The 101519-nt window shown below is 40.6% G+C and overlaps 10 protein-coding genes, 3 long non-coding RNA genes, 1 other non-coding gene and 2 pseudogenes across 21 annotated transcripts; 8 read left to right on the forward strand and 8 right to left on the reverse strand.

Annotated features, from left to right (window-relative positions):
• Nucleotides 1-18588: 18588 nt before the first annotated feature.
• On the forward strand, nt 18589-22575 carry LOC115752592 (homeobox protein knotted-1-like 3). 3 transcript variants are annotated; one of them, XM_030690842.2, is made up of 6 exons: nt 18589-19218; nt 20880-21000; nt 21446-21639; nt 21718-21849; nt 21952-22088; nt 22163-22575. In XM_030690842.2, exons 1-6 carry the CDS (start codon nt 18739-18741, stop codon nt 22200-22202), a joined length of 1104 nt encoding a protein of 367 aa, XP_030546702.1. In that variant the 5' UTR covers nt 18589-18738; the 3' UTR covers nt 22203-22575. The 3 variants fall into 3 exon arrangements, with proteins under 3 accessions (XP_030546702.1, XP_030546704.1, XP_030546703.1); XM_030690844.2 differs by having other exon boundaries at nt 18590-19218; nt 22174-22575; XM_030690843.2 differs by having other exon boundaries at nt 18591-19218; nt 22166-22575.
• LOC125314634 lies at nt 19225-20265 on the forward strand. The gene is made up of 2 exons (XR_007198111.1): nt 19225-19940; nt 20029-20265. It is a non-coding gene; the product is annotated as an uncharacterized LOC125314634 (long non-coding RNA).
• A 1794-nt stretch (nt 22576-24369) lies between the features above and the next one.
• On the reverse strand, nt 24370-24846 carry LOC115752579. Its single transcript, XM_030690826.1, has one exon. It carries the CDS (start codon nt 24844-24846, stop codon nt 24370-24372), a length of 477 nt encoding a protein of 158 aa, XP_030546686.1.
• Nucleotides 24847-25525: 679 nt separating this feature from the next.
• Nucleotides 25526-32755, reverse strand: LOC115752558. Of its 5 annotated transcripts, XM_048277424.1 has the most exons (11): nt 32537-32752; nt 30466-32400; nt 29040-30348; nt 28784-28956; nt 28605-28676; nt 28366-28518; nt 28113-28276; nt 27734-27881; nt 26304-26426; nt 26084-26171; nt 25526-26004 (listed from the first exon to the last, which is right to left on the reverse strand). In XM_048277424.1, exons 2-11 carry the CDS (start codon nt 32266-32268, stop codon nt 25823-25825), a joined length of 4215 nt encoding a protein of 1404 aa, XP_048133381.1. In that variant the 5' UTR covers nt 32269-32400; nt 32537-32752; the 3' UTR covers nt 25526-25822. The 5 variants fall into 5 exon arrangements, 4 of the variants coding, with proteins under 4 accessions (XP_048133381.1, XP_030546664.1, XP_030546662.1 ...); XM_030690804.2 differs by having other exon boundaries at nt 29040-32400; nt 32541-32752; XM_030690802.2 differs by having other exon boundaries at nt 29040-32436; nt 32541-32752.
• On the forward strand, nt 26861-27264 carry LOC115752560. The gene is made up of 2 exons (XR_004016762.2): nt 26861-26982; nt 27114-27264. It is a non-coding gene; the product is annotated as an uncharacterized LOC115752560 (long non-coding RNA).
• Nucleotides 32756-36305: 3550 nt separating the features above from the next.
• Nucleotides 36306-38104, reverse strand: LOC115752580. Its single transcript, XM_030690827.1, has 2 exons — nt 37733-38104; nt 36306-36410 (listed from the first exon to the last, which is right to left on the reverse strand). Exons 1-2 carry the CDS (start codon nt 38102-38104, stop codon nt 36306-36308), a joined length of 477 nt encoding a protein of 158 aa, XP_030546687.1.
• A 10885-nt stretch (nt 38105-48989) lies between these two features.
• LOC115752581 lies at nt 48990-69941 on the reverse strand (annotated as a pseudogene).
• LOC115752547 lies at nt 50212-53503 on the forward strand (annotated as a pseudogene).
• Nucleotides 53816-56171, reverse strand: LOC115731897 (S-adenosylmethionine synthase 1). Its single transcript, XM_030662575.2, has 2 exons — nt 56003-56171; nt 53816-55309 (listed from the first exon to the last, which is right to left on the reverse strand). The coding sequence occupies exon 2, from the start codon at nt 55303-55305 to the stop codon at nt 54130-54132; it is 1176 nt and encodes a 391-aa protein (XP_030518435.1). The 5' UTR covers nt 55306-55309; nt 56003-56171; the 3' UTR covers nt 53816-54129.
• LOC115752572 lies at nt 60697-61195 on the reverse strand. The gene is given in 3 exon segments (XM_030690821.1): nt 60697-60916; nt 60918-61012; nt 61184-61195. Coding segments are annotated over 3 exon segments (162 nt in total). The 3' UTR covers nt 60697-60861.
• Nucleotides 60809-60960, forward strand: LOC115752638. The gene has a single exon (XR_004016769.1). It is a non-coding gene; the product is annotated as a U4 spliceosomal RNA (small nuclear RNA).
• On the forward strand, nt 62783-63854 carry LOC115752616 (E3 ubiquitin-protein ligase znrf3). The gene is made up of 3 exons (XM_030690890.2): nt 62783-63120; nt 63207-63331; nt 63413-63854. Exons 1-3 carry the CDS (start codon nt 62959-62961, stop codon nt 63708-63710), a joined length of 585 nt encoding a protein of 194 aa, XP_030546750.1. The 5' UTR covers nt 62783-62958; the 3' UTR covers nt 63711-63854.
• A 2305-nt stretch (nt 69942-72246) lies between the features above and the next one.
• On the forward strand, nt 72247-75432 carry LOC115752636. 2 transcript variants are annotated; one of them, XM_030690917.2, is made up of 6 exons: nt 72247-72722; nt 73632-74429; nt 74534-74613; nt 74722-74793; nt 74932-75218; nt 75262-75274. In XM_030690917.2, exons 1-5 carry the CDS (start codon nt 72399-72401, stop codon nt 75209-75211), a joined length of 1554 nt encoding a protein of 517 aa, XP_030546777.1. In that variant the 5' UTR covers nt 72247-72398; the 3' UTR covers nt 75212-75218; nt 75262-75274. The 2 variants fall into 2 exon arrangements, with proteins under 2 accessions (XP_030546777.1, XP_030546776.1); XM_030690916.2 differs by having other exon boundaries at nt 74932-75432.
• On the reverse strand, nt 73236-76688 carry LOC125314633. The gene is made up of 3 exons (XR_007198110.1): nt 76281-76688; nt 75167-75171; nt 73236-73834 (listed from the first exon to the last, which is right to left on the reverse strand). It is a non-coding gene; the product is annotated as an uncharacterized LOC125314633 (long non-coding RNA).
• Nucleotides 76689-77813: 1125 nt separating this feature from the next.
• On the reverse strand, nt 77814-81486 carry LOC115752590 (probable protein phosphatase 2C 27). The gene is made up of 4 exons (XM_030690837.2): nt 81079-81486; nt 79636-79836; nt 78762-78973; nt 77814-78520 (listed from the first exon to the last, which is right to left on the reverse strand). The coding sequence occupies exons 1-4, from the start codon at nt 81241-81243 to the stop codon at nt 77956-77958; spliced, it is 1143 nt and encodes a 380-aa protein (XP_030546697.1). The 5' UTR covers nt 81244-81486; the 3' UTR covers nt 77814-77955.
• Nucleotides 81487-95460: 13974 nt separating this feature from the next.
• LOC115752612 (probable flavin-containing monooxygenase 1) lies at nt 95461-98071 on the forward strand. The gene is made up of 5 exons (XM_030690883.2): nt 95461-96041; nt 96177-96414; nt 96646-96821; nt 97000-97358; nt 97661-98071. Exons 1-5 carry the CDS (start codon nt 95604-95606, stop codon nt 98016-98018), a joined length of 1569 nt encoding a protein of 522 aa, XP_030546743.2. The 5' UTR covers nt 95461-95603; the 3' UTR covers nt 98019-98071.
• Nucleotides 98072-101519: the final 3448 nt, after the last annotated feature.

The raw sequence follows: 101519 nt of genomic DNA on the forward strand, positions 1-101519 counted from the left end.
GGAGGAGCTCCGACGAGGCTAGTCAAACTCTCGACCATGTGAAAGTCAACAGAATGTCAAATTAGAGCATTTTGTGTACATTTCAACTCGACGGAGTGTTTGACGGACTTGGACGGAATGCCGGACCGTCTCCTCGCCGTCGACATGCCAAAATGCACGTGAGGGCACACGAGGGAGAGTCGGTGGAGTTCGCCGAAGCACGCGTAAATTCAAATTTGGGCATATGGCCCTCACGGGTTTTCGAGCAAAATAAGAGGCTCATTTGTTCCCAAACCAACAGAATAGAGAGAGAGAGAGAGAGAGAGAGAGAGAGAGAGAATCCTCTCTGCGACACCATCGTCACAAGCTTGAGCTAGGACTGTAGATCTTCGATCCGAGCGATCCGCACAAAACCGAAGCTCTAATCCACCTCCAGAAGCCTCACATCAAGCTCGAGAAGCGATCGGACTAACTCACGTTGCCCGAAACCTCCAAAAAAGGTGAGTTGCAGCTTCAAGCTCTATACTATACATCAATGGTATCTCACCATTTGACTTCGATTATTGCAATTATAAGAGGTGTTTTACTCCTTGAATGATACTAACCACAATCGCACTCCATTTCTACTTCGATTTTGCATAAAAACCTCGAGTCGAACCTCCAACCGGTCGCGGTTTGATCGCGACTTAGCCAACCTAATCCGGCGAACGTGAGCTCAATCGGAGCTTGAGGTAAGTTTCCTAAACCTATTTTGAGTGTGATTTGTGCAAAAATTGCTTCGGTTTGCTCTCCGTTGCTTGATTTGAACTTCCATGGCAGGATGGGTTCTTGCTCGATTAGTGTTGATTGTGTGGATAATGTTGTTTGATTCTGTTATATGTGAAAGAGGAGAGTTAGACGAGTCGAACGGCACCAGTTTTAGACCAATTGTCCGAGGTTTTTTTGTCGATCGACGGCAAAGAAACCTCGGCTGTTCATTCTATAGGCACTCGCTCGAGGAAGAAGACGATGACGTGGCATGGTCAATGGGTCAGCAGCTAAGGTGTCATCGACGTGGCGCCACGTGGCATGACACATGGCACACATGTCAGCAAGTATGTTAGAATCAATTAGAACGATCGGACGGCCAGTAGTGTGACACGTGTAGGAATAATGATCGTCGGATCAATAATTAGAATTTTAGATTTCTGAAAATGTTTTAGAAAATTAGAAAAATTAGAAAATGGCAGATACTGCCTCGTTTTAGGCTTCGAGCGATCCGATGGTCAATAGCTTGCCACGTGGTTCAATAGGAACCGTAGGATTAGAAATTAGATTTTTAATATTCGAAAATAGGTTTAAAAAATCAGAAAATAATAAAAATAGTAAACGGCGTCGTTTAGCATAGGTTCGATCTGCGAGCGGCCTGGATGAAGAGGTTCGGTTCTTGAGGGACGGTTCAAACCGGTCCGGATAAATAAAATCACAGAAAAAATTAGAAAATCATTATAAAAAAAAAGGAAAAAATTGTAAAAAAAATCCAAAAAAATTGGAAAATTTTAAAAAAAAATTCCAAAAAATCCAAAAAAATGGGAAATGACCACTTTCAACTGGTTTGACCCTAAATTGTAATTTTGGGTATCATTTCTTTCGAAATTGACCATTTTACCCTTCTAGGCATTTGGCCATCCGATTTTTCGAACCAACCCTCAAATTTAGATAGGGCATTCTCTAAGCCTTAGGGCTTTATTAGGCTTGCCATGTTGACTTGATTGATTGATTTGATGCGATTTATCCTCATATGCTATTGATTCCTTGATTATGCATTTAAATTTCTAATTGTGAGTAATATGGTAGAAAATCCCAATTTGCATGACACCCATAAGTCATTAGACCCTACCTCACCTTTTAAAGCACTTGTGTAAATTATTAGTTTATAAAACATTTGACTTAGGTATTGAAAGGGCGTCGATGACATTCTCGACGTAACCAAATCTCCGAACCCACTTCTCTGGTTTCCGCAGAATCGATTGGTAACTCCAGACCTTTCGATAGGGTTCCCAATCATACCCTCTAAGAAATGGTTAGCGGCGACTCCAATGGCACGTACACTATACACATACCACAAGACCACACTAAAGTCGACCCGATTATCTTAATTTTCCGTCCCGCCGTTACGATTTGGGTAATGGGCCTTAGGAGGGGCCCGCGTTGGAAGTCCACAGCACCACAAGTTGGACCGAGGGTGACCTATTAACCCTTGAAACCGAGCGCCTCCAACCTAATAGAGCTTCGTGAGGGGAGGGTCACGACGGACTAGCGACTCCACTGGGGAAATAATTCCAAACCAGAATCTCTGGTCACGGCCCCTAGACCTGGATTAGGTCCCTAACTGGGAGAACCTATCGAAATGAGTCGTACGACAATTTGAAACCTAGTTGAAAGGTTATGTTAGCGGGACGGACTTACAAAACGTCAAGAAAGGTGAAGATGAGAGTTTCAAGCTTTTTACTCGAAGATGGAGGAAACAAGCTAGAAAGGTACAACCTCCATTATCGGAGAAAGAGATGATGGAGTATATGTTGAAATCGCTCTTGGCGAAATACTTTGATCGTATGTGCACTTATGGGTATAGTTCTTTTGAACACATGGTGGATATAGGTGTACGGGTGGAAGGAATCATTATAAGGGTCAAGATCAAGCGCTAGAAAAGATTTGACGAAAAGAAGCTAGAAAGCTCTACCCATATTGGGAAAAGTACACCGGAAGTGCCATAACTTTTGTACGGCGTTCACTTAAGTGCCATAACTTTCAAAACATTCACTTAAGTGCCATAACTTTTAAAAATCGTTCACTTGAGTACCATGTTGACGTGGCAGCCGGAAAAGTTGACGCGACAGCCAAAAAAATTACTGTAGATGCCGGAAAAGTTACCGTAGCACGCCGGAAAGATGACGTGGCACGCCGAAAAGATGACGTGGCATGCCGGAAAAGTTCTTGTAGCACTCAAGTAAACGATTTTGCACCGACGTAGCACTCAACTGAACGATTTTTGAAAATTATGGCACTTAAGTGAACGTTTTGAAAGTTATGGCACTCAAGTGAACGCCGTACACAAGTTATGGCACTTCTAGTGTACTTTTCCCACCCATATTCGACACTCCTATGGGTACAACTCTGAAGATATCCATGAGGACGAGTTAGTTGGAGTAATTGATGTACCAACTCCCTTTGTCATCAACTTAGACAAAATTGATGCCATAAGTATAGAAGAAGTGGAACTCTCCCGCAAATTGATGGTTATCAAGGCGACAGATGACGAATTAGGAGATCAAAATGAAGAGATCAAGCCAGTAAAGATTAAAATCCCGCCAATAGAAGAATATGAAGGTGGTAGCTTGAGACTATGGAACCGGCCGGATTGACGCCGTTATGAGATCCGGGAGATGTTACGCCGCTAGAAAATATTTTCTCGAAAGTCATTTTCTAAGAAAATAGCGATATTTTTCGATGTTTGGCTAAAACTTGAAAATGAATTGGAAAATACTTTCCGCCATTTGGTAAGAAAAATAAATTTCTGTCGCACATAATTTTCTTTATTTTTTAGATAATTTTTTTTAGTTATATTTTACTTTTTTCATTTTTTCGATTTTTTTGTTAATCTTCCTCCTTCCATCCTCTTTCTTCTTCCTCCTTCCTTCCTCCACTGCTCCTTCCTTCCTTCGCCGCTCTTTCCTCCTTCCTCGCCCCGCCATCGGCCATGACACAGGGGGGCGAGCTCGAGGCTCGGCCGGTCCCGGTGAGTCCCAAGCTCAAACGAGCGGCCATGGCTGGCGAGCGAGGAAGTTGAACACAATGGGAGCCTACGCGATGGACTCCACGACGTCGAGGAATGGCTCCACCGGCACCCGCTCGTGGCGGTGGGTGAGGCCGCGAGGGTCGACCGAGCTCGGGAACGGCGAGGGGCCAAATCCGGCAAGATCGTGGCTCGCCTCGCCCTTGAGGCAAAGATTCTAGGTTGGGAAAAAAAATCTGGACTGTGACATAATGTGATGTTTAGAAGTCAACTTTTGGGGACAACATGAGAGAATTCCCCAATGCTGGTTCAGCTCCATCGGGGATGGAGGAGAGAGAACGTGGATTGAGAGAGAGAAATTTTTTTCCAATTTTCTAAAACTTATGTGCCTAAAAGAAGCTTGAAATGGTGGGGGAAAATGATTTCTGCATCTCAAAAGGAGGAAATCATTTTCCTCAATTTTAGAAGGTTTTTTCTGTTGACTAGAAAATATTTTCCACGGACCATTCATTTTCCGCCCCCCAAACATCGCAAATTAGGAAAAACATTTTCCGTGAAACAAACAGAGCCTAAAAGAAATTCCATCATGCACACTAAAGATTTTGCGAGTTTTGCCAACATAAATTTGTAAAGTACATATTCCAAATCCATATCCTCATACGTCCCGCCAGCTTAGACTCTTTACCTTCTTTAAGAAGCTAAGGATTGACCAAGGAAATTCACTCTGCGGAGTTGATTCATACCCCGGACTCTTTACCTTATCATACATTGGGCATATAAAAGAAATCCAAAAGAACATGATTTGACTGCTATATGATTTGCACGCAACTCTCGCCTCCAAAGCCACAATGGACTACAGAACAAGTCTTATCCGAAAGTAGATCCAAAAGAAAATGACACTCCAAACCATGAAAACATCCAAGGAAATCCATTCTTTTTTCTTGCTATTTTTCATGGAAAAAAACCTACAAAAAGAACAAAACGACGCTACTTCTAGGATTCCATTCTAAACAAATTAGTCAAAGAGAGAATTTTCCTAGGAATGTATGCTGCCAAAGCCAACTCCCAAAGAACAATTTAAGTTTTCAGCAATCAGAGCCAAGCCTCTCTCGCTCTCTCTCTCTGAACATTCTGATTGAATCAAAACATCCCTAGGGAAGTCCGTTATAGTTAACTCCTTTGACAAGGCACCATGGGGAAAAAAAAAAGATTTAGAATTCTCCAACACAAAGCTTTCTCTCTAGAGAACACCTACACCTCCTAACATACACTGATTTCTAGCTCTATATAAGCAATCTTGAAAGCTGTGAAAAGTTCAACTACTAGAAGAGATCGAGAATTGCATCATCCAGTAAACACAAGCACATACCAAGCTCGCAAAGCTCATAACAAAGGGGAGATACAGAAGAGAATGGCCACCATAGCAGCCAAGATGATGCTTCGATATGTCCTTGATGGAGCTTTGTCATTGAACGACTTGGAGATACAACGGAGACCATACCATCGCAATTGTGGATGTGCACTGCATAAGACAAAGGGTACTCATCCATGTGCTTGTAATATGCATGGCAATGTTTCATTCCCTAGGAAAGAATCAAGGAGAGATCATCGTTTTTTGATGACAGCCTCCGGAGTTTCTTCTCAGTCTTCGCACTTACTTAGCAGCTTATCAATTAATGGTAGACAGCCCAATGAAGCAGCCATTTCTCAGCAATCAAATGTGAATTCTTGAGCAGAACATGTGGAGTACGAATCTGCAAAAGCATAGGCTAGGAACAAAGTAGAGATTTTTCTCATTTTTTTAATTCTTTATAACCACTAACAGCTCCTCATGAAGAATAAATACTATCGGATCAATAGCATCAGTGCAGCTATTGAAGAATACTAATACTGCCCATCGTTCAGTATTTATTTGGGAAATCTCCTCGTTCCATTTGAAAATCAAATGAACAAAAAGGTTAAGGTCGGTATTCTTCAATCTGGCGCTTTCTTATGCTTTGGAGCATGAAAACGTCTAAATTCAGAAGATCTGCAGTTGATAGTCTGAATGCTTTGATGACAGAGCACCAGAATGTCTCCACACATCACATATAAAACCTACGAGACACTTGACATTCATATATATTGTCGATTAGATCAAGAAAATGCACAAATTGCAATTCAGATTGTTAACCTTTGCCCATTGTGTGTCACTTCCGTTAAGTGAATTTATACTGTCAATTAGATCAAGAAAATGCACAAACTTGCAGGACTCTACCTCCACATTTTCCACATAATGTCGCTTCGTCACAAGTTCACCAAAACAAACTCTTGCTTCCCAGCATACTATAGAACACAAATCTCAACTCTCCAAAATTTTAATGAGCAAAAAAAACAATCGCAGCATGAAATAATAACTGTGGAAAGACTTTAACTTTCATAAGAAATCATCAGCCAAAGTTCGTGCTCCCACTTAAGTTCCACTTTTCATCAATTTATAGTCCACGAAAAGAATTGCACGACATCTAGTGACCAGCAGCAACAAAAAGCATGTTAATCTTTCTTCATTTGAGACTGCTAAAACATTTCCCCTCCCCCAATTTTGTTCCACCGCAACGATTCAGAATCACCTACAAAATGTCATTTTGACTATCCAGCATCAAGAAGCTCAAAAGAAGCAGCAAAATCGGAAATTTCGCTGCTGATTGACATAATTCTCCAGGCAAAAGCAGACATTAAGTGAAAGGAGAATCATTCTCATCCAACACGCAACTTCAGATCATGCGCGGCGTGCATGAAGTACCCTCCCATAGCTAGTAACAAAGAAAAAGTTCGCAACTTTTTTTTCTGAGATAAGAACGAGACACGAACCTGGCACAGCAACTACCTGGAAAAAGACGGACCCGTTGTTCTTTTCCCTGAGGAAAGGGAGGTGAGAAAAACTTTCGAGAAAGTTAAAAAGGAAAATCGTTCCCCATTTCATCATGCATTTTCCCACTTGAAAATTTGCAGCTGGCTGCGTGAGTCAAAAGCTTCGAAGCGACGCGACACAGACCAGACAGTCTTTTCTTGTGTCTTAAGCAATGAAGGAAGACCAAAGGCCTTCTTACACGCAGATTGGCTGGCCCATTTATCCAAAAGCGGAGACTTTCACAAAGCCAGGCTCTGCGTTGTGATTCCCACTTTCGTGTTCCAGTCGTTCTTGATCTCCTCGTCCGTCCATCATCTACGAGGAAGCCCAAGATCGAGTCGTCTGCGTTTGGGGGTTAGAAGCTCGAATGTGTATTTTGCATCTTATAATTTTACTAGTCCATAAATTTTCTTAGAGAAACCCGTCTGCTCATATTTATGCAAAAGAATTCATATTCTCAGGTTAATGTTGGAAAGAAAAGAACAGAAAGCTTTCATGTGTCTTAAATATAGATTTAAAAACACAGGGAAAAAGCCACCGAAAACCTCAAATTATATTCATTGTGACACATTTACCTTAAACTTTTCTTTGTGCCATAAAAAATCCCAAACTTTTATTCATGTAACGCATTTACCCCAAATTTATACTAGTATGACATATTTACCCCAAACTTTTTTTTGTGACATTAAAAGTCCTAATCTTGTATTTACGTGACATATTTAGCTCAAAATTTAGGATAAATATGTCACAAGCCTACAAATTTGAGATTTTTTAGGTCACAAAAAGACAATTTAGGTTAAATGTGTCATACTGATATAAGTTTGAAATTTTTTGTGTCATAAAAAAATGTTTGGGACAAATGTGTCACGCCGGTACAAGTTTGGGGTGTTTGGTGTTAAAAGAAAAATTTTACAGTAAATGTGTCACAGTAAGCATATTTTAGGATCTTTGGTGGTGTTTTCCCTTAAACATAAAACAATTCAATAAAAAATAAAGTATATAGTATATTTGCTGAAAATGACTAAGAAAGAGTTGATTTCGTGCCAGTGACAACTAAGCGTGTAACAATTGGTAACTTTTCTTTTTGGTGCTTGAGTCGGTTTTTTTTTTTTTTTTTTTACATCGGAAAGTTTTGATTCGATAAATTAGGTTGAAGCCTCCTTCTAATAAAAAAATTTTATGGTTGATGTGCCTTAAAAGTAAAGTAAGTATTTGTGAAGTTAGACAAATTTAAGTAGGACCATTTTGCTGGAACTTAAGTCATGAGCAAGCCAAAATTATACATGAAATATACTATTTTAATTGGACTCATCTCAAACCTAACTCTAGGAATAGTTTGGATTTGGCACATCAAGTACATGCCCTCCTTGAGTTCTCCATAGACTTATCTTTGGTACGCTTAGCCAAGCAAGGGCTGGGCTAACCTCAAGCGGTCCCCGGCAAGGGCTACATGACCTTTGCAAGTGGTCACGCAGCCCCAACGCCGAGGTCGCATGACTATTGGCGACCATCAGTGGCTGTCAGTTGGCCTCGCGCAACTCTGAATGAAACTTCATTAGCGATCTACGTGGAGCAGATGAACAATTCTAATAAGGGCAAAACCCAAAAAAGCAAAAATTTGGTAAGGCTAGTTTTGGAAGGAAAAGAATTAATTCTAAAGAAATGACTTTCAGCTTCGCCAATGCCAGCGTTTGGTCAAGGAGTGGAGGAAGGAGAAAAAGGGAACAAAAAGAAAAGAGCAAAAAGAAAAAAGGAAAAAAATAAAAAAATAAAATAAAATATAATTCAAAAATATCAAAATATTATTAAAAATTATCTACGTCAACGTCAGCATCCACATCAATATCGGACACAAATGCAAAATATTTAGAACCGAATTAGCACAACAAAAGATTTAAGACCGAATTGGCACAATTGAAATTGATTTAGGACTTTTTTGGTAATTTTATTGCTTTTGGTGCAAAGTTTTGATTTGCATATACATAAAGCTCAAGATAAGTCTCCCTTCTTTGGGCTTTTAGCATTTTGGAATGCAACTAAGGGACAGTGAATTTTTTTTTTCTTCCAACTTTGGCATCATCAAACTATTTAAATTTTAGTTTTACCCCATCTTCACAAGCAGAACAGACACGGGGGCATTCACGTATGGGCTCATGCGAGCTTAGATCTGCTCGGCATCATGCGACCTCGATTGCCCATCACCTTGGTCGCACGACATCATCTGGGGTCCCGCAATCTCAAGCTGCGTTTGGGAAAAGCCCTTTGAATCTCTGAAGTCCTTTGGAAAAAAAAAAAAGTTGAGGCGTGGGACAACTTTTTTTTGGCCACTCAGAAGAAATGCGAGCATTGGCAAAGCTGAAAGCCTTTCTTTGGACTTTTAGCATTTTCGGAATGCTATCTCTAGTGATTTAATAACTTTTATTTCTTCCTATCTTGCCCTCACTAGCTTTATCATATTCCCTTTTTACCCTCGCTAAGGTCAGATCGTGGCTTCACAGAGCCTCTCGAGGAATGCTGGTGTCCCTAAACCCAGATCTGATTTCCAAATGCAAATCTGGTAGTAACTTGGGTTGGCTTGTGTGGATCGACGAGTGGGGGGCTAGACCGCTTAACCTTGGCGTCGGGGATGGACGGGGTGGGTGAAGGCGAAGGGGTTACGAAGACTAGGCGATGAGGTCAACCTCCAGTTCGTAGAGGACGGAGAGCTAGCACTTAGGGGTGAGCGGTTCCCGGTCCGGTCTGGTCCGGTTCCCATAAAAAACCGGGAACCGGACCGCACCGTTGGTCCGGTCTGGTTTCCGGGTAGTTCTAAGGGTTTCCGGTCCGCGGTTACGAAAAGTAGATACACACTTTGATAAAAGACGTGATCGAGGTCGAGGTCGAGGTCGAGGTCGAGGAAACAAGGGTCAATGTACCACAAATTCGGCGGAGTCAAGGCCTCTCCAATTGGTAGCTCTAGATCGAATCCTAAATGACCTAAACCTAAACAAAAAGTAAACGTTAGGTTTATTTTTTATAAAAAAATTTAAAAAAAAAGAACCGGTCCAGTCCGGTCCTGTTTCGGGCCTTGGAACCGGGAACCGGACCGCCCGGTCACCGGTTCCAATTTTAGGAACCGGAAACCGGACCGGATCCCCCTAAAACCGGGAACCGGACCATCGATCCCGGTTCGGTCCGGACGGTCTTTTTTGCTCACCCCTGCTAGCACTCGATCCGCCGATGCTTTGTCCCTCTCTGCCTCCTCCATCATGGGTGATGGCGATGGGCACTCTCCAGTAGTCTTCTGCGTTTCTTTCTTTGGCAAGTGGCGAAGAACATATTGAATTTTCTTCTGGGTTTTTCTAACTTTTGAGTGAGAATATGGAGAGAGAGCGAAGTGAAGAATAAAAGAGGAGCTCCTGAACTTGCCGAGACCCTCTGTTTTCCCCCCTTTTTTTTCCTTTCTTTTCAAAGGTGCTTTGCAAAACATACACAAAAATGAGTTATCCAAACGCTGTTTACTTTCACCAAATACATCTTCACTTAAAGCTCATTGGGGAAATGGCTATGCATTCCCCTAAAATCGAACCAAACGCACCCTTAGTGGCCTTCACTTAGGGTCACGCGACACTGGTGGCTCGTCACCTAGGGTCACGTAAAGGCATCCTCTTTTACTAATATTTTTGTTTTAGTAATTTCGAGGCCTTAAGTATCAAATGCTATTTGTTTTTCATAAAAATCCCTTCAGTCAATATTATTTACATAATTATAAATTTTTAGGCAAAACTTATTCGAAACGCTTCCTATATCTTTAGGTTACGTTTGATAGTCCATATATGATAACAAATTATCTTATCTAGTGTTTGGTGACGTTCTCCAAACCGGATACATCCGGATAAAATACAGATTAAGAAATTCGATGTAGGTGTTAGGATAAACCTTGATTGGGGGGAAAAGTACATTAGAAGTGTCATAACTTTTGTACGACGTTCACTTGAGTGCCATAACTTTCAAAACGTTCACTTAAGTACCATAACTTTAAAAAATCGTTCACTTGAGTGTCATGTTGACGTGGATGTCGGAAAAACCGACGTGGCAGCCGGAAAGCTGACATGGCTCGCCGAAAAAATGACGTGGCACGCCGGAAAAGTTCTTGTAGCACTCAAGTGAACAATTTTGCTCTAACGTAGCACTCAAGTGAACGATTTTTTAAAGTTATGACACTTAAGTGAACGTTTTGAAAGTTATGGCACTCAAGCGAACGCGGTACACAAGTTATGACACTTCTAGTATACTTTTCCCCCTGATTGGGTATAAAATTTTGAAGATTAACTTAACAATTCCCACTTTCCAGGAAAACCCCACCGAAGAAACTTACCATTCTTGGCGTTTCTCACCAGCGACACACTACCACCGCTCCGGCGGCCGTCCACCATGACCGTCCCTCACTCCGGCGTCCTCGAGTATGCTCGTCAATGCCCTTGCTCACCGCTCGCTTGGAAGGTTGGGGCTCACACGTCATACGTGGCTCCCTCTCTTTCTCAGAAGTTTTCCAGTTTTTCCACCGTCACTGAATCATTTGTAGATTCCTATCTATTTCACCTCTGATTACTCATTCTTGGCCCCCATTTTTTCACGATCTCTCTTTGGTCGACTATGAACTAGGCGCTCACCAAATGTCTGATGAAACACCAAAGAGAGATCCTCCTCGCCTTTAGTTCAAAAGTTTGCTTAATGGGAGAGGTCGACCTCCTCCATTTCCTTCAAGTTCACACTCACCAAATGTCCGATAATTTTCCTGAGAGATAGAGAACTAAGCATTTGAAATGTGGGGGAAAGACTGCTAATAATAGAATCAAATCCACGAGTATGTTAGGTTTGAGAACGCTTGTTAAAGATGATGTGATATTTCTTATGTCGAAGATTTTCAAAGATTTCAAATCTTGTTTTAGGTTGCACCAAACAAATATTCCTACAATCTGGAGGATATTTGGAGGATTTCAAATCCCCATTTATCCTAATATATCTTAATTTGAATTCAGACGACCAAACGTAGTTAGAGTTTGTGAAAAACATGGGAAATCCCAAAAGGCTAAAAAAATATTACTAGTATTTGTCTGCGAAAGATCGTGTTGATTTTTCAAATTGAAATTGTGAAACGAAGAGTCTTTTGTGCAACAAAACCTTCATTAAATAACCTTCCTCAATAAAGTTAGGCATCATCTTGCTATTTGTTGGAGATTCGTTATAGCAACAAACATCAAAATGACGGAAACAACGTTGAAGAGTTTGGTAAGATTTTGGGCATCTTGACTATATATCGAGCAGCTATTGTCGAAATAAATTCTGAGATCTAACCATCAAAAGACAAATTAAGCCACACACGTCTCGAGCATGGAAGAAAATGGACATCTCTTCTGGTCGAGAGAGCTTGGCAAATCTGTGTAAGATCCACGTTCATGTCAGCTGATGGATCACCAACCCCCATGCCCAAAAGTCACATCACACGTTGAGGAAAAGGGAATTTTGTTAGGTCAACTACACCAAGCATCCTATGATTTTGTAGGGAAAATGGGGTGCCCAATTGATTGAATTTGAATTCCCCCTGATTTTTTTTTTATTTCTATAAAAAGAAATTGCCCTAATCTAATGCATTTTTCTGAATTCCGAACTAGTCCTTGACTAGACCAATAAAACAAAACTGTCCTTGATGAAGAAAAACAGCAGGAAGGAAAAAGCAACAAGGGACCACTATCTTCTTCAAGCACCAAATTACTGCAGCAAAAGGAGAAGCATTCCTCAAGATTTAAAAAAAAAAAAATTTGCTGCATTGCAGGGGTCAACATCAGTAGGAAAACAAAAGGGCAATTCTACTTTCACAAGGAAAAAAACTAAAAGGAAAGCCCAAAGATAAGAAGGTGCGTGGGTCTGTAAATGTTTGGCAGGAGACTCAATTGAAATCATCATCTGCCCTTCACAGGAAATTCAACCTCAGCAGCAACAAGCTACAATGATAAGAGGACTGAAGTTCCACTCTTCAGTCCCTTTCAAGATTGATAGATTTCGACGTTTCCCTTCATGTCATTCAATTGAAAGAAAATTTTCCGGGCCCTTCTTCTTCGCGATGCTTAAATATGATTCACTTATATTCCAATTTCTCGTGAAGCTGCATAAATCAATCTCTTGCATGTACGACATTACTCTCGTGCATGTACCGAATCAAGAACGGATATTTCGGGACCTTGCGTGAGTCATAAGAGATTTCCTTTTGCTTGAAAACCTACAAAGCTTTTTCTTCCCGCTGCAAAGATGGAAACCCTTGATCTCAATGTAGAATGTCAAAAGTTGGTTCACCAATTGAAGCAGATAGATCGAATTGAATTCCCACATCTGTCATGTCGTTTTCGAAGCTGCATGTGGCATGCACTATTCCGCTGGTATAATAGTGCCGGTGAAGCTTATTGACTCCACATCAACAAGACACAGCAAAAAGAAAACCCTACTATTTCTATATCGAGGAAGAATTGTTCGTCATTCCGTTGTGGTTAATACATTTTATAGGACGACATGCACTCTTTATTTTTATTTTTATTTTTTGTTCATTTCTTGACGTTAAGAAGTTGGATAATTCGCAGCCATCCAACTATAACAACGCCATAGATTCTATTTTCGAATTTCGTCCCATGTTGGATTGATACAATGAGAGAGTTCGTACTTTTGAATCAGATTTATTGAATGACAACGCAGAAAATGGATCAAGGTTTTGATTACCCTCCTAAAGTTTTGGCTTCCAGTTCCAACATAACATCAGCCTACGATCTGCCACATTTTCCAAGGAAAGAGAGACATTGACAATTGACTTGAGATTTCTAAATTAAAGGCGTTAATAAGAAAGACAAACAAAAGTTACAAAAGAAAGTGGATAATTTCTAAGCTGTCAAAAAAAATTTGTAATTTCATACGAATCTCAACAAATTACCAACACAACAGCAAAAAATCAGATTCTCGGTCAACTTACTTGCTTACTAACAGTTTTTCAACGGTAGCCAAAATCTTTCGGAAATCTAGCACCACTAAAAAGCAAAAAACCGGTCTTCCGGGAATGAAACAGTAGGATTGTCCAACTCAAGAAAATTTCAGTCATCGCTCATCCAATTTGTCGCAACTCTCCGGGTCGTTCTGAGCAGACGAAAACAGTAACTAGTGAGCAGTGATGAGAGAAAGGAGTCTCTGTCAACCAAAAGCCAACATAATACTTTGAGCAAGGTTCATTTTAGTCGCACACGTTCAGTAGGGTCAAAGACTAGTGGGTTCAGTACAACTTCATCTTCGTGTGGGGTTTGAACTTGGGAGTCTCAAGCTCAGAAGGGTCCCCTCTGGAGATGAACTCGAGGACAATCGGATTGGAATACTCGGAATGGAAAACAATCTTAAAGAGAAACCGGGACACCTGGTCCGTCGTCCGAAAGTCGATGCAACCATTCTTGTGGCCGTGTCCGTATTAGGGGGCGATGCATGAACCCCTCGGCGTCATTCTACAGAGAAATTTCGGAATCGAAGTTCCGTGGATGGTAGGCCTTTGACATGAAGAGAAGAAGCTAGATCATTAGCTTTCAGGGTTGATCGATTTTAGGGTTGGTAGGTTCCAGACTTGGAACACGGAACTTACCATGTTATAATAGGTTCATAGTTTTTGAAACCTAGAACCCACCATGTTTGCTTTGAACCTGTTTTAGGACATACCATGCTTTTTGTTAGGATTCGGTGCACAACTATAGCAAAGTAAAACGTAAAAGTCAAAAAGAAAATTCAAGACACGAGATTTTTAGTTCATCCTTAAGTTAGGATTACATTAAGTAGATGATTCGACTATAATTAGCACATCGCACTTCTCTATTATATTCCTCAATTACAAGAAAAAGAGATAATATATAGCAGTAGCTATTCTTGAACTCAAACCCAAACTACTAATGGGAAAATATGAGTTCAAACTATAAAAGTCATGTGGTAGCTACGGGACGCTGCCCCTGCGACTCTAGCTCGCTCACCGGGGAGCAAAACCCCCATACCTTTCTGCCGATAGAGAGTATAAACCACATCACAATACTTGTTCGGCCTAGTTTTCAATGTCTATCCGAGAACCTGTTTTACTTTTGTTCCTTTTTATGGTTTAATTTTTTCCAGCAAAATAATATAAATAGTAATGAAACGATTCAAAGTAAAAGATGAACAATAAAAATCACTATCTAACAAAAGCAACAATCCCTAAGAGAAAAGGACAAGGAGTGCTGCTATGTTGCTGAGTCGTGACTGCCTGGGTTAGATATTACGGAAAAAAAAAAAGCACATTACGGTTTGGCTTTTGAAGTCATGATATTGGTTCCATAACCTGTCCGGTCTGGTTTGGTTCTCAAGTGGGGTATTCACTGGGAATCTAGAACCGAACATGTTCCAACTAGTTTCGAAAATCTGGAACCGATTCCTGAATCAACTTTTCAGGTGGCCCGATCCGGTTCCTAGGTAGAACCGATCCAGTTGTACGTGCCTAGCTCACGTCCTAGACAGAGCCATACAAGTTGTGTGAAGAACACGAGAGAAGGAAGTAAGAGAAAAGAGGCCCATGGACGAGACCGTGGGCTCTAGGTAAAAACGAGCGATAGGCGAGGGAGGGTGGGGTTGGTGAAGGCGACTTGAGCACGAAAATGAGGAAAGGACTCGGGATTTGGAGAGGGGGACCATCAAAAAGCATCGCCTAAGTCTCAAGACGTGGGCAACAAGACCCCTCCCCCTCCACATGGTTTCGATTCTTGTTCATCGTGCAAGAAAAGTCAGATGAAAACCCAATGTGGAGGGACCACTGATCGATCCATTGCGATGGCATCCATAGCCCGCTCTCGCCAGAAGATGTTTGGTGATTGTCGTCCACAGTATCATCGGCCAGCATTATCCTGCGATCATAGCCGATGTTAACATCGTCAGCCCGCGATTCTAACCGATGCTAATACATGATAGGCTGGTAAGGAAAGTACAGTGAAACTCGGAATTCATGTTATTTCCTTGTAACTTAAGAGGGATCGGTGTTCAAGTTGAAAAGTTCAACACATAGTGTTAAGTTAACCAATTGCAAATCCCTATTAGTTATCGCAAATCAAAACTCACATGGATATTGACTATTCTTTTTCAAGATCAAGAGGAATGGATCCTACTGATAATCATGAGAGACAATTCAGTTCAATTGTGCTAAATGAAATCTTCTTCAAATATAAGGAATGAATTTATTGGAGAAAACAACACAAATAATTCTTAAATTTTAGTGCAACATGCAATGTCATATTTGACCCTTTAGTTCGTTCCTTGTAACCGTCGAACTATTCCTAAATGTTCAATCTAGTCTCTAACATATTTAATTTATTCCATGATTTTCATAAATACATCATTGTCCGGATTTTAGAATATCTTTTCATTTTAATTCATTTCCTTTACATGTTACCTTTTTCGAAGAGTCATATCAAATTCATATTCCTTTTCTTTTAAAAGTAATTGTTTCCATGAGAATACTTGATAAGGATATTGATTTGTCGATATATTTCTCGTACTTATATTAATCTAAATATTTTATTTAACTTTTTAGTTTTTCACGACTATATCCTCAACATCGTCACTATCCTTCTACATCACGGATGAGATCATGTAAGCTCCTCATTTTAAATTTTTTGTGTTTTCTCAATTATATGGAAACTAAGAACTCTTAATGAGGTTTTACATGTACTATTTTATAGATTATAAGCTAAAAAATATAACAAAGTAAAAAGAAGGCAGCCATATATATATATATATTTTTTGTTGATTTAGGAATAGAATTGCAACGAAAAAAATATTCTAAAATATGAATAGTGGTGTGACCATGAAAAATTGTGAATAGTGTCAAATGATGGATTTCACTTTATTACGAAAAAATCGGGGGACTTGATTGAACAAATTAAAAGTTTATGGCTAGATTGAGCATTTATGAATAATTCAAGGACGGCATTATCAAATTACAAAAATAACGTTGCATATTGAGCCAAATTTTTAGGCATTATTCACATTGTTTTCCTGATTTATTAGGTAAAATGACAAAAATGATCCTTGATTTTTGACCTAATATGCAACGTGGCTCTTGAACTTTATCCCAACGTGCAATATGATCCTTGAAATTTTAATTTATTTAATGTGGACAATTTCTTCATTGAACTATAACATCAAATATCTTCATATAATTTAAGGATTACATTGAATAGTTCAAGAACCACATTGAATAAATTAAAAACTTAGGGACCATACTGAATATTAGGCTAAAATTAAGGGACCATGAATTCGGTGATCACATTACCTATTTGATCAAAATTTAAATATCATTTGTGTCATTTTTCAAATTTATTACCTCATGCAACTTTTTGTCATGCCGCATAAATCGATGTTAGAGATGGAAACCCAATACATGCGTCCATGATGCATACATGCATGCAGGCGCACAGAGCGGGGACCAAGATCAGTGGGCAGGCGCGTGAACTGGGGCAGCGGTCAGCCGCCGAATGCCGCTGTCCCCGTGGGGCCCACCCCTCGGTGGTCCCATGAAACTGGGAAGAGCCACGCGTCATTCGTACAGGTCGGAGCAGAGCTGTCGTCTGGTGTTGTGGTCCAGAGAGAGAGAGCGAACCGGGGTCGGGGAGGCGCAGTGGCAGAGCAGGGCCGTCAGCGTCTGCTTCCTTGGATGCATGGCCACGTTACCGACGGTGGATGACATGATCGAGAAATAAAAGAAAAAGTCAAAAACAAAAAAAGAGCGAAACAAAATTATAAAAATAACTGGACTTTTTAATTCAGATCCCAAAAAAAAAAAATGAACTTTTGAATGTGACTTTTAATTTGTACACCTTATAGAAAGTACAAAAAATCTGCAACATATGGACAAGAGCTAAATGGTAATCATGTACTGAGGCCTCGGTGGCCTTTCCATTTGCAGAGACGACGGGTTCTACGAATGCGTTCTTTATTTTAACGTATCGATGTTCGTACGCCCTGCACCTCTTATCGCCATCATTTTTTTTTTCTGATGGCGAGAAATACCCTTTAGTTATTTTACGTCTGAGAGATCTTAGACGAAACGCTTTTAGGATTTACTTAGATTCAATATACATGGACAAAACGATGAAATATCCGTAACATGTGGACAAGGGCAAAACGGTAATTAAATTTCAAGGCACGCTTTCGCTTATCCATAACTTGAATAAAGAAAATTCTTTTTCCCGGGAAGAAAATAAAATAAAGAGAAGCCAGTGACCATTTGGCATTAGATTAAGAGGGGAAGCAAGCGTTCTGGTAGATGCCAAAAAGGAGATCCTCGTGTCAGCATTATAAATGTTGGGAAAATAAAAATAAAAAAAAAAAGAAAAGGAAAAGCGAAAGTGAAAATAGATAAAAAAAAACAAACATGTTAAAGCAAAAAAATAACACATTTGTGAAATGACTGAATTAGGACAAACTAAGCAAAGTGATAAATTTTGTATTTCTATCTTTAATAGGACACTTTTAATTTACCGCCTCGGAGTTTAGCATGCCATTAAAGATATTCTCTATGTCAACTTTGATTTGGCCCGAACTTTCGCGCTAGCTAAAATTAACTTATCGATTTAGGTCGGACGAGAAATCGAACGCGAACATTTATCGATCTTGTTGCAAAATCACCACACTTTGTGTTTAAATCTTTCGTTAAAAAAAAATAAAAATTGAAAATTCATGCTTTTTTCTTTATTATTTTAGGCACCAAAATTATCTTTTGACTCAGAGCTCACAATTGCCAATTGGATCGCTGCACGAGAGTCCAACAGCTGTTCTCCAATCCCTCCGTCCATAAAAAACAAAAAAAAAGCAAAAGAAAAGGGAGAAACTTTTCTTCGTTCCTTCTTATAAGCAGACACGGACACTTCCCATTCTCAAATCGAGTCACTTTCCAAGAGCTCGCTGCTCCTCCCGCGAAGCGAAACATCGCCACATCGATGGCGTTTATGCTGTCGTTGCTGTGACAACAGGGAAGACTTTGGTCATCCACAAAGCCACAGAGAAAAAAAAAAAAATGGCGTACAACCACAATCAAATGCCGCAAGAACAGGTCCCCTTCCACCACTACGCGGACCAGAGCCACCACCAGAGCAGAGACAGTATGCACAAGTTCTTCTCCGCCTCAATCCTCCGCCCCCAGAACTTCCTCCGCCTCGACTCCGAGTCCAACACCCACAACGACGACGACGCCGCCGCCGCCGCCGCCTTCAACAACGACGACGACGGAGGGGGAGGAGGAGGAGAGGAAGAGATGGTCGAGGACGACGATAGCGGCGGTGATTACGAGAGCGCGAGGCATAAAGCTGAGATTTTGAGCCACCCGCTGTACGAGCAGCTGCTGAACGCGCACGTGTCGTGCCTCAAGATCGCCACGCCTGTCGATCAGTTGCCGAGGATCGACGCCCAGTTGACGCAGTCGCAGAGAGTGGTGGCGAAGTATTCCGTGCTGGGGAATGGTGGGGTCGTGGACGGGAAGGAGCTCGATCAGTTCATGGTAATAGTTTCATGTTTTTTTTGGGGTTTCTTGTTCTTTTGGTTGATTTGTCACAAATTTTTCGGAGGACTGATTCTTGATTTTTTGGCTTCTCTTATGGAATTCTGGAAGTGGGTCTTTGATAGTTTCTGATAAGTTTGTCATGGTCGGTGAATGCGATTCAGTTCTTGAACGTGGAGCTTCAGTTTAAGTGGGAATTTTGGCTTCTCGGGGCATGTAACGACTGTTAAATTTCGTGACTTTCCTCTTTGTTTCGTTTTCTTTTGCAGTATCTAGGCTTGTATTTGAACGGGAGGAATTTCTTGTAGAAATGCTTTTGTGGGTTCTGCGTGTTTGTGAGAAAGATCGGAACTTGACTACGATGTTGCTTTCATATAATTAGCTGAGAGTCCATTGATCCGAACATGGTGGATAGTTTCCTTCTTTTTGATAGATTTGAGTTAGATGTGGCAGTTGAAATCTCGGTAACTCTGTTGAGTGTGCTCTCTTCAAAACCTGGTTGTTCTTACGTTGCTAATGCTTCCTCAATTCTGCATTCCCCGTTCCTGAGGGTTTGGTGTCACGTTCTAACTTCAAGTTCCAATTGAGAGAGAGAGAGAGAGAGAGAGAGAGAGATTTGTCTTGTAGCTTGAATCCTGCTTCCTTTTGTTTTTCGCTTCGTTTTTCATGATCTGCTAGGCATTGTCGGCATTGTCTGCGTTTGAGCTTTGAAAGAATGTGAGGTACGAAAAGATTTGTGAAGTTTAGTGGATAGAACGACTTTTTGGCTCAGGATTCTATTTTTAATGTCCTCTTGTCGCATCAATGTAGGAATCGTCCTGTTTGAGTACACTAATAATTCAACTTTTGAGAGTGCTTTGGAGAATCTGTTGCCACATGACTCCATATGTATGGTCTCGTACATGGTATCTCCCTAGATTTTCCTGGCACAGAAACCAGCTTCAAGATCCTTCTGTCAGCTAATCTTTAATTGTTCTCCAAAAGAAGGGTAAATATCGTACTGTAATTAAAATTGCCTGAAAAACTGACAAAGTGTGCATTCATTAACTCGAAGAGAGATGACCTTTTCTGTGTCACTGCCCAAAATAACACGAATGAGCATTTGGAGCTTCCACAATTGCTTCCTGGGTCAACTGTAGCTGATGTTCCTCATTAAAAAAGGTTCCCTGCAAAAGAATAACAGGGATGATTGTCATGAGAACCTTTGGTGCAATAGTATCTGCTAGATGGCTTCCTTGAATCTCATATCACTTAGGTTAATAAACTAGAAGAATTACAGTCAAGTCTACAGAACTTAATTCATCTTTTGAGATGACAGAAAATATGTCATGTATGCTCATCCGTGCACTGAGATCTTCTGTAATTTGTTGATCAGCACCAAAGTGCAGAATTTGATAAAACAAGCTTTCGTGCATTAGAGGGCATGAAGAAATTTCTGCTGTCGTGACTGCTAAGTGGTTTTACATTGTATAGCTGATACATTTTGCTAAATAAATTTAAGTAAAAAAGTGTTGTTTCCTCGAATAAATGAAGGGGCTAAGATTCCACTAATTGCTTGAGACAGTGTAAACTCTCATCGTTAATTATTTTTACTCCAATCTTCTCTGTTATTTATATTTGAGCTAGTTTCTCATCTGATTTTTCTTGTCTTTCTGATGCAGACGCATTATGTTCTATTGCTCTGTTCCTTTAAAGAACAATTACAACAACATGTTCGTGTTCATGCTATGGAAGCAGTGATGGCTTGTTGGGAACTGGAGCAATCACTTCAAAGCTTAACAGGTTCTTCCCTATTCCTATTCCTATGTTTCATGTCTCCCCTGTTGATTACGTCCCCTGAGTTCGGATTACCAAATGAACATATGCCTAGGTCTTGTGGAACCTCTTTGTGTGGATGTGATGGGTGCAAATGAATATTCAAACTTTCCTGATAGAAAGAGTAAATTGTAATTTATTCTGATGTTTTAATCAAGTCACTATTCCTCGTAAAGGACCTTGGACGTTGCTAAGTATTGTGCACTCTCTCCATGCTCTCTAGCGGATTCATTTTAAGGGTGTTTTGGGGTGACGTCTGCTTTTTACTTATTTTATTTTATGGGAAAGCAGCATTTTAGATATTTCCTGATGCACTCTAATTTTATCCAGAAACTATGCTCTATCACAGAAGGCTTATTAAGATGGCACCATAGATTGGCTAATTATGATTTCCCTCGCATTGCCAAAACAGGAGTATCTCCCGGTGAAGGGACAGGGGCTACAATGTCCGATGATGATGAGGATCAAGATGATAGTGATGCCAGATTGTTCGATGGAAACTTTGATGGGCACGACAGTACGGGATTTGGGCCTCTAGTTCCAACTGAAAGCGAGAGATCCTTAATGGAACGGGTGAGGCAAGAGCTGAAGCATGAGCTCAAGCAGGTATCCAGTTATTGCCTAGTACTACTTGTTTTGGTAAATTACACTTCTTATACAGCTGATTTGCTTTCCGCTTCTCAGGGCTATAAGGAAAAGATTGTGGATATCCGAGAGGAGATTCTGCGCAAGAGGAGAGCCGGAAAGCTGCCAGGTGACACCACCTCTCTGTTAAAAGCATGGTGGCAATCACACTCCAAGTGGCCCTACCCAACAGTATGGATATTATGACTCTAATCTCATTGTTCTGTACCAGTTCATTCCAAACGATTCGCTGAGGTTTTCTTATTAGTTCGCCTGCTTCAAAAATCATCTCAGGAGGAAGACAAAGTAAGGCTAGTACAAGAGACGGGCTTGCAATTGAAACAGATTAATAATTGGTTTATAAACCAGAGGAAAAGAAATTGGCACAGTAACCCATCATCTTCCACAGTACCCAAGAGCAAACGCAAGAGGTAGGCCAATGAACATGCATTGTCAAGATTTTGGACTTCTCCGAGAATGATATATCTCACTTTGATTCTGAAAGAAGCCATGCAGGTGATCCGGATAAAGAGAGACTTATGTAATGCAAACGTGAAAAGCTACTTTCCATCTATCAGTTCGCAACAGCTCCCCATGTGAGTCCGTTCGACAGTTAAGGTCACAGCCAATAGTTACACAGGCAGAGAGAAGACTGCACTTTGAAGATGATATAGCAGAGCTTACGGTGGATCAACTATGCACACATCGACATACTTAAAACCATGCTTATGTAGAGGAAAGTCGAAAACCTCCCTCGGCTTCTTGCCAACCTCTGCCAAAAGGAGAAGTATATTGCTGTGATACTACCTGAAACGCGATGTGGCATGATTGCTTTTAATTTATCTTTGCAACAACATTAGTGCTTATCTGAAGCTGACTTAATGATCATGTGTCTTCATGGTGGAGTTCTTACTTTCATAAGTTTCTCATTTGAAGCTCTTCCTGTCAAACTTTGAAAAAGGAGCTTACATGAGCATCATTGCTGGTAAGAACTGCACGAGTCTTGCATCCTGGAAACAGGGTTTAAGGTTTGCTTCTAGCATCATGTCAAAACAAAAGAAGGTTCCTACAATTACCTATTTGCTGGTTTCATAGAAGCAAGCTCATTGAAGACGTCACTAGTTCTGATCGGATTTGAGTTTGAATGGTACACTCCAAACATGGACTGCCTAACATGTTTGACCCTCAAAAGACGAAGAAAACTCTAGGCCGTCCACATTTTTGACATGACGGGAGCAATTGATGATGGCTTTCTTAAAAGATGGATAGGAAGCATCAACCTCTCTTTGACATGACATGATGTCAACCTCTCTTTGAATCGTGGACCGCTATCTATCATCATCAATGTTCTTGGCTAGAGAAATGAAGTGGCCCCTATTTAACAAGAATTCGCCATGATAATGGAAATAATCTTGCTTTTCATTCCTTTCATTTACTGTTTTTTTTTTTAATAATAAGGTGTTTGTATTTTTAATATATTTAATCAAGTCATCCTACTTTCTTACACGCTTACCAGGTCCTTCTGGCACCAAGTCCGGCTAAATCCAGCTGACTTGGCCGTTGAGTACCATGCCAAAGTATGATGTAAATAAATTTAAGCTAATGTGGAGCCTATAGGGATTCCATAGTGGAAAATTTTAGCAATTGAGTAATGCCACAGTAAAATGTGGATACATTTTAGCCATATGGATTCTCATATGACGTCCGTGCTACAAAAGTTTTTATTAAACTTCACAAGCCAAAGACCAAGTCATCTGGATTTGATGCCGGAGGGTTGATTAGAAAATTTGAGAAAGTAAAAGAATTTGATTAGACAATTAAAAGGGTACAAGAACAAAAAAAAAAGGTCATGAATATATTACACCTATCATAAATATTAAAAAGTTATCTACATCGGTATCGACCATAAAACGAAGGATGGCTAGCTTCGAAATCAGCAATTTTCTTCTTTTCTTTTCTTTTCTTTTTTTCTCAACGGTGAGTCGGCAAGGTCACCGATTGACCATCACTAGCCACCGGCATGGGTTGGCGACCCTCGTTTGGTCTAGGCAACGGCATTGCGGTCCTCGCCGGCCACAAGCAATGGTGTTGGTATTTCGCCCCAATCCGGTCGAGGATTGCGAGCCCCTCACCTGTGGACGGCAAGGGCACGGAGACCCTTGCTCGTGGCTGGGGAGGGCCACGATACCCTCGCCTGGTTAGGAGAGGGTCACCGGCCCTCACTTATAACCATCGATGGTTGGACGGCGTTCTTCCGAGCCTAAAGTTGTAAAAAAGAAGAGAGAAAATAAAATAAAAAATGTTAATCTTGTGCATGTCAATGCTGATCATGCCACATTGGATAATCAGAGTGTCCATGTGAGCGATTTCCCAACAAAAATGGCCGGATGGACTATATTGACAAATCTTCAAAAAGTTTATGACTCACTCGGTACAATTGCAAGATTTAGAAATGAATTGGTACAAGTAAAATAAGTTTATGATTTTTTTACGTCTTTTTCCCAATCAACCGTATAGATATCTTACTAGAAAAGAAGATGAAAGTATAAAGATTAAAATGCATAATTTATCCAACAAAACAATGAACTTGATGAAATGCATCCACGGGAACCAATACATTGCAACAGAAAAGCAAAGAATGGCCAATCAAAAACAAAATATCCTAAGCGAAATCACATCCGAAAAACTACGTAAGAAAATCTCTTTTCATTTTCATGACAGTCCAATTCCAGGTTGTCCTTCCTGCTCATTTTCCTTCTTGAAACTACTCGCAAACCTAGCCGAGAAACCCTTCATCAGCAACACATCTTCCTCTTCTCTGTTACCAGCTCCATCGAAATTGAGTGCGTAGCTCTCTGCATCGTATCCAAACCTGCTGTTGTTGTTCCTCTTCTTGTCCGATCTCCAATGGCAATACCCACCAACCTTCCTTATGAAGTTCTTCCACTTCGGCCCCGCCGCGACTTCGGTGAACTCCCTCACTTTCTTGAACTTGCTCATCACCCAAGACTCGTCGCCGTTGCCGTCACAGTGCCGCATGTAAGGGTGCGCCCTGTCGCCCCGGCCACCCCGCCACCACTTGAGGCAGAACCAGCTGCAGCCGCTCGGAGAAACGTCGTCCACATAGTAGTCGAAGCCGTCCTCTCCTTCACGTCCATGTTCTTGAATTGGTGAAGGGTAAGAAGCCATGAGAGAGAGAGAGAGAGAGAGAGAGAGAGAGAGTCTATGAAGGCTCTTTGATGAGGAAAAAGTCTTGATATATAGAAGATACGAGACAGAGGAGGAAATACCAAAGAAAGAAGCGCGTCAGGTACGAGCGGAAGCGTGAGCGTGTTGATTAGGAAGGGGAAGAGAAGCAGCCAAGAAACAGCGGACGTCGCAGTTTTGCTTGTGCAATTCAAAAACAAGAAAACAGAAACAAACATCCAAGTGGATTACGAATGATATTCAAAAACTCACTCCACTGGAAATTTCGTGGCCGCATGCGATATTCAATAAGAGTTGTCGAATTTGACCCTTATCATTCAATTAAACAAGCATAAAAAAACAGTTCTTTCTTTGGTCGGGACAAAAAATGGTTGACCAGGACCAACACGTGCAGAGCTTCATGACCAATTGGCATAAAAGTTGCGGACATCATACGAGTCTTGGCTTCATCTTGTTGACTATTTTAACTAGTCGTGGACCTGACCTCTACAAATACCAAACCAGAGAAAAGCGCAGACTTTCTTCACATTTAGGAAAAACAACATTGAAAGCAGTAGAGGCACAAATGGGTTCGTAGCAAAGCCGCCAAAGCCAGACACACTGGCTGCTCAACTCGACCCAAGTGAAAGCGAACGTGGTATGGCGAAATGAACCATCCTTCAATGCCAGTAGACCATTCCATTATACTGTAACAAGACGCGAAACCGGCAAAAAAGCCAATCGAGAATCAAAGAATGGAGGCTCAGCCTCGTCAAGCATGTATCTTGGGAAAAAAAAAATTGAAAAAACACGAAGCCGACAATGGCAGCACATAATCATGAAATCTACTTTTCTTATAGCATTCACACAGAAACACATCACCCATTTTTACGATTCAACATATAAAGACGAGGAAGAGCCAGCTATGCACGCCAGCTTGTGCGGTATACTCTGTATTTCAATTGACTATATAGAACACCTATGCGTGATTTTGCATCTTTTGAGAGATCCTGGGGGACATGGATCGCAGTTCGTTTGCAATTTCAGTGAAGCTTGGTCTTTCTGATGGCTCTGCTGACCAGCATCTCTCCATCAGGGATCTCCATTCTGGATCACAGGATTCCGGTACTGGCGGTCGCAGCGTATTGCTCACAATACCACCTAAATTAATTGGGAGTCTAAGAAATCAGCAGCAAATATTCAGTCAATTAAAGCAAAAAATAGGATGAACTTATAATACCTATGATGGCCCCATAATGCAAATCCGCGTATGGTTCTTCTCCAGTCAGTAGTTCCCACATCACGATGCCAAATGAGAACACATCAACCTAGGCAGTAGGTTTACCGTTAAACATATTGCAGTAAAAGTAAATGTATACCAATACAGACAACCGTACACATTCTACCACAAGAATACGTAGGATAATTAGGGAAGTGAAAGTAGAAGGTGAGATGCCAACCTTCTCAGACACGAGACTACTGCTGCCATTCAAAAGCTCAGGTGCCATCCAAGGAAGTGTTCCTCGTACTCCACCTGATATCAGCGTCTGACATTTTACCTTGGACAGGCCCAAATCACCAACCTGAGACATGTAAAAGATCAGATCGGGGGACCTTTCAGAAGTTCTGGGGATAACAAAATTTTGTTATCCTATAAAGAACAGGACAGATATTAGATCCGTGGCAAGGATATAGTAAGTATCAAGATCGACTCGAGGCAAATTCAAGTCAAACAACGAGAACAAAGAAGATTCCATCACCTATCATCTGTCAGACAACAGACTTCACGAATCTAATCTAACCAAATGATGAGCTATTCTCTGGTCAACAAAACCCAATTGTCAGAACTTTGCTAAGATGCTAGTTGAACTCGGCATCTATGTGGAACAAAACAAAATTGATTTGAGAGTGTCCTTTAGCAAAAGAACTTCCAACAAGAAAACTTCCAAAGAGGGGAAAGCACCAGAAATGTAATATTCAAATTATCATTCCCACCTCATGCAAGAAACACTTTCAATGCAGCCACAGATCATGTGGGAGCTGCCCAACTACACTGCATTTAAAATTAGACAGCCTACAGCTGTATCAACAAGCCAATGACAAGCGAGCTTTATGGATGAACTGAATGTTGCAGCAATCGTGCTTTATGCCTATTGCATCGATTGTGCAAACACGAGTATAACTTAGCGTATGAGTAAACAGATGGATACAAGAACAAATGTCAAGGTGTGCACTATCCTCGAAGTACAAGCTTTGCAACTTCCAGACAGATATTTGTCAATATATCAATCTTGCTTCTTTTTTGGCAGATGAGTAGAAACTATATTAAAAAAGACAAAGTTGCTTCAAACTAATCGAGTCAGAATAACAGGAAATGCTTTAATTCCCCTGTTTTGGTTAATGGCGTTCTTTCCACAGTTTGAAACAGCAGAACAAGTTATCCTGTGTCAGCAAGATCACATTGTCATGAAGGAGATCTAATTAGGTCCCTTCAGAAACTCCCATCTAACACATACACACCAATGTTCTTTTGAGCACTAAAACATCAACCCCCAACATATCTACAAACAGAGAACCTGGGATCAGAACATGCCCGAATAAAGCAAGTAATTTGGTCGTTCTTGATGTCCTTTGTTTTCCACTGAATCACTCAACATCTCCAGGAGCAAAGTTTGTATCCTCTTTCAGAGTAGAATAGTATCAAGATAAGCACAAAATTACATGTTCTTCATAAGGAGTCAATAAGCATGCACAAGCAACTCACACCTGTGCATTAGAGACATCACATGAACTTCCTTATCACTGAAGCATAGAAAGAAGAGAAGAGACAAGGGAATCAGTGTAATAAAGTTCAGCATTTTGATCTCCAATCAACCACCCACCCACTGACCTTACAGATTGGTCGATGGGGATCTCGAAGATTGACAAGAAGGTTGTCACTTTTCAAATCAAAATGCACTATGTTCTTCCCATGCAAGTATTCCATACCAAAGGCCACATCCATTCCAATCAGCAGACGCTTACGCTTGTCAAGGTTCCTGATAAGAACTTAGTTTAGTAATTTGTGTTTTATGACAAATCAAATTCAAAACTAAACAATGAAAAAACTAATGAAAAAGTGGCCTAATGGTTGCGGAAGTCTTCAAACACCCAACACATGCGCGCACGCAAGTCCACACAAGTATGCACATCCGCACACAGGCGTGCCCACATACAGACATGTGCATGCACGCACACAGAGGCACAGAGAGAGAGAGAGAGAGTCGTACCTTTCGCTTTTCTGCAAAGCATTTCGCAAAGAACCATTAACCATGTACTCCGTTACTGTTGCCACAGAACCTCCAGGGCCATCAACGACAACACCATAAAAGGCCACCACATTTGGATGATGCAAGTCAGCAAGCTTGATTGCCTCATTCCAGAAATCATATCTCTGTATCAGCATAGCAACAGTGCCAAGGATTCAGAAATATTAGTAACAACTATCCAAAACAAAACAACAAAAAGCAAGAAGACCCACACCATTCGCTCTTGCTCTGAGGGCTTCCCGGAAAAACACCTATCATTGATCCGTTTGATGGCTACATCAGTACCCCTCCATTTTCCATGATAAACAGTCCCATAGGTGCCAGAACCTAATTCTCGCAACTCTTCGAGGTCACTGTTCTTAATTATCTGCAGAATGGAAATCCAAGCAAATCAAGATCTGAGTCCCAAGAAACCTGAACATATATCAGAGCAGAGCAGAGCAAATCTCTCACTTGCAAGCGACCAATGCCATCTGATACAGGAAATCCGAAATTCGCCCTCTCTGCCCCTGTAGAATTAGCATCCTACATGAAAAAGGTCAGATATACTCGATCATTAAATTGACGTACTTGAAGGATGAAGCAACCTGATGAACACCAACACTTTTAAGAACACAAAAGAGCTTAAGCACCTCAGTGTCAGCTTCTTGCTGCACATCTTTCTCCTGGTATGCTTCACAAGTGGACTCATTTCCTTCATAAACAGTTAAGTCAGGATTAGAAGAAAGAGTTGACTGAAGAACAGAAGCAGCTACACCCTCAGCAACATTCTGAAGCTCTTGCTTGATGAGATCCTCTGCTGAGCCTACAGAAGAGAAAATTAAACTATAAAACAAGAAAAAAAAGAAAGCTACCTATAGAAACGTAGAAAAACCTATAAAGAACAACCTTTGGAAGATGGAAAATGTTCTGAACTGATGTAGTTTGTGAAATTATTGAAAGGTTGCTGGACTTCATCCTCCAACTGTACTTCTGCATTCAAGTCTCCGACCTGTCCGGAACGGTTATCCAACAACTGATCCTTAGCTCCAAGGCCTTCTTTTCTCAGTCCAATTTTGGTGGGTTTTGGAGGAGGAAAATGAGTATCATGATTCAAATTCCAGGGATCCTGGTTTATGAAAAGTGACTTTGAAGGATCCTGGAAATCATCAGTCCTACCATTCAAGTTTATAGTTCCAATTTCACCAGGAACATTCATTGGCTGGAATATAGAAGCATCGTTGTTCCATGGAGCACTAGAAGAAATTCCCTCAGTCACAGAGGCCAAGCCAACCCCAGAGAACACAGGGTTGCCATGATAGACACCTTCAGGTTCTGCTTGAATAACCATCCTGGATTGTGAATTTGATCTTGGAATACCAACATTAGGTGGCTGAGACATGTTTTGAAATTCCACCGGTCGAAAGTCATGCAAATAAGGAATTTCAGGTGCCGAAACAGCAGATGTCTCGGAAATTGTGGCTTGAGTAGTCTGAGGAAACATATAGGAAGCATCGGGGAAAACGCCCGCTTTCAGATTTTGCTGTACCTTTTGCATTAATATGTCTGCCTTCCTTTGTTCTTCACTTGGCAACTTACTATGCTCAACAATGGCAGGCATCTGAGGGGGGCTTATCAGTAAAGTTTCCATTCTCTTATCAATGGGTTTTACAGGATCCATGGAAATGGAATAGTCCAGATTATCTCCTCTAGATTCGACACCAGGAAATGGAGAACATTCTTCTGAAGATTCATGAACCTGGTGTTCAGATGACTGAACAGGTTTGCCTCCTACAGGACAAGAATCGGCAGTAACTGGCTTGCTAGCCATGGCCTCCGGTTTAAGCTGGCTTTTAGCCGGGATAAAATGCTGCTGGACACCTATTTCAGGAGAAGCCTCTGGAACAACACCCATGAATGCACCAAATGGGGACTGGTCATTGCCAACAAAGCCCTGCTTCCTAGAATCAGGATAGTCCACTTTTGGAAAAGCAGCCCTCTGATTTTCATGTCTTGCCTGCAAATCTTCTGGAAGCTTTTCCTTGTGAGCAGAAACTTTAGGTTGAGTGCCATTTCCTGGATCAATTAGACCATCCCCTGGGGTTCCAGTTACCATGACCCTGCTCATTGGCCAAGATTGTACATTGTCTTCCAGGCGGAGACTGTGGTAAACTGAGCTTGAAACCGTTATATGACCAGTAGTACTGTCCTTTTGTTCCTGCACCAAGGTATCAGAATGTGCATGAGGCAAGGCCTTTTGACACATAATGCATTCATCAAACCTCTGAACATTCTCAGCCTGCTGATTGGTTGTTGATCCATCAGAGTAAACTACATGTCCTGAGGGATACACTTGATGCCAACCATAAGCACCACCAACCATCGCAGGAGGTGCCTGGACTTGATATGCGTTGTGATTTGGCTCAACAGGAAGGAGAAACAACCTCTGTCCAGATGTTCCATCATGCCCCAACTGAGTTTGTTGAGGATGAAGTAACGGCTGAACTACAGTTGGCCTCAAACCCACCTGCGAAGAAGCGGGAACCATTGTCATATGCACGGGAGACATGAACTGATGTGAATTACCACTGATAGCACTCTCAGAGAACTGTTGTTGGGTATACACAGGCCCAGATGTTCCCAACAGATGATGATTTGAAAAACCCATCAAAGGAGGCACTGGAACATAATCGGTGTGGTTGATGTTCTCCTTGCGCTGATCCACATAACCCTGCGGGTAAGGTGAAGCTGAAGGAATTCCTCCTCCTGCTTGCTGCATATCATAAACCAATGGTCTCGGTGGCACGGATTTCTCAATCTCCGGTTGTAAAGATGATGCTTGGAGAGGGCCGGACTTGACTGCTGGAATGCCGACAGTTGCAGAAGAATCATCAGCATAGGTCGTAGGGTTTTGATCAACAAAAAACAATTTTGAAGTATCACTAGAGGTGGCTACATTTCCTCCAGGAGATAACATGCTGGTCGACGGTGCCCCACTTAAATCTGCTTGGATAGGAACTGCACTATCAACAGCTTCATTACCACTAAAATCAGAATTTTGCGTGGATGTTGCACTTGCTATACTCTCTTTCCTAGTAATGCCACTGCCCATACCATCCATCATACCATTGACTGCTTCAACATATCTCTGCCCACTACTGTGCAAGTCCCCAAACTGAATTCCTGAAGAATCAAGCTCAGAAGCAGAGAAAAGAAAAACTCGCATCTTAGCTGAACCATCTGAAGACCTCTCAACCAACTTCTCATACTCTTCCATCATATTATCAAGATCATCAGGGCATGAAACTGAAACTAGAGCATCAAGATCCTCATCAGGGAGCTGGTACTTAATAACAACTGGCTGCCCATAAGTATCCACCATCTTCTGCTCTAACTCATTAAAGCTCACATCTCTCCTGACACTGATGATTCTTGTTTGGCCTCCTACATATCTCAACATACCATCACTTGGTCTAGGTAAGATTTTACCCCCAAAACTACACAAGAATTTAATTTTCTTTCCTGACACCGAATCCTCACCCCCTTCTTCACTCGGCTGACCAACCCCACTTCCACTAACTTGGTTGCTCAAATGGGGCCTCCGGCCAATTCCTGAATCATTACTAACCTGCTCTTCCACATTCCCGCTGTCCCTTCCAACCAAATTCCCGCCAGAACCACTCCGATTCACAATTTGACCTCCGACCTGATCCACTGCATTGCTGACAATCCTGTTCCCTACATAAGGGCCTTGACCAAACCCTGGAACTGCCTCGTTACCATTCTGATCAATGGCATTTCCTCCTACTTTACTCACCAGACTAGGGTTATAACCAAACCCGACAGCTGGATTTACACTCATATGCCCGTAAGGAACTGGTGCACGAGGATACCACGCAGCAACACCAGGCGCACCAGTTGAGTATCCCAAGCCTCCGTATCCGACGTCCGGAACCGTTGCCGGATAGAAGACCGGTATCGACTGAGGGCTACTGGCCTCGTGAGCAGGGTTAACGAAAAACCCTTCCGCATTCCGGGTGGCAGTTGTGGGCTGGGCAATGCGGGGCTCCTCGGCCGTGGTCCGAGCCAAGTTGAGGGGTCTTAGATCCATGGGGACCGAGCTTTGGTCAAATGCCATTCTTCTAACCAATACTCAGCACAACACAATCCGATTCAGCAAAAGCGAGTTTCTCTTTTCCCCTAACAAATTACGACTTCCCTTATTCGATTCCTCCTATTTACATTCAGATTCTGGACAGTTCTCGCAACACTGCACCAAACCCAATTGAGACGGAGCAGATTTAACCTTTAAAAAAAAAAAAAAATCTTTCAACAACCCCAAACAAAAGAAAACAAAAAAAACCGACAAAAGAGCAAAGTAGACAACTGAGAAATTACATAAGCACCTACCGCGGGGAGAAGAAGAAGAAGAAGAGAGAGGCGGAGTTCAGTCGGCAGAGAACAGTGCTCGAGCGATCCACTAGAGCAGATAAGAGCTCAACCTTAGGGCTTTGATTCTCTCTCTCTCTCTCTCTGCGTCGTCTCTTACTACCACCTCTCCGGGAAAATTCAGGGGAATATCCGCAGTCGCCTTCTCCTCAATTGTCTCTGTTTTCTTGAAACCTCTTTTTGCTTCTTTCGTTCTTTCTCGTTTCTAAATGGAGGTGTAATTTCGCAACTTATAATATAGCTTAATCAATTTAATTTGATTTCTTAGGAACGAAGTACATATGAGAGGGAGAGAGACAGGGGCACGTGGCGTGGGCCATGCAAATTGGAGTTTTGGAAGGAAACAAGAAGAAAAATACTTTTAAGAGTACGATTCCTCGAATCCAATTGAGCGTGGAAATTTTCGATTAAAAATCTAATGATATTTTTATCAGAATCCGAAAAGCTTCGCATTCAAGATCTTTTGCTTCTGACAAAAAAAAAAATTATGCTCTGATATCATGTGAAGTTTCGTTAGGTCACTGTTAAATTATTGTAAAAACTTAAACTGTTAGATAAAAGCGAGATTTAACATTTAATTGCTCCAATAATGACAAATACACATGTCACTTATTATGTTTTCTTTTAAGAAAAGGAGGTAAGATCAACTTCATTTAAGTTTGATCGAATATTGATTTGTTCGAAATGGATACTATTGCTATTCGAAGGAAAAGGAATATATTTCTCGTTTCAGAATACGAGAAATTTGTTAAGGTAAAACTTTGGTCGGGATTGCGTAGAAACAAAACAGCTTCATTGACTTTCATTTCTGGTCGTTGTTTGGTCGGTAAATCCCAAACCCTTGCGACAAATTGTTTAATGAACGCTTTCACCTTTAAGAAATTTTTTAAAAAAAATGGTAGTTTAGACTAAAGGGAATTAATGCTAGCATAGGCTTTTTGACTTTTTTTATGTTTTTGGTTGAAGTATGGGTTGAATGGATAAGACGCGTCAACAAGTGTATAAAGTGACAAAAATTGTAGAGTAACCGCCATGGGATAAGGCCTTTGAATGAATAGGAAAAAGAAAAACTTAGTGCCTTTTGTTTGGAGCATATACACACACACACAAAGTTAATATCACAAAAAATTCTAAAATAGATTTTTTTTTATCACAAAAAATCTCAAACGGGTATATTTGTGATAAATTTACCCGAAATTATTTTTTTGACCATTAAAAATCTTAAATTAGTACATCCATTATAAATTTACCATAAACTAATTTTTTTTACCACAAAAAATTCTAAATTTGTGCACCTATGATAAATTTACCTTACTTTAAATTGGTTTAGTACCATGAAAATTTCTAAATTAATACAATTGTGACAAATAGAGGGTAAAAATCCCAAACGGATATACTCGTGAACTATCATGTGTCATCCGACTCGGTAATTTGATTGTTAGATTTAACGAAAACGAACGAAGGGTAAATTTATCACAAGTGTATCGATTTGGGGTAAATTTATTATAAATGTGCTAGTTTGGAATTTTTTGTAGTAAAAAAAATAATTTAGGATAAATTTGTCACAAGTGTATCAATTTAGGATTTTCCATTGTATTACCCTTATATACATATGAAAGGCATCACATATGTTCTAGATATAGGCCATTTCATCTTATAATTGGAAAAGGGTCCCCTCTTTCAGTCAATATATAAACAATTCAAGACCAATATCATCATTATAAAAAGGTCAAAGTTGGGCATGATTAAAGAAAGCCAATTTGTATGTTCCTAAACTATCGATGGAGTACTCGGCATACATATATCTGTTTCATTGAAAAAACGTATAGATGCGTCACCTACTTAAAAAAAAAAAAAACTAGATTTCATTTGATCAAATATGAAAAATTGTTTAGCAGTGGTGTAAGATTTATGTGTAAACAACAGTATTGAAACTGCTCTCTAACAATGATAGAGATGGATAGACTCGTTCAACTCATGCTTGAATAATTTTCTTTTTCTTCAAACAGTATAGGAATGAAAATATCATGACCTGAAATCTTATGATACACCTTGTAAGTCTCAACGTCGCCATTTGGTGAAAATATGAGAAATTAAGAATGGCCAGGTGTGGATCTTCTCTTTTCTTGTCCTCGCAAATATCGGCAACGAATTGCCCTTCGCATGTGAGGCAACAAATCTACGGCAAAAGACTCATCAGGGGTATCTCACGTGAAGATACTTCTCGAGTTTGTTATAAGTCGGGCTTTACATAGAAAGTACAAGATCGGGATCATTAATGGAGAATTGGGGATTTCAAATTCTAATCTCACTTTGCTGCCATGTTATCCGGTTAGACATTAATAGTCTCTGAACTGTTGGGGGTGCCAGTCCATTAAATTTCACGATGTAGCATGTCCCCAACCCTAGCACCTTTGCATGAATTATATACGAGACCTAAAGGTTTTGACTTGTGGGGTCTTCTCCCTCTCACGGGAATGAAGTCAACAGCACTTGAAGTGATATGACGATGAACGGTCCATGTTCATGTACACAACCCATTCAATGTTCTGGTGGCGCACGTGTGATGTGTCTCTGTATTGAACTTTCCCACCAACTTCATCGAAAGCGACCTGACTTTCCCCAAGAATACACGAACAACGTTTGTCCCCACGAATGGTCCCCGACATGATAAAACAGCAAATACCTGATTGCGAGTCATCGCACCAACTTTGTTTCATTTTAATTTTTTTTTTTTTATTGTTTCTCCTTTTTCCCATGAGTGAATAAGCCGCATCTGTTTATTTGAGGCTCTGTTTACTTCACAAAAAAATAAATAATTCAAAAAAATTATTTATACATTGGTTATTTATTTTTTTAAGCGATATAATAATTATTTCATAAATTATTTATTTTTTACGAAACAAACGAAACTTATAATATTTTCCCGGTCTACTCTTGTTTTCATAATCCTGCATGATGATTTCTCCTCTTTTACTTTCCATGGTTGTGATAAGTGTAATGTTTTGTGGCGATTAACGATTGGTTGCCTTTTTCACCAGTCTTTTTCATGCACGATGGCTCAACGACGTACCTAATTAAACTGAAATGGAAGGAACTAGGTGTTCCTGTTCCAACAACATCTGGCTTTTTGACTGTTAGACGATCTCTTATCGATATTCTGGCCCAGGGGCTATTATACCTTTTGCTGTTTGCAATCTTCTGCTGCTTCAATATTCTGTCATTGATTATTAACGATTCAGGCAATTGCCCAGTGATATTATGTACCCTATTATTGGAAAGTATTGTAGAGTAGCACAATATTCTGCCTCTGCATTTGGAATTAATGCAATCAAGCTAAAATCTTATCGATGGAACCATTTAGAATTTGACGATTCTTGCGACCTTATTCATTCATATGTTTAGCAAATTTATCTACAATATCAGTAGTGTTAGTAGATTCATGAATATTGCCACGATGTGGCACCAAAGTTTCCGTCCTCTAAAAAGATTTGATATCTCTTATTGATCTATTCAAGATGATCTGAATGGCAAGGCAACTTCAGTTTTCTCCATTCCCCTCATTATGATAATTTATTAGCATCGAATATATGAAAATAGTAGAGAAAGGACGCCACAGAGAATGAATTTGGAAAAACCGAGACTGGAAATAGAATCAATACATACGAAAACCTTTGGAACCTGTATGAGAGAAGCAAGAACGGTCCAACAAATGATAGAATCGCTTCAGTCAAAGAAACTTGGTTGGTCAATAGGCATGCAGCCCTGCTGGTAAATGGATTGAGGGGTAGGGACGCTAGTATCACAGATGTGGAGTTCGACTCCTCCTCTCTGCAAAGAGGCAAAGCAAAAGTCAGAGAAATGAAAGTTAGAGATAAGGCAAACCAAAAAAAAGGAAAAAACAAATTTGATTGGGCCAACACTAAATGAATTGCTAATGTGGCAAGACAGTGTTGGCTAGCAAGCGTGCGAGGAAGACCGTTGGCATGTGTGGGGCACATGAAGTGCGAGATGTTAGGATTTAACGTACAAACCACAATGAATTATAGCGTAAAAGCAAGGAAAAAGAAATCGAGACACAAAGTTTATTCTTATTCACTCTTAAATTAAAGCTATGTCCAGCAGAAAATTCAACTATAATTAGCATAACACCTCGTATCTCTCATTACATCACACTCAATTACAAGCGAAAAAAAGTGTATATATATATATATATAGTTATTCATAGGCTTAAGCCCAAATTATCACCGAAAAAAATAGGCTCAAATTATAAAAGCCCTCTGGTGTCCGGGAGATGCTATCTCCCTTGAAATCCCCGCCCACTCACCAAGAAGCGAAACCCCGTGCCTTCCCTGTCATTGGGGAGTATGAATCACACCCCAATACGTGAAAGCAATTTGAACCCCGATTCAGCGGCACATGGAGGCCCGTCCAAAAGCCGAATATGCCAGCATTTTAGGATCGTGATTGTCTGAGGTCAACGAGTGTGGTGGTGGTGTTGGTTTTTTGAAGAAGCAACGAAAAATGTCGAATCAAAACCTAAGGACGGCGAGTGTGGTGGTGGCGTTGGTTTTTTTGGAAAGAAGCAACGGAAAATGACGAATCAAAATTAAAGGGCGGCGAGCATGGTAAAAGAGTGAAACCGGTGCAACCAAGGACGCTTCCACCACAGTGTAGAGAGATCATGGGCACTTCCTCATATAGGAATAACTACGACACATGCCAAAAATTTTGACTCAAAAACTAGAAAATAGGTGAAAGAAGACCACATGCATATAAAAATATATATAAATGATGTAAGATATTTTTACATTCCATCTCACCTGTGAGTCGGATTGTGACACAGAGAATATCACGTACTGGGGCCGCAATTGCAAAATAAATCAAGGCAAAATCTGACTGCTACCAAGATAAAACTAAAATATGCGCAAGTGAAATATACCCTTCTATTGCTCGGAATTTGATTAATTTTCTTTTCACGTTGCATACCTATTTGCTCTTTATGCTCAGGCCGAAAAGACGAAGCAGAACATAAGATGACACAATTTTATGGACGGACAACAACAGAAGACCGAACGCAGGAACCACATCTTTGGCGCACACAACAACGCCTTCTCTCATGTAATCGCATGTGTCTTTCTCTGCGGCGATACCGGCAACCTGGAGATGAAGTTCCTCGACGGTGCCTCGTCGTCCACTTTATCCTCATCGACCCCACCTTCGTCGAAATTCATTGCGTAGCTCAGGGGGTCGTAATGGAGATCCACGGACGAGTGCCGCCGCTTGTGCCTCCCGAAACGTGACCTGTGATTCTTGGTCTTATCCTTGAATTCGGGCATCTCCTGGGTGTTCACCGGCTTTGTCCACGAAGAGGGTGGTGTCCCGACCTGAGGAGACGTGGCGTCGCCGTAGAAGTGTAGAGGATCGTCCCCCGCGTGGTAGTGGCGCAAGGGGAAGCAACACGGAAGCTGGCGGAGGGAGGACTTAAACATCTGCCTGAGAGAGACGGGGCTCGCTACGTCCATGATGGTGGCCGTGTATTGCTGGTAGCTATGGTGGTGGGGTTACGGAGGAGGCGCAGGCGCAGGCGGCGGCGGCATGGCGGTGCAGAGGTAGGGCTGGTGGTGGGTCTCTGAATTATATGGAGGAGACGAGGGGAAGGAAGGTGGTACAAAGGAACGTTAGGGACAGAAATAGCATACTGACTGACGTGGTATCGAAAGAATTCTTGATTTTCTTTTCTGTGAAGGAGCGGTTTTCCTATTTTGAAGGCGGAATTTTTGGGGGAAGTTAGGATAATTCTTGAAGTTCTCTTGATGCAACCATTTTTATTCCAGAGAAAGGTGAAAGGAATTTGCGAAAAATACATTAACCTTCTAGAACTTTTGGCTATTTTGTTTATCGTACATCAGGTACATACAGGTATATATACATGTATTCATACGATGATGTTCTTAATTTTCGGGCGCGCCATAAAGTGTTGATCTTCAAACACACGCACATACCCGTAACACAAATAATAATAATAATAATAAAGTCTTGACATCTTTCAAATTATTGTACATGCGATCATAGACTAACAACGCATACAAATTATACCTTCTCTTTTAATTCATAATTTGAGCATGTGTTAAAGCGCGCGTGCTGCACAAACATTGAGTGAATAATTATGGGTCAAGTCGAGGCTCTAGAATAAGAGTGTGGGTTACTGTATACGGAAAATGTTGCTGATCATACCTACAACTGTTGGATTCATGCCATGTGACGATTCAACACACCACAAGGAAAGATATGAACCATCCATTCCATCTTCCCCTATCAGAGGCCAAGTGAGCCCTAGATTTGGATGCTCAATCGAGCTCCCCTAAGCCAAGCCTTGAGCCTTGACTCATCGTCATCGGATTTCTCGTCCTCGTCGACGACGATAAGGGACGAGCCGTCGTCGTGCCTGGAGATGGAGGACGAGAGCCTAATAGGATGAGTGAGTAGAGCACATGAAGAGAGAGAGAGAGAGAGAGAGAGAGAGAGAGAGAGAGAGAGAGAGAGAGAGAGAGAGAGAGGAGCCACCGCAGCTTTGACGACCGAAATAGACTATGTCCATAGCTATGGTGGGTGGCTGAAGGGCACATCACACGTGCGACGGTGGTGGCCGGATTCTAGTGGCTTGGTATAGTTAACACAAAATATACGTTAAGTGTTCCTTACATCAAAAGCAATGAGGATTGCTAACTAAGTAGTTCAACTTAGATCGAACCAAGATGCTAGCAGTTGGGGAACACATGTGTGCACGTCTTAGTCTATATTAGTATAACGCTCAAATTGCCATTAGAGGAAAACCTTGAGGTAGAGTGTGGTGATGTGTATGCATATAAAAAAAAAAAAATCAGAAGATTGACATATCTTCTACCATCATGAAAGAGCTACCTGTCTTCGTTCGGGTACTCTACAATCCAAACATTCCAAACCAAGAGCCCAAAGCTACATTGGCAAAAGAAGACAAAATGAGAACAAAGCCCAAAGCCACGATTGATTTCAAATGTCCAAGCCCAATAAATCATATTCTTCACTAAGATGAGTTTTGGAAATCGCCGGAGTGTCTAATTCTTACCAGAAATAGTTTTCTATAGAGATTACATCACGTGCCAACGAAACATCACATACTCATAAAATAAGAGATTTTCCGAAATTTGAGGACGACATTGATTGAAATTTCTTATATATCGAGTGTATATTTGATTAGCTTGCTGTACCCTAGCTTGTCGGTCATGCAACCCGTACATAAAACACTTTTACTTGTTCTAACATTGCCTTTACGTTCCTAAAAATCATCCGCGCTCTTTTTTACCAAGAATTCTCTGGGTTCCTTTCTTTTTTCCTTTGTGATTAGTAAATGAACTTGCTTCCCCACTATCCCATATTTTGTAGGACTCTTGATGCATACAATATTACTCAATGAGTCCTCCCATGGGAAATAGAGACACATAGGTGAATGGTCCCTGGACGCAAATTTGACACGAAACAAGTGACTTCTCATTAATCATAGACATATCTATTGATACAAGTAATACCTAATTTTTCTCAAAGGTGAATCATAATGTTTCTTTGAGTTTCGGTCTTGCGAACGTTTACCCCAGGCGGATACTTAAGGCCATCGCTATTAATCTCCTCTTTCGCCAGCTTCAGTTTATTGCTAGTAGAGATGAGCGAAGCCTTTAATGTGCTTATTAAATAGGGTCAACAACTAGGACAAAGCATGCCCCTAAATCAATTAAATGAGTATGCAAGCACGTAGATAGGGAACATCACCCAAAAAAAAGTCATAAATCTTTTGCATTTATACCAATTTAGTCCTAAGTCTTTAAACTGTATCATTAGTCCTACATTTTCAAGTTTTGCCAATATAACGCATCTGGCTAATTTTGGCTATAAATAGCGAACTTGAATAAGATTTATAATTATTTTTTTTTTCATATTCTTTGAATTTTTTATATATTTTTTCTTTTTCTTTTTCTTTTTCTTTTTCTTTTTCCTCTATTTATTGCTAGGCCTCGGCAATGGCCGATGACTAGCCATAGGGTACGACCGGCAAGGTCGATTCTTGCCCGAAATTGGTGAGGCCCGCCCTCGTTGGCCTTTGGTAATTGTGATCCTAGCCCCAGGCCGATGAGGTCGCCCCTCGCTAGTAGTTGCCTTTAGCCGATCGCCAACAATTGACAAGGCTCGGTGAGCGGCGGAGGAAGAAGGAAACAAAAGAAAGAAAAAAAAAAAGAAAAAAGAAAGCACAAAATAAGATATACAAATTAGTAAATATTCAAAAAATATATTAAAAAATTAATAATTATGTCCATATCATTGGCGATCGTACCACATAGAATAGTCAACGTCTACGTCAATGATTTTTAGCTAAAATTGATGGAACAGACTACACTGGCAAGACGAAGGAAAAGGGAGAGACCAAATTGGTACGATTAAAAAATTTAAGACTTAATTGATACAAGTGAAATAAGTTAAAAACTTTTTTGATAACTTTTCGGGTTAATATCACGAAAAATTTTAAACCGGTATACATGTGACAAACTTACTATAAACTATTTTTTTGACCACAAAGAACCTCAAAATGATACACTTGTGATAAATTTACCCTAAACTATTTTTTTATCACAAAAAATTTCAAACCGATATATATGTGACAAATTTACCTTAAACTATTTTTTTACCTCAAAAAATTTCAAATTGGTGCATCTATGAGAAAAATTTACCCAAACTAAACTTTTTGACCACAAAAAACTCCAAATTGGAACACATATGACAAATTTATCTTTCATTAGTTCCCTTTAAATCGGATTAATACCAAAAAAAAATTCCAAACTAAAGTATATGTGACAAACAGAGGATAAAAACGATAAACCGGTACATCGGTAAACCGTCACATGTCACCCAACTCAATAATTTGATGGTAAAATGTAATGAAAAAAAAACGGAGGGTAAATTTGTCACAAACCTACCAGTTTGAGATATACCGGTTTGGGGCAAATTTATTACATGAATACTAGTTTGGGATTTTTTATTGTCAAAAATATAAGTTGAAGTAAATTTATCATAGATGCAGTAGTTTGAGATTTTTTGTGGTAAAAATTTAGTTCAAGATAAATTTTTCATAGACGTACGAAGTTGAAATTTTTCATGGTATCAACCCTAATTTTTTCCACGTAGATATGCAGCAGCTTTTGACTTTTTTTCCTCTTATTGGTCCGCAGAAATTTTGAGGTAGGATGGTTAGCGGTCGGAAAGAATAAGGGTGAGTGGTTCTTGGTTCGGTTCGGTTCCCCTCAAGAACCGAGAACTGGGACCACCGGTCTGGTTCCCCTCAAGATTCGGGAAACGGATCGATGGTCCCGATTCCCAATTTTCGGAGCTAGGGACTGGACCAAAGGCAGTCCAATGGAATCGATAAAATTATTAATTTTTATTTTTGGTTGATAAAGTTACGTTGGAATTATCCTACTAAATTTATATGCAGCTTCTATGGAACGGAAAAGCAGTGATTTTTCACTGGCAATTGCAGTTGGTTTCGAGTTCTTCCAATTGCTTCTAATTTGAATCTATTAAATTCCTGATCCCCCAACATCTTGCAATTCCTTTACCGTGTGTTTGGAAAGAGAAATTAGCATATTTCTATGATTAGAACAGTGTGGCGTCAAGCAGCAAAAGACCCCACAAAATCAACAATCACAACGTGAATTGAGTTACAGAAAGTATTGATTGCATATACTCACTGCCAAAATTAAGCAAATTAAACTTCCACCGTAATAAGAAATGTAAACATTAGGGTTATTTAAAAAATTTTAAAAAATAAAATAGACCAATTTAGTCCGGTCTTGTACCCCGAAATAGGGAACCGGACTGCCCGACCATCGGTTGTAATTTTAACGAACGGAAACTGGACCGCCATCCTGTGGAGCCGAACCACCCAATTTTCGGAGCTAGGGACTGGACCAAAGGCAGTCCAATGGAATCGATAAAATTATTAATTTTTATTTTTGGTTGATAAAGTTACGTTGGAATTATCCTACTAAATTTATATGCAGCTTCTATGGAACGGAAAAGCAGTGATTTTTCACTGGCAATTGCAGTTGGTTTCGAGTTCTTCCAATTGCTTCTAATTTGAATCTATTAAATTCCTGATCCCCCAACATCTTGCAATTCCTTTACCGTGTGTTTGGAAAGAGAAATTAGCATATTTCTATGATTAGAACAGTGTGGCGTCAAGCAGCAAAAGACCCCACAAAATCAACAATCACAACGTGAATTGAGTTACAGAAAGTATTGATTGCATATACTCACTGCCAAAATTAAGCAAATTAAACTTCCACCGTAATAAGAAATGTAAACATTAGGGTTATTTAAAAAATTTTAAAAAATAAAATAGACCAATTTAGTCCGGTCTTGTACCCCTGAAATAGGGAACCGGACTGCCCGACCATCGGTTGTAATTTTAACGAACGGAAACTGGACCGCCATCCTGTGGAGCCGAACCACCCAATTTTCGGAGCTAGGGACTGGACCAAAGGCAGTCCAATGGAATCGATAAAATTATTAATTTTTATTTTTGGTTGATAAAGTTACGTTGGAATTATCCTACTAAATTTATATGCAGCTTCTATGGAACGGAAAAGCAGTGATTTTTCACTGGCAATTGCAGTTGGTTTCGAGTTCTTCCAATTGCTTCTAATTTGAATCTATTAAATTCCTGATCCCCCAACATCTTGCAATTCCTTTACCGTGTGTTTGGAAAGAGAAATTAGCATATTTCTATGATTAGAACAGTGTGGCGTCAAGCAGCAAAAGACCCCACAAAATCAACAATCACAACGTGAATTGAGTTACAGAAAGTATTGATTGCATATACTCACTGCCAAAATTAAGCAAATTAAACTTCCACCGTAATAAGAAATGTAAACATTAGGGTTATTTAAAAAATTTTAAAAAATAAAATAGACCAATTTAGTCCGGTCTTGTACCCCTGAAATAGGGAACCGGACTGCCCGACCATCGGTTGTAATTTTAACGAACGGAAACTGGACCGCCATCCCTGTGGAGCCGAACCACCCAATTTTCGGAGCTAGGGACTGGACCAAAGGCAGTCCAATGGAATCGATAAAATTATTAATTTTTATTTTTGGTTGATAAAGTTACGTTGGAATTATCCTACTAAATTTATATGCAGCTTCTATGGAACGGAAAAGCAGTGATTTTTCACTGGCAATTGCAGTTGGTTTCGAGTTCTTCCAATTGCTTCTAATTTGAATCTATTAAATTCCTGATCCCCCAACATCTTGCAATTCCTTTACCGTGTGTTTGGAAAGAGAAATTAGCATATTTCTATGATTAGAACAGTGTGGCGTCAAGCAGCAAAAGACCCCACAAAATCAACAATCACAACGTGAATTGAGTTACAGAAAGTATTGATTGCATATACTCACTGCCAAAATTAAGCAAATTAAACTTCCACCGTAATAAGAAATGTAAACATTAGGGTTATTTAAAAAATTTTAAAAAATAAAATAGACCAATTTAGTCCGGTCTTGTACCCCTGAAATAGGGAACCGGACTGCCCGACCATCGGTTGTAATTTTAACGAACGGAAACTGGACCGCCATCCTGTGGAGCCGAACCACCCAATTTTCGGAGCTAGGGACTGGACCAAAGGCAGTCCAATGGAATCGATAAAATTATTAATTTTTATTTTTGGTTGATAAAGTTACGTTGGAATTATCCTACTAAATTTATATGCAGCTTCTATGGAACGGAAAAGCAGTGATTTTTCACTGGCAATTGCAGTTGGTTTCGAGTTCTTCCAATTGCTTCTAATTTGAATCTATTAAATTCCTGATCCCCCAACATCTTGCAATTCCTTTACCGTGTGTTTGGAAAGAGAAATTAGCATATTTCTATGATTAGAACAGTGTGGCGTCAAGCAGCAAAAGACCCCACAAAATCAACAATCACAACGTGAATTGAGTTACAGAAAGTATTGATTGCATATACTCACTGCCAAAATTAAGCAAATTAAACTTCCACCGTAATAAGAAATGTAAACATTAGGGTTATTTAAAAAATTTTAAAAAATAAAATAGACCAATTTAGTCCGGTCTTGTACCCTCGAAATACGGAACCGGATTGCCCGACCATCGGTTGTAATTTTAACGATCGGAAACTGGACCGCCATCCCGTGGAGCCGAACCACCCAAGGAAAGAAACTTCCTTTTTTTTTTTTTTTTCAAAGAAAGAATGAGAAATATTTTCAAACCTTTATATAAGGGAAAATTTTAAATAACGGCCCCAAGTGCCATCATTTTCTCAGATAAGAACATGAAGTGATTCTTGTTTCAAATAAGCACTCGAAGTGCTCCCTTTGTCTTAAACAATGGCCTAAAGTGGCAATGTCTGTTTCAAATAAGGGCCTAACCTTACCGGCCAGCCAAATATTACGGCCGATTAACAGCATTTTCGACAAAATATAATTTTAATCTAATTTTTAGTTAAATTATATTAAAAACTAAAAAAAAGTTAAAAAAAGAGATATAGGCCCACCACATGTGGGGGTAGCGGCCATGACCGGCGGGGTCGTCGGGGTGTTGGCGAGGGCCGGCTACCTCGACGACTAGAAGGACCCTCGCTAGAGACGGGCTGGCGACCCTCGCATAGATTTGGGACCGGCTCGTGGCTCTCTCCCTACGGTGGGGTAGCGGCCACAAGCGGGGGGTAGCCCCCTCCCACCCGTATCTCTTTTTTTTTAACTTTAATTTTTTATAAATTTTTTGGAAAGCTAAAAAAAGGAAAACTAAAAAAAAAATATTAAATGACCAAAATACCCCTACTACCGATGAGTTAGGCTCCTTTTTTTAGACCGATAAGGTCATATCGGGTCCTTATTTGAAATAATGTTTACTTCAAGTCCTTACTTGGGACAATAAGGGAATTTCATGTCCTTATTTGAAGCAAGGTCAACTTCAGGTCCTTATTTGAGAAAATGAAGACATTTCGGGTTTTTTTTTTAAATTGCCCTTTTTTTAACGATAAGATTTTTAATATTGTTTATTAGGTTTATCCTTTTCACCTGCATTGTGTATATATATTGAGCACCGGGCAGCGGACACTTGCAAGATCTTCCTTGTTGCTACAACACACCTCTTGTATAAATAATATTTAGTCGTCGACTGAATCAAATCCAAAGCTCATTCTCGACTTTATATTGATCCGTATACATTATAAAGTCGGTCAAACCGAGATAATTCCCGGCATCGAATGTGCCCGAAGAAGGAGGCTCTATCAGAGCCGAGGACAGCCCGACTTACCGGTCGTCGCTACTGTCGTTGCCATGGCTATTACAAGACATTCCTCATTCTGTCTCTACATGACCCACCATGCCGCGACTTCCTCTTCTCTTGTACGTCGTAATTAGATAGTCACGAGATTTCAGGGAATAGATGATGTTTTGATGAGTCTCTTCTCTTATATATATATATATATTGATATTCGAAATTAGGTTATCTCAATTTATCACTTGATTTTCTATATTAATATTCTTTTTTCATTTTTTTCTTGCTGTGAAAAATTAGCAGAATAAGAACATAGTCAAACACTATGTAATACAAACACTCTCCTAGGGCCTCCGTGTCTTGTCTTGTCGTGTCGGACACTCTTCGACATTCCGACAATCACCGACATGAGACCGACACGTGGTCGGCGCTCTAGACATGTCAGCGACACATGAATTCAACATCCCGACATGCCATTTCAACACGTACGGGATCAATTTTAAGAATTTTCAATAAATTAGGAGACTAAATGTAAATCTATAAAAATATATACTTACGTCATAAATCCAACCGTGCCAAAATAAATGTATCCAGCCACCTGAAAATTAATATATCCAGCTAGCCCAAAAAAACCTAATCGTGAATCCTTAATCTAAGAAAAAGAAGAAAAAACTCACCGTAAATATTTTTATTTTCATGTATATATATAAATAAATATTTAATATATAACGTGTCCCAACATGTTGAAATTCTTTATTTTTTTATAGAAATTACATTTCGAAGTATCGTATTATGTTGTGTCACATGTCTTGTCGGTGCTACATAAATCAACGAAACATATGGAGATGAGGAGGAATTGGGAGGAGTCGCAAGGGAAGCCAAGCAGGGACTGGATGAGAGGGTGAGAACTCCGAGGAAACCAGAAACCATGAGAAGGTACACGGACGAACTTGCATTATGACAACTTGTTCTTTTCCTTTCTATTGGAACTAGCTTCAAGGTATGAATTGCAACAAGAACCTTCTCTAAATTCGAATTGGATCGAAAATATTTACTTATCATCCTTTGTTCAATCTTTTTAGGCAGGACTATGGAGAGAGCTCGAGAGCAAGGGCTACTTGTTGTTGAGAGTGCACAACAGAAGTTTGATACCTTCATTTGGGGAGATCGCCAAGAAAGAGCTGAAGTCTAAGCCAATTAACATAAGACAATTAGGATGTATTAACTGCTTAACACCACACCAATTTTTTGATGTGAGATTTTTTTAACACAATTCATACGTGCATCCTAACAGTCTCCTCCTTACGTGTGAGCTCCAGTATTAAGTTTTCTCCCCCTTAATTGAGATATCATTCTACACCAACATAATTAACTTGAATCTCCATCAACACCCATCGAGCCCGTGTTGCTACACCACAATGCTCACCTGCCTGGAAATTGAGTTGATTATCATATTCATTCCTTGAGATATACACTAAACATCGATCGATACTTATTGAGAGTGGACCACCAATCAACCATCAGCTCTGAATATCATTTGTTAGGAGTGCGCAGTAGAAGTTCGATACCTTAATCCGGGTAGATTGCTAAGTGGGAGCTCAAGTTCGAGCCCGTTAACATATGCAGTTGGACTCATCTTCACTCAAAAGTTTAAGCCAATGAGTTATGGGCAAACTAAGATATATTAACTACTCAACACCACATCAATTTCCTGATGCAGGACTTCTCCAACACAACTCACAAGTGTATCCTAACACCTATGGGGTAAAGCCCTACAATTCCTAGTGCGAAACTTAATTGGTATGACTAGTAGGATGGTCAGCAGCAGGAAAGAAGCTTCCTTGGTTTCTTTCCAAAGAAAGAAATGAAAAATATTTTCCTTGTCACATACTGTATATAATATTGAGCAACAGACACTTGCAAGATCTTTTTTTTTTTTTTTTTTTTTTGGTAAGGGACACTTGCAAGATCTTTCCTTGCTTCTTTCTACAACATCCCTCTTGTATAACTAATATTCATTCGTCGACTGTATTAATCCAAAGCTCATTCTCGGCATCATATCAAACCCTGTACATTGTGAATTCGAGATGCTTCCCGGCATCAAATGTGCCCGAAAAAGGAGGCTCTATCAGAGCCGAGGACAACCCGACTCGCTGGTCATCGCTACTGCTGCCGCCATGGCTACTCCAAAAGGAACTTAGTCAACCAAGCATATGGAGATGAGGAGGAACTGGGAGGAGTGGCAAGGGAAGCCAAGCAGAGACTGGATGACAGGTTGAGAATTCAGAGGAAACCAGAAACCATGATAAGGTACACGGATGAACTCGTTCTTTTCCTTTTGCTTATTTCTAATGGAATTAGCTTCAAGGTATGAATCATAGCAAGAACGTTCATCCATGTGGGGGATTTGTTAGTTCTCTATGGGTGCATTTGTTTGAGTGAAAGTGTTTTTCTAAAATTAATTTTCCAGACTTTTATCCATTTGGTTTGACGAAAATGACTTAAAAAAAAAACTTTTTGGTCAATAAAAAATTCATGCTTAAAATTAAAAAAGTGAATTATTAAATTTAAAGAGGTGAAAACATTTTTCAAAATTAATCATCTCTAATTTTCAATATTTTGTCTTATTTATTTTTTCATTTTTTTCTTTCCCTTTCTTTTTCCTTCTCCCTCTGCCGGTTGCCGGGCCTCGGCGACAACCGGTGACTAGCCGCAAGCACGGGCTGGCGAGCTCGAGCTCGCCCGTGGCCGCTGGGAGCTTGAGGTGGAGGAAGAAGGAAAAAGAAAATGAAAGCCAAAAAGAATAAATAACAAAAGTACGGATATATATTTGCCTGTGATAATGTGATGTGATTGAAATCAGTTTTCAAATTAGATCAAGCACTAGAAAACGGTTCCGATCACATATCACAAAAAAAAAAAACTAATCTTTTTCCTGAAAAATGATTTATCGGAAGATATTTTCCTTTATCACGAAATTTCCTTAAAAAAGAAAGAGTCTATAGATCCAACTTCAGGATTCAACAGCAATCGACAACTTGTGTGGCATATTTGTGCTCGAGGGATCATGTACAACACCTATCTGCGATCATAGACCTTGGAAGGGCTCGTCAGAGCCATGGAGCACAACTCCTTTGCAATTTCGGTGAAGCTTGGTCTGTCTGATGGCGTAAATGACCAGCACCTCTCCATCAGCGATTTCCACTGTGGAAATCAAAGTATGAAACGACTTAACGTCACCTATCATGTGATTATCATTCAAATTTGTATACGGTACTTCATCAGTCAACAGCTCCCACATGACGATGCCGAATGAGTACACATCAACCTAAGCGCAAAAGGTCAGGTATCAGAAACAAACACAAACACAAACAAGTATAGTTTGCGGTAAGGAGAGAAGTCGAAATGAAAAGTGAGATCCCAACCTTCTCGGACACAGGATTGCCGCTGATGTTCAATAGTTCTGGTGCCGTCCACGGAAGTGTTCCCCGCATACCACCTGATATTAGATCTTAAGCGGTGAAAATAACCCCTCAGGGCGCTTTGTGATTGGTGGGCCCAGATCACCAATCTGACCGTAAAGTGACGGATTTCAGAGATCAAGAATGACAAGAAGTACTTGGAAGTGAATAAGCGCCCCAGCTTTCACTTTCATATACGGCTTTCCCCCTAATGACTGACTAAGCAGCACCATCGTATGAGCATGCGCAACATAACTCATTTATCTCCGAGAGAAAGATACATGAAACGGCAAATCAACCACCAGCCCACTGACCTTACAAGTTAGTTGACGGGGATCACCAAGATTGACAAGAAGGCTATCACTTTTCAAATCAAAATGCACTATCTGCTTCTCATGCAAGTACTCCATACCAAATGCCACTTCCCTTGCAATCAGCAGACGCTCATGCACGTCCAAATTCCTGAAAAAGATCTTAAATGGTGAAAATATACATATATATTCAGATCGAGATCGAGAGAGAGAGAATCATACCGTTCATGATTCTGCAAAGCCTTTCGTAAAGAACCATCAACCATATACTCAGTGACCGTTGCAACAGAATCTCCTGGGCCATCAGACCAGTCATGCACAATGCCATAGAATGCCACAAGTACAGCACTCTTTATTGAAAAGCAATTGCCAAACTTCTTCTGTTGCTGTCGCCTTCAATAGCTTGCTATGAAACAAAGCTTCAACATTGTTTTGGCAAACTGATAGTTGTGCGTGGCAATCTTGACCATGGTCAATAAAATTAGTTACAGAACGAATAATCAATACGTATCTTATTAAATTAAGACGGAAAATCAGACAAGTTAAATCCTTATGTTATTGATGAATCAACTATTTACAGTTTGAAGTATATTACCTATGATGTTTCTGTTTCTGTTTTTTTCCCCCCCACAGGCGTCGAATCTCATCATCGTTGACCAGCCTCCTGGAAGCGGTTTCAGTTAATACTCTAATGAACGCGACATTCGGCAAGATGAGCAGGGTGTCAGCAATGACTTGTGCGACTTCTTGCAGGCATATGTCACGGGCTCAAAGATTCCTTGGCCGCGGAACAGCCTGTGTGGCACCACTCATTCAGATCAGGCCAGCCCTATTTCATTAGTCGTTTCATGAAACACTTAAGCGAATATCTTTACCGTCGTATCAGATCATATCATGCCCAGCTTAGCGCAGACATCCTTATATCGAGCGAGAGCAGATTACTTTAGGCACCACAATTGATTTCGGCCAGCCATGGCCTCATCAGCTCCCGATCAATTTATACATAGGAGGCCAACCCTACCTTCAGAGATTTTAAGAGATGTATTATATCTAATCCTAGAACTCCTAGTAGAAACCGTCCTAATACCACTCCCATAGACCCAGTTGCTTCAAAATTTATGAGTGTGGGAGGACCCGAAGACACTAGCGGTTCGATCTCCCGCATCGTACGAGGGACACGAAACAACCGGCCCATATTAATTTCCCCCACTCATTTCCGCAACGCCCTCGTTGCAGGTTCCGTAGCTTCCTTGCGCCTTTTCCTACATTCAACGCCGCCTTTTTGGGTCTTACATAGATGAAGATGTGCGCTCGCCCAATAGAATTGTCTTTCCTCAACATCGATAGCTTCTTTTTCTTTTGTTTTGTTTTGAAGGCCATTTGAGGTTTCTTTGGTCACCCGTGCGATTCAATGTGGCACTTTTGGCCAACTGCCCTCACCTTTGACAGCACGGTTTTGTAGTCACTATCGCTTTCAAAATGTGGCACTTTGGCCAACCGCACTGACCTAGCGGCACCTTTCTTTCTCCCTAATAAACATTTTTTTTTTGTATTTAGCTAACCAATTGAGGTTTTTCCTTGTTCAAACATGGTAGAGGACCTATCTTGAGATTCGTCGAATTGAACTAGGAACGTTCCCATTTCAATGGGGAACCAGTTTCTTCCTACGCCCCCATTAGCATCCCAAATGCAAGTTGAGAGCCACACATTATTCGAGACTTTTCCTTTTTTATTTTTATTCTTGTTTTGGCTCTAGCAATTCACTCTCCGTACTCATAGGACCGGGTAGACCACAGGTTTCTTCCGTTTCACCCACCTCCTAGTGGGATTCTTGCTATGATACCACTTGTCATGGGCTCAAAGATTCCTTGGCTGAGGAACAGCCCATAGCGCGCCTGACGACTCATTCATACCATACTAGCCCTGTTTCTTTAGTGGTCCCATGAAACATTTAGGTGAATATCTTTAACATTATTCCACGCTTAGCTTAGTTCGGGCGTCCTTATATTGAGCGAGAGCAGATTAGTTTAGGCACCATAACTGATTTCGGCTTGTCATGGCATCATCGGGAGAGCGGCATCAACTCCCGACCAGTTTGTACACGAGAGGCCAACTCCGCCTTCAGAGCTCCTAATGGATATATTCTATCTAATCTTAGAACTCCTGGCACAAATCATCCCGACACCATTGCTATAGACCCTGTTGCTTCTTCCCCTCTGCATCGTTTATTCACTATGTTTAACACCAACAAGCATCACTTTAAGATTTATGAGTGTGTGAGGACCCGAGAACACCAGCCGTTCGATCCCCCAGATTGTACGAGGGACATGAAACAACTGGCCCGTGTCACATGCATGAGCTCATTGATAATGAGCGCCTGATTAACTACTTCCTTTTTTACACCAACACCCAATTTTTGATTGTATATTTTTCAAGTTAAGAATTCAAGCATATGATAGACTAATCTCTCGCTGCAATGTTCAGGCGTTCTTTGCAGCGCATCCTCACCTGTTCAAGAATGATTTATATATAACCGGAGAATCGTACGCTGGGCACTACATTCCCGCTTTTGCTGCTCGTGTTCAACAAAGGAAGGAATTCACATAAACCTGAAGGTACTTCCAGTTTGTATGGTAATTTCTTGCTATCGCGTATTAACTTGTTCTTGATTTTGACATGGTTAACTTCTGAATCTCGAACAGGGGTTTGCGATTGGCGCTGGCCTAACCGATGCTGAGATCCGATACGGAGCATGCACAGACTATGCCCTGAACATGGGGTTAATCCTTCAGTCCGTTCACGACAGCATGGACACAATGTTCCCCAAACGCAAACAGGCGATTCAACAGTGCGGTATCTTTTTTTGGTCCTAAATCTCTGTTTATGCTTCATGAAAACACTCGAGAAGCACTCTTGTTTCTTTCTGAAAGCAGAGACTTCGCTATTAATCTATGCAAATTATGTGCAGCTACCAAGGGCGGGGATGCTTGTGGGACTGCATTTATCGATTGCTACAGTATTTTCGGTGAGATCAAGGACAACAGTGGGAACATCAATTTACGATGTGATAGTTAGTTTCCCTTGACAGAAGCTTTCTAATGACATGTTGATGATTGGCCTGCAGTACTCTTGACATACAAAAGAGCTGTGAGGGGTACCTGTGCTACGACTTCTCAAACATAGTCAGTCCTGATCCAAAAGACAGCAAGAGATGCTTCAGGGGTCAGGGTTATAGAGTTCGTGTTGTGCAGCAGCACCGTGTACGATGCGATGCTCCAAGATTGGATAAAGAATCTCGAAGCCGGTATCCCCGCACGCTGAAGGTGCTCATTTATGCCGGTGAATACAATCTCATCTGTAATTGGCTTGGTAAGCCCCAATCTTTCAAGTTGGTAGACACTGGACACAATCAAACGGAACATTACCTGGTGGAATGACATGTCTTTCCTGATGTTAACTTCAGCAGGAAACTCCAGCTGGGTTCATGCCATGGAGTGGTCTGGTTAAAAGCCGTTTGGGACATCTCTAACTGTTCCATTTGTCATTCATGGTGCTGAGGCAGGATTGGTGAAAAGCCTTGGATCACTTACACTCTCTCTCTAACAGAAGTGCGTACACAGACTTGCAATGTGCGAGCATGCGAGCGCAACATACTTTAAAGACGAGAGAGGCAAATTATAAGTTCAATTCTGGCCGTGTGATTCAATGCAGGTTCATAATGCTGGGCACTTGGTTCCGATGGATCAGCAGATGCTCTACAAATGCCAAAGAGCTGGATGGCGGGCAAAGTCGCCATGGCTGGTGCAGATAGCAAGATTGCCACTAAATGAAAAGAGAGTGCCAACAGTACCCAACATCTAAATCTCGTTCATATCCAAAAGTACAAGATACAAGAGGAAAACGGAAACAAAAAGCAAAGAATAAAAGAGTCATTAGTTCAAGTTCATCCAACACTACAGATTTATAAACAATACACTTGTGTGTTACATTTCAAAATTCATTAAACCCACAAACTTCTCCTAGTGCGTGCCACACCGACCCGTTAGCCCTGCAGAACATGAAAGCATGATTCTGACTGCGGGCGTAGCCTGCCTTATCTAGCTACAGAAGAAGAAATGAGAGAATGGATGGGGCGGCACACATCATACTCAAATAAATACGAAAAATTTGTTATGTGAAATTCAACCTGGTATACAAATCCAAAGTGATCTGCAGTCTATTATTTATCAAGGAAAAGAGAAGGAAAAAAAAAAAAAACGCAGTGACATAAACAAATGAAAGAATGATGTCATGTGATGCTTCTTTTTATGGATAATCTCCACTCCTCTACTGACTTCAATTCAAGATTTACTCTCTTTTGTCTTCCATTAGTACCAAGAATAGAACACAAACGCAAAATCCAAGTGAAAGCAGAAATCATTCAAGAATAACAGTGTGACCAGGTGAAGGCAAAGCTCTATGCTTTGCCAGGTTTGAGAAGCTTCACCGTCTCCCAGGTGAAATCTGGGTCGTCACGTCCAAAATGCCCATACGCCGCTGTTTTCTGATACCTGAAGTTACCACCTCTCATCAGATCAAGATTGATAGAGATCATTCCCGGCCTGAAATCGAATTTCTCCTTGATCAATGCCAGAATATCCTTGTCTGGGATCTTCCCAGTTCTGTAAGTGTCTACGAACACAGATAATGGTTCGGGAACACCGATGGCATAAGAAACCTGCACAATGCAGCGTCGAGCAAGCCCAGAAGCTACCACACTCTTTGCAGCTTGCCTAACAATGTAGGCGCCACTACGGTCAACCTTGGTTGGGTCCTTGCCCGAAAAAGCACCACCACCATGAGCACCCCAACCACCGTAAGTGTCGATAATTATCTTTCTCCCGGTGAGGCCTGCATCACCATGTGGCCCACCAATCACAAAGCGCCCTGAGGGGTTGAGGTGAAAAATCGTCTTGTCGTCAAGATACTGGGGTGGAATCACGGGCTTGATGACATGCTCTTTCAAATCCTTCGCAATCTGCTCATTGGTAACGGTCTCATCATGCTGAGTCGAGATTAGGACTGTATGGACCCTCAGAGGGACCATGGCTCCCCCATCATTACGGTATTCCACCGTCACTTGGGTCTTCCCATCAGGTCTGAGCCACGGGCATGTTTTGTTCTTCCTCACTTCAGTCAGCTTGGCTCCGAGTTTGGTGGCCAGGATGTGAGTCAATGGCATAAGCTCGGGAGTTTCATCCGTAGCGTAACCGAACATGTGACCTTGGTCTCCAGCACCAATCTCCTCAGGTTTCTTGGTCAGATGTCCATGAACTCCTTGAGCAATATCAGGGCTCTGCTGTTCGATATTGACTAGGACTTTGCATTTGTCAGCGTCGAGACCAACATCAGCCGAGGTGAACCCAATTCCTCGGCATGTGTCGCGAACGATCTTCTCATAATTGACCTTGGCCTTGGTAGTAATTTCCCCGAACACCATGACCATATTCGTCTTGGTACATGTCTCACAGGCAACTTTGCTTTCCGGATCTTGCTCCAAACAAGCATCAAGGATAGCATCCGAGACTTGGTCACAGATCTTGTCAGGGTGGCCTTCATTAACCGACTCTGAGGTGAAGAGGAAAGTCTCCATTGCACTGTGAAACCCATTATTGACAACAATTCTGTAGTTAGGGAGATGGACAAAACAGCTGACGATCAAAAGAAATGATTACTTTGCTTACAGAGTCGTCATACCAAAGCCTAACATCTACATCAATCCCATACCGACAGGAAAAAAAATACCAGGCAAAAGTTCCTCCATCGTATCTGAAAAGATTGATAATTAAACGTGGCTCGACGATCAAACTCTTCTGTCGGAATCAAGGTGCCGGATCTGCATATTTATGCTGCTAAAATTTAGCCCGACCCTTGACACACAAGCAACACAAGAGAAGGAAAAGGTGAATAGCTACACCGGCGGTTGCTTTTTGTTCGTCTCAAATGTCGACCTCGAACCCGCGGTGTCCAAGCCACATCTCTCAGCATTACGGGAAAAAAAAAAAACAGAGAAGCGCACAAACCAAGAGAGAATTTGAAACGACTCAAAAGATAATCACAACGAGAATCTTTTAATTCCGAGCTCTCTCTACCAAGCAACCACGTTCGACCTCTGGATTCCAGAAGCAAAGCTCGCACAAGACAACCCGTTTGTTGTTCACAAGACGGAAGCAGAGGATAACGCGCGCACGAACAGAGCACGCGATCAAAATCAAAGCTTGGAGCGCAGACAGACAAAACAGAAGAGAAAGCGAGAGCGGAACACTTCGTCATGAATTCAGCGGAATTACCTGGGTGGGATTACGAAGGATTTGCAGAGCAACTCCGGAAAACAGAGGAGCGAGAGATGGTTAAGGGGGCGTTGTTTTATAAAACGTCATTGAAGCGGGCGAGTTTGTTGAAGCGAAACCAAGAAATTGAAACGGTCTTGTCGCTTGACTCGCTCTCGGCCTCTCTTTCCATTCAGGGCTTTCAAGATCCAGCTTTCTCGTACGAGAATGTTCGGAAGAGAGCTGTTTTTTTTCTTTATAATAACATAAACTCCAATTCGTAAGAAAAATCATTAACCTTTACAAGATTATGGCATGCAATCACTCGTAAAGTTGGTAATTTTAATTTATAGGTCAAGAGGTAGTTCATATGGCTTTTTGCATGGATTGATTCTAAAGTAAAATTAGGCAAATATGAAACTAAGGTTGCACTTGTTTCGCACAAAATGCGACACTTCCATTAAAAAAAAAGTGCACTAAAATTACGAATCTATGGAAATATCAATTATGCATATGTAATGATAGTCAATATATAAAATTAGATGATCGTGAAATGATTTAACTTTTTCTGCATAGGCGCCTGCTATTCGTGATAGCAGAGAGAACGAGTTTATAAAATAGAATCACCATCGTTGTAGAATATAAAAAAAAACCTCAAGTTCGCCATACAGTGGCAAACCAATCAGGAAACGTGGGCTGAAGAATGATGAATCCAAGAGGTAACTGCATTTGATAACCTTAACTTCTTACTCTACGCGTTTGTGACTTTTGAAATTCATCAAGTTGATGGGAAAATTCAAGGATTCATGGCATGGAAACCTTAACCTGCTCGAATCGTTCGTGAATGTCGAAGACGAGAGTAGATTGCATTCGATGATGTTCCATCTCTGATGCTGTTCCTCTGGCCATGATCTACAAATGTGGTGCTTTGATTTTATAGGAAGATCGTATAATTTAAAACGTAGGAACACCATTGCATGATGTCTTGCCCTGGATAATCGAGAAATCTATGACTTTTTTGTTTTGTTTAGCACTTGCAGGGGTGATATCTGGACTCCTAAGCATGTCTTTTGCAGATGAGAACAATCTTTGCTTCAATGGGGGCGTAATTCTGTTAGTCAAGTCGCATATGGTCACTAGCTTCATAGTCCCAAGATTTACGTCACGAATTTCATTCCCTGCAGTATTCATTAAACACCAATACATAATTCGATAGCTAAGAGGGAGTCTAGGTCCGAACTTGTTAAGCTATCCCGTTGGATCCAACATTAACTTAAATACTTAAACTGATGAATTTTGAGTAAACTAGGATTACAGGTGATTGGTTGCCGAGTGAGCTGGTCCTCGGCCTAAAACTGGGAACTGACCCTATGGCTCCCGGTTCCAAAGCCAAAATTATGAAACTGGGAATCGAACCAATAAGGACCAGTCTAGTCCGATTCTCGGGACCTAGACTAAGCATAGATTTTCACCTTTTTAGGATGACTGAAAGGAAAAAAAAATAAAGCCCAATTGCGAGATCCCACATCAATCTGTAAGGAAGGAAATAAGTGGTCGTTTTACTTTTTAAGACAAAATAAAGCTCAAATCCGAGATGCCACATCGACTAGCAGGAGTTTCTTATAGATTATGTATTATTATAAACTACTCAGGGCTGTTTAAAAAATAAGAATATAGTTTAGTGCTAAACGGTGATGGTTCATTGTGGTGCCACCAAAAAAAAAAAAAAAATCTGGTTCCACCCTGGAACCGGGTACCGGACAGAACATTCCCTAGAATCGGTACAAAAAATGTGAAAGAAAAATGTGAATAAATGTGAAAGATAAATCAATTTGGTATAGTTCGCAGAGGCTCGCTCTTTTCACCACAAAGACGGGTTTGTCATAGTATCAAAGCCCAACCGGTGGCCAATGTAATAGTATCAAAGCCCAACCGATGGCCAATAATGAGCACAATTCAAAATATCCTTCTGTACTTACGGAAGAGATAACAACAACACTAAGGCTGCGTTTGGTCGTCGGGATTTCTGGTCGGGATAGGATTAGATAGGATAGGATAAGAAATCTAAGGATTTGGCCATATCATATCCACTGCTTGGTGAACTACGGATTTAAAGTCGGATATTCTCATATCGTATCTTATCCCGCATTTGGTAGAAAGCGTATATCAATATAAAGGACATATATGTCCCTACGTGATGCTCATGAAATATTCCAATCTTATTACTATAAAAATAACGTTCTCATACACAAAAAAAAATTGAAAATATACACATTTTATTAGTTTTTTTTTTTTTTGGTAAGGAACATTTTATTAGATTTTCAAACCTCTTTGCAAAAATAAAAAAAATAAAATGAAAATAGAAACAAATGACATGAGAAAGTTGTCATCATTCTAAAAGTTAGCTTTTATATAACGGATAAGAGAAATCCTATTCGACATTATCCTACCCCCTCCCCTCGGATTTTTTTATCCGAGTTATATCCCCTCTATATCCGACATTATACTATCCGGAAACCTACCAAACACGGGATAGGATAAAACATATCTTATCCCGAGTTTTATACGGACGATCAAACGCAGCCTAAGAGGTTGAAAGAGTACGGAAAACGCCTTGTACATTTTAGATCTATTTCTACATCGTAATAGAAAAGTACTCAAATCTAAATCTAACTCTAGATCTAATCACAAAATTACTTTCGGATAAGCCGATTGTTGAAGCACTAGAGGAACCGTGCTTGACTATATAGAGTAAGCATCAGAGTTGAAGAGTGTAAGCGGATTCGGAATAGCTGATTCTTTTGAGGTGTTCAAGCTTCGAACTTTTGAACTTACCGAACAAAACTCTCCACTGGAGGAAGTCAACAGGATTGTCCGCGAAATCAACGAAAAAAACCTACAAGAAGAAGTTGAGGATATGGAGAGATGGAAAAATAAAAAAGGAAATGAAGAGGATGAGGGATGAAGGAGAGAGATAGAGATAGAGATAGAGATCCCTCTCTCTCCCTTGAAAGGTTGCCGCAGGGGGCTTGGCACGCGGTTTGGGAAGGGGAAAATCCTAGGGGAGTGAGCAGGTGTTCTAAGGACCTGCATGGTAACGATTTTGATTCTTTAATTCTGTTTCCTAAAATAAAAAAGGATGAGAATCATATTTAGTAACATAAATGATTCTGATTCTGTTCCCAGAAACTGTTTTGGAGCAAAAACAAGAAAAGAAGAAGAAGTTGGTAATGCAATTGGCTGCTGTTTTCGTTTTCTCTCAACTACTTCATAATGCATCAATCGTGTATCAATTTTTCCAAGCGTACATTTTAACACCTACTATGAAATGGGGATGTCCAATGTGTTTTTGCTCTTTGGATGCAGAGAGCTAGATTAGGTGTTCGAACTTCTCGCTAACGATAAGGTTAGCAATGATTTCGTTCCATCTCCATTTATATTATGTGAAGAGTTAATCAGCATCCCAAATTGATTTCTTCGCTCAATTTTCCATCCTTATATTGCGTTTGTTGAAGGGTCAAAGTCGGCCATATCAGCTTCCAATCGAGAAGCAGTTTAGATCTTTCTATTCTCCAGCACAAAATTCGGTTCAACGAGTTACTTCCAGTTCTGATACCAACTTAAAATCGAATTTAGAGAAAACCGAAGAGCCGAAAAAAAGAAATTAGACGCAAAGAACAATAAGCGAGAGAGAGAGAGAGAGAGAGAGAGAGAGAGAGAGAGAGAGAGAGAGAGAGAGAGATAACGAATACAATGAAACAGAGACTTCAAATAACGTTGTTCATTGATTTCTCCTCTCGGTCGAATGTAATGAAATTTGCAAAGAGGGTGGAGTGGCCATCAGATCATAATCTGAAGTCAAATAGTTGCGGCCATTCAAGACACTTATAAACTTCCCTTTTCACTATTGGCTGACCGGACTCGATTGCGTATGAAAAAAGACGAGTGTGCGTGGTCAAATCACATGAATGACGAAATGCAGAGAAAGAGAAGAACATCAGTGTCCAACTACTTTGTTTGAAAACATGAGGAAATTGTCTTCACAATTGAAAAGCAGGGACCATTTTAATTGGGGTGGCAAAGACATCACTGTCTTCCGATTGAAATCTTGAGCTCATTGGCCCTCCTCGCGTCTCTCGATGATCACCAGACCATCTGGCAATGGAGAGGTTGGAACTTCCAGCAGAGTTGTGATCGATGATCGGGAAAATGCTCGGCACCCACATGGACGTGGACTGATTTAAAGGGCACAATGTAGTCTTTCAAATTTGCCCAACTCCTCTCTGCTCCCGCCGTGCCATGTCCTGTCGTTGTTTTGTCAACCTCAGGCTGGTCAATGCCGGCCACATACGCTAAATCAGAAGCAGGTGGAGATTTTCTGGTTATGGCACGGTGATTTCGTGATTTTCAGCCTACAGCAGACTCTGTCGAAAATCTTCTTCCATCATCTGCATATGACATGCTTTCAAGCGTAGTGGGAAGTGGATGTTTTAAAGGCTGTGCTTCCCCTTGACCTTCATCTTTTGCATAGCTCTGACAATTTTTTGGTCCCGGCGGTGCCAACACAGCCCTGTGCGGTGATTTGCGGATGTTGTGAAGTTAGTAATGGTAAAATGACTATAGGAACGTGAGTCTCAGCTGCTAATGAGAAGCCTGAGTAGGAAGGAGCCGAAGACGAGCGAGGAATAAACTTAATTGCATTTGAAGGGGTGAAAATAAACTTGAGTGCATTTGTAAGTGGCATGAAAGATGTCCCACATCGACCCGGAGGAACATGGAAAGGTCTAATCAATCATATAAAATCAGGGATTTCCTATGTTGCTAAGTATCTTTGCGCTTGGGGCAATGACGCAGCTAGTGAGGTACTAACCGAGGCGCGTCTATTGCTGGTTGAAAACTATTTCCAAACCCCCTCTTTGGCCTGGGTTCAAGCTCAGGCCATTGAGAATTTCTGGAAGGGCTCCCTATGGGGTAAAGCCCTACAACTCTTAGTGTGAAATTTAAATTGGTATGGTCGGTATTTGCCCGGATCTCAATGTTCGATGTACAATTCGTCTCATGTACCAATCAAACCTATGATACTTCCTCAAAAAGAATATCAATTTTCTCGGAATAGCATGAAAAGTTGTGTTGTTCTTTTCGCTATTATATATATTGGTCGGAACGCTATTGTATATTGAACGATTCTGTTCAATGATTTACTTCGACTTCCATTTTCGTTTTCTTTCAAGAGAAATATTAGATTGCTATTTGTTGTAAGATTTTTGCAAGTAACCATCAACTGTGGGCAAATAATTTCTTAAATAGAGTGTTATCAAGACTCAAAGTTTGATTTCATTTGTTTCCATCCAATCACTAAATTTTCTCAAATCTAAAATAAGGATTTGGGTTAATTGTATCCGAAACTGTCGTTTGTCACTACTTGCAACCGTTGGATTCGTGCAGTGTAGCGATCCAACACACCGCAACGAAAGATCTAAACCATTCATCTTCCCCTATATGAGGCCAAGCTGGCTCTATATTTGGATCTAGGTCTCAATCGAGCCCTCCCAACCAATCCTCAGTTGGTGACACGGGACGAGCCGACATCATGCCTGGAGATGGGAGGACGAGAGCTCGATAGGATGAGTGAACAGACAGAGATGGGAACAGGCGAGGGAGAGAGAAAGAGAGAGGGGCCTCCCCTGCGTTGACGGCCGAAGGAGGGGACGTTGCACGACCGACTAGGTCCACAGCTAGGGCCGGTTCGCTGAAGGCCACATCACGCGTGCGACGGTGGTGTCCGGGGTTCTGGTGGCTCGGTACGAGTAGCACAAAATATATGTTAAAGTGTTCCTTACATCAAAAGCAATGAGGATTGTCAAGTAATTCAACATCGATTGAACGCCCATTCTTACAGTTGGGAAACATATGTGCGCACGTCTTAGTCTAGATTAGTATAAAAGCTCAAATTGCTATTAGAGGATAACCTTGAGGTAGAGTGTGGTTATGTATATGCAATTAAGAAAATCAGAAAATCGACATATCTTCTACTATTGTGAAAATTCGCCGAAATGTTTGACCCTCACAAGAAAGGGTTTTCTATCGTGATTATATAACATAGCAATGAAACATAACATGCTCATAAGAATTGGGATTTTTCGAAATTCGAGCATATTGTCGATTGAAATGTCTTACATAACATGTATGTTTACTTTGATTAGCTATTTATACCGTGACTTATTGGTCGTGCAGCCGATACATAAAATACTTTTACTCGTTCTTACATTCACTTTATGTTCCTGAAAACCCTCTAAGCTCATTTTCACCAATAAATCTCTTGCTTTCTCCCTAGTAAGGAACTCACTTTTTCAAGAATTCGCTTGTGCTTTTTCTTTTCAGAAGGAACATGAGTTGAGCATGGTCCCTGGATGCAAATTCAACACGAGACAAGTGACTTATCATTAATCATGAAATATATCTTTTGATACCAAGGAATACCTTCCGACCAAAAAAAAAAAAACTCCAAGTACTACCTAACTTTCTTTCAAAGGCGAATAATTTATGTTTCTTTTGAGTTTCGTTCTTGCGAACGTACTCCCCTGGCGGGATACTCAACGCCTTAGCTATCAAGTTTTCTCTCCTCTTTCGCCGGCCTCAGTCTTTGACTAGCAGAGATGAAGGAAGCCTTTGAAATGCTAATTAAATAGGGGGTGAAAACCAGGGGCAAAGTATGCCGCATAGATCAATTAAAATGAGTAGGCAAGAACGTAGAAACGGAGCAGGTTTTGACTTTTGTCTGATCAGCGGCCCATTGAAAGTTCGAGGTAGGATGGTCAGCACTCAGCAGCAGGAAAGAAGCTTCCCTCCTTCTCTTCCAAAAGAAAGAGAAATGTTTTCCTTCTCACCTGCACTGCATATAATACTGAGCAACGGACGGTTGCAAGATCTTCCTTCGTTTCTTTCTACAGCACCCCCATATACATTGTAAAGTCGAGATGCTTCCCGGCGTTGAATGTGCCCGAAGGAGAAGGCTCTATCAGAGCCGAGGACAGCCTGACTCGCTGGTCGTCGCTACTGCCGCCGCTGCCATGGCTACTCCAAGACGGCCCTCGTTCTGCCTCTACCCGACCCACCATGCCGCGACCTCCTCTTCTTTTGTACGTAGTTCCGTCCTATCTCTCTCTCTCTGTTTGTGGAATCTCTTCTCTTAAACATATTTATTTCCCTGTGGTGAGAAAATCAGCTAAGTAGGAACATAATCAACCAAGCATATGGAGATGAGGAGGAACTGGGAGGAGTGGCAAGGGAAGCCAAGCAGAGACTGGATGAGAGGTTGAGAACTCACAGGAAACCAGAAACCATGAGAAGGTACACGGACGAACTTGCACTATGACTAAATTTCAATTGGAGCGAAAACGTTTACTTATCATCTTTGTTAGATCTTTTTAGGCACGACGATGGTGAAAGCTCGAGAGCAAGGAAATTGCAATTGCAGACAGTGGTTCATGGAATGCAGAGTGTCGGCCGAGGCGGCGGTTCTTCCACTTCGAAGAGGTTCAGCTGGGGCAAGATGAGGAGGTGGAGAGCCACGGACCAAGATGAGTGCGCCATTTGCCTGGAGAGGTTCGAGGTCGGCGAGACCCTGGTGCACCTACCCTGTGCGCACCGGTTCCACTCTAGGTGTTTGGTCCCGTGGCTTGAGGCTCAGGCTCATTGTCCCTGTTGTCGAATGGGCATCTCCACATAGTCATACAGCGATAACTTCCGTGCAACTTCCTTCGTTTGAAATGATGCGTAACTAGGAGAAAATAGTGTTGCAGTCAACAACATGATCGAATCATGCAGGCCGGCTTAAACATGTACTACTTTTATATTGTGTTAATTGACCCTTCATAAACCATTAACGGGCTTTAGATATGACCGATTAAGAATGCATGTGGAGAGCGACTAAGAGCGAGTCATACTCGCACCTTGAGAAATCTGAGTTGAGAAATCATAATACATGTGCCCGGATCATATTCATATGTACACATGTTATAATTGTTATTCAATTGATATACGGACAACAAAGACCCTTCGTGCCGGTACAACACAAGCTCATAAAGAGCATCGATGAAATCTGAGTCTGGCGATAAATTTAAGCAGCGTACTGAAATAATCACCAGAGGAAAAAGCAATACCTGCCAAGCAGGATGATCATGTCTAGCTTGGAGCTTGGCCTTGCCAAGCACATCCCAAAAATGGAAAACCTGAAAAAAAAATAACAGCGGTACAGCAAATAATATCGAAATCCAATTTTATCGTATATGTTTACACACAGCACACCAATCTTTAGGATTCAACTGCAATCGGCAACTTGTCTGGCATATTTGGGCTTGAGGGATCATGTTCAACACCTATCTGCGATTATAGATCGTATCGAATGCAACTCCTACCTAATTTCGGTGAAGCTTGGTCTTTCTGATGGCTTGGATGACCAGCACCTCTCCATCAGCTATTTCCATTCTGGATCACAAGATGCTGGTACTTGCGGCTGCTGTGTAGTGTTCAGTATAGCCCCAGATTTGATTGCAATCTCATTAGTCAGCAGCCAATATTCACCTAATTGAGATAAAAGTATAAAATCGACCAAAAAAAGAAAAAGATAAAAGTATAAAAGAAGTACCATCACCTATGATGGGCTTTTCATCCAAATCTGCATATGGTACTTCACCAGTCAACAGCTCCCACATGACAATGCCGAATGAGTACACACATCAACCTAAGCAAAACGTCAGGTTATCAGACACAAACACAAACACATAAAGTTGGGATATATAGAGAAGTCGAAATGAAAGGTGAGATCCCAACCTTCTCAGACACAGGATTACCGCTGTTATTCAATAGTTCTGGTGCCATCCAAGGAAGTGTTCCCCGTGTACCGCCTGGTATTAGAGTCTGACGTTTTACCTTGGACATTCCCAGATCACCAACCTGACAGTAAAGTGATAGATTTCAGACATCAAATTGAAGGATCTTGCACAAAATCTGAGGACTAACAAACTTGTCAATTGCAGTAAAGAGATTCCGAGACATTGGCAATGAAGCTGGTTTTGGAGTATCATGTGCAACTACTTTGGCTAGTTGCTTTGGCTATGATATGAAAGATCTGCTCAGCTATCTTCAGTTTGTAAAAGAGAGAGAGAGAATTATGAGAATAGTGATTGGATTGTACAAACTTAAGGTGAGAACTTTGCTTTGGATGCTAAGTTGAAATCAGCTTGAATTGGGAACACAATTTAGCTAGATGAAACACTAAAAAGTGTAAAATGTCCTTGGGCACAAGAGCTTCCGACAAAATGACTCTGAACACATAAAACAAAGTAGAAATTTGACGGTCGCAAGGATAGGGCTTAATGAACATTGCAACACAGCATGCAAGACAAACACTATCAATGTAGCAACAAACCATGTTGCAGAACTCACTGCATTGACAATTGGAAAACTTGCAGCAGCACGGACAAGCAGAATCACAAGCAACCATTGTGCTTGAGGCTTGAGCAGTCTAGCAGATATCAATGCTGACTCGCATGCATATTAATTGCGAGCACAAAATTGCAGTAAAATTATGTATGCGTAAATATACGGACAGAGAAAGACGTCCAAGCATGCAACAACCTCAAATTGTTCAACCTCACAACTCTTTAATATCTTTCATTATGTTTGAGTGGTTTCTCGTTTTCTTTTCTTTTTGTTGTTAGACATGAGTGGGAGCTTTTATACGTGAGCAGGTAAAGTACTTCAAAACAATCGATTCAAAATAACAAGAAGTACTTCAAAGCGCCCCCGCTTTCATAGATGGTTTTTTCCTGAATGACTAAACAGCTCCAGAATGCAATCTATTTCCTCTTCCCAGAGAATAACAAGTTTATGAGCATGCACAACATAACTCGTATCTCCTAAAAAGAGATACATGTAAAGGCAATCAACCACCAGTCCGCTGACCTTGCAAGTTGGTCGATGGGGATCACCAAGATTGACAAGAAGGTTATCACTTTTCAAATCAAAATGCACCATCTTCTTCTCATGCAAGTACTCCATACCATTTGCCACTTCCCTTGCTATCAGCAGACGCTTATGCATGTCAAAGTTCCTGAAAAACAACTTAGTTAAGTAGTGAAAATTACATATATATGTGTAGAGAGAGTGAGAGAGAGAATCATACCGTTCACCTTTCTGCAAAGCATTTCGTAAAGAACCATCAACCATAAACTCAGTCACTGTTGCAACAGAATCTCCTCAGTCGTCAGGCCCACCAAGCACAACGCCATAGAAGGCTACCACATTTGGATGACGCAGATCAGCAAGCAATTTTGCCTCATTCAAGAAATCACTCATCTGCCTCGATACAACAACAATACCAAAAGATTCAACAACAATACTGTGAGAACTCAGAAACAACAGAAAGCCAGAAGATCCACCCAATTCGCTCTTGCTCTGAGGGCTCCCTGAGAAAGCATGTGCTGTTGATCCGTTTAATAGCAACATCTGTACCCCTCCATTTTCCAAGATGAATGGTCGCATAGGTGCCGGAACCCAGTTCTTGCCGAACTTCAAATGTCACTGCTTTTTATTATCTGTAGGATGATAAATTCAGGCAAATCAACATCTGAGTCGCGGGAAAACGCGACCACCTATTTTGAAGCCAAGAAATTCTCTCACTTGCCCGCCAATAATTGCGCCTGACACAGGAAAGTGGAAATGCACACTTGCTGCCAAAATAGCATTGACATCCTGCGGGATAAAAAGATGCATTAAACGATTTTAAAATTCATGCAGTTGAAGGAAACTGCCTGACGGACGCTAAAACATGGATGAAGACAAAGGATCTCAGGCACCTCAGAGTTAGCTTTGTGGTGCGCATCTTTCTCCTGGTCAATTTCATGAGCAGGCTTATTTCCATCATAGACTGCCAAGTCAGGATTAGAATGCAGAGCTGTCTGGAAAGCACAAGCAACTACACCCTCAGGAACATTCTGAAGTTCTTGCTCAATGATATGCTCTGCTGAACCTAAAGAAGATCAAACAATAAAAATAAAAACCCTTTAACACCCAAAATTAGTGCATGAAACATAGAAGTCCTAAAAGAGACACCTCTAGAAGACAGAAAACAATCTGAAAATTTGCAGTTTTTGAAATGATTAAATGGCTGCTGGAGTTCATCCTTCAATTGCATTTTCTTATTCAATTTGCCAACCTTCCTGGATTGGTTAACCAGGAAGGAGTCCTTAGTTCTTAAGGCTTGTTTCCGAAGCGCAATTTTGGTAGGTTTTGGAGGAACATGAGCATCACAATCCAAATTCCGGAAATTATCAACTTTAGACTCAGCACCAGAACAGCCAGAGCATTCGTTTGGAGAATCATGAACAGTATACTCGGATATGTGAGCAGGCTTACCTCCAACAGGACAAGAATCACCAATAACTAGCTTACTCGCCAAGGCCTCCTGTTTAAACTGGCATTGAGCTGGCATAAAATGCTGCCGTGTGCCGATATCCGGAGAAGGCTCAGGAAAAACACCCTCGAGAACACCAGATGGGGACTGTCCATTGCCAGCAAAGCCCACCATGTGCTTCATAGAATCAGGATCATTCATTCTCGGAACAGGTTTGATAATTTCTTCAGGCAATGCTTTTTGACACAAAGCGGGTGCCTCAAACCTGTGAACATTTTCAGCCTGCCGACGAAATGTTGATCCATCGGAATAAAATGGTTGTCCTGGTTGATGAACCTGGGAACCATTACCACTTCCAACCATTGCAGAAGATGCTTGGACTTGATACGCATCGTGAGGTTTCTCAATAGGAAGTCGAGCCAACCTCTTCCCAGATGTGGCCTCATGGCCCGACTGATTTTGTTGAGTAAATGGAAGAACTACAGTAGGCCTTACACCCGCTCGAGAAGATGCCGTTGTTCCATCTACAGCAGCTACAGGCCGTTGAGAGTTACCCCCACCAGCATTCTCGTGAAACTGCTGCTGGGCATATGCAGGACCAGCAGTTCCTGATGGATGAGAACTTGGACGACCCGTCATATGAGGAGGCAGGTGATCTGTGTTGACATACTCCTCGCAAGGATCCACATAACTCTGGATGTAAGGTGAAGCAGATGGAACGCCCCCTCCTGCTTACTGGAGATTGTTAACTGACGGTATCTTTGGTGCGGTTTTTTCTTGTTCAGTCTCCAGTTGCAAAGATGATGCATCATTAGAAGCAGCTAAATTTCCTCCAGGAGACCATGTGCTGGTCAATGGTGACCGATTGATATCTGCTTGCACAGGAACTGTTCTATCAACAGCTTCATTGCTACTAATATCAAAATTTTGTGAGGATGTCGTGCTTTCTGTACTCTCTTTCCTAGTAGTACCACCACCTGTACCGTCCATCATACCATTCATGGCTTCGACGTTTCTCTGCCCACTACTGTGCAAGTTGCCAAGCCTGATGGCACTTGAAGAATCCAGCTTGGAGCCAGGGAAAAGAAAAACTTTTAGCTTAGCTGAACCATCCGACGATCCCCTGTCCAATCTCTCATACTCGATCATCATATAATCGAGATCATCACGACTCATAACAGAAATCAGATTGTCCAGATCCTGATCAGGGAGCTGATACTTCACAACAACTGGGTGCCCACAAGTATCCACCATCTTCTGCACAAACTCACTAATGCTCACATCTCCCCTAATGCAGACTACCTTCGTTTCGCCCCCAGCTATTTCAACACACCCTGATCGGGACTACATGAGAGTTCACCCCCAAACTTACATAAGAGCTTAGCTGGCTTTCTCAATACCAAATCCTCCCCAACTTTATCACTCTGCCGAGGAGCCCCACTTCCACTACCTAGGTCGCTCAAATGGGCTTGCCTCCGACACTGGGATCACTGCCGAACCGCTCTTCATCATTTCTGCGGTCTGTAGTGACAAAATTTTGGGCAGAACCATACAGATTTGCATTTTGACCTCCGGCTCGACCCACCATATCACCGACGATCCTATGCCCTACATAAGGGCCATGACCAGAGCTGGGTGCCACCTCATTACCACTCTTATCAATACCACTTGCACCGACGTTACTCTCTATAATAGGATAACCAATAGCTGCAGATGGATTGGCGCTCACAAATCCATGGGCTGCCAGCGCCCTTGGGCGCCACTCTGCACCACCACGAGGAGCATCGGCATATCCGGTACCTCCCCCGAAACTGGGGTTGGGAACCCTTCCAGGGATAAAGACCGTTGCCAACTGAGGGTTAACAGCCGTGTGAACAGGGCCCGAGACAATCCTGTCCTGGGTTCGGCCGGCAGCCTAGGCCTGCGCCCCGTTAAAAGGTCGTAGATCCTGTGGGGCTGAGTTCTGATGAAATGCCATTTCTCAAACGGGTATCCGGACAGCGCAATTCAAAATCAGAGCACACCAAAACAGTGCAAAAAAAATTCGAGGGTATTCTTTAACAGGTTGCCATCGCCTTTGCTCTGTTCTATCTGAGCTGATTCAAGTTTCAAGGAACGATCTTTACACTAGCGCAACAAAAGGAAGAGCAAAAGGCAAAAGAATCAGTTGAGGAATGGAAGAGTACCCGAGAAGTTGGAGACGTGGAAGAAGAAAATGACTTCAGAGAAGACGAGGACTGCACTCTGTCAGCAGATAAACATGAAATTTTTCGAGAGAGAGAGAGAGGAGCTAAGTTGGCGGAGACCGGCATCTCTCGCGGGAAATTTCTTATGTAGTCTGACGAAAACTGTGGCCTTCGTTTTCTTCATTTATTGCTAAAAAAGTACCAACATTCTTATTCTCTTCTTCTTCCACTATGACTCAACTTCCTCGTATTCAATTTTTCACTCTCTTGAATTTGGCAACAAACAAGTAGTTCAGACCTCCAAAAGGAAGTAATGGTAACCGGTGAAGACTAATTTAAGGTTTTCATCTGTCTCCATTTAAGTAAAATTTCAATCAATTTAGAGTTTTCAACATTGAAATTCACATGAGAATCTCGTTTAAAAAAAAAAAAATCTGTGGAGCTGTAGAATCATTTGTTGTTAATGTTGCAAAATGGGAATCGCAACTTTTAAATCCTTTGTTCTAACAAAGGAATGTGAGGAAAAACATGCCCAAACTTACTTGAATTATCGATCGTAAACGGTATATCACACGAGGGACATACCTTACGAGCCACAGATTAGATGTTTGTTGCAATGCCTAGAGATTCCTCGAAGCGATCTTGCATTTGGAATGTTCGGAGTTCTCGATGTGTTTTTTGTCCTTTGCAATAAATGATGTAGTGAAGTTTCTTGAGAGAATATCAACTGATGAAAGAACTTATCTTTTCAAGTTTTTAAAAGACAAATGTTGATAACTGCTATCAACAATGGGCATGGAATGTGATTGCTTACATGGGCGGACCACCGTAAATCCTATGTACCCAAACAGCACCTAAAGAAATATTACTGTCAACAACATTTTTTTAATCTTTGGACAAAACAAACAGAGGGAAAAAAACCCCACCATAAACTTATTATAAAGAAAATTTTCTCCAAGCATGCCACCGAGGATTTTGGATTATTAAAATTAGGCTTTTTCCATTATAAGAAAAGGTTTTGGGCATAAGTAACAAAATTTTTATGCACTAATCTATTTTCCCCTATCCTGATCCTCTCTCACTTCGTTGTTTTTACTATGTAATTGTAACTCATCTGCATTTAAGAAATGTTCTTTCGTTTTAGAATAATAATGTAATCGAATGCATCCCATATTAGTACACAAAAGCATGTATTGTAAATATGCAATTTACAGATAGTATAATATTTGCCAAATACAAGATTTTATGGTTGTATTTGTGAATTTCTATTTTATATGATATTGTTGCTTTGTACTTTAATAATTTAGTTTTAGGTGTACCTCTTACAAATTGTAAGAATTCCATGCTCTATTTTAATTATATTTTTGAATGAAAAAATTCTATTTAATGTATATATATATATTTTTTAATGCTCATAAGTCTTGACGATATTATTTAATTTTCTTGCGATGCATGTCCACATGGGAAAGAGTTGGCATCTTGCACCATAAAATGTACAAGATCAAAAGGAAATTCAAAAATATTTTCCAGTCGTGGCGAAATAAGGGTCATGTCAAGGGTTAGGTCCAATAATAGCAAGACAACACCAAATTCAATCGTTTAGATACACTTAATTTACAAATAGGTACCTCAATAATTTTGATCATAATTTTCAATTGGTAGAAAACAACCTATATTGGACGGGCATCGAATGACAATCCGCGCGATGTGCGGATAGACCTGTTCTAACAATTTGAAATCAATGGAGGATCATTTTCAAGCATACTATTTGTTAAATGAGGTCAAATGCTTATAAATCTTGACGAGGTTATGTAATTTTCTTGCCATGCATGTGCACATGAGAAAGAGTTGGCAGCATGCACCTTAAGAAATACAAGATCAAAGGGAAAGTCAACGGCTAAATAAGGTTATTTCACGAGCTAGGTGCAATTATAGCAAGACAATTACCTAATTCAATTCTTCAGTTATATTTAATCCATAAAACACGTAGATGATCATTTCGATCATAATCTTTAATTGGTAGGAAACAACCTATCTCCGAGGCAAATGAGGTTTCACCTAGAAGACCGTATTAAGATTTAATCATGCCAAATAAATAGTTGGATGGATGAAATAAATAACAAAGACCAATCAAAACAAGAATAATAGAGACCGTGGAGATTTCTATTTTTAACTCAGTGTATTTATATCGGATAACAATTGATTTTATCAAAAGCTTATGGGGTGGCGGAAAAGCGTAGTTGATGTAATTCATCGTAGCTTGGAAAACATAAAAAGAAAAGGAATGATTTTTATGAATCTAATCTCTTATTCCATTTTTTTTATACGAGTTATATTGACCGTTGATCTGTAAATATTAATAAATTAATAAAAAGGAAAAATGGATATTCAAATCATTAGTCAATACAATGGAAGTTACAATCTTCTCATTTGATCGTTTAAACAGAAGTCCTGGGGCGATCGTTTGATCTAACTTAGTGGAATCTAATCATTACCATTCCCGGCTCGTGCGGATTAGACCGGTCGTAGAGTTGTAAGAATGTACGGTCAGCTGGTCTATGCGGCGTCGTTTGGACATTCCCCCAATCTCAACGGCTAGTTCGAGGTGACCGTTTCAGAGCCTTCTTGGTTTCAAATCTGGCGAAACCGATTTCACACATCCTAAAATCAGCACAAAACAAAAACACCTCCCTCTCTGTTCATAGCCCTCACCACGATCGCAGCTCCCTTCCACTCTCAAACCTCAACAAAACTCGATCTTGATCCCGAATAGCTCGCAAAGTTTCGATCTTTCTGTGAACCCACCTTCAAGAACATGCCTCAATCGTACACGCCCGCGTACTACTCGACGCTCCATGATTCCATCACCTCTCTCTGCAAGACCATACTTCCCTTCTCCTTCAAGAAGCGACGCTTGCCATCCGCGGAGCACAAGCTCCAACAGATGCAGTCTGACAACCTGAAGTGGCAGCAGGACTCTTTCCACCAGATGCTCAACCTGATGGGTCTCCACAAGGAAGGGATTTTGGGTGAAAACGAGGTCTCGGCTTTTCGGTCCCACTTGCTAGAGACCCTCATCGCCTCGCCGGTGTGTCACGAGCATCCGACCATACTGAGGGATAAGTTGCTGTTCCTGCAGGTAGGCTCATTTTTCCATTTACTCGCCTTTGATCTGCTTGTTTCTTGTGAGAGTTTGCCAGTATTGTAATCTTCTGGGGATTGGAGACACATACGCTTGATATGTCGGATGATCTGGAGTTTTGATCCTGATTAGTGGTTTTACGGCTCCACCTCCGGAGTCCTGACCAGGTTTCATGATCACGATGAAACTGACAGAAAAATGGTTAGGAATGATATAAATTGTTTTACAAGCATATTGAAGTAGTTAAATGAATAGAGAATTTTGATTTATCCATTAGGTCATCAGTGCTGGCACAAGTATTTTGAAGCTCAATCTTGGGTATGCTTGATGCTCGAGTCACGCGGTCACTTGATTCAAGCTCCCACAAGGACTATTTTGTTCTTGACTAGTCTGCTAATCGGTCTTGAAGAGCTTAATTAAGGAGCTTGCGAGCAGACCACCTTAGTTAGAACACCGGTAATGATAAACCAACTAGAGGCTTTTAAGAAGTCGATGGTAATATGAGAGAAGTTAGGCAAAAGATCATAATTGAGTCTTAATTGGGTTTCTGGTCCACAATTTTGATAGTGCAGTTGGAAGCAACAAAGTTGTATTTATGTTCCCATCAAGCCCAGACTCCAGAAATAGGACATTAAGTGGATATGCATCATTTGGAGTTCGACTTACCAGTTTGTTGGTACTAGAAGTGAGAGGATCGGTGAGGATTCTGGGATGTACATTTACTTGAGAACTCCTATTAGATTGCAGTAGAACTATTCCCACTTCTCGCCATACCCTTATGCGATGTTCAATGGTCCACATAATGCTTATGCGCTTCCCTTTTTCTCTCATAGGAGTAAGGATTATCGCCAATTTAAAGTTAGTGTTATATTTTTGAAATGACTGAATTGTTGCTGTCCTTATTAGGAACTCTTGTATGCCAAATGTATCACGGTGGATCAGTACCACTCTTCGAAAAGGCCACTGCTGCAGAGACTTGCGGTTCAAGGAGCTGAGATTGATGCCAGAGATGTCATACTTGCTGGGCCAAAAGAGACAAAAGAGAATTCTGATGAAGAATGGTCTGTCATTGACTTGAAGGATGAGAATTCCAAGCTCAATAAAGAGAACTTGCAGTCAAAGAACAAACCGAAGCAAAACTCGACTTTGAAGCATATTAAAGGAGCAGTTTCCGCTCTTAATTTCGGATCATCTTACAAACCGAGCAAAAGCAAAGCCGAAAAAAGCATATTTGACACGTTCTCACATAATCTGAGCTCATCAAATTTCGACATGTCTTCCTCTAACAATGAAAACCCATTCTGGGATGGCCATCTAAAGGAGAAAGAAACCGAAACAGAGTCAATACTCATGGCAGAAAGCTCGCCCCAAGAATCTTTGAAGGAAAGTGGTGTGAGTAGCAAACAGAAGAGAAAACCATTTAGGACTATTTTTCAGAAAGAACAGAGGGAAGGACATGGAGGTGACAACGGTATTGGTACTGAAAGTGAGGAGAGATCGTCAAAATCAGCGAAGAAGCAGTGGGGTTTTGAAGGATTCAAGAAATGGAAGAGACACGATTCAGATGACGAGACCGCTCCTTTGTCACTTAATGAAAGGTCATATAGTGAAGCTTATGCATGCATCGGTGAGGGACCTGATACTAAGCAGATTAAGAGAAAGTTGCTTTCGGATGGTTCCCCATCGGATTTCTTTATTGATAAGGTAAGTGAATTTACTAGTTGAACATTGTTCTGAAAATTCAGTGCCTTCATTTGCAACTTTGAGTTAGCACCATTAACCAACTCAACAATGCAATTCTCTCGCAGGTTTTGGGTGATAATATAAAGAAGGAGCTGTCTCGTATTCAAACAGAACTAGGCACCACAAACCCCACGATGAAGTTCTCGTGAGCCTTCTTCTTTAGAGGAATCATAAGTAATGCTTGTGTCCATTCTTCCCATCTTTAGTGACTTAAAGTAACAATTTTGTTGCATGTTCTGTTTCATTTTGCCAGAGATGAACAGATTGAAGCCATTTCAACTAAGCTTCCTGTGGACAAGGCTGATCTGAAAAAATTCTTCCCTAGGTAAGAAGCCGTTTTGATTCATCTGGTTTTACTCCCAACTACATGAAATGTTAGCGAAAAATAAACAAAGCCATAACAAGTTCTTGTGTTTCTCTGTGTCATGCTGATAACATTTTCATCTACTTTTCCCTTACAAAGATCATGGTGTGATCAATACGGGGATCTGGTGCTCGACGTGGTGAAAAAAGAGTTCAAGGATCACGTCGGGGAGATGGAGAAGTTGAGAAATGCTGCAAGAGAAAGACACAACCACTCAAACCGATGGACGACATTTGATGACGACGAGAATTGTCACCCAAATCTTTTTGCTGCAAATAAGGATTACTCGTTGCCTCAGAACCAACCATTTGATGCTAACCGCTTCGAAGAAAACCCTTTCTTTCAGAACTACGCTGAAGGATATGGACGGAAGTACTAGGCCGAGAGTGGATTCTGCTCTGTGCAAGGAATCGACTATGTTCCGAATAGGAGTCATGAAATCTCGGGTTCAGAAAAAAAGCAAGGAGACCTTGTCTATACTCTTCAACCAGTTCTTATGATCCATGGGGAGTGTTACCATTGCTCCCAGTAGTATATGTTGTATTAGCTGTTGTAAACTGATAGAAGAAATCTGTTCTTCAAGAAAATTCAATTTCTTATTATTTGTGCTCTCTCCTCTCTCCATCGCTCTAGTGCTAAACATGTTCAACAGAATTGAAAAGCTAGGAAAGAGAAATATTTCAAGATGTGTTATCGTCCGGTCATCCTGAGAGCCGAGATGCAGAATCAAACATTTTTGAAAAAAAAATGGCAGTTGGTGGTGGTGGGTGGCGGCGGTGGCGATCGGTGGTGGCAGTGGCAATGGGCACAGGCAACGGTCGGCTGCGATCGGTGGCGGGGGCGGCGGCGGCGGGCGACGGTCGGCGAGCGGTGGCGATTGGTGGGGGGTGGCGGCAGCGGGTGGTGGCGGTCGGTGGTGGTGGCGGCCATTGGTGGTGGTGGCGGCGGCGGTTGGCGGGCTGTGGTGGGTGGCGACGGACAATGACGGGCGGGTGGCGATGGTCGGCAAGCAGCGAAGGTCGGTGGACAGAGGTTGGCGACGATGTACGGCAGTCTGCGGTGGTCCGTGGAGATGGGCGACGGCAGGTGGGTGTTGGCTGGTGGCTGGCGGCGGTGGCAACAGGTGGCGACGGCAGCGATGGGTGGTGGCAAGGTAAGGTGATAAATTTAAAAGAAAAAAAATTAATTGCTAGGTACTTTGGGCTAAAGAACTCTGAAAAACATTTGAGATGCAATTGCATCTCCTTAAAGTGAGCTAAAAAATAAACCAAACATCATTTGCATTTAGTCAAGGGACTTTAGAGCTCCAATACTCATTCTTAATGCTGAACCAAATAGGACCAATGTCTCCATGTGAATCCGACACGATAATTTGTCTTTGAGTCTTACGTTCAGATCCCAATCTTCACCTGATTTGGGAGGTTACAAGAAGTAAGTAAAAAGGTAACCTCCACAAGCTTCTGGAGACAAGCACAGAGTAGGAAACTACTCCAACGCTCTAGTCATGAAACGAGATTCTAGACTGCACGGATTAATTCATCTTTGAGTTGGACATACGTCTCTCCTTCTAGACAACTCCGTGAGATTTTAGGTAGCAGAACTACCAGCACACACAGCTTTCTCTGACCAGTAGTTGTGCGGACAATCTGGTTTTAACAATGACATCTGTCGAAACAACAATGGGGTGAACTGTATCCTCTGAACTATATAAGTTGCGTTATCAGAACAATACGCTTCGCCACGCTGCTTAGAAGGAAGCTTGGGGAAGAAGAAGGATGCATAACCCTCCACCACCCCACGATCCTCCCCACCCGCCACCCCACGTGCCGCCCCCTGGTCCTCCACATCCCGAGCCGCCTCCTCCTCATGGCCACCCTCCCCCTCCAGGCCCACACGCGCCACCTCCGGGCCCTCCTGAACCCCATAAACCTCCCCCTCCTCATCCTCACCCCCACCCTCACCCTCACCCATGACCCAATCAACTCAATCACATCCCAAATATGTGTGTTTGTGTACGTTTGTGTTTGAAGTTGGATTGCTGTAATGTATGATTTTCACTACTATGCTTTATCAGTGGCGTGCTGTTATGGTGCTGCTTCATCTGACATCATGTCACACAAGATGGCTAAGAGTTAGTTCCGGAACTCACCTGGCGTTCCCGGATCTTCTATTATTGTGATACACGTCTCTGCTCTTATCACTTCATATGTATGTATACATGCTACAATACAACTACAATTAAATTAAGAATTGCCATTGCTGCTTCTACTTGTCTCAATTTTGCCTTTTTTTGGGGTATTACAAGAAGGGGTGACCCATAATGAAGTTCTGGTTCGAAGCAATTGGCGAGCTTTGAACCTTGTTTGATACCAAAGAGACAAGAAAAGCCAACAATGGTTCTAAGTAGCAAACACCACTAACTGAACAAAGAACAAGAGCTATTTAACAAGAGTTCATCGATCCCCCCAACTAGCTTTTCGAATATCCATCCTAGCATCGTTCGGTTCGACTCAAACTTGCTTGATGGCAGAGTCCAAGAAAAGTTACCACCAAGAGTTGCAGAAGAGACAGGTAGATGCAAGACACCCGGGGAAAACAGAAGAGGAACGAGCAGCTTAAGGCTAGTGGAATGACCCACAAAGAACTGATTGCTGACAATTACAGTATGTGTGGAATTCAATAATCATGAAATGGAAAGTCTCAACAAGGAAAGTCCGTATGCACAATTTCTAAGCTACATGGACGTCTGAAAATTGTTTTGATATCATCATCATCATCCCCTGACCAAGAATACAGCAAAGTTCCTCTCAGGAATCATCTCGAGCTTCTTCCAGTGCCAATGAGAGAGAGAAGTTACGATCTCATGACTGAAAAAACGAAACCTCGCTAACTTCGCGCTTCTCCATCTCAATGCAAAAAGAAAGAAGCAGAAGAGAAAAAAAGGGAAAAAAGGGGGGGGCGAAGGGGGGGAAGGGGGAAATGGCTTCTACCACCTGAATGAACTATACATACGCAGGGGAACTCTCACCAATCAACCACGTAACCTGACTACATTTATTTCCCAGTAGTCTAATTTATTTCTCATCTTGAAAACTGCCGGACCTTCAGATGATTTATACAATACTATCCTTCCAAAAGGCATTTGAGGTTCTGAAGTCCTTCGGCGAAGATACTTCTCCTTACTCTAGCCTTTTGCACCACCAGTTGTGGAGGCGGCTCCATGTGAAAACTCACCACCACGACCGTCAAATTATCGGTCGCTCCTCTCTTTATCGCTTCTTCGACTACCTCTTTGCAGCATAATTTCACATTGTTGAGCTCTTGTAGCCGCCTCCTGGCAAAATCTATGGCATTCTGGCTAGTAAAGACTTCCCATATCCCATCACTTCCAATTATCAAGAACTCATCTTCTTTCATCAATGTCACCAACTTAAGCTCTGGTTCGGCACTTAATGGCCCGCCACCTCCGTTCACTTCCTTCATTCCTTCGAGATGCCAATCTCCCAATGCACGGGTGACACCTAACAGACCATTCAAATATTCATCGTCGACGACAAAACCACCCAAGGACTTGATCCTATCCTTCTCTCTTGGACAGCAGGGCCTGTGGTCTTTAGACATTTCCAAAGCAATTCCTCCTCGTGAGAGTACAGCCCGGCAATCACCAGCATTTGCCACCAATAAAGACCTGTTGAAAACATTCCCGTGGAGTTTACAAACACATTACGACTAATCATAATGAAAATTTCAACCACGATACTACATGCTATAGTTCTCATGTAAAATTCAAGTTTCACATAAAAGTCGTAAAAAAAAGCAGGATACTTCCATCTCTCAATTTTAATTTAAGTCATTAATCCGCATAATCCTACATTAATTTGATCATTCAACCAGCATGATTAATCAGCAGACCGAAGAGCACAAGTTACCTGCCAAATATCATCGCAGTAAGTGCAGTCGTCCCAGAGGACAAGGAAGTATCGAGTGTGCACGACTTTGCAAATGCAGCATCAACCTCTTTGAATGACCTCACGACAACTTTCTCAAGCTCTAGAGGGAAATCAGAGTCCTCAACTATCACTCTAGGCAAATGGTCGCGGACATATTGTGCAGCCGCCTTTCCCATATGCCCATCAAATACCTGCCATATGCCAGATTACTCGTCAGAGCCAGAAGTTGATAAATAATATCAGTATAATTATTTTCACTATCTACATTAGTTCTGGCTAAGTAATTGTGATTGATGTATACTCTATTGATGCAAGATCTGACAGACCCAGGTTATGTCAAATAATGGAAGGTCTGAATGAAGCATTTCTATCAGAGGATTGAATCACATGCAGCTCTTGACCAGATGAGCAGACTGATAATGAGATACAAAATCTCCCAGAGAGAGGGTTAATGTATTGCAGAATTCCAAAAGCTGAAAGGCTGGACACAGCAGATTGGATTGGTTTCAATCCAGTGCGACTTTATGAGTATCTGATGTTTATATAATGCGCCTTACACTTATAGCATCAAATGACCCAAAAAAAAAAAAACTAAACATACAGGGCAGAGATGCCTAAAATATCCAACAGCTGCTTCTGATATAATTTGAGCATCAATGGTTAAGCTCTGTAAAATTTCAAACCTATGGTGATAAGTGCAATGCCCAGGCGTGATGCATTAGGAGGTTGATAATATAGATGATTCACCAACATTTAGACAAGCCAAGAATAGAACTAAATCACATGTATGTTGCTGATTTAGCAAGGTAAATAATTATCAGTCTGTAGCTAACAAGCAGGTTAAAGGACTTACGCCATAGAGAGAAACAATTTCTTCATTAAGCTTATCGTAGCCAAAAGTCTTAGCTAGATTGCCAATGCAAACATGGGTATCCTCCATACGGGGCCGTCCACCAATATCAGACCACTCTCCTGACCTTAGCTCGGGCATGAAGTCGCCTAACATGTTCAGTCTTTTCTCTAATGCCATGTTTTCCTCGCAAATGCTTTCCAGCTGCAAAATGAAGAGGAACTATCTGATTAATATAAGAATGCACAGGGGATGATTAAATCCGGAAAAATTCAATAACAATCAGTCTTTCATCAAAAGAAGAAAAAGTAGCAAGTCAATTGACCTCTGGTATAGCAGTCATTTCTTGTTCTTTGGACAGAGCTACAATTCGGAACGAACAAACCCTAAACCTAATCATGGGAACTGGTTTTCGGCACAAGAATTTTAAGGATGATGACAATTATTCAATGGGGAAGTCATATTATGAAAAGAAAAACTAAAAGGTTCCCACCTACCATACGGAGAAAAACAAAACTTATGCCCCTCAGTAACAGAAGCAGCCTCAAAGCAACATCTATGTAACTTGCGAAATCAAGTTAGAAATCGATGCATCCGCCTGATCTAATATGCAAGGCAATGACCTAACCATGTCTCTAGCATGGACCCTTTTTTTCCCAGCTTTTACAGGTAAATCATTCATTAATCAACTTATCAATGGCTCTCACACTCTTTGGACATAGCCAGGATTCCTGCGTCAAAGCTGGTAACAAATTTCATCTTAAAGAGGTTATTTCTATCACGAGAAATACGGCCTACACAGTTCCTGCACATCATACACTCTTCTTCCTTTGGCTTTCCCCTCCCCCTGTTGGAAATTTCGAGTGCTCAAACATTCAGCAAAGACCAAAAGTAGGAAACTTAACACGTGGATATAATTTCGCCCTACATTCAAAGACAGCCTCTTAAATTGAGAAAAAAGAATGAGCAGAGACAATAAAAGGCCTTCCAAACAACAAAAATCTTCAATTTTCAAGAATTAGGGTATGAGACCTAAAAGCTAGTACAAGCAACACCAAGATAGCAAAATAGCAACCAATAGACAGAAAGAGAAAATTAGTTCGCACCAAACCCAGAGAGAACATAACCAACTACTTCCATATCAGAGAAGACAAACATACAAAAAAGGTTGAGCAAAAACCAGTCGAAGTCACAACCTCAATACGCATCACCCACAAAGAAAACCACCAAAATACACACACATCATTCTAAAGAAGTCACAGAAACACATTCAGAGCTCAAAATTACATCCATAAATCCCAGCTCTCAAATCAAGTCCCAAAATTGAATTGAAAACATAGAATTCAACCACAAGAAATCAAACAATGACCACAAAAGGGAAATGAAAAATCAACAAAAAACAGCAGAGCCAGCCAATTGTTTTCAGAAAGAAGTCGAATTTCTCACTGGGAATGAACTGGGAAGGTTGGCTTGGTCGGTGGGGCACATAACGGGAGGCTGCTTGTTGAAATGGTCCATCTGGGTATGCAAGATTTCGCAATGCGAAGGCCAAGGCTTGCTGTTGCTGGAATCAAGATTCTCCATTTCTTGCTCGCCATCCTGAACACACATGTCGACTTCCTTCCTCAGTTGTTAAGCAGCAACTTAGTTGTTGGTGGAGGTGGTGGTGGTGGTGGTCTCTGGTCTTGTTGGGGGAGGTAAGGAACAGAACCGACAATATAAAGAAAGGGGGAAAGAAACAATGGCTTTGAGAGAAGATTCTGAGAATATAAGTGGAGGGTGCTCTGTTTTTCACTATAGAGAGAGAGATGACGAGGGCCGTTAAATTCCAGATTTTTCTAAGGAAGCGTGGCTGAAAAGATCAGTTGGCTGGCTGGGGTTTTATGCTCGGATCATGTCCATGTTTCTCTGCTTTAGTCAAAGGTTAGGAGAAGATATTGTATAATTCAGGTAATCGACAGAATCATTTGGCAACATTAATCTTTGAAAATAAAATGAACAATTTTCATAAAACTGATGATGCCTTTCATACATTCTGAATACATTTTAATGGATCTACATCACCAAAAACTAAATTATACCCGCTCTGTGTATTAATATCCTAATTTTTTTTACCGCACCACTAAAGATCTTAACCTATGTCTACTATGATATCAATATCCTAATTTTTTCTGTCTCGCTAAAATCTTCAAACTTATACGGATGTCACACCCGTACAAATTTGAGGATGTTGGCATCATAATAAGTAATCTTTGTGATTTCATATAATTGGTTAAGACTTGATAGAAAGGTACAAAATTGATGTGGGATTGTATTAGATTTGATGGGTTGAGTCGGCGATTGAACACATTCGGCCATTCTTGTCCTGTTCTGCCCAATGGCTGAAGTGGCCCCCGCTCTTTACCGCCTTTTCATCTTTTAGATTTTTTCTGTTGAGGTTTAGATTTTTTTGCCCCTCCTCTTTTTATTCTTTTTGAAAAAAAAATTTGGCTACTTTTCAATTTTAACATTAAACTCGGAGAATTCTTTAGAGGATGGATGAAAACCAATAAATGGTGACAATTTATAAATTTGTTTCATTCCATATATGAGAAATCCTCATTTAGAAGAACATCGATGACAACCAATTTAAGGGCGCACTTAGTATTTCACTGGTCTTGATGTCTTTTTAAATCAAAACATTACGGTAATAAATTCGAGGAAAATGTCATGGAACAGTACCCTTTTCTTTTCCGTAACGACCTTTTTTTTTATGTGTGCAAAAATCAAAACATATATACTTGTAACAAGAAAAAGAATGTGATTTGAATTATCTTAGGAAATGAACCTAAATGGTAATAGGGTGATGAAAACTAATTTGAATACAAAAACCATGGAAGATTCTTGGGAATAAATCCCTTTTACAATGACCCTTTCAAGTTACCATTTTGTTTGTGATTTAGTATTTTAAGATATGAGTTCATCTTTAAGTGTATCTATAGTCTTTATTTATATAGTTTTTTTTTTTTTTTGGACAAAAGGTTTGAGTTTGAAAGACATTTTGGGCTGCTTTACAACAATTTCCCCTTCGAGTTATTCTATGAACCCCGTACCGTCACGTTCTTATAGTCTCGAAAAAAAGAATCGCGTGGTGAACGTTAGAAACACGTGGCCTTATAGACTCTCTAGTTAACCAAAATATAATGCATGATTGTTCGGTAGTTTTGAAAAATCAAGCTGATTACTTGCATCAATTCTCGAGGTGGGGTAGGTGGTGGTGGGTTGGACACACGTTTGAATTCAACCAGCAAAACAAGAACAAAAAAATGACATCTTTACAACACTTTAAAGTAAAAAAAAAAATTACCACCTAAAATGTGGTCCTCCTAGAAGTTTAATCCAGTCTTTTCATTGGGTAAATTCAGATTAATTTGGTACTCATAATGGTTTAATTAACCTGTTCATGTAAAAGAGATTACCCAAGCAAAGAACTTAGGGGAATCACATTCAGTTAGTAGGGACAATTTCAAAATGTCATTATTCATTAAAACCCTATATATGGAGGACTAGCCAAGAATAATAAGGAAAGTAGCCATTGAACTTTATGTTTATTGCATATAATATAATTTAGAAGATGCACAATATGATTTGCAAGAGGGGTTTTGCCAAATTAATATTAGGATTCGGTTCGTAATCACAATGAAGTAAAGTATAAAAGTAAGAAAGATAAATCGAGATATAAGATTTTATTTCGATTCGCCATTAACTTAGGGTTACATTCAGCCGATGATTTCACTATAATTAGCACATCGCACATCCCTTTACATATCCCAATTACAAGAGAAAGATATGTTATATAATAGTAACTATGGGCCCAAGCCTAAATCAATAATGAAAAAAATATGAGTGTCATGTCCTTGCAACCCTCACTAGAGCAGCTCCCGGACCCCGCCCGCTTATTAAAGAGCTGGACTCCCGTGTCTTTCTATCGATGGAAAGTACGAAACATATTCCAACAACAAGTAATGACACTGACTTTTTTTTTATATTTTTCCTTTTCTTTTTTTTTTCCCCTTTGAAGAGGTGGGTGATGATCCTTACAAAATGAGTGGGGGAAAAAAAGCTTCTACACAGTTCTTGTATATTTAAGAAGGCCTCACAAGTCCTCCCACATGAATCTCACGATCATGCATTATTCCCAAAGCTAAATGACACGTTCTAAGTGATGACAGATCGGGATTTTCCTTTTTAAATGGGATATAATTTATTTTAAGAAAAAAAGGATTTGAAAGAGAGATGTAGGCAATTCATGGGTTGGTGTGAATTGTAAGTTAAGTTCAGATGGGATGATGATAGTGATGGATGACGTGGACATTAGATTTCTCCTTTGCCCTCCACGTTGCATTTACATTGCGTTGCGTTGCCTTTCTCCTTTCCACAAAAAAGGGCAAGAATATCACTAACCATTTTCAAATCATGTCTTACATCCTTTTCCATTTTTATATATATCGAACATTTGTTTTTTCTTTTTTCAATGAAAGGAGAATTATGTCGTCTTGCAATTACAATAAGGAGCCCTTAGAAAATTTCGTGTTCTTAGTATATTTACTATCGAATGGAAAAATATTAGCTTAGTCATGTCAACTTCAAACTCATCCGAACAGTCGAACATTCTGAAAAATTACAAAGCCTCGTGAAAAAATAAATTAAGAAAAGGTGCACGGAACATTAAAAAAGGGCAAGGAGGATCAATTTGTAGAACGAGCTCGTCAAAGCATAAATCGTTATCATCATCATCATCTTTCCGGATTTTAAAATCTGTGTGTATTGATTATGAGTTCTCAACCAAACTCGGTTGGCCCCAAGATTTGAAAAACGTGTTGATGCTGCCTTGTGGCACTTTCTTTCCAAAGTCAAAGCCTCCCCTTTTGCTGGCAACTGCAAAAGGTAATCCCTCCTTTTTCAATTGGACATTGACGTGGCCCAATCCTGTCCAATGAAGTTAGTGAAGCTGTTGCAACTTTGGTGCCCGGTCTTCGATTTCTTTTTCTGGTGCGCTCCTCGTGGATACAATTATTCGCAATGCTTACATGGACCAACTGATGGTATTTTGTTTGTTTCAAGTTGGTCAAAGATCAAAAGCATAGCGCAATTTCATGAACACTTATCAGTGCATTCCCCGCTAGGACAATGAAGTCTCCAGCCCATCTCTTGCCACATAGTAGGAACGAAACTTCTGCTAGTGACCCACACCTTAAATTAATCAAATGATTCCTTTGTCTTTGCTCAAGAGGTTGAGCTGGAAATTGCCGAGAGACCCACAAGTCATCCCGGCAGCATCTCTTTGGAATTTAGGTGCTGATACCACGGGAAACTTCTCGGCTATGTCCTCATCAAAGTTTCCTTTTTTTATTCAATTCCAATTTTTCGCGAATGCATAGATGTTGAATCGAAGAAATTGCTGTCTCATTATGTTTAGAGAAGTGAGACCTAAATTCTCATATGAGTTTGATATTATTATTGCAACGAATCATACAAAACCGATCAAATTCATGAAGAAAGTTTTATGGATATCTTAATATCTCGACATTTTTGACACTGTAACGAACTTCACTCGTGCATCCACGACATGCTCTTGTACATGGTTAGGTGAGAGAAATCTGCCTTGCCCCCCACCCCAATTTTCTCCTTTTCTTAGTTTAATGGAAAGATGAGTTGATGATGTCCTTCAAGCATGCAAAGTATGGTGGTTCTACATTATGAAGACTAATGGGCCCAGACGAATCAGAAAGACGTAGAAGTGAAAGGCATAACAAGGCTGTTTCACGCAGCCCATTAATTAATTTGACCTAACCAACTTTGTGAGGAAGTACAGGATTTTGAGACATGTATTTGGGGCTTGGAGGAGGTTGAGAGGATTCTTCTCCCCATCAAATCTCTTCATCGCCCTCGAGTGAAGCAAACTGTTTGTTCTTAGGGATTTGCCTAACATCATTACCTACATCTTCTCCTAATTCGGTTAGGTCATGGTTCATAGCATTGTCCATATCCATTCTAGTATATGCACAGAATTGTCTTTTTCAGATTTTGTCGTCCATTTTAGATGTTTCCCCATAGCCAGTCATATGTTGCTTCCACGCCAAAAATATAACAATGATATATATCACAAGCTTGTACATAACCTAGTAGTTTTTTATTTGTGGTGACCAATTGCATAACCCAAGTTCTTTTTTTTTTTTCCTTAAGGTTGGGGTTTTGGGGGGGGGAGGAAGAGTAGGTGGGTGGGTTCAACATAACTCAAGTTCAAGATCAGTTTGTGTACTGAGTTATCGCTAATACATGATCTATTATATAGAAATGAATAGTTCTTTAGAACATATACTTGTCCCTATGGACACACTTGATCATACTTGGCCTAGCATCATGCACTAAGTAGCAACCTAAAGGTCTTTTATATCTTGACACATAGACTGAGATATAGTTAATTCAATAAGTTCAGCCGAAACATGGGAATATTATGGTTCCTTTCCAATGGCTAGTTTTGAAATTGTAGTAACTGTGCATTTGAGGGTCTCTCTCTCTCTCTCTCTCTCTCTCTCTCTCTCTCAAAATTGTGACATGTGGGACTCTACAAAGCAATTGTTAATTGAGAGTCTTTAGGACACTCATGCCTCAATCATTGAACTAATAATAATATATCCTGGGAATTGATGAAGGACAAGATCATCCCAATAGCCCTAAAAACTTGCATCATTTCTGCAAAATGCTTCCTACTTCCATTATTTGTATTTTCTTAAATCATCCTAAAGGTATCCTTTGCATTTCCTACTTAATTGTGTCACTGCACGTTTTGCTAAACAAGGAGCTTTGGCTCCACTTTTTCCCTACATTAATCAGCTAAGATTTGGAATGTTTCTCTTTTCTTTGGTGAATTATTCCATTGAAACAATGTGTATTGCGTCCGGATATTGCTCTGGAGTTGCCTCCTCCTCCTCAGGAGCAGCCAAGGAATCGGCGGCAAAGTCCTTATGCCCTTCAAGTTGTTCACTTATTCGGAGTTTGCCCTTCAAATTTCAATTAGCTTTGCCTCTTACAATATTCTTTCTCTTCATGAATGGCATTTACGTCATTTGAATTCATATCAGGAAAGACGATATCCTTGTAATCTGATTGATTTTGTACATGCATCAACTTATTGAAGTTTACTCAAGTTTCTTCAACCAAACCTCTGTGAAAGTTGCAGTTCCATTGTAGATTATCAAAGAAATAAGATTTTCACTTGCTTTGCTGCACGGGGATACATTCACGAACTGGTACATGGCTACTGGAAAAAGGTAGTAATGCTAGGGATACCAACAATAGCTGCTTAATAAATTGCATGATGATGCATATGACGATATTAACTGTTTGTTCCATAGGTCCGAGCAATGGTAGTGCTGGGCTAATTCAGTTCAACAGCAGAAACTTACAACATTATTCAAGCAAGTTAGGGTAAAATGCATTAACGTACGAACATGCATATGCAGCATTTTTCTTTGTAAAATTAGGTTGTTGATACAAGAAGTTGTTTCAAGATATACGGTCGGTCTAATTCATATGTATACCCTTCTATTCATAAGTATGAAACCTTTGATTCGAGCACACCATCCCTTCCTTTACTGAAGTCAATCAGATCGACAATAATTTCTTGGTTTACAACAAAATTCGAAAGCATCGAAACGTTCGATATCGCAATCCCTTCATCATCATCTCATGGAACATGAGGGAAAGGCGAAATATTTCCATTCATAAGCATGTAGCCTTCTCTTGGTGTGCAACAGCATAAACTCTACCAGAGCTCCAATTTAATGTGGTCAGAAGTCATTCTAAGAACAAGAGTACACTAGAGTTACAATAATCTAATGGGTCTAAGTGGCTTTAAGTCCCTTCAGTCAGCCTTTTGAGAGTCAAGTGAAGATCATCCTTTTCAAAACCATTGAAACAGAAAGGGCCCAAAAATGAGAAACAAACAAAAAAAGAACCAAGCTGGTAAATTAGTGCTTGTGGTGCCTAGGTTTGTGGTTTCTTGGACCATAGTAGTCTTCATGTATGCTTGGCAACAAGCCGTCACTTGATTTCTTGGGTGCTCTTGACGCTCTCTTCTTCTTGCTTCCAACACTATCAATCTCAAGTTTTACTTGAGAAGTGTCCACAAGCTGCAAAACGATTTAAAGAAAACAGAAGCTTTTCACTGTCATGGAATATCTGAAAAATGAAAAATGAAAAAGTGATGCATATGTCTGAGCAATCTTGTTGACATTTACAAAAGATCATGCATGGACTTCAATAATGTTAATTCAGATTGCATGAAGGAGCTGAATTTATATGATACTCACCTGGTCTGGGAGTTTCTGATGACCTCCAAGGGATACCAAATCTCTGCTCAAGCGAATCCCTTCAAAAAGCAAACCAAGAATGCCAAGAACAAACTTATTTTCACGTGCTTAAAAAAAGAATATTATGTAAACCGAAAATTTCTGGATGGAGGATGCTTAGATGAGTACCTTGAGCTTGAAAAAAGAGAAGAGATAGAAGCAGAAGAGGGATTAGCAAACTAGGCCTCATTTGCAAAGGGAAGTAGTGTTGATGGAGGTTTAATTTGAAATGAAGTGCCAGGCAGGAAGAGCTGGATGATAAAGAGAGAACACAGAGATTTGTTTTGCACTTGAGTTTTCTTGTTTTGGCTTCTCTCTAGCTCTTTCCCTGAACATTTCCTCTAGCCCTTTTATAGCTTGTGAGCTGAGGCCAATAGAGAGTTGGTGGATGGAATGAGAAGTGACTTTAATATTGGTTGGATAGCATTTTTGTCTCACTTTTGTTTTTCCTCTATTGACTTCCCTTCTACAGGTGAATATAAGGATTACGGATCTTTAAACTCCTTCCAAAGTTTCCATTGCCACTATATTTGGAAGTATAAGCATATATAAGCCAATTAGTAAAATGATCATGGAAAGCAAGTGTGTATTTACGCATGTTTGAGGAAGTATGATCTCCGTCCACATATGCATTTCACTCTTTATGAAATGAAGTATAAAGAAGGACATATGAATTTATCATCTCTCTCTCTCTTTTTTTAATATATGCTCAAAATTCAAGCAAGATCAAACTTCAACTACCCTAATTATGCATCTTAGTGTGCGCTGCGATAAACATGATTTATTAATTCTCTCCTTAAACTAGTGTGTTGAGAACTTTATGCTTGGGCATCATCAAGTACTTCCGCAGAACATTATGCTCACTGTCATTTTCTTTCACGAAATCGGAAGGCATAGGTCAAATTTGGACATTTGACTAGACAACCCATTTGGCAACAAATGAGTGAACGATCAGCATGAAATCTTTTCACGTCGCCCAACGTCTCCAGTGACATTTCTTTTCGATAGCCAGATGTTTAAATGATCATATAACATGATGTACTGATTCCATTTAGAATGATTAACAAACAAAAAGATCACGTGAGTCGTGATGTATCCTATTACTTGTCTCGTGATAAAGTCATCATGCTGAAATGATGGGAAATTGGAAATGGTGGATGAAAATTTTCAAGGATTTTCTTTTTACCCGAGCTAAAAAAAATTAAAAATAAACAAAGAAGATTCAAGTGGTTTTTGTGATATTTTTACCAAAGTTTTGTGAATTTTCCGTAGGATGGATTATCATTATCTTTTGAAATATGTTCATTAGAAATCTTAAAACTTGTCACGAAAGTACAATTGAATCCTAAAACTTGCAAAAAATGAATTCTAATCCTAAAACTGGTCAAAGCGATGCGATCTAGTCCTTTCGTTAACCATGTCCACTTTGTTTAATGAAAAATGCTGGCATGATTTTTTTTTTTAAAATTTCTCTTTCCTACGTGGCAATGACGTGGCTAAAACAACGCCATTTTGGCTCAAATTTGATTTTTAATATAATTTTTACTTCAATTAATTAAAAAATAAGTTAAAATTTAAAAAAAAACATAAGAAGAACACAAAAGCAGCACCAGCGACGAGGGCCCACCACAGCTGAAAAGGGCCGATCGGGGCCCAGCAACACCCCCCCGACCACTTCCCCACCATCACCAGCCCTTTCCGATGGTGGTGGTTCTACTTATGCGTTCTTCTTATGACTTTTTCTTAAAATTTAGCTTATTTTTAAATTATTTAAGTAAAAAAAGCTATATTAAGAATAGATTTGGATCAAAATGGCATTGTTTTAGCTACGCCATTGCCATTTAGGAGAGAAAAAATATTTAAATAAGCCGTGTTAAAAATTTCCGTTAGTCAAATTGGATGGAGTTAACGGAAGGACTCGATTGCATGAATTTGACAAGTTTTATGATCCGATTATACTTTTTGTAAGTTTTAGGACTCAATTGTATTTTCGTGATAAGTTTTAAGACTTCTAGTGAACATATTCCTTGTCTTTTTAAGTTGACCATGCATGCATGGATCTTCACCTATATATCATGTCATTTCAGGTGACGTTTTTGAAAGATGGAAGAAAAGATATCACCCAATTTACAAGCAAAATGACCCCCCTATGTGTCTATCTTGGAATTACGTTCTCACTTTCTTAATTCCAATTTTCTTGTGGTACATAGAAGATTCTCGTTATAAAGGGGTGACCCAGATTTTTTAAAATAATTAAATGTCGCGAGAGCAATCTTAATTTATTCACCATTTGCCTTCCCTTTTCAAAAAGAGCAATATTTTGTAATCATAGAGACGTTTCAAGGGAGACAAGACCCTACAATTTATGCAATGTTTCCCTATTGTACATCCACTCATATTGGAATTTTGGAAGACAACGGCTAGTGAGACAATGGAACAAGAGTTGTATAAACTCAACATGATGATGTCACGTTGGGAACATCATTTACAACTAAACTCAAAAGTTCTCAAAGGAAGAAACGCTCTGGCCCGGGTTGTTGTGTCATTAGCTAGCCCGCACACAAGAATGTTCCTATTCTCTTTTAAGTCATTTTATTGAACAAACGAGGTGGAACAAGTTTGTTTACTTTACAAAATAACTAATATATAACTAATCGATTTGCAATTGAAAGTGACCGACCCATCTAGTTCTTGTTTAGTATAGCTCCACACTGTCTTAGTTATATATCCCAAATCAAATTAGTCAAGTTTGGTTCGGAAATTTCTAATCTACTTGACTTCCAAATCTAATCGAATCATGCTAAATTGAGGAAAAGATTGTTCTGTTGGCATCTTGTTTGGTTTGATTTGTGTTATCGACGTTATTGTCATAAGAGGGCCGGCATCATTTCAACACCAATTTCCAAACGGTGTGTAGGACAAGGTTGATAGTAGGATAAAGGCCGAGCGATGAGCACTTGGCTATGAAAGTAGTTTCTTTTTGTTCAAACTCATGGAAATTGGAATTAAACTTAAGCTTGAGAGTATAAGTGGATCTCTAAATCACGCTGCCTGCTAGTACCTCGTATTTTGCTCGATAAATATAATTACTTGTGATAAACTTGGTTGATTTCAAAGTGAAGCGAGAGCTCAAATTACATGAACATTTGGTCGAGCAAGCTCAAGCTCAGGAAGAGTATAAAAAAAGTCATAAATTTGTTGCATGAGTATCAATTCAGTCCTAAATTTTTAATGTAGTTCTAAAAATTTTGACGATTTGTCAATGTAGTCACTTCGGTCAATTTTGGCTTGAAATCGCTAATATGAACCCTTATCGTCCTATGTTGCATGGTCAATAATGAAGTGGACAATTTTCAAAAGGACACCTCAAGTGTCAATATTTGTGTACGACGCTCACTTTAATATCAATATTTTTCTTTTGGATCACATAAATGCCAAATCGGAGAAAAAACGATCACTTTAGTGCTAACAGTAAGAAATTCCAACGATCTCACCGGAGTTGACACTTAAATAATCGTTTTTAAAAAATGGCACTTAAGTGATCCAAAAAACGATCATTTTAGTATCAAATCGGAGAAAAAACTATCGCTTTAGTACCAACGGCAAGAAATTCTGGCGACTTCATCGAAGTTTGCACTTAAATAATCATTTTTCAAAAAATTTGGCACTTAAGTGTGTTGAGAAAATCTTTTTCTGAATATTTTGATTCCGACAAAACTATCTTATTTAAAAAAAAAAAAATCTAGTTGATGCTATAAAATACTTTATTGCATGTACAACATGTGAATAAAAAAACTTATACCATTCCAAACCTGGTGTTCAAACTCAAGACGAAGTCGGCACATATTTGCTTACGAATAAGTTGAATCATATTATCCATATGGAGTGAGATATCACTTCTAAAAATTCAACTTTTATCTTTGGAGAAGACTTATGTTAAACATCAACAAGGATTTTATCAAGCTCATATTCACTGTTCTAGTCTGTTCAGATTCAAGAGACTCTTCTACTTCTGAATTATGTTCAGATTTTGCAATATACTCTTTCCAAATTCTGAAGGCCCACGTTGGCGGGTCTCCGTTTTGGCTACGTTATTTATGGAAATTTGTAATCTTTGATTGACAGGATTATTCTACAAACAGATTGGTAGAATATCCTTGATTGGAAATTACCTTTCACGAGACAAATTTGAATAACTCTTGCTTATGGAAACCGAAGATTAGTTGTATGGGCGGTTGAATCTGAAGGGTTTAGATTCTACACCAACGGCTATCAAATCTCTCTAGATACAGTGTTTTCTAATTAAGATTGATGACGTCTGATGAGTGATTGAAGAGTAATCTTTCGGAGGACCTTTGCAACAACTAGTTCGAAGTTGAAGAGCATAAAAGGAGATCCATGGTGACTATTGCAGTGAACGATTAGAACTACAAATTCCGAAGTACTCGAGTTTTTTAGATTCATATACTTGTTTTTGAGAGTTAAACATGTAATCTTTTAGAGACTCTTTGTGAGAGTGTGTGATCATAAACACTTTTAATTGATTCATCTATTGGAATCCAGCCAATCAATTGTTAGCATAGGAGAGTGGATATAGGCTTATTTAAGCCGAACTAGTGTAATCTTCTTGTGCAACTTCTCTTATCCCTAAACTCTTTAATTATTGCATACGATTGTTTAGAATCTCTTTTTGAAAGTCATTCAAATTTTGAATTTGTCATTCATTTGATTTATTTTTTAATTCCGCGATTTAGAGTAAAACTTGTTTAGAATCACCTATTTACCCCCTCTATGTGATATTACTAGATACAACAACATGATAAAAAAAAATATTGACACTAAAGTGAGTGCCGTACATAAATATTGGTATTTGAAGTGATCTTCTACCATTTAAAAACAATTAAGAAATTTTAATTTTTTTTAAAATTTGCAATACTTGTTTTTCTTTCTCTTTTCCTTCCTTTTTTTTCCCAACTATGGGCCAACGAGGTCATGGGCCACCATCGTTGGCCAATAGGCAAAGGTGTTGGCCTTCGTCTAATGGCCAACAAGGGCTGCTACACTCTCGCATGGTTTGGGCAAGGGCCATGAGGCCCTCGCATGTGGCTAGCAAGGACGTCATGGACCTCACCTGGAAGGGTGCGGTGGGCCCTCGCATGTGGCCAACAAGGGTGTCATGGACCCCATCTGGATCTTGGTGAGGGTGCGGAGGGCCCTCGCATGTGGCCGGCAACCTCATAGGTCAGAGTTGTAAAAGAAAACTGAAAAAAGAAAACATGTTTAGAAATTCAAACACAAAAAATCAAAAAACTATAACATCTATACATATCAGCGACAGTCGTGCTAAGGATGACTGGTATTCATGTCAGCGATGTCCAGCCAAAGAATCGATCGCGTTAGAAAATTTTCAAAAGGTTTATGACTAAATTAGTCAAATTAAAAGATTTAATATTGAAATGCAATAGGTTTAGGACTTTTTTGGCACTTTTCCCACTCAAGCTCATACAGCTCAACAAAAGCTCAAGAGTCTAACAAGTTTAACCAAACTTTTATTAGTTAAAAAAAATATTTAATGGTTTTAGAGATATACATACAATTTCCCAAAACTATGTAGTCTTCAAGCTTAGTAAACTCGAGCTCAAGCTAATTTATTTGTTGGCTTTGATTGAGCCGAACTAATTGGAGCTCAAGTATATTTTGATTTTTCTAGTCAAGTCGAGCTCAAGCGTGAAAATTTATACTTGATTCAACTTGAGTCAAGTTCCACGCGATAAGGATGTGAATCAAGCTCGATAGTATATCAGTTGGATTTGGGTCGATTAAGCACCTATATTCGAATCTCTTCCTTCCTTAGCCAACAAATAAAACATGTTTAGAATGATAATCATCATATAGTCAAGAGGAGGTTTAATATGTGTGTGGTCATGACATTTGGAGGTGGCATTGAGAAGCGAGTGTGATTTCGGCCTAATATAAAGAGTGGGCAGATTGCTAGAAATACGAAGAAGTACGTCGAAAGCGAATCTTTCTGGCCTCCATACTCACGAAACTCACCTCATTTAGAAAGCTTATCTCTATCTTTCGGCAACTGAACGAGAAGTGGTTTAGAAAACGACTTTCGAACCGGATGCACTTGTTCGCGTGAGGCTACAATAAATTTGATCTTATGGCGGCCAAACTTGATTTTGGTGGCTAGAAGTTTGCAACATCGTGCTCTTTTGGCAGCCGAACTCTTTGGCCGCCACATCTTGCACCTCTGGCCACCAAACTACGACTTGGCCAGATATAAGTTTCAAATTCCCAAATTGAATCAAAATTTCACTCTCTCCATCTCCCTTTCTCTCGCCCTAATCCGACTCGCCCCTTAATCATCGTTGTGCACCGCGGCCGCCGCCCCTGCCCTAGTGAGCCCACTTCTTCCTATCTCTCTTTTAGCTTTGTTGTCCGGCGGCGCACCCCGATTGGGTCATGCACTCTTGTGTGTGTTCCGGCTGCCGCCCCCACCATTCGCCCCTAACCAGGTGAGCCCACTTACCATAACTTGAATCGGAACCACAAAACTCCACTAACTTTTTTTTTCTCATATGCTGATTGAGATCGTAACGTGTAATAGCACACACAAGATATCTTGATTAAATTTCAATCACCATCCATCCTTATCGTAAAAAGAATAACGATCTAGTATATGTTTTCAGAATCATTATCATTATTGTTGTTGTGGTCGTCGGCTAATTGTCACAGTTCTTTATTAGCACGTGCTTGTCATTTGGCTATTCAAATATTTATCTCTGTCAAATTCAAAACTTGACACCTTTATCAACAAACGTAAGCTTTTTGACCTTTTCGCAAGTGCTTCGTATTGAATGACGCCGAAACGAAATATGAAATTCCTCAAGTGCCCAAGATCAATGATTCAGCAAATACCTGAATGTCACGACAACGCTGAAATTTTGTTGGACAACATCGATGTTGTGAAATTTTTTTTTTTTTTGGGGGTCGAAGGTGTTCTGAAAATTTAAAACGTGGAAAGAATGCGTGATTTAATATTTATATATTTTTACACTGTATTTTATCCAAATATTAATCTAAGACTGAAGTGTAGAAATATATAACACGGGAGTTAAATATGGACTTGAAAAATTTTGAATTCAGAAGCTAATGTTTCATATTGTGCGAAATTTTGCAGGATCATAATTAATTATTTTAAAATTTTGCTAGAATACTTAGAAATTAAATCGGGTCTTCACTAAAAAATTTAGACTTCTAGAATCGTAGACCAGCCTTCGCACATACTTCGCGACAAATGAGGAAAAATAAATGGCTATTTGAGTCAAGAAAATGTTAAATTAATCCTACTGTCGATTCCAAGACCTGTCCCACTTGTAATAGAGGAAATGACATCTAGATCAGATGAGCCACAACATCCAAAGAGATAAGAGTATGTCGTAAAAGATTGCTTTATGTTCAAACAGTTTCTCCAAGATCTAGTCCATGATCATTCCCGATGGATACATGAAATTATGTTCTCTCTAGCTTGAAAATTTACTTGTTGAATCCCTGTGGAGTTTGAAAAGAGAAATGGAGAGGAGGGTAGTGATCATAGGAGCAGGAATTAGTGGCCTCCTCGCCTGCAAGTATTTGGTCGAGAAGGGCTTCGACCCGGTGGTGTTCGAGGCCAATGACCGTGTCGGGGGACTCTGGAATCACACCATTCGGTCGACCAAGCTCCAGAATACAAAGAGATCTTACCGGTTCTCGGACTTCGATTGGCCGGCCTCCGTGCAGGACAAGTTCCCCAGCCACACTGAAGTCCTGGACTATGTCGAGTCCTATGCTCAGCACTTCAATTTATATCCTTGCATCAAGTTCCGCTCCAGAGTGACTGGTATCGATTATGTTGGGGAGTCATTCGAAGAGGTGCAGGCGTGGGATTTGTGGGGCGGGACAGGGATGGCATTCGGCTCGAAAGGGAAGTGGCACGTTACTGTCCTGGACACAGAGACTAATGCGACAGAGGTGAATTAGCTATTTCTTGATTGTTCGGTTCAATTCGATCCTGAGATTTGAGAAGCATCGATACGTTCTTATTGTCGAGTTTCAATTTCCACAATTGCCTGATTCGATGTTAAGTGAATGGTGCATTTTGGCCAGGTTCACCAGGCTGAATTTGTTGTTCTCTGCATCGGACGGTTCAGCGGTCTTCCTAACATTCCGGAGCTTCCACCGAATCATTGCTCGGAAGTGTTCGATGGGAAGGTGATGCATTCGATGGAATATTCGGATATGGAGAAATCCGCGGCTGCTGAATTGATCAAAGGAAAGCGCATCACAATTGTCGGTTCCCAGAAATCGGCAGTGGATTTAGCAGTCGAATGTGCAGAGGCAAATGGTAAGGACCAATATCAAGTAGACTTATCTGCTGGTAGACTATTGTGGCGTGAATTGTCACTGTGAGCTATAGTCTAGTTCTATCAAAGCTTTGAAATTCAGAATATCCTCTTGAAAGTTCATATGAAAGTTCTATGGTTTCATCAAACTACAGCGAGACCCATTCTATACAAAAGCTTCTCTGATATTTGCTGCTTTCCTCATCTCATCCTCATTTCTTGATCGGAATCAGGAGTCAGGTACCCTTGTGTGATGATCCAGAGGAATCCTCATTGGTTAGTGCCAGGCAAAGGCTTCTTAATATCTCACCTTGGCCACTTTTACTTCAACCGATTCGCTGAGCTGCTTCTTCATAAGCCGGGACAGAACTTCCTGTACCGGTTTCTCGCCACAGTGCTTTCGCCTTTGGTATTCACGTACTTCCATTGTTTCGGTTTAGTTCCACAAAACTTGCTTGTCTATCAGTCATAACCATAAATGGATGACTCTTTTATCCGTCAATGTTTTCCTTTCATGATTTTCTTTGTCATATGCATCCGCTTGTCAATCAAAAAGTTTGCTCACGAGGTAACCCTGAAATTTCTAGAGATGGGGCATTTCGAAATTCTCGGAAATCTATCTCCAGTGGAAACTCCCGTTGAAGAAGTACGGATTAGTACCAAGACAAAGCTTTCTCGAGGACGTGTCTTCGTGTCAAATCGGTGTGCTGCCGGACAAGTTCTACGATGAAGTGGAGGAAGGAAGCATCCTAATCAAGAGGTCGCAGAGCTTTCGCTTCTGCAAGGAAGGCCTGATAGTCGACGGAGAAGACAAACCGATCTCAAGCGATCTCGTGATCCTTGCCACCGGCTATAAAGGCGATCAGAAGCTCAAGAACATTTTCAGATCTTCAGTCTTCCAAAAGTACCTCGTCTCTTCACCAACTTCAACCATTCCTATTTACAGGTACCATTTCATACTGGCAACACAAATGAGCATCAGTTTCCACTTCAAAACCTTGAAATCCAAAATGCATCTTACTATTTAAGTGAGGATTGACTATCAAGGATTAAGAATAAGATATTGTCTGACTCCGACACTGCGTTGCTTGCCTGGCCAACCTTAAGGTCTCTTGTGTATTATTACATCAATAAGGAGTGCTACGGATTTGAGGGCACTCAAAATGTAGTTTCTATCCCCATAGGATTTTGTGATAATGGCACGTCCAATCTTAATCTCGTTATAACAGTCTTAAATGCCGACTCCAGGCAGGTGATTCATCCTCGGATTCCCCAGCTTGCGGTTGTAGGATATGCAGAAGGCTTCGCGAACCTGCCTACCTCGGAGATCAGATGCCAGTGGCTCGCGCATTTCCTCGACGGCAACATCAAGCTGCCGAGCATCGGGGCCATGGAAAAGGACGCGACGAGGTGGGAAATTCATATGAAGCAATACGGTGGGAGGAATTTCTGGAGATCATGCATTGGAACCTCCAATATTTGGTACAATGACCAGCTGTGCAAGGACATGAACTGCAATCCCAGAAGAAAGAAGGGGTTTCTGGCCGAGTGGTTCCAACCTTATGGACCAACTGATTATGCAGGCCTCACTGATCAGAAGCACTGAACAACAAGCATGAACCTTCTCATGATCATTAATGAATTCGACATGTCGATTGTAACATTTTTTCATTGCAGAATAGAGAATTGGTTCATGATATGATATCATATGCTTGGATATTTTTAGCAAAATATAGAGTGATTTTTTGGCATTTTGAATGTAACTTCTTGAGACAACCCACCCTTCATACCATGCTCTACAGATCTGAGGGTGAGAAAAACATATCTTTGATATGGGCCTAGAAGATTTGAACTCAGAAACTACTACCAATCATTTTTAAAGCTTAAGATGTTAGATGAAGTTGTCGTTTACTATTTAAATATTATATCACTCTTATTCACGCTTAATCTAGTCTTTTTGCCTAGAACTAAATGTAGAAGTTTTTCACTGAGAAGGCAAATAGAGATCCGAAAAGAATCAAACTCGGGACCTACAGCTACGATACCATATGAAATTTGTTGGGACCATCGCAAATTGTTCTAAAAGCTTAAATTGTTCTAAAAACTTAAACTGTTATATGAATGCGGAGTTTATTACTTAAACATTTAACAAGATTAGTATAGTTTACTCGAGACAAAAAGCTTCTAGAGGAGGGGGGGATCCGTTATGGAGTTTTTTTAACACAAGTCACACATGTAACTTAACATTAACTATGTATGCTCTAGTGTTGTTGTATTGTTATTCTCGTGTTCTTATTCCACATAAAACTATCATGAACCACCCTAGAGCCGGACACCGGACAAGTAAAAACTTTCATTGACGCCAACTCGCAGAATTTTGCAGCAATTTTCTGTTTATGTGCTTCCCGTGGCACGCTCTTCTCGGTAGCCAATCTGATATTGTGATGCGGTGACTTTCTGATTTGTTGGAAACGTCAAAAGACTTTTCGGGTCTCAAGGAGACTCTTCGTAACCCAAGTTCATCTTGATACTTGGAATCTAAGGAGTTGTTACCTAGAAATTATGTCTATTTATTGTTTCTAGTCTTTCAATATAGCTTTGAATGTTATGAATTTAGACGTGTCTGTTCGTGTGTCTAGAGTAGACGTAAAGTCATATTTTAAGCTTATAAATAGTTGTGCATTGTAATCATTTTGAGTATGAGTGAATAAACTTCATTTCCAAATTTCCTTCTTCAAACCTTTTGGTATCAGAGTGCTGCGCCTCTGAGATCCAACATTTGGTATCAGAGCTAGTTTGGCCGGTTTAGCCGGTTTGGCTAAGTCTTGTGAAATCTACTCTCGAGTGAGATGGCTTCTGTGAGTGGTGCCGGGATGGTCCAACCTCAAATCCCAAGGTTCGATGGGAAGAATTTTGAGCATTGGAAGATCCAAATGGAGGTGCTATTCGGGTTTCGGGAGCCGACCGAGATTATAGAAGAAGGATTCGTGGAGCTAGAAGGGCCGGCAGATTTGACAACGGAGGAGCAGAGGACGCTAAAAGAAAATCGTAAGAAAGATCGTAAGGCTCTCTTTTACATCTTTCAAGCAATAGATTCGCCAATTTTTGAAAAAGTGGCGAATTCGAAGACGGCAAAAGAAGCCTGGGACACTCTCACCAACATATACAAAGGCGTTGAGAAGGTCCGGAAGGTTCGGCTTCGGACTCTTCGTCGACAATTCGAGCTTCTTCGGATGGAAAAGTCGGAGTCCATTTCCGACTATTTCTCACGGACTTTGGCTCTTGTCAATCAAATGAAGGCCAATGGTGAGACTATTGTTGATCAACAGATTGTTGAAAAGATACTTCGGACTCTAACTTTGCAGTTCGAATATATTGTGACTTCCATCGAAGAGTCACGAGATCTCTCCATCTTGTCCGTCGATGAGTTGGTGGGCTCTCTACAAATGCACGAGCAACGACTCAAGGAGAAATCCAAGACGGTGGAGGAAGCTTTACAAAGCCAGTTGGTGTTGCCCGGTGAAAAGAAGAATCTTTCTAATCAAAGGAAAGATCCAAAGCGGCACGAGAAGTATGTCGGACAACGAAAAGATAAGTCCCTTATTCAGTGTTTTAATTGTAAAAAATATGGGCACTATAAATCTGAATGTCGAAGCGGGAAGAACGGCGGTCAAAAGTTTCATGCAAATGTAGCAAGATATGTCGATAGACATGTCGATGGTGATGGTGAGCAAGATAATGCTCTTTTATTCACGTGTAATTCTGCGGTGGAGAACCAGAATAATGTTTGGTACTTAGACACCGGATGCAGCAATCACATGTGTGGCGAGAAGGAATTGTTCTCGAAATTCGATGACACCTTTCGTTCGGAGGTGAGATTCGGAAATAATACCAAAGTTCCTATCGTGGGAAAGGGGACAATTAAAATTAAGGCAAAAGATGGGTCGGTTCAAAGCATTTCCGATGTCCATTATGTTCCCGGTCTTCGAGAAAATCTTCTAAGCATGGGACAGTTGTCCGAACGAGGCTATCACATGACCATTAAGGATGAACTTTGCACGGTTCATGATGGCCAAGGAGGGCTGATTGCAAAGGTAAAAATGGCTCGAAATCGACTTTTTCCTTTGTATATTAATTATGCTACGTCATGCTTTAGTGCCTCGGTGCAAGATTCGACATGGCTTTGGCACAAGCGGTTCGGACATGTGAATTTCGACAGCTTGAAGCTGTTGTCTCAAAAGAAGATGGTACGTGGACTACCCGAAATTTCTTCTCCGAAGGAGATATGTGAACCATGTGTTATTGGGAAGAAGTGCAGAGAAAGCTTCCCTTCGGGAAAATCATGGAGAGCTTCAAGGCCGTTGGAGCTAGTGCACTCCGACCTCTGTGGATCGCTCGGTGAGTCGTCGAATCGGGGGTACAGGTATTTTGTTACCTTTATCGATGACTTTAGTCGAAAAACATGGATTTATTTCTTGAAGCAAAAATCGGATACCATCGATGCTTTCAAGGAGTTCAAAGCCTATGTAGAAAAACAAAGTGGGCACAAAATTCGAATTCTTCGAACCGATCGTGGCACAGAATACTTGGTTGGAGATGGTTTCTTCAAGCAGTGCGGCATTAAACATCAATTAACAGCACGGTATACTCCTCAACGGAATGGAGTAGCGGAAAGAAAAAACCGCACTATTGTCGATATGATACGTACCATGCTTCATTCCAAAAATTTGCCTAAACATTTCTGGGCGGAGGCGGTTGCCCGTGCTATTTATTTGTTGAATCGATGTCCTACCAAAGGTCTTGAGTTCAAGACTCCGGCGGAGGTGTGGAGTGGTCGAATCCCTTGAGTTCAACATCTTCGCGTGTTTGGGTGTATTGCTTATGCCCATGTTCCAAATGAGCTTCGCAAGAAGCTTGATGAGAAGAGTGAGAAGTGCATCTTTCTCGGTTACGGTAATGAGACAAAGGGTTATCGATTGTATAATCCTGTAACGAAGAAGGTGGTTATCGATCGAGATGTCACTTTCGATGAGGAAGCTGAATGGACGTGGAACACAGAAGAAAAGACGCAGTTTCACTTTGTCCTCGATGAGGAGGAGTCGGTTCA

This window comes from Rhodamnia argentea, chromosome 4 (assembly GCF_020921035.1).
Source record: "Rhodamnia argentea isolate NSW1041297 chromosome 4, ASM2092103v1, whole genome shotgun sequence".
Classification (NCBI taxonomy): Eukaryota; Viridiplantae; Streptophyta; class Magnoliopsida; order Myrtales; family Myrtaceae; genus Rhodamnia; species Rhodamnia argentea.

Excerpts from the sequence above, each read along its gene's own strand:
- LOC115752592 (XM_030690842.2), top strand. The coding sequence starts at position 18,739 with ATGGCGTACAACCACAATCAAATGCCGCAAGAACAGGTCCCCTTCCAC. Across the intron at positions 21,640-21,717 it reads TGAAGCATGAGCTCAAGCAG|GGCTATAAGGAAAAGATTGT; the intron begins GTATCCAGTTAT and ends TCCGCTTCTCAG. Across the intron at positions 21,850-21,951 it reads CCAAGTGGCCCTACCCAACA|GAGGAAGACAAAGTAAGGCT; the intron begins GTATGGATATTA and ends AAATCATCTCAG.
- LOC115752579 (XM_030690826.1), bottom strand. The coding sequence starts at position 24,846 with ATGGCTTCTTACCCTTCACCAATTCAAGAACATGGACGTGAAGGAGAG.
- LOC115752558 (XM_030690804.2), bottom strand. The coding sequence starts at position 32,268 with ATGGCATTTGACCAAAGCTCGGTCCCCATGGATCTAAGACCCCTCAAC. Across the intron at positions 28,277-28,365 it reads CCTCAGAGCAAGAGCGAATG|AGATATGATTTCTGGAATGA; the intron begins GTGTGGGTCTTC and ends ATGCTGATACAG. Across the intron at positions 26,005-26,083 it reads GCATTATGGGGCCATCATAG|GTGGTATTGTGAGCAATACG; the intron begins GTATTATAAGTT and ends CAATTAATTTAG.
- LOC115752580 (XM_030690827.1), bottom strand. The coding sequence starts at position 38,104 with ATGGACGTAGCGAGCCCCGTCTCTCTCAGGCAGATGTTTAAGTCCTCC. Across the intron at positions 36,411-37,732 it reads ACTTCATCTCCAGGTTGCCG|AGAGGAGGAGTCGAACTCCA; the intron begins GTATCGCCGCAG and ends GCCTCTTTGCAG.
- LOC115731897 (XM_030662575.2), bottom strand. The coding sequence starts at position 55,305 with ATGGAGACTTTCCTCTTCACCTCAGAGTCGGTTAATGAAGGCCACCCT.
- LOC115752616 (XM_030690890.2), top strand. The coding sequence starts at position 62,959 with ATGCTTCCCGGCGTTGAATGTGCCCGAAGGAGAAGGCTCTATCAGAGC. Across the intron at positions 63,121-63,206 it reads CCGCGACCTCCTCTTCTTTT|CTAAGTAGGAACATAATCAA; the intron begins GTACGTAGTTCC and ends TGAGAAAATCAG. Across the intron at positions 63,332-63,412 it reads AAACCAGAAACCATGAGAAG|GCACGACGATGGTGAAAGCT; the intron begins GTACACGGACGA and ends AGATCTTTTTAG.
- LOC115752636 (XM_030690916.2), top strand. The coding sequence starts at position 72,399 with ATGCCTCAATCGTACACGCCCGCGTACTACTCGACGCTCCATGATTCC. Across the intron at positions 74,430-74,533 it reads CGGATTTCTTTATTGATAAG|GTTTTGGGTGATAATATAAA; the intron begins GTAAGTGAATTT and ends ATTCTCTCGCAG. Across the intron at positions 74,614-74,721 it reads AACCCCACGATGAAGTTCTC|AGATGAACAGATTGAAGCCA; the intron begins GTGAGCCTTCTT and ends TCATTTTGCCAG.
- LOC115752590 (XM_030690837.2), bottom strand. The coding sequence starts at position 81,243 with ATGTGTGTTCAGGATGGCGAGCAAGAAATGGAGAATCTTGATTCCAGC. Across the intron at positions 78,974-79,635 it reads AAATTGTTTCTCTCTATGGC|GTATTTGATGGGCATATGGG; the intron begins GTAAGTCCTTTA and ends GGCATATGGCAG. Across the intron at positions 78,521-78,761 it reads ACTGCGATGATATTTGGCAG|GTCTTTATTGGTGGCAAATG; the intron begins GTAACTTGTGCT and ends TGTTTTCAACAG.
- LOC115752612 (XM_030690883.2), top strand. The coding sequence starts at position 95,604 with ATGGAGAGGAGGGTAGTGATCATAGGAGCAGGAATTAGTGGCCTCCTC. Across the intron at positions 96,042-96,176 it reads CAGAGACTAATGCGACAGAG|GTTCACCAGGCTGAATTTGT; the intron begins GTGAATTAGCTA and ends CATTTTGGCCAG. Across the intron at positions 97,359-97,660 it reads TCAACCATTCCTATTTACAG|GCAGGTGATTCATCCTCGGA; the intron begins GTACCATTTCAT and ends TGCCGACTCCAG.